Source organism: Lampetra planeri, chromosome 19, assembly GCF_965212315.1.
Source record: "Lampetra planeri chromosome 19, kcLamPlan1.2.h2, whole genome shotgun sequence".
Lineage (NCBI taxonomy): Eukaryota > Metazoa > Chordata > Hyperoartia > Petromyzontiformes > Petromyzontidae > Lampetra > Lampetra planeri.
The window spans coordinates 6,002,652-6,146,830 of NC_136125.1; the positions used below are offsets into that span (position 1 = coordinate 6,002,652).

General features: G+C 49.7%; 2 long non-coding RNA genes across 2 annotated transcripts; both read left to right on the top strand.

Annotated features, from left to right (window-relative positions):
• Positions 1–31,483: 31,483 nt before the first annotated feature.
• On the top strand, positions 31,484–99,681 carry LOC144724001 (uncharacterized). The gene is made up of 3 exons (XR_013586434.1): positions 31,484–31,803; positions 92,498–92,588; positions 97,815–99,681. It is a non-coding gene; the product is annotated as an uncharacterized LOC144724001 (long non-coding RNA).
• A 9,180-nt stretch (positions 99,682–108,861) lies between these two features.
• On the top strand, positions 108,862–109,732 carry LOC144724002 (uncharacterized). Its single transcript, XR_013586435.1, has 2 exons — positions 108,862–108,973; positions 109,519–109,732. It is a non-coding gene; the product is annotated as an uncharacterized LOC144724002 (long non-coding RNA).
• Positions 109,733–144,179: the final 34,447 nt, after the last annotated feature.

Genomic DNA, 144,179 nt, shown 5'->3' on the forward strand with positions numbered 1-144,179 from the left:
CCTCGAAAATGCGCCGAATGCCTTCCTATTCTGCACGCGGAGCGCGCGATACAGGGCGGCAGATCGTTTAATGGCGAGGGCATTAATGTGACGTGAATGGGAAATAGGATTTCCATGTCCTCTAGGTCATTAGTGGCCAAAATGTCCTCACGTAGCGTCATCTGAGGGGTAATGGCAAGATGCTATTACTGTTATAATCACGTGGACCTTAAACAAAGGAGTCTGCTATATTAGTTTTTTTTTCCAGAAATCCTTGTTTACTTCAACATGTACCCACCGATTGGCTGTTTTTTTATTTGACATTATTTCAAGTGAGACATGAATCTGCACAAATTAGGGATTTTGTTGACCCTGTTTTATTTCACATTTAACGGTTTAATTCTGCTCCATCGGGGGAACGTTGGTGCCACGTTTCCAGGAGCTCTGTGGCACGGTGGTTCTGATCGCCGCCCGGGTTCACCTACGGACAGTCCTGGTGAGAGTGGGTGGGGGAGGGGAGGGGTGGCGGGAGGGGGGGTGTTGGAAAGGGGGTACACCTGAAACGACTTTCCCAAAAAGGGGGCGCCCAAAAAATTGTACAAGCATCACATTTCTACGATGTTTTTTTTTTGAGTCAATATCAAACCGATTCCTCTAACGAATACCAAATGTGTATACGTGCATGCCGATATCATTTTCTGGTTAACATCGTAAGCCACCTTATTTCGTTCAAGAAACATAGTTTCGATCTGGTCTCTGTAAACAAAATATATATCAAATGCGTGCACTTAATAAATATCATGGAAATGTGTGGATCCTACGAGGGGGTATTTTGAGGAGATGGAGCAATACAATCAGCGTGTGTGTGGGTGCTGGGTGGAATGTGACATTGATGGGTGTATTGTTACAGATGGCAGGCCGCTTTGGGATGAATTCATCTAGCTGCGGATTGACCACGCGTGAGGAAGATGATGATATCATTATGTAATATCTAGGCCTCGAAAAAGTTTGCTCATCTTCATAATGGTGACAAGATAGCAGAAAATGTGTAGGTGCGGGAGAGGGGACGGTAGTGTAGTAATTAGTGTTCTATGCTATGAACTCGGCTACCCGAGTTCGATTCCCGTTCACGGCCAACACCGGTGACGATTATCTGAACCGTTCTGGGCCTCCCCTTGGTTGACACAGCCTCAATGAGTACCTGGTGCGGTGTGTAAACATTACCACTGGGGAGACGAAGGCGGCCGGGCGTGGGGTTGGCCACCCACCCGCTCGTGTGCCGTGCCGGCCTTTATAGGGTGCTCGCTAACAGCACTTTCCCCAACAGTCTGTTAAGGCTACACGGGGGGATCTTTGTCTTTGTGGTGAGGGTTTCCTTCAATGGGCCCGCCCACGGTCCACCCACTTTTTCTAACTATCTCCACGAGATAATGGGAGTCACGTCGCAAATTTCACACAATTAGTTCAGCCATCGTCTAGATTTCCCAAAAATGAGCGTATCTGATGAAAGGGCTGTGGCTCCCATTACGCCTCCCATTTTCGCAATATTAACCTTTTTATCATTGATTATGCAGTGACAGGGCCAACCTTTACGCGACTGACCAAACTTTGGAAGCCGTTGCATAAATTACAAAAGGCCTCTTTTAAAATTAAAATTACTCTGGTTATTGATGCGGAACAAAAGTGACATTCTTCGGAATCCGCGGGAATCCAGGGGATTGTGCGATGCTCTCACAAGACGGCGATGGCGAAATGTGCCGCGGCTCTCCAACTCAGGATGTGGAAAGCGTTTTGCATTGTTAATTTGAATGGCTGCTCGTTGCACAAGATTGCAATCGATAGGCGGCAACTGATACCTCGCGAGCGAATTGCATTTGCATGCCTCGTTCCACTTCTGCGTCTCGCACTAAGCCGTGCGTGTGTGTCCTTAACACGCCTTTGTGTGTCGCGATCCAGCAATGTGTGCGTTACAATTCACGTGTCTCACAATGCATCTCTGCATGTCACTTATAATCCAGGCATGTGTGTGTGTTACAATGAACGTGTATAATAATCGATGTCTGTATGTCAGTTATAATCCAGGCATGTGTGTGTGCATGTTGCAATGAACGTGTCTCATAATCCATCTCTGCATGTCACTTATAATCCAGGCATGTGTGTGTGTGTTACAATTCACGTGTCTCACAATCCATCTCTGTGCGTCATCCACTTTCGCATTACAATCCACCTATCTTCACCTCTCAAACAAATGCGTGTGACCTGCAGTCCACCTCTGCGTATCTCTCATCCTCTTGCGTGACTCACAATCCATTCGTGTGTCTCTTATCATAGCCCGCGCCTTTGCAATCCACCTTTATATCTCACAATCCCCTGTGAATCTCCCTCGCAATCCGCCTGTGTGTGTGCAAGCGCACGTGTCTTTCAAAATGCACCTGCTCATACTCAGTCTGCAACCGCTCAATATTATTGAGCCTTGACGGCCCCGCTATTGAATGCCATCCAAACATTGCTTGACAATTGCATGCGAGTACTAATTAAACCGTCGTCGTTCCCTCTCTGCTGCCCCACAGTCTGGAATTTCCATCCGTATTGGCAAGTCGCAGGCTCAAGGCTTCCATTAGTCCTCTGCCTTATGGCTGTCAGTGTTGGTAAACAAAAACAAGGACGCCTGCTGTTTATGTGCAGTATCTTGCTACGCGGTCTATCTCTTAGACTTCATATAAATGCACATTGAAATGTATAGCCATGCAGAGACCCATACACAGTTTTTGTTCTCATGTAATGCGGTGGTTGTTGCGTTCCTGGAGAACAACGCGTTATGGAATAATCGTAAAATAATGAATAATTTTTAATATCGGGTAAAGCAAAGTCCGCGACAACACGTAGGCAGGCTGCGTACGCAGACTGAACAGAGACGGAGGCGCGTGGGTAGCATCTGGAAGCATCCAGCAGCATCCCCGTGCCTTGTGTGACGCTACACTGAGGCCGCTGTATCACCGCTCTTCTCTACTCGCACGACGTAGTTCCGTTCCCTCGATCGTGATATATCCAATTCGCATCCGCGTTAAAAGAAAAATGTGTTCCCTAATACGTCCATCGCGTTATATCCAAAACACGCGTTATAGGAGAGCAGACTGTACCCCCATAGGGACCCAGAGCCTCCCACAGACACCTACGACTGAACGTTTCTCTCCGCGACGTGAACGTGCTCGCCGTTCAGCAGCGTCTATGCGATGCGGTCACCGTTTAGATGCAATGCCAATTATTTCGCCCTAACATTTGGAGTTGCAGCGCAGTTGCCAATGACGCCATGAAGTTTTGGGGCACTCGGCGACATGACGACAGCAGCCTTGCTTCGGTCTGAAATGCAGCCGGCCAGACGCGGCGTCTCCTCGTTGCGTCGCGGGCAGACAAAGTGGCTCGCAAGTGGGGCCCGCTACAAGGGAGGCAAATGCGTTCAGACATTCAGGAATTGGCTACTGCGGGGGAAGGAAGCTGAAAAGAAATAAATTGCATCTCGCTCGGTGCACCCCGACTCTCTCTCTCTCTCCGCACGTAAAGGCGCAGCTCTGCAATTGCTCACTGACGCCACCGCCAGTAGCGCGGCCCCCGCGAGACTACGAGAGGGACAGTCGAGGGAGCTATGCAGAGCTAATCTCCGGTGTATTTGCGGCCTCCTCTTCCAACACATGGCCAGACACCTTTGAAGAGGTGGGAGCACAAGGACACAGATCCCCCATATAGCCTTTGGCAGACTCTTAGGGCAAGTGCTGCTAGCGAGCACCTCAGAGGCCAGCACGGCACACGCAGTGTGTGGGTGGCCAGCACCATGCCCCGGCTGCCTCTGTCTGTCCAGTTCTGATGCTCAACACACTGCACTAGGTACTCATTTAAGGCTGAGTCGACCTTGGGGACGCCAAGGAGCCGGTCATATATTCGTCACTGATGTTGGCGGCTGCGAGTGGGAATCGACCTCTGGTCGCTGGGTTCGTGGAGCAGCGGCGCGTGCTCGGACACCCACCGTTGATTGACCTGCCGATCGACTGACTGACTGAGTGATTGTGGCGTGCCCGTTCGTAACCAGCCGTGGAGTGGACACCGAGAGACGGCAACAGAAGCGGAGTAAGACAGCGGCACGAATTGGCAGCAAGATGAAATTAAGGAATGGCATGAAACGGGAGAGGACTTTGGCCAGCAGTGGTGAAATTGCAGGCTGACAACAACAACAACAACGACAACAACAAGAACCCGTACCCATTTGCACTGCACAGTGGTGGGTGGACAGTAGGCTGGGGGTGGGGGGGGTATGAAGGAAAGTTGCCAAATTTATACGTAAGGTTCCCAAGTAAGTTTCACAGGTAAGGTTCACACGTGAGGTTCCCAAGTAAGGTACACACGAAAAGTCCACACACGAGGTCGAGGATTTTGCCAGTGGTCTCGACTACCTACGGCGGGAGATGGAATCGATCCCGGCGTTCGCCAATAACTCTGTGTGCGTGGCTTTAAAAAAGAAACAAATACAAACATATGCAAATGGCCCTTTTTTCGCAACGCTTAGACAAAAAGGGTTGCCAAGTCTGGCGCGCTAACCACGACACAGCGCGGTGACCGGCGGCAGCATCCCACTGCCGATGGGTGCACTTTAGCTAATCGGCACGCGTGGGAGCGCTTGCAGAGGTTTTGTTTGCGCCGCAGCGGTGACGTTTGTAGGGGTGAGTCACTGTTGCCGAGATTTGGCCAGATGTCAGATGAGGCCTTTGTCAACATTGGCTGTGTTGTCTGTTTGGAGTGCGGAGGACGCACGGGGGAACGAAGCGGCACCGCGCACAAGTGGACGGTGGAGGGACAGGGCAGGGGGCGAGGCATTCCAGCAGGATCTTCATATCAAGTGCCGAAGGGAAAGCGGACGAAATGGGCGGTGTCGAATTCGTCTGTCTTGACTAGGGGCCTCTTAGATGCGATCGCCAGTCAATCGGGTTCAGAGCGGTAATCTCAGGCGAAATAGGCACGCAATCCAATTCGTATGTCAGGGGGCTGTCGTGTTGCAGCAGGGTCCTGATGGAGGCCCTTCTGCCGGCAGTGGCGTGAGCAAGATATTTCAGGGCTGCACCTTTCCAATTGTTGATTTTTGCGTTGCAATGTTTGACTCCACGTCAGTCCAGAGGAGCTCTTTCAATTTTGAGAGTATTAGATCTCTCTGCTTAGAAGAAATGAAAGGGTCATTGCCCGAAACGTGAGCATCTTTACGGCCTTTTTTTCTATTTCGGTCAGCGCCATGGATGAATGTTGAGGTTTTGTCTCATGAAATGAGTTTGTCTTGGTTTTCGACATAGGCCACATGGCTTAAAGACACGCCAACATCTGCCGAGTTTTAATAGCTCATTGCACACGACCTAATTGATCACTCCATTTCCTTGGTGGTGGGCATTCCTTTGGGGCGCGTTGCCTCCTCTGGCTGCTACTTCGTACGGCGCGTGCATCAGAGAAGTGGACATGGATGAAGGAAATGGAAGAGACGCTGAAAACCGCACGGAAAAAAGGAACCGAGACACGCGTTCTGGGTATTAGAATGAGAGACAAGAAGAGAAACGCGTGCAATCGTTGTCTCGATAATAACAGCTTCCAACTTTTGGACGAATCCAGGAAAATGTGAAAACCAGGACGAGACGTGAAATTTCGGATTTCCTGAAAAAAATGTTGGAATATGTAACTATGACATCACTTCCCCTGTTTTTCAAATCTGGAAATGCTGTCACGTGGCATGACATCACTTTCGTGCTACTAAACACCCAGACATATATAACTTAGAGAAAGCGCGATTGGCACCTCCGTTTAGCGCGGTTTGGCTACGTGTATGGTGCGAAATAAATTAATCAAACATACATATAATATGATACGTAACTTAGACACACCCATATATATACACCGTAAATGGTTTGAAAAAAAAAATAATAAATCTTCCTTTTTCGGAAGCAGGTGCAGACGAAACTTTCCTCGCTGCCGTTCAGTTGTCGATAGAGTCCCCAACACTCCCCCACATCCCTCTCCATTGGTCGCGCATTGCGCGGCATGGCAACAGACAGCACCCCGGGCCCTCTCCACCCTTCCTTAGTTGTTCTTGCGCAGTTGGAATGCTTATTTTTTTATTTGGTTCGGTGCGCAGCGAAGATCGAGCAAGTCCGGAAGTGTGCCGTGGAGTTAAGTTGGTTGAGAGCCCCCCCCCCAGGTCTAGAGGGACACCCGAGAATGTCCTGGCCCGATTCCCTTCGTCTCCCTCGTGCGGAGGGCTTGCTTCTCACAGCGTGTGTGAAGGTGGCAGAGTAATTGTGATAAAGTTACAGCGCGCGAAACAAGTGAAAGAAGAAGCCGTGTTTTTTTTTTGCTTTAAAGTGGGAAGTGGTTCATGTAATTGTAGGCTCCTGAAAGATGCTCCGATACAGGACTAACTTCGCGCTTGCTTGGATTAATGGCTTTGCTCGTAACAAATTGTGATGAATAGCTGCGTCGTGCACTCGTGTTGTCTGGAGGGAGTTCATCGAAACCAAGCTGATGCCGAGGGACAATACACCGAGAAGGTTCACAAAGGGGGGTAGGGGGGGTGGGTCTCGGTTGTCATCCACCTGATTCCTCCCAGGAATGACTGGTGCGCAAAAAGTGCCTGTGGTGTTCACGTGAGCTACAGCATCATTGGTACATGACTGATCCCATGGATGATATGAACAATCTTCATCCCATCCGTACAGATAAGCAGAACTCTTGTTCTGCCCCATCAGCCAATTGGTAGCTGAATTACAAAAAAAACATCAACTTCATCAGCTATGATCAATCCACTGCCATATGAAGCACCACCCCCCCCTTTCCTACCTAAGCTGTTATCTTTTACCGTCACAAGAGGCAACGATCCACAAGCTGTTCACCTCGCCGCTCCATCTCCACGGTGACCGTCCTCTCTGGCGAGTTCCTCTTTGGGCTGCCACCTCTGAAAGGGGCTTTCTGAACCTCCCTCTAGAGGAGGCCCTTCCGCTTGAGCGAGCAATTGCAGGGCTGCGCCTTTACCCTTGGCGCCAGGTATTATAATATAATGCACTAATCATTCTGAGTGCAAACGTTACTTCCTACACTCGCACGAGATGCCAGGCAAAGATCTGTTAACGTGTCGGGGTGAGATGGGTCTAGCACCTTGGGGCCACGAGGACGTGGGGAGGTCCTCATCGAGATGCTGAGATCTGGCCGAGGGCTCGTGATGATGACATAATGGGGGAAGTCAAACAAAAAACATCTAACTAAGAGATAATCAACATTTCCACCGACTTATTGCTAGCCCTGTCTTGCGTACAGAACATATCGTGTTGCGATCCATTTACGTAAGGGGTTACTGTTGTATCAACACCAACAACAAATAAAACAACGTGTTACACACAAAGTGCTGACCACGAATAAACCCCATCGTCATCATCATCATCATCGCAGCAGCGGATTTCGGCTGTCCATCAAACGGAGACAGTCACTGCATCGCGCGCTTTCAGGTGCTCTTCTGCGGCCGTCTGGAACGCTCTTCCTTCCGATATTAGGAAGCTGCTGAAGCGATGTACTTTAAACATCGATTAAAAAACTTATTTAATTATAACTGCTTTTTGTGTTTAGTTTGTTGTCCTTTCCCCGCATCTACGATCAGCGCGGTTGGCTACGCAGGGTGCGAATGAAGTGAAACATACGGTACATATCTACTTGTGGATGTTCTATCTCATACTCGGAACACTCCTCGTACACAGGCATGTGTCCATAGGTGCACGTGCTATGCGCACGACTATGACCAAATCATCATCCGCAATGTGTCCGATCTCGTCAGATCTGTGCATCTCCGATTAGCACGATTGACTTACGTACGATGCGATACAAGTTAAACATACATACACACAGATCTCGGAATGAAAGCTGTGTTAAGCATGATGGACAGCGATTCGATGGGTGACCTGAATGCATGACAGGTTGCTGATTTCGGCTGCTGCCAGGGCTATGTGGCGGAGAGAATATTGCAAAACAGCTACATGAAGTGTTGTGCTGTACATCTATAGCCCCACTCCCCCACCACCACATATGTGCATCGACCCGGCATAATAGTGAAGTATGTTCCAATACGTAAAAAGCCATGATCCGCACAACATAGTTGTCATATATTATCAGTGCCATTATCATCATCACACTCATCAGCACCCTCATCACAATCAGCATCACCTTCAGAAACATAATCAACATCACCTTCATTATCATCACCTACATCATCATCATAATGTCTGTGTGGATCATACATCAGCGACACGCGCGCGTATGCACGCGCGCGTGCTTTATTCATCGTAATCACCCGCACGGGCCACACGCCGATGTTTGTTCGGAGCGCCTGTGTGTAACAATCAGAAAAACAAAATAAAAAGTCCGTGGCTCCAAGTCATCTATTTGGCTGCCTTTGCCGAGCTGCCCGCATGTTTCGTGCTCGGTATGCAAGTCATCAGCTGAGCACCACCACCACCACCAACCAGCAGCAGCAGCAGCGGCAGCCACGACAATAGATACCATCACACGGCCCCTGCAGCACGAGAAGGGCAGTGTGGGGCGGGCGGGGAATTGGTAAGGAGCTTGCTAAGAACCGTCCCTTGCTATAGGGAGCGGCTTGGGGTTAAACCTGGAGACGAAGCAATTGATATGGAGAAGTTTTTTTTTTTTTGACGGAGGTCTCCCAATGTGTGTGAGCCTCCGGGTTGTATTAATAAAATGCGTTAAACAAGAACGTTTTTTGAATGGTTACGCATCAAAATGCCGAGCGTTTGCAGTCCCCTTCCTTAAGGGGTAGTGAGGTGGGGGGGGGGGGCAAGGAGTCTGGCTGGGTGGGGGGTGGCAGCTCTTTCTGTGGCTCGCAGGGAAAAAAACACAACACAATTTAGGAGAAAATGGAAAAGAAAGGGCAAGTGGGGAGTGTTGTTGTGATGGGAGGCTTAAGCTCGAGGATAGTTGAGATGGCAAAGCAGCTGCCTGCCCTAGGGACTTTGTCTCGCGGTTATTTGTGCTCGTGAAACTGATAAAGATGTAATTCATCTATTGACCACCACCGTGAAAGAGTTTTTGGTCACTGCCAATTCGCTGATTTATGTTGTGTCTGATTTTTTTTTTTTATAAGCGTCCTCGTGAATTTGACAAGTACTCGGTTAAAGCGTCTTTCTTAATTAAAAGACTCCGGCTGTGATAACTTTTTGTTGTCCATATTAATGCCATGTTAGTCATATTTCTTTCGATGCTTCAACAGTTAATGCTTCGGGCCTGGATCAAGGTTGGCCCACTCGACATGCAAACCAGAGGTACGGGCCTGTCGGATGTGATCTCCTGGCGAGGCAGTTTAAATCACGGTGACATTCTTAAATCCCCCTACCCCACTTTCAAAGTGTGGGTATTCCCACCTCTTTCAAGATGTCTGGCAAGCGTGGAAGAGTAGGCCAAATACCCCCGAATGGGGCTCTAAAATTGTCTCGACTAGAGATCGTTCTGCTAGAAAGTGTCAAGCAGGAAATTTCACGGTGGCACTTTTATCTTTTCCCAAACAATTTTTTTCTTCATTGTGCTAAAGAGGTGTGTTCTCCTCTTTTATTCCAAAAATACTATGCTTTGTAATTAAGTGTTTCCTAAAGTATGGTTCAGAGGAGTGATTAACCACAAAATTGACAGTCTCAGCGTGACACCACGAGTATTTCCAAGTTTAATAAAAATGAGCAGCGATTTAGCCACGGAAGTCTTGGCGATAGAGTTGGCATTTTGTCAGTAATGTTATTACGCTGCGCCAATTTTTCACATTCATAATTCTTCTGTTCAATTATGGAATCTTAATTAGGAAATGCAGCATCTACTATTGAAATGTCCGTGTTTTTTTTATTTAATAGCCAACAGGGAGCATCTGACTCGATTGTAGATGTACATCAAATTAAGCTTTTTGAGGTCAGGCAGTAAAATCCCATGGGCCCAATGGGAAGCATGTGGAGTCCTGTCACATTTACCAAACCAGTGGTACATTTATGGAAATAGATTGCTAATGCTATTGTTAAAGCAGCATAATAATAATGATTCTAAAGGCTTAGGATTTCGGTAGAATTTACGGGATGCTGGGAAGAATACGCTGCTGCTCAGCCGCAAAGCTCACAGCTCACAATCATAAAGGTTGCGAGTTCAAATTATGTTTCAGAATCAGAACCTTTATTTATACCTGATGCATCCCATAAGCTCTAAAGCTCTTTTTCACACATGTTCAGTAGGGGCGGATCAAAACGTTACAGCAACAAACAATACAAACACACGATAGGAGTGCCAAGTATAGGAAAGGTAAACAAAAATCACTTTAAAAAATACAAATAAAGCTGAGCAATTGTTTTTGTTATCTTGCCAGTTGAAGCCCACTGAGCTCTTAGTTTATTTTTCAGAAGCGACCTGGCCACAAATAATAGCTCAACGAAGTGGCTTATCATGTGGACATTTCTATCAGCCAAACAATATAAATAATCTAACTGTTTGGTAGTTCACTCAGCCCAGCATCCCTCTAGGGTCAAAATAATTAGCACTACTTGGTGTGAAGAGTCCACGGCGGTGGTCCTTAGGATATACTCGCCCCCTGCCATAGGAATAAGGAATTTTCACCACTGGCTCAAGGCTGTAAGCAGGTGATGAGCACCGTCGAAATGCTCTTGGTTTGAGTAGGAAATCACTTTAGGAAGGAATCCTTATCGCCTTACACTCACCGTTATACAAAAAAGACACACACACACCTTCTGCGAGCCTTGTTTATTCAACGCACTTATTTAGGAACGTTTATTGGTCAGAACCGTGGCAAAAAAAAATAAACACAAACAAGCGTGTTACTGACAAATGAAAGCCAACGAGCAGCACTTCTTGCCAGCTGCCAGAATTACAAGGTATCACGCACTTTTTTTGTTTCCCCGGCGCAGGCAAATGTCACCGTGATAAATATCTCTTTGAGCGCAAGGCCCAGCCCCGCCAGAAAAAAAAAATATATATAACCAGGGGTGTCCTCTGGAAATACTGTTGAGTCAGTCCACAACGTGTCCGGTTCACTTAAAAATGAAAAATGACTGCTGAACTAATTTGGATGATTCAATTTCCAGGTTACTGTTCCGTGCGTTGCACAGATCCATTCTCCTTTGTGCTCAAAAAAAGTTGGGGAGCAGTGGTGTTTTTTTTTTTGAAACGTGCAGCATTTTCCCGTCGCAGCCCCCCCCCCCCACTTCTGTAATGCAATTGTCGCACGTCCCGTCTTCCACCCCCCCCCTCGATATGTAGCAGAGCTGACAAATCCAACGCGATGCGATTTTTCGTCTGCCTGGCCGCGCGCACGTCGGTGCTCCCTCCGCCAATGTGCTCGCAACGTCGTCCGGAGTCGCTTCCACGCACGACTTTACATCATTAATGCGGCGTGCATTAATTATGCAGCTTAAAAGCTTTAGCGGACAATAACAAAAAAATATATACACGTTCGGCTATCATTCGCTGCTTCGGAAAGCCGCATTAATTTCCCTTTCACCCCCCCCCTCTCCCCCTCTCCGATATCTCTGCGTCACATTTCACTTAAGTGGTGCTGCAGATTTGCTGAGATCGTCGTTTTTGTGCTGATGGAGATGGACCACCGCTTTGAGTGATGGGCGTCGGGGCAGATCAGAGGTGGCGGGATGAGAGGAGGAGGGAGGGGGGTGGTGGGGAGCCGTTGGTTTGCAGGAGACGCGTCCCTCTGTCGTGTGGCGGGCTGCCTACTGACCCGACACTCCAGAACTGGAGTCAGGGGTGGTGATGACGGGGGGGGGGGGGGGGGTTAGTAGCCCAGGCTCTGACCGAGAGACGATTGCGGGGTAGTGGCTGTGGTGCGGTGATGGTCGGTTGGTGGCTGAGAGCCTGGCCGTTCGGATGGAGGACGATATGGAACTGTCACCGAGAATAAATTATTGGGGGGTGGAGGGGGTGTGGGGACGCAGGAGAAAACCATTGCTGGTAATGGTTCCGCGGTCTATTTGACTGGCTGGGCGACGGGGCGAGTCGAGAGACAGGTAGGAATCCGGGCACTTAACCTCGGCTTTGTTCATGTGGAGCCGCCTCCCCACCCCCACCACCACCACGTGTAAAATCCACGAGGGGCTAGAGAGCAAGTGGCACGGGACCCTTATTCCACCTGCGGTGGCTATGGCAGACCCAAATTTGAAACGGGCAACAAAAGGAAGAAGAAACATAACAAAAACCGAGGTGCTCGTTTTGCGAAGCTGGGGCAGTAAGTTCACAGTCGCTATGCAGTACCGTTGTGACATGTAATGAAGTCGGCTAGCTCTGTTGGTGGCGGGTGTGTATCCACTCGCGCGTGTGTGTGTGCGCGCGTCGAGAGCTGTTGACGCAACGCTGCGAACCCGGAGATCCAAGTTCATTTCCCGCTCACCGCCAACACCAGTGACAGTTATCTGAACCGGTCCTCGGCCCTGGTACGGTGTGTAAGCATCGCCACTAGAGATACAAAGGCGGTCGGTTGTGGTGATGGCCACGCACCCCTTCGTGTGCCGTACCAGCCTTCATAGGTGCTTGCTAGCAGCACTTTCCCCAACAGTCTGTTACGGCTATACGGAGAATGTTTGTTTGTTGTTGGCGAGTGGTACTGTCTGTACCAACGTGATTACACCTTCACGTCACCAATCATACAGGCCTCGATAGAGAATGATTATATTTTAAGCAGTGGACTGAGCAGCTATATGAAAAATCCAGGAGAGAGAGAGAGAGAGAAAAAAAATCACTGGAACTGAAATCCGAAGGTGATTTTTTTCTTGTCAAGGAATAGTGCGCCCAGCGAAATTGTGTTGCACGCACAATGTGCCCCAGCAAATATTGCCTTAGTCTTATTTTAAATGTTTGTATTTCATTGCTGCATCTTCAAACAGTGTGTGTATATATATATAAGGCATCAAAGTGTATTACAGCTTCCAGAAGGTGTTTTTTTTTTAAGATGAAAGCCAGAATTTATTTCAAGGTTCAATATTGCTCCACTTTCTGGGAGCGCATCACAATGGCAATTCGACACACGGAATTGTAAAAGCATATTAAAAAAAAAATACGCCAAATTACAATCTGCGGTTGTAACATGTGGTCATTAGACACATCGCGGTTATTAATTATAAATATAGAAACAAAAGCGGAAAAGTTGCGCAAAGTAGCGTGGAGAGATGCGTGTCCGCTTGGAATTACATTTGGAGACAGTAAGAGGAAACACGTTGACGAAAGAACATTCCCAGGGTTAATGCAATTATCGAATCCAATAACGGAGAGTCATCTGAGGAATGCAGCGGCTCTTAGAGGCATGTCTACCAAAGGAGACGGAGCTATTCATCATCTCGTGTGCAGCTGCTAGGTGGATGATGACATCCCAGAATCGTGGAAGGTGATGGGCGACAGCTTCAGGGAGGCCTTCATCCAGCAGTGATGAAGGCCTCCCTGCTGCTGCTGCTGCTGATGATGATGATTATGACAATAGCCATTTTTCGACGGTAACAATCGTAACGGTCAAAATTCACGCTGCGCTTTGCCGAACCGGTGCAGCGAACGTGAGGCGTCGCATCAACGCTCCGTAAGCGGCGTAGCGTGATCTTTGCAAAAGTGCTAATGCCAGCTGGTCTGGCAGGGCTTGCAGCATTATCTCGTTTTCTGGACCACCGCCTCATTGGCCTGGAGCCGTGGCCAAACCTTTCCCGTTAATTAGAAGGGGGTTCAGAAGGAGGGCGGTGGGGGGTTGGGGTATGAGCATTTAACCCCTCAATTCATTCCGTAATCACAGCCAAGTCAAATTACGATTCGATATTAACAATTCTCTCTGCACTCCCCATCTCTGTTCCAATATCGTCATTGTCCGCTGACCATCGGTATAAATCATGCAAATGCGGCCAATGGCAGCCTGCACGCATGGCCAGACTTATCGAGACTCCGAGAACGCCCCCGTCCTCCCTCCCCCCTTTAACCGCAGTGGTTCAGGCAGTGATCAAATGGAACGTGAGGACAAAGTCAAGAGACGGCAATTAAACTTTTGGCATTTCGGTCAAGATCGTTTGGGCGACCAGGATTAAGGGGGCAATCTACTCGCACCGTAATATCGCCAAGCGCGCGCGCGAGTCTCTTCCACGACGAATCCTCTGTGCGTTTTTTTTTCAGTCTCCGTTCCGTTTTCTTCCGCGCCAGTGGCCACATCACGGGAGGGGTGTTATTTGCAATAATGTCGACTGCCAAGGAGCGTACGTTGGGTTCGGGCAGGATGCGTCGCGAGAAGAGGATGATCGCTTGTCGTTGTGGCCAAAGGAGGAGCGGCAGCTGAGAGAGGGAATGCACCCGATGAATCACGTCCCGCGGGGAGACGGAGCGATGAAAACCGCCTCGTGTGGATCGCGAAAATGGATCGTCGCGTCGCGCGGTCGCGGAAGATGACAACGGCTTGGGGAGGCGTTCATCCAGCAGTGCATAGATGATGGTTGTTGATGACGATGATGAATCTGCTTTGTCCTGCTATTGCCATGACGCTGTCCACCAGTGTTGCAGTGCTGGATCGTTGCACGGTGGGACAATAAGGCATGGCAACGGCTTGGGCGCGGAGCGGAGGGAGCTGTAGGCGCGGTGGGGGAGTGCGGGAGAGGGCGTAGCATAATCCAGCAGTGAATAGATGAAGGCTGTTGCATTCTAATTGCTGCGAAGCTGCCGGTGCTGTCTGCTCACGGTGGCGGAGAAAGAGACGGTGGGAGTCTCTCTCTCTCTCTCTTTTGATGGCTCCGGTTGGCGCCGCAGAATGCGTGCGCACGGGCGATTAATTACCGAGGGCCTGGATGGCGGGCGGCACAATCTTCACTGGGACCCTGCCTCTCGATACAAGGACGCGCGCTCTGCGACGGGAGATTGTGTTTGTGTGCGACGCGTGGCGGCTCTGTAATTATGGCTTTGCCCTTCGACTAAATCTCATTATCGACACTCGGATCAATCCCGCCCACGTGCGCGCAGCTTTAATCACACTTCTGCAAGAGCCGGGGACCCAATAGAACGGCCGCGCCGTCTCGCGAAATTTCAAATCTCAGCGGGGCTGCAGAACTGTGCTGCATGTAAATCCTGAATATTTAATCGCAATACATGATGTGCTCTTAGTTTTTTGTTTTTTTTTCATGCAAAAAAAATATTTGCGTTGCCAAGGTGATGGTCAACACGTATCGCAGCGCGCGAGAGATCTGTAGCTGATGTGTTATTTTGATATTTTTTTACGAGTCTAAACATCGAAAGAAAACGGAGCCAGCCTGCAAGGGTCTCTCACTGTGTCTTCTAGCTGGATCTAAAGACGAATCCTCGTTCCTTTTGTGATCTAAGGCGGTAAAGAGAAGCAGGAAAGCGAGAGAGAGAGAGAGCAAAATGAAAAAGAGAAAAGTGAAAGAGGAATCAAAAGGAAAGCGATAACATAGATTTTTTTTTAATGCGTTTCGTCGCATGCTCACTCGCAGTCGTCATCCTCAAGGCATCAAAACTATTAACTGTAAACGGTCAATTAGCTAGATATTGTCGCCGTCATCATCACTGTCATCATTTTAAATGGACGACGCGTGTAAAATATCAAGCAAAAGTGCACAGATCATTTATAATACTTAACACTGCGCCCTGGTTCAGTAAAGGCTCGTATCTGCATGCGAGATTCTGTTGTACGGAGCAATCAAAGGCAGCGTGCTGCCCCTGTGAAAATTCCACAGAACATCCCCCGGCTGGGTGGACGCCTCGCCCATTTTCTCCCATTCTTCAACATCAATTCCTTCCTGCTTTAAATGGCGCTTTGCATAAACCATCTCGCAAGCTGGCCGTCAAACAAATACCGACACCGCACCGCGCGCTTTCAGATGCGCTTCTGCGGCCGTCTGGAACGCTCTACCTTCTGATATTGGGAGGCCATTGGAGCAATGCCACTTTTAAATCTACGTGAAAAACTAAGTTCCGTATAACTGCTTGTTGTGTTGAGTTTATTGTCCTTCCACTCCATGCGGTCGTTACATGTTTCCCATCTGTCAACTGGCGCGCGAGCTGCGTGTCCTCTGCAACTCGAGTTCAACGCAGTCGTGATTCTCGCCACGCTCCCTTGCACACTTCCTAGCGTTCACTCTCCGTCGCCTTTGTTGGTGTGTCCGTGTTTCTGACCCGCGAGTTAAGAAAAAGGCTTCATCCGCGCCTCCTCTCCGTCTGTTCTAGATGAATCATCATCACTGCTGGATGAAGGACCACCCAAAGCGGTCGCCACCCCTCACGGTCCAGCGATGTCGCGATCAATTCCAGCTCCTGCACATGAGCTGCTTTGATCGCTCCATCTCCACGGTGGGCGACATCTGCGGCGTTGTTCCCCCCTTTAGCTACCACCACTCCATAAACAGGCACAATCATTCACCGTATCCCTCATTGTCCTTCCCCCCGCTCCTCCAATTAGCAGAGTTGGTAACGTACGGTGCGAAAGAAGTTCAACATAAACACACACACTGGCGACGCGTACTGCCCGGGCCCACTTACCTTTTTTCAGCAGTCAACCTGAGGTCTCTAATTTTGCTTTTTTGTCTGACCCACGTGTTCCCGCTTTACGTGTTGAAGATCGCGCGTGGTTAAGTAAGGGATCAAGGACGGCGAAAGTGCTTTCACCTCTACGCGGTGCCACACGCACGCTCCCTTGTGTTGTGGAAATTCACCGGCACACCCGCGCACCCCCTCCACCTCCTCCTCCCGTAGATGTTCGCAATTGATGGAAACACAGCGCTTCCATGCGCCGCCCGCAGCTCAATTAAAACCGTCTGCAAATACAGGGCTAAACGCCCGCGAGCTTACCAGCGCTGACAATTTGGCATTAATAAAAAGAGATGATGATGCCTTGTCTCAACATTAATTGCAAAGTCCGAGCGTCTACAGCGCTAATCACCAGATTGAGATTCGTAATATGTACCAAAAAAGTAACTAATGAGCCAAGAGACATTTCAAAGAGAAAATGCTAAACTCTCTTAAGCTGATGCCCAGCGTTAGCATTAAAGGCCACTGGATAACAAACCGGTTACAGTGATGGTTGTTCTTTTTACCGAGTGCCACGTTTTATTGGCTATCATCATCATCAGCCGTGATCAATCCACTGCTGGATGCAGGGATCCCCAAGCCGCGATCAAATGTGGCAATCCACACAGTGCCTTGTGCACGACCGGCTTTCTTCGCTCCATCTTCTCGGTGGACGTCCTCTCAGACGCGTTCCATTCCTTGGCTGCCGCTCCATCATGAGTCTCGACCATCGGCCTCCATTCCTTCTGGCCGCGCGACGCGTCCTGCCCCGAGTCCACTTACTCTACCGAGCGGTTCGAACGAATCCATGACAACCTCGCACACGTTCCTTTCGTCCCACGTGTTCACCCTTTACCGTCTCTCGGCGTTATCCAACGCATGCACTTTCGTGCGTCTTTGCTCACTGTCAGATATTTTTTTTGGGGGGGGGTTCATTTATGTCGTCGTTAGTGACCGCGTTTTTCGGTGCCGTACATCAGAGGAGATGGCACGCGCCGATAAGAAATCGGTGCACACCGCCCGTAGTATATTACGTTTCACCGAGTACTTATAGCGCAGTACTCAAGCTGCCCGCTGAATCGGCCGACGCGAGCGTGTTTCGCAGATAACCCCCGTCTTTATTTGATGTCGGTATCACGATATTCCCAAAGTGCCCGTCTCGCCGTCACATTGTATCGCCTCGGCCGTCCCCGTGCGGGTCACGAGTGGATCCAGGGGGACTGCAGGACGGGCTGTTTTGAGCCCTTGTAGATAAAGTTGTGCACTGCAGCAGAGATCCCGTCCGAGATAACATTGCCCCCAAGGTTATCGTTGAGCTCACAGATAACGGGAGAATGCATCTGGGTGCTTGCGATGCGGGGACGTGGAGGTGCCTGGAACTTTTTTTTTCGTCGTCGCTGAAGGGTGTAAGATGCTAGAGCGGCAAAAAAAATACTAAATCAAATTACACAGTTAAGATATTAAAATGACAGCATAGTTATGATGATACAATGGATTTTCGAGATAAGACAATACTACTGTACCTCTGTACAGTAGTACTGTGAATGGCACAAAGTTAACACGTTAAATTATAGACAGACGTGTCTCTGTTTCACCAATTATTTTTTTTTACATTGTAGTCCATCAACCTCTGGCTCTTCTCGATTAATGATTGCCAACATCATTATTGACGCCAAGAGACAGCACGGGGAGCATGTGGGTGAGAGATCGTATGCAAGTGAAAAAAAATCTAAATACACTTTAAAATATGTTTATTTGACCATGTAAAGCCTACTGAGCTATATAGAGCTTATGCAGAAGCGACCTGGCCACAAATAATAGCTCAAGAAAGTGGATTACCACGTGGAAATGTATTGCAGCCAAATACTCTGAACGCACTTTGTTTCTAAATGTGGAAGGGAAAAACCGGAGGAGCCCGGAGAAAAATCCACGCGACCATGGGGGGAGAGAGACACGCAAACTCCAAATATACAGCAGCCATTACGGTCGGGATGGAACCAACGACCACCTCCATACCAGGAGACGTAGTTAACATCTCACCACCGTGGCGCCCAAAGTTAGAGGCATCGTTCTGATTGGTGAGAAAGGTAAGCTGGCTCGGGCACGACACGTCACAGGAAGGAGATGGCTGGCGGTGTAGCCCAAGCAGCGAGGGACTGGTAGCCGAAGGAGGGAACCTCCCCCCAACATGGCAATGGGCTCTGAATTATCACTTAAAATATTGTAAATCTAATTAATATAAACGTGCCGTTAAAAACTACTACGATGCACGTAAATTAGTGTTACGTGAAAGATATCACGTTCGTGTGATTATTGCTGTTGGCTGTTACCTGGTGAGGTAAAGCATTTGATTTAATTAACATTTCGTAAACTTGGCAACCATACGAGACAACGCTTCCTCACACTGTGCCGGTCATGGCAGGTTGTTTGACCACACTTCACCGCAGTGGTCAGTCCAGGTTTATGCAGGGATGGGGGCCCAGGAATGGTTCAGATATCATGCGCCACGAGTGCTTGATCTTCTGACCAGGAGGTTGATGATCGGCATTTGCTCGCCGATTTGATGACATCTGTTGTGGGTTATCAAAGTCACAGGGTGGGGATCAATCACGATAAGGTCATCGTCTTCCACCTCAAACCGGCCGTATCCACACAACCCACGTAGAAGATGCAGGCACCTAATGTGCAAGTGTAAAAAAAAATCACAGACTCTTTATCCTGTGTGCGCTGCTGCGGCTACAAGCACCAAACAATAAACCACATTACTTAGCGCTGTCACGTACATACATTTGAAGGTGGTGGGTGGATGTGTGTGCTGGTGAGTGGGTGAGTGGTTAAGTGAGTAAACCGATGAGTGTGTGGGTGGCTGGGGTGAGTGTGAGCGAGTGGTTAAGCGAGCAAAAGGCTGAGTGTATGGGTAGCTGAGTGGATGGGTGGGATGGTGTTTCGGCAAATTCACACATGCTCAGGGCAAAGCAATCGAATGTCTAAAATCACTCCGAACCTGAATCTGTAATATCTTCGCTCTTCATTGCGCCGTTCAAACCAAAGCAAAAAAAAAACCCGATCGCTCGTAGTGTCCGCTAGCCGTGAGGCTGTAGAATCGAAAGTGAGGTGCCCGTGCCGGGTTCACTGCGCAGCGCGCGCCCACCGCCACCCCCACTCCGACCGCTCCGCGCCGCGCGTGCGTGGGACCCGCAGCAAACTCATCGCGATGCAAAACCTCCCACGCGTCCGTCCCACGAGCCCGTGGGCTAATTGTCTCGCAGATGATGATCAGCTGAGTGCGTCTGCCCATCCCGCACCTGGCGAGTACAAACAGCCACGGCTCGCGTCGCCACCAGCACGCAACGTACCCTCCGCACGGTGGTGGGTGACGGGAGAGGTGGGGAGGAGGGTGATGGGAGGGGGGGGGGTATCTGACGAAGTTATTTGGGTTCCAGCGACAGACAATGACGGACAAGGCAGGCGCAGCCAGGAAGTTGTTTCTGCCGCTCGCTTGCATCACGCGGGACTGTCGCCAAGTTAACGTCTCTCGCCTTTGTTTGTCTGTGTGTGTGTGTGCAAATCTATTCCAATTCATTCCAATCGCGCGTTTCCTCGTCGAGTCGCCAGGTATCCGGTTTGGTGTCTCGCAAAGCGAGTGGCGCATGCAGCCTCGCGTTGTGAGACGATGGCTCACAGGAGCAGACATCACAAGATTGCATAGAACCGAGATTCCTTCAAGCGAGCTTTTCTTTTATAAATGCACACATCAAGGGGCAAATGAGTTAAAACACATTTTTTTTCTCCCTTTCTCGTCGAAATATCCTCAAGTTAAGTTAAAGGCAAACGTAATAAGATGGCTTTATCTTTGTTATACACTCACTCATTGGTGTCTCTGACCCACAAGACACCCAACCACCTCCAGAGCTGTGGCCTTGGGTTAATGGGACGGGTCGAGATGAGAGTACAGAAATACATGGGGGGGGGGGGGGGGTGAGGGGCAAACGCACAATCACCTCCCTAGGAGCCAGACCGCTCCAATGGGAGGGGGGGGAAGGGGGGTAATGGGGGGCAGGGTGAGCGCGGGGCAGGGGGGGCAAGGGGGACCCGGTTCCCCCTTCTACCCCTACGAGAGGGAGCTGGCTCCCCCTACTGAAGGCTCAGCCCCAATATACACAACAACAACAAATGCTGGTACAATATTTAACTCTGCCAGTTCTGCGAACGCACACAATCACACGTGGGACGCCTTTTCCTCAAATACACCCGGGGTGAGAGCCCGGGCACAACGCGCATGCAGATCGTATCGCTACTCATTCTGTTCAACGTTTATCTTTCGTTGAAATATTTTTTTTTCATAGTATAGCCCCCCCCCCCCGCGGCTGCCGCCCCCTTTTAAACAAGGTCATGCTACGAGGTTGCCCTCGAGTCAACCAGACCAGGCAACAAAACGAGCCCCAGACACACAACTCCGGTGGGCTGTATTGGTTGGTTCACTTAATTGCCCACGTGTCGCTGTAGGAGTGTTATTAGTCTTGGAAATAGACAACGCCGACTACTGCATATGCCTGCGAAACCTCTGGGCCAAATGCATTCCTCTGATCTTGTGCGCGTGTGATTTCTGATTTCCCACTACTCACGGCCAACGTCAGTGACAAATATCTGAGCCGGTCCTGGGCATCCTCTGTCAACTCACTGTATCAGTTAAAAACCATAACAAATATTTGTCTTGAAATTGAATACTCACTGGAGCTTTTTTTTTGGCCAATCAAAAGAAAACGTGAACTGGGGAGATGGAGCGATGGAGGCAGCTCATGTGCAGGTGCTAGATGGTTCGTTGAATCGCAAGATCATGAGAGATGGTGACGGCGTGGCGGAGACGTCATCCAGCAGTGAATTGTTCATGGCTAATAATGGTGACTCCAAAACAGGTTTTCTTTTTGGGGGCGCAAACTCATGGAAAGAGTCATGACAAATGCCACCGCAGCTTGATGGATCAATCAGCAATCCGAGGCATGCTTTTGAAAATCAGTTTTTTTCTGATGTTGTCTCGCATTGTGACATAAGCTACACGCTAAAAGCGGGATACAATTTCTGAATTTAGACAAAATTACGTGGACTCGGAGCCACCCAGAGAGAAGAGGGACCAGGGGGGGGGGGGTTATAAAATGAAAATGTTGTTTCTCCTGAGGCGAACAGAACAAAGGGCCCTGCAACTGGCCTGCATTTTTTTTTGGCATGAATAAAAGGGCCCAATGGGTTTTTTTTTTAATATTTTGCCAAGTAAGGACCCACTGAGCTATGTAGCTCTTTTTTTTAAGCGACCTGGTCAACAAATGATAGCTCAACGAAGTGGCTTATCACGTGGAAATATATAGCAGGCAATGAAACTCTAAACGCACGTTCATACTAAATGTGAAAGAAAAAAAACCCAGGTGATCAGGAGAAACATCTACGGGACCAATGGGAAAGAGACACGCAAACTCCAAATATACAGGCGTCAGGGTTGGGATCGAACTCACGACCTCCTGTATACCAGGCGAGGTAGTTATCATCTCCTAGCCAACATGGCGAATTCTGCTCAGGAAACTCCTGGAATTTATGAAAATCCCCAGCGTGGACTCTCCGAAAACCCGTGAGGCAATATCAGACATTATAACAATAGTTTAACACGTAGGCTTTCGCGACCAATATTATTCATAATCAACGTTTTTTGGTTTAGATCGCGTTATTTATAAATGTGTCGTAACCCTCCACTACCCGACACGGCCAATCAGTAAAAAAGTGTCACGTTGACAAAAGACAAATTAGTTCACTGCTTTAGCCCACCGGTGTGTTGAAGCGCGAAACCACAACATTTACAATTTGAGTACGACGTTTCGCTGGTAATTGCATCCAGCATCATCGGGCGAGTTGAAACGTCGTACTCAAATTGTAAATGTTGTGGTTTCGCGCTTCAACACACCGGTGGGCTAAAGCAGTGAACTAATTTGTCTTTTGTCAACGTGACACTTTTTTACTGATTGGCCGTGTCGGGTGGTGGAGGGTTACGACACATTTATAAATAACGCGATCTAAACCCAAAAACGTTGATTATGGATTATAACAATAGGTTTTTACGTGATTTCTAATTTTATTTCTATGAATATTTTGTTATTTATTTATTTTTACCTACGTGACTTTACCGAACAAACCTGAGAGTACAATAGGTTTTACCCTTTCTGGCAGTAAAACAGATGTCAAGATGTTAAAACACCAAACGCAATCCTTATTCAAGGCATCCTGTCTGCATTAACCACACGCACTTGTGGTGACCACAAGTGCGTTGTCTTTGTGCTGTTCGCCTTTAGGCGTCCTCTGGTCTAACACTTTGAGACTAGGCTCAAAAGAAAGCTGTCTCTGGTGTGGACCAATCAGTTTCAAAAACAATGCCATTTATTATCAGAGCATGTTTTTTGTTTGCATGTTCGCCACAAGTACGTGTGTTTAATGCAAGACAGGATTCCTTGAAGAAGGATTCAGTTTGTTGTTATAACATCTTGACACAACTGTTTTATCGCCAGAACGGGTAAAACCTATTGTTATATTTTAATACTGGCAAGAAAGGTTCCATATAATATCAGATATTGTTCTTACAGGCGAGAGAAGAGTGCAACGGTTACGAGTGTGTCGGTGAACGGGGGGCGCAGGGTTTAAGGGGTGACCACGAAACTTCTGAATTTGGACAAAATTCCCGAGCCATTCAGGGATAGCTCCCTATCAGTTGATTGCTCAATAGCTGGTAGTGGGGGAGGGGGGGGAGACGTATGCGAAGCCAGGCCCCACAAGGTGAATTAAATGCAGCTGTTTGTCCTACCACTATCTTTTCTGTCAAAGCCATCGCAACTTGCTGGAACGGTAATTTTCGCCCAATCAGGCTTGGTGTCATCTCCACCGTCTCATCCGTAAGAGACTGATCGCATTGGAACTTTCGCTTTGCCCTTCTAGCGGTTTTTATGTTTGCCGCTTACACCACCTACCTCACTTTGTCCTCTGATTCGTAAGCCATTGACCCAAACATATTTGGTTGGTACCCCTCATGGTGGAAAATGCTCACGATGATTATCTTGGAATATATTTTCTGCAGGTCACAGATGTGTGCAATTTCGCCATGGCAGCTATTTGTGAGACTATTGTTAAAATGCGGGAATCTGATGATTTTTTTTTCCAAATGATACGAAACATCTACGGAATATGAAAATGAATAGGAAGTATGCATGTAAAGCAGACGACATATATGCTAAGCCTCATGACAACGCTGCTTCCACAGCATTTGCCACCCCAGGCGGTATTGGTCATTTAAGTCTGTGAAACATTGTGCACGTTAGAAATTGTATTATTCTCAATACTGACCAACCCCCTTGGCTCGTGGGCTATATCCCTGTAGGTGAAATTCCTACAGCCATTGTGTTAATTGTGCATTTTGTTCAAGCTGCTTGCCTCTGAAACGTTGGCCAGCTGCCTGTGCTTGCAGGAATCCGACAGTGTTTAGAGGGCAAACGATTGCACGCCCATTGTTTTGACCTCCCTCTTTGTCTCGGAATTGGTATGCGTGCTGCGCGTGGTATGGATGGTATGGGTGGTACGCGACTCCGCAATGATTAAGGCAAGTGCTATTGATTAAGGGAGCTCTTGGCAAGACCCATGCTTAAGATGTTGTTTGAGTTAAAGCAGCCTTTCTTTGTATAAAAAAGGTGTTGCGCTGTTCTGGCGGTGGTAGGGCCTCCGCTAGAGGGAGCTCTTACAGAGGTGATTTGGCCTACTCTTCCAAGTTGGACGGGGATCTGAGAAAGAGGCTGGACCTACCCGCACCCTACCTGAACACACATGCGCATGATCGACTGTGGTGGAACCATTTATATTGCTGGGTGGATACAGGTGGGGAAAGGGAGGGGTGCGAGGGGGGGATTAAGAAACTTGCTCCATAATTTAGACCACTAAGCCAAGGAGATCAAAATCAACCGCCAACCTCTGAAAGCCCAGGGTGCTAATCTTCACACCATGGTAGCATGCCATCATTTACTGAGATTAATATGAAAACATAAATACTAAAGAAAAGAGGCAAATGTAGAAATTTCGTTTTTTTACCCTTTTTAACCCAACCCCAACGAGTCTATTATTTAAATGTTTTTTTTTATTTTGCTCCCAAATGTATTAATGCCGTATGTTTTTGTAAGAATCGTAATTGTGTCAAGTGTCTGCAATTGCAGTTGCATTTTTACTTCAATTTAAAATAAAAATGTAATCCTTGAAAAATAATTACTAGTCAGTATTGAGTTAAGTGCTTGCTGGTAATTTTATACAAATGTTGCTTGAGATCGGAAGCCCTCGTCGGAAGTGCAGAGCCTCTGAAACGATTGGCTCCACATCTGGAATGCGAGGCATTCCACGCAAAGGCATCTGGAGCATCTCCGGCAGATTGAAAGAGCAACCGCGGTCTCATTTTCCACAGCCCGGAGGGAACCATACCGGCTCAGCACTGGCTCTGCCCTGGCTCTGGTCTGGCTCAGCACTGGCTTTGACCTGGCTCAGCACTGGCTCTGACCTGGCTCAGCACTGGCTCTGACCTGGCTCTGGTCTGGCTCAGCACTGGCTTTGACCTTGCTCAGCACTGGCTCTGACCTGGCTCAGCACTGGCTCTGACCTGGCTCAGCACTGGCTCTGCCCTGGCTCTGGTCTGGCTCAGCACTGGCTTTGACCTGGCTCAGCACTGGCTTTGACCTGGCTCAGCACTGGCTCTGACCTGGCTCAGCACTGGCTCTGACCTGGCTCTGACCTGGCTCTGCACTGGCTCTGACCTGGCTCAGCACTGGCTCTGCACTGGCTCAGCACTGGCTCTGGCCTGGCTCTGACCTGGCTCTGCACTGGCTCTGACCTGGCTCAGCACTGGCTCAGCACTGGCTCTGACCTGGCTCAGCACTGGCTCTGCACTGGCTCTGACCTGGCTCTGCACTGGCTCTGACCTGGCTCAGCACTGGCTCTGACCTGGCTAAGCACTGGCTCTGACCTGGCTCTGCACTGGCTCTGACTTGGCTCAGCACTGGCTCTGACCTGGCTCAGCACTGACTCAGCACTGGCACAGCACTGGCTCTGACCTGGCTCAGCACTGGCTCTGACTTGGCTCAGCACTGACTCAGCACTGGCTCAGCACTGGGTCTGGCCTGGCTCAGCACTGGCTCAGCACTGGCTCTGGCCTGGCTCAGCACTGGCTCTGACTTGGCTCAGCACTGGCTCAGCACTGGCTCTGACCTGGCTCAGCACTGGCTCTGACTTAGCTCAGCACTGACTCAGCACTGGCTCAGCACTGGGTCTGGCCTGGCTCAGCACTGGCTCAGCACTGGCTCTCACCTGGTTCTGACCTGGCTAAGCACTGGCTCTGTACTGGCTCAGCCCTGGCTCTGAACTGGCTCAGCACTGGCTCTGACCTGGCTCAGCACTGGCTCAGCACTGGCTCAGCACTGGCTCTGGCCTGGCTCAGCACTGGCTCAGCACTAGCTCTGACCTGGCTCAGCACTGGCTCAGCACTGGCTCTGAACTGGCTCAGCACTGGCTCTGACCTGGCTCAGCACTGGCTCAGCACTGGCTCAGCACTGGCTCTGGCCTGGCTCAGCACTGGTTCAGCCCTGGCTCTGAACTGGCTCAGCACTGGCTCTGACCTGGCTCAGCACTGGCTCAGCACTGGCTCAGCACTGGCTCTTGCCTGGCTCAGCACTGGCTCAGCACTGGCCCTGGCTCAGCACTGGCTCTGACTTGGCTCAGCACTGGCTCAGCACTGGCTCTGAACTGGCTCAGCACTGGCTCTGACCTGGCTCAGCACTGGCTCAGCACTGGCTCAGCACTGGCTCTGGCCTGGCTCAGCACTGGTTCAGCCCTGGCTCTGAACTGGCTCAGCACTGGCTCTGACCTGGCTCAGCACTGGCTCAGCACTGGCTCAGCACTGGCTCTTGCCTGGCTCAGCACTGGCTCAGCACTGGCCCTGGCTCAGCACTGGCTCTGACCTGGCTCAGCACTGGCTCAGCACTGGCTCTGACCTGGCTCAGCACTGACTCAACACTGGCTCAGCACTGGCTCTGACCTGGCTCAGCACTGGCTCAGCACTGGCTCTGACCTGGCTCAGCACTGGCTCTGATCTGGCTCAGCACTGGCTCTGACCTGGCTCAGCACTGGCTCAGCACTGGCTCTGACCTGGCTCAGCACTGGCTCTGACCTGGCTCTGCACTGGCTCAGCACTGGCTCTGCACTGGCTCACCACAGAGAGTCTATGTTCCCATAGCAACGCGGCCCAGGCTTGTGGCCTGGACCCGATTCTCAACCCGCGTCGCACGTATATTCCGTTGCCGTGACGGTGAGACAGGAATCCGTCTGGCGACACCCGGGTTGCCATCGAATGGCTTTACAAAATCACAACACCCTGGTTGAAACCTCGCTCCGTTGCTTTATCAAATGTTAGACGAAAGGAAGGCCGTGATAGACTTCGACACAATCAGTGATCAACGTCAAAATGCTGTTTTGCTTCAATTCAGCATCGAGGCAGTGCTCATCTGTGACAGCAGCGGAAATTCCACATTCTTAGGCGGGGGTGGCGGTTATCTCCAAATTGGTACGTGGTTTATCGAACCCAGAAAGATGATGGGCGGAGTAAAATCCCACCTCTAAGAAGACAGGCTGCCCAGTCGTCATGGAAACAAGGCCTATGTTGTCTTGTATCGGTTCTCAAAGTGAGGCACCGCAGCAACGGCGGATCGTATGTCTGCGCTCTCCACAGGGGTTCCCTGTGCGGCAGCTGTTACACTGCTGTGAAAATCCATCCTTGCTGCCTCGACCCTCTGAACAATGTGAGCCGGTCGGTGCACATTCGCGCAGCCGAGTGCCTACGTAAAAAAGGTTAAAGGTGCAGCCCTGCATAACGTTTTGTTGTTATTGTTGTCGCTGCTGCTGCTGCCCGTACCACCGCAGGCCGGGAAGGGGCGCCACGCCGGTGAGCTCCGTAGTGCGAGGCGCTACTCTCGTGCTCTACTCTTCCAGACGTCTCGGAAGAGACGGGGAGTTACCCCCTCGTTATCCTACCGCACACGACCTGCCTATCGACTGACAGCGGCGGATGGTGGGGGGAGTGGAGAGGGAGGGGTGGGGGGGCAATTTCAGAATCTTGCACCGCCGTTTAATCCACCACGCCGGGAGATTGAATCCACAGGGCTCACCCCCCCCCCCCCCCCCGATGTGCAAGTCCAACGTGCTGACCGTTACACGGTGACGGCGTCAAAATACCCCCAGGGCGCAGCGGTAAATACCTGTCAGGTGCCCTCGCTCGCCCCGCTGGGGATTGGAATGCGCGGTTTTGCTTATGCGCTCGCCGGCGCTCAACCAGCGACTTAATCTTTATCACCGGGCATGCCCAACGTGTCACATGCCAAAGCGGCGAACCTTAATTCCATTGCTCGAAAATGTGGCGCTGGATTCTGACGTCTCGGCGATTGATGAGCTGCGCTTGCGGCGAGCGATGAAGCGCCGGATTTATACGCCGGTGGCTTGCCTGGGAGGGGCTCGTGGTGGCAGGCGAGTGGAGTTGTGGAGGGAGGGGGGAGAATGCTGTGGGGGTGGGGGCGGTTTGTGGGCTTGCTCAGCCGAGTGGCACCGCGCATGGCAATGAATGAGATGAGGGGGGGCAGCCGAGCGCTGGCAGCGTGCATCTCCGCAGCTCGTCGCTCTGTCACGGCGCATCAGAATGCTTTAGCCCTCTTCAATTTCATTCCGTCACCTAATGCCACTTTTGGCACCGCTCTTGCCGGCGTTCGAAGATTGCACGATTGATTGTTTTTAACAGCCCGGCATGGCCGGGATGATATTAATTTGTTTTTTTGCGCAATTTGTCGTGCAGTGGGGAGGGGGGCAGGCAGAGGGGAGGATGGATGCACAAGTGGGCATCATCTTTACAAGTGTCAATAATGCCTGCTGTTAGCCAAGGTACTGCACGTGCGCCGAGGCGCTGTGTGCTGTGCGCATTGAGCACGCGCTTTACCAATAAGGTCAGCGGATGCAAGATATTCTCGAAATTAATGCGTTTTCGGTCGGATAACTCCTCTGAGTGGCAGCCACAATGGAGTGTTCTTCTTGTGCCGCGGAGTCGGGGAATGGTTTTTGGAAAGGCACCAATTAGTAGCCGGGTACATCGACATGTTGAGCCGTGGCTGGGATTCTAACGCACGAGAGACGCTTCCAACAAAGCTCCCGTAGCTGACCCCACTGCCACTTGAGATCGTTTCCATGCCTTGAGAAGGGTTACTCGTGAGTCCATTTGCATTCTCTGGGAACTCGACTCAATAGGAGGCGTAATGACCACTTCGAAGACCGCGCGCTAATTAACAATGCACCTGGAGTGTACTTGTAGGTTTACCAATATGCGAATGAAAAACTGATAAACTATGCTTTCAGGGGTGAACGCACAAGACTGTCCGGAAGGGTGGAGGGGTGGGCAGAGGAGGGCAAAAGGGCCAATTTTCTCCAAGTTTCACAGCAAAGGGAGCCCACGACGGGCATTGTTTTGTAGCGAATGAATAAGGTAACCCCGGGTCACATCCTGCCCCAGGCCTTCAGCCTCGGGCCTCCAGAAAAATAAAAAATAAACGAACCCTTGAGCAGCCTTGCGAACGTGGAGAGTGTAAATTGTCTCGAGCTGCTATCGGCCCGGCACAACCATCGTCCTGGCTTCTCATTAGGAGCGCCATCAGAGAACCACGTGTGACCCCGAGGCGTCTGATCATCGACGCTCCGCCGCAGAGGCCAGCGGACCGACCGCGCGAGAGGCGAGCTCCGTGCGAGCGCCTGTGCGTAATGCGCCAATGATAGAGTCATTTTGTGCCATTTCGGGGGGGGGGGGAAATAACCGCTCGCATTGCTCAGCGGCCGAAGTGGAGAGCGCCTCTCTCCGCCGCGAAGAGTTTTTCCTGCCGGCGCGAATGCATCGGGGCGCAAGGGTTGCTGCCGGTGACTGATTGCTACCTTCGTGCGCGTCTGGCAAGCGTGCAATTTAGCCAGAAGGGTCGACGAGCCTTGCGCCAGCTGGTCAAACGCTCCCATTCGAATGCTTGGCACCGTAGTTGGCACTTTTTAAAATGTAATTTTATTATTAAATGCACTTTCTATATTTTCTTGGCGCCGCCTCTGGGACGCGGTGTTGTCATCTGCTGATGTGTGCGATGAAAGAGCTGTTTGGCATTAATTGGAGTGGATGACTGTGAACGCTCAGCCTCTGCCAACCAAGCTGCCCCACCGCTTGCTTGGTGCGACGAACATGCACATCGAGCTACTTTTGTTATCACGGTTGCCGAGTAGAGGCCTAAAAATACCACAGGCCACCAAGACCCACAAGGCCAAGTGGCCATCAACACATTCACGAATGGAGTTTTAATAGATGAAAGTCGTTGTGCGCGGCTACACGACAATAACCTAAGGCCTCCATTTTCGTCTCCCACTTTCACGTCGTTTTGCAAATACGTTGCCACTTTATTGACACCACGACCCGATGAGCCTTGCCTCAACCAAAACTCACGTCGGTGACAGCATCGTCCATCCTCTCATTCAGTCTGCGCCACCACCACCTACCTACCTTGTACATCACTTTGATTTACGTCGTTTCGATATCCGTCGTCCCACCTTTCAGGAATGCATTACCGACGTAAACCGGGGCTATTACTGTGCTTGGGAGATGAGATGGTGGGAAGGAATTTCAAAGTGGAGCAGTGGCGAGGACGGACATAAGGAGACTCGGAAGAGTTTTGACCTGCAGGGTAGTTACTGAACGCGGTGATAATGAGACAAAACAGCCAGTCGGGCAGAGCGAGTCCTCAGCATGATTGGAGGAATCAATGAGTGTGATTCACGGGAACAGTGACCGTGATAGTAGCAATATTTTAAGTGTTTTTTATTTATTTATAGTGTGCCTTAGCTCAAGGCGCTTTATAACACGTTACAAAAAGCGGGAACAAAAAATTGAGTGTTTTAAGATGTCAGGGCGTCTGTAAGGGCCGAGGAATGAGTGACCTTAACGGAGGGCACACGGGGTCACGAAAGGGCAGAGGAGGGACGGGAAGGAGTGGAGGAGCGAGGGGATGGAAGAGGAATGGAATTGAGTAAATGTAGAAGAGTTTAGGCTTCCTAAGAGGAAACTAAGGAGGTTACAGAAGGGTTGACTGCTTAATGTAGACGGGAAGTGTGTTTCCAGTGGAGGGCTGCAAGGAGCGAGTGGAATGATTAGGAGACGGCTGTCCACCGGTGAGTGCATATTATTATAATTATCAGAGTTGTTTCTTTTTGTTTGCTTTTTTGACTACTTGTGTTGTGGTTATTGCAAACATGATACCTTGAATAAAAAGGTGTCAGTTTTGTACCAGTTTAAAAGGGTAAAACCCTACTACTATATTTTGCCACTGGTAAAAGAGATCTCATAGTGGTGAGTGCTTCATCGTCAGTCACCCTGACTGGCAAGTGAGTAACGAAGCATAGGTTCATTACCTCACTGTCGATTCTTCTGGCTCACAATGCGCGCACCGAATCTTTTGTCCACTAGAATTTGTTGTTAACTCGGGCTACATCCAGTGCTGGGTGATGGGCGCGTCGTGGGCGTTATACGACCATACTTCGCTACGCTCGTTATTCAGTGTTGATGAAGTCGGGGGGGGGGGGCGGGGCATTAACGGCGTGAGCGTAGAAGTATAGTACAACAATGGGTTTTGCTTCACTGCGCTCTGCGGACAACGTAGCCACGCAGCCTCTGACAACTGTTGTGCAAGCTGTGGACGTCCATTGCGCCATCATCCTGGCTCATCCTCTACGTAGCATCCGAGATCTGACGATATCGGTAGCAGTCTGGGTGGTTCAATTGTAGGCGCTCGCGTGAACGCCGCTCTGCAATTGTGGGTTTCCGCTCGCCTATATCTCACTCCTGGTGCTGCCCCCAGTAATTTAATCTTGCAGAGAGGGAGGTTTAAGTATCCTGTGGGAGGAATATTCACGTCAATTCCCTTCTGGCTGATTTTTTTTCCCCCCTTTTCATTCTATTTTATAGCTTCGCACATCGTCAGGTCGCAATGTTCTCAAGTGATCGGCGGTCTATTATCGACGCGAAGATCGGTCGATTATTTACCTTCGTTTTTCGACAGCCCTGCTGCTTCAAGATGAGAGGTACAACCCAGACTGACTAAACATGGCGAATGGCCTCCAGGTGTGTCGCCGACGGACTTATTTTGATTCAAAGCCCTCTTCATATGAATGGCCTAGCTGCAAGTTGATGGCTGGAGCTATGCCATCATCATTAACTTAACATTACAAGCGAGTTTGGTGTCTTCTGCGCTATGAGAATGAGCATTTGCTGAATTCTAAAAAGGCGTACGCTTGTAAACTGATTACTTGATCCGATTAAAACAAGTTCTTTACATGTTTCACATCATTTGCAATGCGAGTGGTTCATTGCTTTCGTTCGAGGTTGTGCCTGTCAAAATTCCTCCTCGATTAGAAAGTGTGTGTGTGTGAGAGAGCCGCATATATGTCCATGTGCATCCTAGCAAACACCTTCCTCCACTGTTCCTCCCTCTCTGTAAAATGTGGAGGAGCCATTTGTTTCCGCAACATCCAGTCACCTGTTTTAGAGGAAAGGAAAATGATCATGTGGGCGTCATTACGACAGTTTTGTGATGACGCCCACATCCCCCAGGTGGCTTCCAAGAAGCAGTGGCGAGCTGTCGCTCCAGGTCAGCTTGCTAACGAGGAGGAGGCTGTTCATCATTTCCACCGCACTCGCGAGAATATGGCTAGCGGCGGTGCTTAATTTCAGGTGGAACCGTCAACAACGCTGTTACGTGAATCAGTCTAGCACGCCACATCCATCTCACTTCATTTCGTCCTCATTATACGTATAAATCCACTCACAGAGCTACAGGAATATAAGGTTCGATAATTTAAGATTAATATAGATAGGTATACCCTATAGTCTAGTGGTAGTGCCTTACACCAATAACCCCAACTCCAAGCAATATAGCATGACATACTTTGTTTCTGTATCATTTTAAATGTATATCATATTCTGCAGAGGCCTAAGCCTATTGGGGCATAAGCCGTCGCTTATTAGGCTGGCCAGCCTTTCTGGCTTAGAGTTGTGATTGAGCCCCTGGCTATCCGTGTAAGAAAATGAAAAATTTACAGCCCTGAAATTGCTTGCTCAACCCACTGCTTGTGGAGCGGCCTCCACTGGAGGGAGCTCGAGAGAAGCCCCTCTAGAAAGGGTATTTTTGGTCTCCTGCTCTACACCGGCCAGACACCTTCGGTGCGAGGCCACGGGCCACTGGCAGTCCCTGGTAGCCTTTAGTACGGCCCCCAACAATGCACAAATAGTGAAAAACAACCCCCCCCCCCCGCCCTCCCATCGTCATCATCGTCATCATCGTGCTGTCAAACCCCAATGGCTTCAAATGGTGTGGCGGCCCTCACATTGATGATGTCTTATCGGCGAAAGTGGTCCCCCCTCTGATAATGAGTGAAGAAGTGGGAGTCACTGACACTGTCCCACCACATACACTATGCTGATTGCTTTACCAATTAACACTGCTGGGTGGACAGAGGAAGGCGAGATTGAGACCTGCGGATCGATTTAGCCATGTATACTGGTCCGTATTTATTTAATATGAGCACAACTCACATTCATCAGCACTCGCCTTAAAACCTACGTGATCGGCGATTTTCCAGCTATGGCTCTCATTCGTAGCACAAAATTAACTTAATAGCACGTACAATAGCACATTTTAAGTGCTATGAAGAAGGTCCATTGATTTAATAATGGCTCATTAGAAATATATTTTAATTGTGTTTGTGCACCACTGCATACACAGCATCAGCAAATAATTTGGTCAAAACATGAATACGGATCAACGTATTGGCTATGAAAGTCTACACTTATACTGATGGATTGACAGGGGGGTTGGGTGGGTGGGGCGAACGGTAGAGGTAGGTGTACCCACACCTTACCCCACCGCAAGAGACCACCTGCACTCATGCTGCTGGGTTGACAGCGGCGGAGGGAACGTGGTGACGAGGGGCGGCGGGTGGGAGGGCTTTGGCGATTTAGCAAACATCCGTCATTGTTTCAACGCTTGGGGCAAGCGAGCTAACAAAAGGACCGACGTGAATTTACCTCCACTGCTTGTACGCTTGCAATGAATGGGGGGGGGGGCATTAGCTATTAAACGGCAAAGGGGACTTTGATCGACGGAAACCGCTGGTGAGTGCCAGCCTGCAAACTGGCCCCCGCAGTTGGCGATATAACAGTTGGGACTCGGCCTTCCTGGTATGGGGTGGTGGTGGGATGGGGGGCTGTTAGTTTATTTTCCGACACTTTCACAGAGCCTCACGACGTGCGCCACAATTTATTCGGCGAGTGGATAATTGCCCCTAGCAAACACACATTTAGTACGGCACTCCAGTGCGTCCGGGGAAAACCGCGGCTGAGTAATCCTGCAAGCGTTTAAAACTTTCGCAGGTTTCCCCAAGAGGGCATTGGGAGGGAGGTGTTCTTCTTCAGAATGAGCTCGTCCCTAAATCAGGTTTCAGGGGTTTTTATTTTCTTTGCTTTTTCAACAACACAAAACCGGATAAGAAACCGGAAAATAAAATGCAATATTTATTTTAACGCACAGTGTTTGCTCACTGACAACCAGAGAGAGAGAGAGAAAACGACTCAGAGGAGTGAGCAACCACAGGCAAGCAGGCGGTGAGCCGATGTCAAATTCCTTTCCAAGCTCTGCGGTCCTCTATATATTAAGGTGTTATCGGTGTTTACGTGTGGGAGTTAACCGAAGTTCCCGGAGAAAACTAACGGGGTTGGGGCAGCCATCACTCTATTTCATACAGATGAAACAAGTGGAGTCCACACTTTGCTCTAGCGCTTGATCTGGGCAAGCTGGGTTTGGTACCTCAATGACAAGTTTCACATTATAGGTGTGTGTGAACACGCACAATTAACGCGAAAAAATGTTTACACACTCGTCAACAACACTCAGTTAATGTAGAAAACAACATCTTCTTGGTTCTTTCGGTAAAGTCACGTAGAAGGGAAAGAATAAAATAATAAAATATAACATAATAATAGTGAGAATTGTATTTTTTTTCTATCCCTTCTACGTGACTTTACCGAAAGAACCAAGAAGATGAATCCCTGCAGTCACGAAAGCTTTCAATCGAAATAGAAAACAACATCTTACTTTTTCACTTTTCATTGCAGTCAATATGACATCTCTTACTTGGGGTTGGAGAATTTTATTTTTCAACTTGATTTAATAATGAATAGCAGCATGCCAATCTGCGGAAAATCGCTTCCTTCAAATCAACTAACATTTAGTTGATACAACTACTGCTGGAGCGCATTGGGAAAATAACTGGGCAAATGAAAGCGCTGTGCTCTTGAATTGCAGAAGCTAATGAATGTACACACAGTGACAGACCGAGCGTGTGTCGTTGTGACCTTTGTTTTATAGGCATCTGGGAGCCCATCGAGAGGATGCCCGTGTCTTTCAGTGGTCACCTGAGTGTGTTATTTATTTACCTTCACGTAGATGTGAGTGAAAAAAACGCGCATAAATGAATGACATCATTCGACTGTGTGCAAATAAATACGCGCCAGCGTCCGCTCGCGCGGATGTGGGTGGAATGGTCGAGCGGTTGGCGCTGTGCTACGAACCCGGCGAGCTGAGTTCCATTTCCCATGCATTAACATCAGCCCTGGGGGGTAAAGGCTGCCCGGCGTGTGATGCTGGCCACGTGGCCTCCCCTCTCGTGCGCCTTACCGGCCTTTATAGGTCTTCTGTGACAGCCCTTGCCTCATCAAGCCATGTAGGTGACATGGGGGATTTTTGTCGTTATCTTGGGGAAAGGGGTGTCATTGTAATTCGTGAACAAACACTAATACCTTGCTTGACAAAGCTAGGTTCAATTCATAGGCTGTGGTTTATATCAGTGTTGGGGATATTCATGCACCTCTCGTGTGACCTTCCCTGATTGACTCAGCCTGAAACATGTGTCCGATGCAGTGTGCAAACATCGGTGCTCGGTGAAGCAAAGGCAGGCGCCGTGGCAACTGCACCACCTATTTGTGTGCCCCGCTGGTATTACTGGGTGCTCACTAACAGCACTTTCCTATGCAGCCTATTATTACAGCTTGACAGGGTGGGGGGGAACGTTGTCATTGTCCGCGAATATCGGTAGCCTCCACATTGCTATCACTGCGATGTATCGCATCGCCAATTGTGCGTGGATCCATCGCGGTCGTTTCTGCGACCGAGAGCGTGACCGTGAAGCCGGGGAGGGAGGGAGAGAGAGAGGGGAGGGGTTGGTGATGCTGCGCTTCGATAGTCAGAGGGCAGCTGGTGAAGGAAGCGCCTGGGCACGCGTGGAGTTAGCTGCTCTGAGCGAGAGGCGCCGCCAATTGCGGAGCTCTCATCGATGTCGGCCCGGAGGGACATTACCCCTCTGTTAGTTGTCTGCCGCGACGATGCCGACTCATTTGGAAGGACTACGTCATCGAGAAGAGTCCTGTTGTTGCTCCTGCTGCTGCTGGTGGTGGTGGTGTGTGGCGGCGGTAGTGCAATGGTACGTGCACTGCGCTAGCAACCGGGCGACCCGAGTTCGAGTGCCCGCCCGCGGTCCAACACCACTGACGATTATCTGAACCGGTCCTGGGCCTCGTTTAGGTCGACTCGACCTCAAGTGTGTACCTGGTGCGGTGTGTAAACATCGCCATGAGGGAGGCAAAGGTGGCCGGGCGTGGTTGCTGACCACCGGTCCCATCGTGTGCCGTGCCAGCCTTCATAGGTGCTCACAAACGGCACTTGCCCCAATAGTATGTTGAAGCTCAACGGGGGGCCTTTGTCTTTGATAGTGTGTCGATCCTGTCAGATCTCGGAAGCTAAGCAAGTTGCGCTTGTGTAGCGCTTGACCAGGCGGCGGCCACGGCAGTAGAGGCCAGTGCAGCAATAAACCCTGGTTGTACCGTACTTCCACGCTCGCCCCTTTCACCAACCTGCACACTGACCAGTGCACCGGAGGTCGAATTAACCGCAAGACCTGCATATGCTTGGGGGAGAGGGGTGGCCAACATCTCACGCAGCAGTGGATTTACGAAGGGCTGTATCCGCCCAAAGGGTTACCCAGAGGTACTTAGAGGCCCCGGGACAGAATGCAACAACCGTGTGGCGTTCTGCGCCCCAAAAAAGTAAGTGCCAAAAAAAGACCAGGGCCCATTTTTAGGGTCTTCTTTTGTGCGAGGCCGGCGCAAACTCTTCCTTTCACCCCCTCTTCCTCCTCCTCGCACTATGTGAGCAACCCCGCAATGTGCTCGTTACATAAATCGCACACGGGCGCGCGGCGATGTCGCGCTCTGGGAGCATTCTTGTTGCGCCGTTGTGAGCGCTCGAAGGAGGGGGACAGAAGCGTTCAAGTCGGTGCACGAGGCACACAACAGAGGCTCCCATTGTGCTCGGGCTCTCGCCGGCTTCTTCGCCGGTCTCGCCGTCACGCGACTTGAAAACGCGCGAGCGTCGCTGAGCCAACCAATGCCTGTCCTTGAAACGGAGGGCAAAAGGGCAGATGGGCCGTTGGCTCGAGGATGTTAAAGAGCTCGCGTCTCCACAGGCTTCTAGACGGGCTGACGGTTGCAAGCCTCAGTGGTCTTGCGACAGAAGAGGGCCCCGCACCAACAAAGATCTCCTCCTGCTCCCAGATAGTGGCGTGCGTTCTCCGCTCACGCGGAAACGAAGGATCGGCTAATATCGATGGGTGCCCGCGTGCAGCGCCATAGATCTCGCGCCACGTAAACGTCACGTGAACGGACGCATGGGTTGTGTGAATGGACGCTTGTGTTCGCATTGCGTGCAGCGTTGGGGACCCAGTGTCGACTCTGCCATTTTGCTGGGCACGACACCGTAGTCAGCCCAGCCTGGCACCGTGTCGTGCCAGCCCAGCCTGGCACGACATGGTGCCAGCCTGGGCTGGCTACGCGGGGGGAACAGGCTGGGATGAAGGTGGATTGTGGGTAGGAGCGATGTGCGTGGCTTCAAGGGGACCTGATGCGCGCAATAAAGAGGAGGGTGGTTTCAGGTGGAAATTAAACACTTTGCAAATAAATGTTTTGCGAGGAGGAGGGGAGGATCACACAAGTGAACGTTAGGCAGCTATTACAATGCCTACTGTCAAGTGCAGACAATTCGGATTAAGTGGTTGGAAATGCAAAGTCTTTATTAGCGCATATTCATAGCTTAAATACCAGCCCGCGAGCAATTCTCTTCTCACCCGACCTTAGAAAACGCCAGACTTTCGACCGGTGTAGATTATGTAATGGATGTCAAAGTTAACTGATCTCCATTGAAGTGAGAAGGGAAGGGGGGTTGAGGGTTCGTGACCTAAAAAACCAAACAAACCCGAACAAACGTGCCCGTTGTCTTTGACCAGAGACGCGTTGGTCTCGTTTGCATGTTTGGGCGATAGCGATGGGTGTAGTCGACTGCACGGCAAGAAGGAGAGCACTGCGGGGTCACGATAACATTGTCGGCACGCCGAGTAGAGAGAGGGGGTGGGTGGGTGGGTGGGGGGCAGAGGTGGGGGCGGGTGGGGGTAGCGACTCGACGCGCGCGTTCTCGCGTGCCCCTGCCCTTTATTGGCAGATAAGAAGCGCAATTCTCCCCCCCCCCACCCCCCCCCCCCCAAATAAAAAAAATCTGCCACTGTTTGTTTGCGATCGATAATGCAGTTAACGTGTTAACTACGTCGCTTCGAAATTTAGTCGTACGGATATATTGCGGTATATTTATGTGTGTTTTTTTTAATATTTTGTTTCTTTCCTATGCAAAGGGAATAGCAAATCAGCACCGCATACAAATGTTGATGCGTACGTGACCCTGCTCTCGTGGTTCATTTGCTCGTTTATGACTGTCTCTGTATTGTGCAAGGGTTGAAACGGTGGCGCGCGGTGATTAACACGGTGGGCCGTGAACCCCGGGACACCGAAGTTCGATTTCCAGCCACGGCTCTCATCAGTGGCGAGTGATAACCGTACAGAACCTAGGCTCACCCCCCCCCCCTCTCCCAATTCACCCATCTGCACTGGCCAGTGTGTACGATCAAGTATGTTCTACGATCCCCCATGACTGAAAATTCATCCAGCAGTGGATTGAGAAACAGCTGAGACTGTACGTTTTACTGCAGGGCACGTATGTACATCTGTGATGAGAATAACAACGATACTAGTCATACAACAATTAACATTCATGTTGCGATGGGCGAGTGACATTTGTTTCATAGATTAACTGAATTATAATGTTTCGTACAATATAATAAATACATGTTTCCACGTAAAAAATTGCGTACCGGTTTACTCTACATGGAGGTTACTCCATTGATTGTCTGTTCATCGCTGTGTGACAGAAAGGAAAATAAATCGCTTGCCTGAAAGAGCTTGATTCAGCAAGCTATGGGCGCACCCTTTGCATTGAAATCTTGACCTAGAAATTACCGAGTCAGCAGAAGTGGCTTTCCACCGATCATTATTATTATTACGACTACAGCATGCCAAGCCTACCGCTGTCCGCCTTGATGAGAAAACTGATGAAGGACTCATTGAATGCCCATGCAAGTGAGCGCTCCACTCAGAGGGGTGTGTGCGCAAGCCGCCGGGGCTGTGCGGTATAATTATCTGTGAGAATGTAGCGGCATTGTGGAGATTTCTTAGTTGAGATTGTAATAACGTCCAGCTTGTTCTCCCCCCCCCCCCGCTCCGAGCCCCCCACCCCCCCTTGCAGTTGCAAAAATGTAACATTGCTCAAGCAAGCCATGGCAGGGCTGATTGTTGGATATTTTAATAATGGGTTGTCATCAAACACAATTTCACTTACACATGCGGGTTGATGAAAATTATTCCCCCCCCCACCGCCCATTTCTTACGCGACATTGTGCTGCCGTTACTATCCCAGTGGGGCTTCTGATGAGTTAAATTATTGTCAGTGTGACGCGGCTGGCATTTGTGATAAACAGACACTGTTTAATGTGAACAGACACGCTTCGGTGGCGGCAGTAGGCGTTGGAGAGCCGGTGCATCTCAATGCAGGTTCACATTATTTCACGAATAATTTTTCGAATAATGTGAACCCGCCACAAATAACGAAATAAATGACACCTCCTTCCCATTAGATGTTTTTTTTTATTGTCATTGTTTTATGCCACAAAGTAAGATAACATATAATGAATTAAGGGGGGAAATTGCAGTACCAGATGGTATAACTAGATATCAGCATAGAAGCGGGACCAATTTGTTTGAACCAAAACTTAAGTGGACTTATCCACTCAGTGTTAACACAGAAATTAGTGTTTAGACGTACACAAAAAAATGCATTCTCTTGAAATGAACCAAATCTCGTTCGGTATCATAAGCTAAGCAGGTATGCACCTAGATAATGGTTGGGAGGGCCGTCTACCACACATACTCAGATTGTCAAAGGACTTCGGACCTAAGTGGTAGGGAGCACAGAGAAATGCAGCAACATCCAATGTTGTACTGGAATTCTATGGTCCCACATCGAAGCTCCGTTGCGCTGACCAGCTTGGCAACGTGTTGTCAAATAACCCCCACGTGCCACACGCGTGGACGGTATGAACGAAACTACACGCAGTACATCTTCTTGGTTCTTTCGGTAAAGTCACGTAGAATGGAAATAATAAAATAATAAAAAATAAAACATAATAAAAATAATTTTCACGACGTTTCGGCCACAACGCAAGCAGCCGTCCTCAGGTGAAGAACAGGTCTGTCGGAAAGACAGACGCTGTCTTTCCGACAGACCTGTTTTCGGCCACAACGCAAGCAGCCGTCCTCAGGTGAAGAACAGGTCTTTCCGTAGAAGGGAAATGATAAAATAATAATAATAATAATAAAACATAATAAAATAATTCTCCGACAGACCTGTTCTTCACCTGAGGACGGCTGCTTGCGTTGTGGCCGAAACGTCGTGAGAATTATTTTATTATGTTTTATTTTTATTATTTTATTATTTCCATTCTACGTGACTTTACCGAAAGAACCAAGAAGATGAATCCCTGCAGTCACGAAAGCTTTAAATCGAAATCTACACGCAGTACGTTATGGAATTCAAAGCAAGTGCAGTGAGGAAGGAGTGACAGTGCAGTTACACAATATCACAAAGAATATCAGTCAGGGCACGCTGATTAGAGGTGGCTATAGGGCGTATGGGTCACGACCTGGAGCCAGCCCTGCTGAAATTCTTGTTTCAAAATCTGGGTGTCTACCAACAGTGATTAAAGTGGAAAAAGTATATGGTCTCAGCCGGATCATCAATGTTAAAATGTGGTCTTGCACTTTGGATAAGTTACAGCTCCGAGACATACGTAAACATTCAGTTTGATTGACAAGCGATGACAAATCTGGCATTTAGGGGTGCGTCACTGGCTCGGATCAAAGAAGTGGCCGTGGATGTAGTTCCATAACGTCAACATTCTGTGGCGATTCTGACACAAGATGATGCACTGATGGCTGTGGAGATCTACATGGAAGTTCCTTCAATCTCATGAAATGATGTCCATAGCATAATTGCTATTTTGAAAAAAAATTATTTGTGCAATGTCACATTTTCTTGCATCATCTCCTCTCTTGGACTGCCATCGTGTGCTGCCTTATGTGTAATTAAATTTCCATCTCTCGTTCATTCAAGCTGCCAGTTTTTTCCTCTCCTGCTTTGTCCATCCCGTTGTGTCTCCATCACATTGCCCATCTCTCTCTGCGCCATGTCGGTCCCGTCATTAGCATACCATTAGCATGTCATACGTATACAATGTGTGGGACTAAAATGTGCGTTACAAACTAAACCGTGAATTCTTGGGGAATACCCATCAGCGCACGTTATCTTTTAGGTCAAGCATGTTTTTTTTCACCGATGCATTGAGGCACCATTTGTGGTTTTTCCTGCAAACAGAAAGGGTCAGCATGTCACCATGAAGGCAGACGCAGCCTCGGGGGCTTAAACTGAATGGTGTTAACGTCGGTGGCTCTCGTGGACGGTGGTGAGCAAACGTACTCTCTTAGTTCCCGACACTGGATCCCTCTTCCCGATTGAGGTGGTATAGACGAATTGCTCAACTGCGAGCACTAACCATCGACTAAAGTAAAAACATATATAATCAGGTAAGGCCCGCTGAGCTCTATGTAGCTCTTTTACAGAAGCAACCTGGCCACAAATGCTAGCCCAATGACGTGGCTTTTCACGTGGAAATTCATCAAATCCAAATACTCTAAAGGCATGTTGATTCTAAATGTGGAGGGGAACACCGGAGGACCCGGAGAAAAATCCACGCGACCATGGGGAGAACATCGGACGCACGACCTCCCGTAAACCAGGCGATGAAGTTAACATCTCTCCATCGCAGCACTTCTAGTGCCCCAGCAGCAGCAGCACTGACATCTGCCCACCCACCAAGTAATTCTATCTGCTGGTGGAATACTGGCGCTCCCCCTACCTACCCCCTCACCTAGAATCTCTCATGCCAATTATTTACCCAGGAAAGTCTGTCTCACTCTGTGATCCTCAAGAAGATACTTGGGATGTTTGGCCAATGCCATTAAGAAGCTTTTGGCTCGACGTGGCCAGACAGTCGGAGCAGCTGAGCTGGCACCGCTGACTGATGCTGTGACTTGTGTGCGAAGAGGTGCTTGCCAATTAAACCGCGGTGCTCAAGTCCAGCCACCGACAACTTTGCAAAATACCGTAACATTGAATTAGCTTTTGCTCTTAATTTGATTAAAGTTGATAGTGCAGTGGGGATAAAACTGGAGAATAAGTAACACTAAAATAATTGAAAGTGTTTGGCATACAAGTCATTTACGGGGGAATTTGTAACGTTGTTCCAATGTCCTGCCATGCTCGATGGAAATCAGCGTATTATTTTTTTCGTGGTGACGAGGCTTTCATAAAAAATTATCGCTGCTTTTTAGCAGATGTTTATTTTTATTTTATTTTATCAAGAGTTCCGTGAAATTTGGTGGCAACACGGAAGAAATCCCTTACCAATGCAGTTTCTGTCAATCTTACAAAACACGTATAAAGAACTGACGATCTGACATTGTGGTGATTGCTCTGAGCAACAAGCCGGGCTCACTTGACAATGCTCCGAGGTGTTTTAATTTTCACAGTTGATGGAGCACTTGAGTTTCTGAAAACATGGAAGTTTCTTTAAAAAGAGAAAACTGTATATTCTGAGATAGGAGAACTCTTTTCATACGAACATCATACTCGTAAATTGCATTTGACCATTACATACAAACATTTGCTGGGGTATTTACAGCAATTTCGTGGTGGACGGGTGAAGCATATAACCACATATTCTTTCACATAACCACAATTCACCGCTAACATCGCGCTGGTCAGGTCCAAGGACACCGCTGTTCTGGCGAACATCCTGCCGTGCTCATCACGTTCGGAGGCTCTCGGTGATGGAAATACGCGGTCCCTGTCATAGGAATGGTGGATTTCTCTTCCTCAGGACTATGAGCGGAAGAAGTCCAAACCGGGGCTTTGTGACAGCTGGGATTGTCTGGGTCGGCGAACTGGTGGATTATTTAGTTCCCACCTGGCACACCACATCCAGTATACCAGTCGCTACACGCTGTGGCTACCAGTCACGTGCCTCCTCCAGCCTGAAAATGACATCGGAAAATACTCGGTGGAAAATTAAGCCCCGCCATAGACCGACACTTATTTGTTCCAAAACGGGGATACTTTGACTGTATATACCCCTCAAAATACTGAACCGAAGCGCCTTTGCTTGAAAGCAGCATGTAGGTGCTGACGATGCCTGTTCATTTTCTAACGATCGCTTGGCCCAGGACACACGGGCGGGGCGATGTCGCTCGGCTTGTCTTGGGGACTCATGGGAATTCCCCAGCAAGTATGTCGCCAGGTAAAGGGAGCTGTGGACCGCCCTACTCAATATATTGCCGCGGCGACCCTCACCAGGACAAGCGGATTGAGAAACGAACGAACGATGGCTTTATATCTACTTTTTGATCTACTTTTTGCATCTTAATTTTAGCCGTTTCGTTTGTATTATATATTTTGGGATTTCTACAAGTTGTGTGTGTTCCATTGGCCTGCGTGCAATATGAGCATACGGTCTGGATTTAATTTGCCATCAAAGATGTAATCAGTTCTCGCACGTATCTTGAGCTTAAGTTGAATGTTTGCACCCGAAGAATTGATGCGGCCTCAGATCTTTAATTCCCATATCTTAAATTGATCTTATGTTTTCCAAATTTCCGCTCCTGCATCCATGATCCTCAGCATGCACATTTTTACGTGCCCTGCTTTGCTCATTAAAACCAAAATTGGTAAAGGAAGAAAACATCGTAAAAATGCTTGAGTTATCCGCATCATCTTAATATGTAATCTGAATACATGCAACGTGGAGCGTACATCAGCTGTTAACGACCCATTACGTAAGCGGTTGCCTCAGTTCTGGCTCGCCTCATGCAACTTTGAGTAGAAAGTGGGAGCTTAAAAAAAATAACCCAGCAAGGGTAATAAAAAAACCGGAAATAAAAAATAATAATTTGTCAAACGTGCAAAAACGAGCTGTTATTTTGGAAATTGGACTTTTATCTAAAGTCGCAGATGTAACGAAATTTCCGTGCTTATTTGAATAACATATGAGCATTAAAGTTTGAACGTGGACACTGGCGCTGTGGACGGCGCGTCGTGAGCCAAGATAAAGGAAGGGAGAGACGGGCTGAGGAGAGACTGCCAATTACCATTGAGGAATGAGGTCTTGATTGCTTTTTAATGCATTGAATATCAGATGAAAAATGGTCCCTAATGGGTTTTACGGTGACATCACGAGCGGCACGTGACGGCGGCGATGTGCGGGTCACGTGTAATAAATCTTGATTGTTTTTGGTTGGCCGCGCTGCTCAGCTTTAATGGCACTGCCAGTTTCTGGATTGAGGAATCGGCGCTCACTCACGCATGCCGCGTCCGACGCGTGCCAATGGCAATCCGCTCTCGTTTCTTTTTTCCATAAGCGAGCTCGTTTTTGGCCACCTGACCCCAAAATAGTTTTTTTTTTGTTAAATTGTATTTGGTGTGCGCAGGAAAAAGAAAGAAAACAACATACTTTCGACAACTCGATGAAAGAAAAATAAATATAAAAAAATAATACCGGAAGACACAAAGAGTATGGATTCCTGCAGTTACGAAAGCTTCAAATCAATAATCTATACGTATATATATTAATTTGCCCCATTTAGACGTAAAACTTTCGGGACTACAGGAATGACTCTTCTTGATTCTTTCGGTAAAGTCACGTAAATAAAAAACAAAAACAAAAAATCACGAGATAAAAGAAAAATAATAAAATTCAAATAATCAATTGAAAATAATTAAAGCAACACAAGCGGTCTTCATCAGGCGGAGAGAAAAGTGGGGGCAGGCCTCCAAATGTAGCTGCTTACAAGGGTTCCAGAGTGATTGGGCGGGGGAAAGGGCTGCGCAAGCAACACGAGCTACGGAAGCAACGCGCTAACGCAGGAGCAACACAAGGTGGGAGTTTTCTATTTACGTGACTTTACCGAAAGAACCAAGAATATTAATTTGCCCCAATTGTATACCGAAGGTATTTTCGGCATCATGCATTGCGATGAAGTACCCAATTCGGAACTCTCGCAGAGCATAACGTCCCCTTCGTGTTGGAGAATCGCGCACGGAAGTGGATATTGCAGAGCTGCCTCTGAGGCCTCTTCGCGTGACCTCTGGCCTACAGAGCATGTGGCAGCATGTTCCCACCTGCTCTGCGTTTGAGTAATGATCATCGCACGGGAGTCAAAGCAATATTTAGTCCAGAACCAGAGTTGCATGTTGCGGGGTTGTATTGAACAGTCATTGGTGATCAGGCTGAGACTCACTACACATGAGAGCCCGGTTTTAATCATGGGCGGCTGTCAGGATTCGAACGTAGGATCTCAGTGATGTCAGCCCAGACCTCTCAGCCACCCACCCAACCACCCACCTCCTAATCCGAGCCTGTTACACGTATCGTTGTTAGAGGCTGGCTTGCAGCCTCTATCCTTTAAAGACACACGGCCTGATCCAATGAGCTCTGAGCCAACCGCATGGAAGTCGACAGCTGATCCACGCTGCTGCAGCACAATCCGGATTTGGGCAGATTACACTTTCACGTGAAAGCAGGAGTGGTAGCGACAGGTAGAGACAGCGAGAGGATAGAGAGAGGCAGACGCCCACGCATGGACTGCAATGTGGAGAGGTTGAGAGTGTGAAGGGTTCAGAGGTGCTGGCAACATGGGTGGGAGGGGGCGGAGCGTGGCGTGGGGTGGTTTGCAGGTGGAGAGAACGAGACTCATTAGAGGAGAGAGAGAGAGAGGAAAGATTGCAGAGCATGCGTGAAGGTGACTAATTGGACATGAAGAAACTGAGAGGGGTGGGATACAGGGTTATGTGTGGAGGGCAGTCGTGCACCGTAAAGGATGGGACGATGGGGAGAGAGAGAGAGCTGAGAGTGGAGAGTGAGGGGACGCACGAGAGATGCAAAGAGAAAATGAGAATGGAGAGAGAGCGTAGGGATGACAGCCCAATCTGTAACCATTTTTGCAACACTGGGGAAAGGTGTTTAATCACCGTCCAGCTGTTGTCTCAGCTGTTGTGCCACAAAAAGCTGTGAAGTGATCTATACGTGTGTTCTAAACATACGTCCTGATAGTTGCTATGATCTCTGTAGCAGAGGAGGAGTTGTCCAGCACTTACCTTTTGCAAGAATTAAATATTAAATGTACCGCATTAGAGAGTCCAAAATGAAATGGATGATTTTCCTTTTACATTTAAATTTCGTTATTGAAATGTATTAACCGTCTATGGAGCTTCCGTTCTTCATATCATTAAATGCCACAGTTGACATTTGCCTGATGAAATCAATCTTCATGCAAAAATTGTGCCATAGAACGCGCCACATTACGAGTTATTTAATGCGTCAAATTATTGTAATGGAGTAGCGCAGTTGTCACGCTGATGATTAGTTTGATTGGCCCATTAGAAAACTCAGTAATCTCAAAGTTGTACTCTCTTAGAAGGCCATTACATTTTTCTTTGCCGTGGCTTGGAGTATGCATTTTAGCAGTCTGACCGCTAGTATCAGAATCACAATATATATATACTCGAGGAATCCGATTAGCTAAGAAGCTATTTTCCAGAAGATGTCCAGTATCACACACGCGTCAGCGAAACGACACACGGGGAGTTCTGGTGGAAGGGTGTCTAAGATTTCACACAATGCAATCGCCCACCCCCGCCATCCTTCGTTAACTCGCAGCATGTTGTGTACAGACCTGCAACGTTTTCATTTACGTTCGTTTAAGCTTGTCGTGGATTTCCAGACGTATCTCCAGTGTGCGATCGATGTCTGAGTCACGAGACGAAGCATCCGTCCACATGTCTTCAAGAGGAGTGCTATCGGCCAATCGGTGTGGGTGAGTAAACCTACGCACGTGCAAGGGGGAAACACTCTATCCCGCACAGATGAAGCAGGTGGAGTCCACGTTTGCTGTACCGCCTTCTGACGAGCCGAGTTGTGGCAACACCGACGCTCACGGGAAGGGTACGTCCCACAACGTTCGCGTGATCCACAAACCCTCGCCACTGCCTCCACGGTGCCCGGATTACAGGCGTGCCCCACCACCGCCAGGTGGCAGTCGAGTAATGGATTCTTAAATCTATCCGTGTGGAACATGGAGCGTCATCCCCTTGTTTAATGCACGGAGGGTTTTTTCACTTTATTCTCCGGTTGCTTCACGCCTGCAAAGCCGCTCGTGAAAGAAAAAAAATTACCGTCGTTCGCCAAACGTTCCAATGCAGGACTCGCCTGAACATGAGTTTTGTCACTTAGCGAGGCTTTCTTGGGCAAGGTTGTTGACATTTATCGTTTGCGCTGCGCCAGGCAAGCACGTTCTCCATTTGCGGAACGCAATGTCCTCAGACCGCCTCTAAGCTTCGTTAGCGGACAGCCTTCAAACGAAAACGGCTAAATAAAAATCAATGTTGCTCAATAAATGGCATTATTATATTATTATTATTATTGTTGTTGTGATCGTTAACGTCGTGTTCCATTGGTGTGCGCACGTCGAACGAAGTCTCGGAGGGTTGCAAGTACACGCGGCGTCGCTCGCGGTCGAGGCAGCGATGTTAATGAACCCCGCGTGAAAGTGGGGGGCTCGTGTAGCGTGCAAAGTGCTGGGCTCGCAAAGTCCGCGTTGCGCTCGAGTCAGGCCACACGCGAGAGCGGTCGCGTTTACGTGCGATGTACGTACCGTACGTTGAACCTCCTTCGCACCGCAGGTAGCCAACGGTGCGAATTGGAGGTGCGGTGTGCGGGGGGGAAGGACGACAAACTGAACACAGGCAGTCGTTAATGAAATGAGTTTTCAATTTCGTTTTCAATCCATGGGTTTGCAATCTACCTTTTGCAATCTATGGGTTTTCAATCTACGTATGCACGTGGCATGTGGAGTGCATCCTTAGACGTGTTCATTCATGCCGGATTACCCTCGAGACTCAACGTTTTTTTTCCATATATTTCACGATTGTGTCTCACAGCTGTGTGCTTTGATTGCGCGTTTAAAATCGTTCACTCGCTGCTATTCATCGCAAAGAGCTCCAGGTTCTTACGTCGGGGCTAGCTCCCGAAAAATATCCCCGTATTATTTCGCTTTTCTCACAAGTAACTTTTTTTTATCAGAAGAAACAAAAAAAAAGCGAGAAACGAATGGCAGAAAAACATAAGGTTCGTATGATTATTGCATTTACTACAAGGGGTGTTCATTAAGTGGTGTACATTCGCCTATTGCTGCTACACAAACTGACTTAGCAACCCCTGCCTGCCTCCACAGCTTGACTCGTCCTTGCTTGCGTGACTGTTAAACGTCTCTGTGCCACAGCCTCAATGTATTGGCTTTGTCTTCTCTTTTGGCTCGGCGGAATGAGGGGGGGGGGGATGGTGTTTCTATGATTTGAACCTCATGCGGTTGACGTTCACGCTTGTGGTCGCTTTAGCAAGCGGTCGAACATGAGCTCGTACGTGCGGCCACGGCGCGCGACCGCACCCTTGCGCCTCGTGGTCGCGTCGCGTGTGAATTACACGCGACGCGGCCGCGCCTTTGCGCGTGTGGTCGTGCCGTTTGTGAATGAAGAACGAGAGAGAGCGAGAGAGTGAGCGAGAGAGTGAGCGAGAGGTGGGGGTTTACATAAAGCAAAGTAAAAAAAATTGACGAAATGATGAACGAAGCAAAGTGCCGACTACACCGAGCATCTTCTTGTTTTCACTGATCGTAAAAAAAAAAGAAGCGCTTGCCGCGAGACGTTTGGGGTTGTTTTGTGTTTTGGTCGCTGGCGTAGCTCCGGAACCCTCCGGTGTGTGTGGGGCTGACGCTGGGAAACGGCTCAAGAATCCGCAAAAATGCAACCACAGGAGTGGGGGTGGTGGGGTGGGGAAGATGTGGAAAGGGGAGGGAGGGGCATTGGGAGCATCTACTGCTGTTTCCTGAGACCCGTGCCATTGCACGTGGCAAGCACCCGCCTGGCTTCGTGGTCAAGTGCCTTTCCAGGCTGAAAGAATTTTTGTTCAAATTAATTGGAATTTGCATCTGGCGCTTTTATGTATATTAATTCCACCCCGAGAGACATTCCGCACTCACCTGGACTGACCTTTACATCTGGCCGTGTGTTATAATAAAATTTAAATCCTGTAATATGCTTAATCCCTTTCTGCCCAAAAAAAAGAGGCTCTTTGTTGTCCCGTCGAACAGAAATCCACCCACCGCATTTCCTCCCACGAGCCCAATCACAAGACGCTTCGCCTCTTTGAAACACCTCCACCTCGTACGGCCCTCGCCCTTCGAGGGCACACGCTTGATTATGGGAACTTCCCCTCCGTAACTTGGCGCGCGATTGACTCCTCCGTTGCCTTTTTTAAATCCTTTATTAAAATCCTTTATATTAAGTTCACTTGCTTGCTTGCGTGCTTGCGTGCTTGCGTGCTTGCTTGCTTGCTTACGACCGTGCAAATCTTTCAGTCGTTTTTTAACCCACTTCCCGTGATCCAATCGAGCTGACATTTTGCACACAGACTCGTTGTGCGTGACAATTAATTTTCGTGAAAAACAATTTCCAAAATTTTACACTGTTTAGGGAAATGTTTTTAAATATCTAATTACCAATTGCTTAATGGTGGCAGACAATCATCTGACCCATAGGTGGCATCCATCTCAAGCTAGAGGACGAGAGGACTCTAGCCGCCCATTTCATGATGACGCAAATGTTGACTAACCACATGGCATGAAATCCCTGCCCCCACGCTGTACAATGGAGACTATTTATAGAGCAGTTAAATTGAAGCCGCCAGGTTCTTGAAAGTGGTAAAACGGGTCAACGCTAGTGCCCTCGGGAATATACGGGGCATGTCAAGAGGTGATCTTACATATAAAGGATTTATAGTGAAAAACTTTGTTTTTACGGGTTAATTTTATTAAGTTCGCTTGCTTGCGTGCTTGCTTGCTTGCTTGCGTGCTTGCTTGCTTGCTTACGACCGTGCAAATCTTTCGGTCGTTTTTTAACCCACTTCCCGTGATCCAATCGAGCTGACATTTTCCACACAGACTCGTTGTGCGAGACAATTAATGTTCGTGAAAAAAAATTCCCAAAATTTTACACTTTTTAGGCAAAAGATTTTTATTTTACATATATTCAAATAGAACTCATTCATCGCTTTGGCTGAACGTCACAGTGTAAGAGCCCAGAGCGTAACCCCTCCACAGGCCGTGGCGGAGTAGCGCAGTTGGTAGCGCCCTCGCTTCCCATGCCAAAGGTCGCGGGATCGATCCCCGCGTCCTCCACAGGCGAATATATTTTTAAATCCTTTATATTAAGTTCGCTGCCACGCATATACAGGATTTATAGTGAAAAACTTTGTTTTTACGGGTTATACTTATTAAATCCTTTATATTAAGTTCGTTTGCTTGCTTGCGTGCTTGCGTGCTTGCTTGCTTACGACCGTGCAAATCTTTCGGTCGTTATTTAACCCACTTCCCGTGATCCAATCGAGCTGACATTTTCCACACAGACTCGTTGTGCGTGACAATTAATTTTCGTGAAATTTGTTTTCAAAAATTTTACACTGTTTAGAGAATTTTTTGTAATTATTTAATTACCAATTGCTTAATGCTGGCAGACAATCATCTGACTCATAGGTGGCAGCCATCTCAAGCCAGAGGACGAGAGGACTTTAGCCGCCACGCATATAAAGGATTTAGAGTGAAAAACGTTGTTTTTACGGGTTCATTTTTACTTCGGCTTCGCCACGGCCCGACGAAGCGCTCGCGTGTCCGTTCCTTTTCCCCGAACGTGGTCGCTCGCCACCCTCGCCGAATTGATCGCATGAAACATTGATTGTGTTGTTACGTTTTAACCTGGAGTGGAATTAAAAAGACACGAGGAGCGCAGTTGTCTTAGCCTGAACTCTTGACATTTCCGTCTGCTTGCGGGCGAAATGAGATATATCTGGCGGCGGGTAGACGCCGTGAATACAAACGGCCGGCCAAACAGTGCCGCCCGGATCACGCGAATCGGAGGGGGGGGGGGGGGTTCACCTACGCGCGCTCTGACAAAACGAAATTTGAGGGGGGGTTGGGGGAGCCACTCTAGTGGATATTCCTGGCCGCTGCAGTCGGTCCCTCGAACGCACCCCCACAATGCAACGCATTATTCAGCGAATCATTGCGATTGCAACAAACTGCGCGTGAGGCTTTGCTCGCGCAAAAAAAATGCCGTGAGGCAAGTCCTGGATTTTTCAATGTTTTTCGCTCCACAGACGGGTGGATGAAAACATTATTATTTGGGGGGGGGGCGCGGGGGAGTGGATAATCTATTCATTTTTTGAAAATAAAATATCACATTTTTTTCTCTAATTTTTTTTTTTGCAAACAATGAATGGCCATGAACTAGAGAGCGCAAGCACGGGATGAGCAGACGTGCGCCGTGGAGCGGCACGTCCACGGGATCAGCGATCGTGCCACGCCGCGTCTTTCGCCGAGTCTGGCTTTGAGAGGTTGTTGCTGCGTAGGCTGTGTGTGTGTGTGCTTGTTAACCCAGGAAATACTCACCGATCCTCATGTCCCTTTATCAGGAGTAGGTCCTGCTAAGTTGTCGCAGGAGAGCAGGGGGGGGGGGGGGGTGGGCAGGGGTTGCGATGTTTTGCTGTCTATTCCAATGGGGTAATCTAGCGGGAAATTTCACAAAAATATAACCATGCTCCCGGCAGACAGCGACTTACTCTCAAGAACAACGTGATGGGATCGTTATCGTCCACCGTGCAGCAGACGGCGCGCCGTGTCTTCACACACTGCGGTATTAACCAGGGCGGCCTCTGGAGTCGAAACCGTGAACCCCCGCAACAAGCAGCCAAAGCGCTGCTACCGTTCGGCGCGTGCCACCACCCCACACCGAGTGGACCGCCGTGAGGCCAAATGTGCTTAAGGGGCTTAAACCCCTTCATCCCTAGCCACACTTCCCCTACAGATCCGCTGGCACGTGATGCAGATCAATTCTAAGTCCACAATAAGGGAGGTGCGATCGACCTCCTTGAATGACATGGCACAGGAAACCGTTTCGTCCACCAGCGGTTTGAAAACAGGGCTGCACATTATTTAGATATAACAAAGACAAAGATCCTCTTATAGCATTAACAGACGGTTGGGGCAAGTGTTTCTTAGCAAGCGCCTTTGAAGGCCGGCGCGCCACGTGACCGGGTGGGGGGCCAACACTTGGTCTGGCTGCCTTTTGTATCCCTAGTGGCGATGTTTACGATCGTACCACGTATTCCTTTGAGGCTGAGTCGACCTGGCTTCGGCCGCGAGCGGTGAATCGAACTCGGTTTCACTGAGCTCGCAGCGCAGCGCCCTAACCGCCGCACCGCGCCGTGCGCACACATTGCATGCATGCACACACGTACGCCTAATACAGTCGAAGGTGTTCTTTTCAAAATTTAATTAAAAATAATTAGCGTTGATGTCACTTGGAGAGCCAATTAATGCGCCTCAAATAAATCAGCGAGCGGGGGGGAGGGGGTTTCCACTGTGGCCTTTAGGTTTGCGCTCGGCGGGACGGCTCAGCGCGGAGTGGGGCGCTATCGGGGTCACTCCGCCGATAATTGCCAACGCCGTCTCCCCGGGTGAGGCTCAGCTCGTCGCCTCCGACGGTTTGATTGTTTTCACGAGATCTTCCCGAAAATAAAAGATGTCCTATTGACAAGTGACCGACGAAATTAACTCCTGTAATTGTCCTTTTGTTGCGAGGAACCTCCCTGGGTGCCACCCGTGACATTGGTCGGATGCTGCCTTCGATAAGAGCGCTGAAGGCCGGCGCCATGTGGCTTTGATCGACGCGGATTTTAAAGTTCGTGCCGCGCGATGTTTGCGCACCGAACGCGCTCGCCCAGTTGCTTCGTCGAACTTTTTCCCGTGGCGTCGCGTTCTCCGCTGTGCTACACCGCGATTGCCAATGTCACCTCGAACCGCACGCTAAGCACTGTAGGTAGGAGGTAAATCTGCGGTGATATTTAAATCGCTGTGTCAGAGCGTTCATCACAGTTCCAAGGTTGTGGCATCAAATCCCCGTCAGCTCAGCTCATTGTCCCTTCCCACTATCATTGTTGTCATCGTCATCAGCCATGATCAATCAACTGCTGGATGAACACCTCACCAAAGCCGTCGCAGCCTCTCAAGATCCAGTAGCGCAACAATCCACCTCCCGCCCGCGCAAGGGGCCGATTTTCATCGCGGCAATCTCCCGGGTGGACACCTTCGCATCCCTTGCGGCTGCTACTTCGTCGTTATTCTCCTTGCTGCTGGAGGTTCTTCGACCGAGGCGTTTTTTGACCGCGGCTTATAAATCACGGGAGTGCACCCGAAAGAATGCGTCCGAAGGCTTTCTGACCATGCAGGAAAGAGCGTCAGCGAATCGCATCCACGGCTCAGGTGCATCTGTTTACTTTGATGTAGCGGCAAATTAGCTTTTTTTTTCCGGCTGGAGGTACGATCAATATACACACTGAGATTTTTAATAAAACAGAATAAGACGGAGATTGTGTTGTTGTTGTTTTTAGGATGTTGCAGAGCACTGTGCCAACATGGTCAAAACGCCAAGCGGCCAGGAACTAACAGTACTGTTTGGAGGTCCACTTGATAAGAATTTGAAAAGAATATATATATATGTGTGTTTCTTGTGCCGAGCCAACAGTTTCTGTCATCGGAGAGTTTGTCGTGCGGAACAAAGTAAAATAGCAGAAAACAACAATCAACAACATTTGTTTGGGAGTGTGCCAGCGCAGAAAATGTGAGCATCGTGGTAAAATAAAAACACATTTTCTCCTCGGCATTCGAATGTTTGTGACGGGCAAGGTGGCGGGTTATGGGAAATGATTTTTTTTTATTGTTCTTACTACTTTTCTTTTATTCGCGCGGTTAAAGCCTCAACCATCCTCTTTGGAGGATCAAAGAAGATTTTCGCTCAGAAAATAACACGCGGTACCGAGCTACGGAGGCACGACCCTTTCATCTCGTGCACCGTACAGCGGAGGTTTTTTTTTTTGTGGCAGCGGGTAGTGATTTCTCTGAATTCCATTGTCGGCTGTGGCCACGCGCGCAGGTCGTGGAGCGGTTTTGCTTCATTCACCGTGTCCACTAACACACGCCTTAAGTAACAGATTCGTCGGCAAACACCAGGACCTCCGTGCCCTTGGAAATGTCAGAGAAACGGGCGTGTGCCCGCAACTCGAGTCTCACGGAGACTTGAGAAGATATGAATTCCTGCAGTCACGAAAGCTTTAAATCACTTGAGAAGATGCCTGTGGTTTTCTTGCTTGAATAAGCTTCGTGGCTGTGTGGTACAAATTCTTCATCCCTATGGCTCCGGTTAGTTTATCTAAAGGACAACCAAAATCGTACTCCCTTTATTGCCCCCCCCCCCCCCCGAATGGATGATGTGTGAAGAGATGGGCAAAATATAGTCATATATATATTTTTTATCTATTGAGAAATAAAGTCCACTGCTGATTACATTAAGCAAGCGGTGTTTCAAGAATTTGGGTCACCCAACTGGCTCCGTCTCCTCATTGCTGATGCTCACAGTTTTCTGATTAAAAAGCTTTGTCCACTCCAGCAGAGGGAATGGTTGCAGGGGCTAAGGTGGGTGTGCGCGCGCGTGTGTGTGCGTGTGTGTGCGGGTGCGTGCGTGCGTGCGAATGCGTGTGTGCGGGTGCGTGCGAGTGCGTGTGTGCGGGTGGGTGCGTGTGTGCGGGTGGGTGCGTGCATGCGAGTGCGTGGGTGCAGGCGTGGTGTTGGCCACCCGACCCGCTCCTATGCCGTGCGGCCTTCATAGGTGCTCGATAACAGCACTTGCCCCAACAGTCTGTTCAGCTTTTTCGGGAGATAATTGTATTTGTGTGCGCGTGTGTTTGTGTTGCATTGTACCGTTTAGCGCGCTGCGCTACGAACCCGCCGACCCGAGTTCGATTCCCACTCACAGACAACACCAGTGACAATTATCTGAACCGGTCCTGGGCCTCCCCATGGATTGACTCAGTCTCAAATTATTACCTGGAGCGGTACGTAACCATTGCCACGTGGGAGACAAAGACGGCCGGGCGTGGTGCTGGTCACCCACCCTCTCGTGTGCCTTGCCGGCCTTCATAGGCGCTCGCGAACGGCAATTGCCCCCAAAAAAGTCCTTCGTGGCTATACGTGGGACCTTTGTCCCTTGTGCGCGCGCGCGCGAGTGCACGTGCTCGTGTTCGCGTGCACGCGTTTGCTCGTACGCGGCGCGCGCGAGTATTGAATTGGCGTGAGCCGCTAAAAGGAGATGTGATTGATTCATACAAGGTCAGCCTGAAGGAGACGTGCCGATCAGCCGGCACGGGGCTACGCCCCCCCCCCCTCCCCGCTGCTCGCGTTGCTCCCCCCCCCCCCTTTTATTTGGCGCCACCTTCACCTTATTTGTGGTGGGATTTTAAAACAAAAAAGACACATAACCCAGCACAGCCCCCACCCACAGCCCCGCCACGAGTGAAGGTGTACGCATGCAAAGATGTGCTGAGGTCATAGGACACAAGAATCACTTTGCGATGACAAAACCGCACGGGATGGTTTTGGTCGGGGGAAGGCTTATCATAACATGCCACTTCGGATCACCTTGTTGTGTTCCCACTTGTTATTGCCATGCAGCGTCCAAGGTTAGCGGTGACAAAAAAAAATACCCAGCAGGCAGCCAAAATCCGAAGCTTTTGTGTTCCCCTCCTCCAGCAGCAGCAGTAGCAGCAGCTGCAGTAGCAGCAGCAGTAGCAGCAGTAGCAGCAATAGCAGCAGCAGTAGCTGCAGTTGCATAAGCTGCAGTAGCAGCAATAGCAGCAATAGCAGCAGCAGTAGCTGCAGAAGCAGCAGTAGCAGCAGCAGTAGCAGCAATAGCAGCAGCAGTAGCAATAGCAGCAGTAGCAGCAGCAGCTGCAGTTGCAGCAGCAATAGCAGCAGTAGCAGCAGTAGCTGCAGTAGCTGCAGTAGCAGCATCAATAGTAGCAGTAGCAGCAGCAATAGCAGCAATAGCAGAAGCAGTAGCTGCAGTAGCGGCAGCAATAGCAGCATCAATAGCAGCAATAGCAGCAGTAGCAGCAGTAGCAGCAGTAGCAGCAGTAACTGCAGTAGCAGCAGCAATTGCAGCAGCAGTAGCTGCAGTAGCAGCAGCAGTAGCTGTAGTAGCAGTAGCAACAGTAGCTGCAGTAGTAGCAGCAATAGCAGCAATAGCAGCAGCAGTAGCAGCAGTAGCAGCAGCAATAGCAGTAGCAGGAGTAGCTGCAGTAGCAGCAGCAGTAGCTGCAGTAGCAGCAGCAGTAGCTGCAGTAGCAGCAGCAGCAACAGCAGTAGCTGCAGTAGTAGCAGCAATATCAGCAATAGCAGCAGCAGCAGTAGCTGCAGTAGCAGCAGCAATAGCAGCAGTAACAGCAGTAGCTGCAGTAGCAGCAATAGCAGCAGTAGCAGCAGTAGCTGCAGTAGCAGCAGTAGCAGCAGCAATAGCAGCAATAGCAGCAGTAGCCGCAGCAGCAGTAGCAGTAGCAGCAGCAATAGCAGCAATAGCAGCAGCAGTAGCTGCAGTAGCGGCAGCAGTAGCAGCAGTAGCAGCAGCAATAGCAGCAGTAGCAGCAGCAGTTTTCAGCCTCGACCGCTACCGGCCTCCGTTTTTGTGAAGCAAGGCAATGCGCCTTTTTAATCTGGGATTTTTTTTCTTTTAAGCCCAATCTATATGCAATTGTACAGAGCTTATCGTATTTCTGTCTCATTTGAAATTTGAAAGGATCGATAGGGTGAAAAAAAAAAGTTTTTTTTTCAATGACACAGCATATCGCCAATTATTCGAAAGAGCATCGAGGTGGGGGGCACGGAAATATTGTGCGGGCTTGCAATTTTACGCAAATGCGGTGAGCCCTGTCGCGGCCTTGCATCGCGCCGAGCGCGCGCGGTAAGAGGATTGGAGCTCAGATGCTACGCCGCCGTACACCACGACGCGAATGAATTGGGTGGTGAAAAAAAAAAAAGCCGAAAACTTTGTCAGTTGATTTCGCGAAGCTGCGAAAAGTCATCGCGGGTCGCGAAGGAGAGAGGCTCGCGCGGATACAGACGGCAGCAGAACGTTGGGGCTACGTGCTGCTTGCGAGCAATAGCAAAAGGCCGGAACGGCAGCAAACGAGGGGGTGGGTGGCCAACACCATCGGCCTCCTTGCTGATATTACACAACGCAATGAGTACTCAATTAAGGTTAAGTCGACTTAGGGGAGGCCCAGGACTGGTTCAAATAATCGCCACTGTTGTTGGTCATGAGCGGGGATCGAGCTGGGGCACGCAGTTGACTCAGGGCCTTGACAGTAAGGCAGGGTTTGGGAAAGTGGAGGGGAGTGGAGTGAGATGAGAGGGGAAAGGTAGGAGAGTAAGTGGAGGAGAGTAGAGTGAGATGAGAGGGGAGAGGTAGGAGAGTGCGTGGAGGGGAGTGGAGTGAGATGAGAGGGGCGAGGTAGGAGAGTGCGTGGAGGGGAGTGGAGTGAGATGAGAGAGGAGAGGTAGGAAAGTGCGTGGAGGGGAGTGGAGTGAGATGAGAGGGGAGAGGTAGGAAAGAGTGGTTTGCGATGCGGGATCCCAATCGAGTAGTCGTGTGCCGTGTAACTTTTCAAACGTGTCATCCCTTTTCACGATGACGCCGGCACACAGTGTGGACCAACGTCGCGATATCTTTGTGGACCAACGTCGCGATATCTTTAAGCGCCCGCTGTGACGCGGGCAGCGCGTTGTATATATTTTGTCGTGATTAATCCACGCGCAGTATTAATAAGGGTGGCCGCTGGGCGTGAACCGAAACAAGCGGCGAGAGCGCCGCCGCTGGGCCCGACGTCACGGCGCAGTGCAGATGCTGCTGCGTCTCAGCGGGGCCCCACGTAGGCCGGCGGGGGGGCCCAGGGTGGAGGGAATCTGATACGGGGTTGGCGACCGAATTCATCGCTCGCACGACGACCAACGGGAATCGCGCATCGCCGCCGCCGCCACCGCTGCTGACCATGCGCAGAGCATTCAAACCTCGGCAGACCACCCCCCACAAAACCCCCACACCGTCACGCGAATCTCATTCCGAGTGAGCTCCTGCTCAAAGGAGCACTGCGACGGTGTTCACCTCCTGTTTACATCACGCGGACAGCGGTGGAAACTCCACGTCGCTGTGACGGAGGCGAGTCTATGCACACGGCAGAACGCCGTTGACCTCCATACGAAATGCTGCGCATTGAATCGACCCAGGAGGGTCGATGGGCCGAGTCAACGTCCCCCAATCGGGATTTTAAGCAGCTCACGACCGTCACGATTGTGAGTCCCCTCACTCTACCGCTGCGCTGCCAAGACAGAAAAAAACCTATTTATATGCTTGAAACAATAGAGGCATTGTAATAAAGCGTAATAGTGTTGACTATTACGCGATGTCGTGAAGTGAAGAAGCTCTCACAGTGGCTTGTGTTGCGGCTCTCCGTCTAAGTGTTGTTGTTGTTTACTTTCCATCTCGCGGCGCTTTCACTCCACTCTCGCGGGCGTGCTGCTCAGCAAGACACCGTTCACATCTTCACACGCCCCGTTATCACTCTCTCTGTCAGAAAAAGGGGCTTAACCAGAGGTCTGCGCTTCACTAAATGAGCGTGTGCCTGCTGAACACGGAGCGTAGGGCCGACGTTGAGTGTTTTTTTTGCCGGGTGCTGCCCGCGATGGCATGCAGTCAAGGGACGAGAAACTTGATTTGGAGCTTTTGTGGCTGCAGGAATTACTCTTTGGTTATTTCGGTGAAGTCACGTAGAAAGAAAAAGCATTACTTAATTATTTAATTTATTTTTCTTTCTACGTCACATAAAAAAAGAAATTTCATACATATTTAATTTATTTTCCTTCCTACGTCACGTAGAAAAATGATTTAAATATTTTTTTAATTAAATTTTTTTCTACATCACGTAGAAAAATAAAAAGTTACTTACATTATTTTTCTTTCTACCTGACTTTACCGACAGAACCATAGAGTAATGGGACGGTGCAGCCAAGGAGAGCATGCGTCCAAGAGGATTCGTGTCAGCGTGCGGGGGTGAGACCGAGCACCTCTGATGAGCACAGTTGGCATGCGTACGTACGTACGAAACATTGGCTGACGATGGGTGATGATGACATGCGTTTAAAAAAAACGTGGACGTCGCCAAAAGAAAATGGGGCGAAAGTTGCAGAGCCGCTCGGAGAAGCGCGGTTACACGGAGATCCATGAACACGCGCATCAGACAACGCACGCACGCAAGCCAGAGATGGATCGTTGTCCGCCACAATAAATTAAGCGGGCTCACGGGGGGGCGCGGCAATGGGGTGGCTGGAATTGAGGCTTGCGTCGCCTTGCCGGACCGCCACTGTGATTTTCCGCGGCACAGCGAGAATTCTGGGGCCGCTAATAAGGCGGTGCTCCTGAAAACCCTCCCACCCCTCCACCCACCCCCGCCCCCCCCGTGATACGTTTCTCAGGGTGAAACATTTTAATTTGCGCCCTGAATCAATTATCTCTGTCGCAAAGGCAAATAAAAAAAATGCCCCCCACCCCCCGTTGTCATTTCGCACGTCCTCCTAATTTTTATTTTTTATTACGGAAAGTAATCAGCGGTCGTCAAAGTTCGCCGAGTGCGCGATGCCAGGAGCCCGCCATCGTCTGTGAGTGATGGCCCCGGATAGAGCGGTGGTCTCGGGGCATCTTCCTCTCGTGCAGAAACAAGGGCACGTTTACAAATGTCTTGGGGGGAGGGGGGGGTTGTATTTAATAATTGAACAACGGAAGAAAAATGAGAGGGTAGTAATGATGGAAGCTGAAGTGATATTAAAACTTTTTCAGACAATCACCTCCCCCCCCCCGCACACACACCCTGCCATCCCACATCTCAGGGCGCTGTGGTGGCGAGTTGTTAACTTGCTCACCTTGCATACAGGAGGTCGTGGGTTCGATCGCGACCCTAGTGCCTCTATGTTTGGAGCCTGCGTATTTTCCCCGTGGTCGCGTGGGCGTGTCTTCGGGACCTCCAGTTTTCCCCTTCACATTTAGAATCAACCTCACGCGCTTAGAGTATTTGGCCGCTATAAGTTTTCACACGATAAGCCACTTGGTCGAGTCATCATATAAGGGCAAGACGCTTCTGAAAAAGAGCTACATATCTCAGTGGGCCTTACCTGCTAAAATACAAATATAGTTATTCGTTTTTTGTGCTCTCGCCTTCGTTACTGCACTCTGTGGCGTTAGCAGGCCCCCGAAATCTGAGTGCTGCGCAAAAAGCGCCGCTTTCGTACAACATCGGAAGCTGTGGAGCTGGCGGCTGAGTCAACACAGCCAGAGCCAGCGGGTGAAAGCACATTTTGCTCAGCCGATCGGACGGTTTTCACGTATTTGGCAAACCACACCGTCACAATATTGACAATGTTCCCAAGAATACGTATTTTTCAATAGATGTTCTTCATTCACATTCCCGACGCATGATACATTCCAACAATGAGCATGCGGTCCAGGGTCACAGGTCGTGCACGTTCTTATTTACAGAGCTCATTGTTGAGATTCTACAGGGTTGGCCATTGATAAAAAATAATCATTAAAATAAATAAGTTTATACATCTATAGTTTAAGTCAAAACGACAAAACACATTCGTAAATCACACTTGCTGATTTTTAAAAAAATATATATACATAATAGGTGATGTTTTTGGCAAATGGCCCTTCAAAGCACAGAGATAGAAAGAGGACAGAGAGATGGAGTGAATCGTCGAAGTTGGAGGCTGCATTTTGCACTATGGGGCCTGATGAGAATCACATTGTTATCATTATTATGAAAAAAAATCTGATGGTCATTTTTTTTTTATTGGCTGCTATCAGAAATGTATTAAAATACCCACTTAAAAAACTGTTGAGAAAAAACAAACATTCAAAAATAAAATTTTCATCAGGCCAAGAATATGTTTGTGAAACACAGCATCACCGTTGTGATATCCTCTATATATCTACTCGTCAGTTGGCGACTGAGACCACATCCTCAGAAGCTGTTTTGTCACTGGCCGCCAGTAACCTCTCATCGCGTCCATTCGCTTGAAACGGAAGGTGTTCGCAGGAGGGCACTTGGGTTAGCGCGGCTCAATGTGCTAACTATAAAGGCGATAACAAGGCCGTAACCCGCACGGATGGTGCATTCGATCAGGGCAGGGGGAATCAAATAATCAATTAAATTAAGAGACAAAAAAATCCCTGCAAGGCAATTATTTGTCCGATACGATATGACAGGAAGAGGAACGCGTGAGTCGGAGAAAAAAGGCAGAAGAAAAAACAGAAAGCAGAGACGTCGTATTGATTGTTAACAGTGGCTGTCCTATGGATAGACTCATCCCACACCTCCGATTAGCACGGTTGGCTACGTACGGTGCAAAAAGACGTTCAACATACACAAGTCCCCACCAGAGCAATGTGGAATTTCCACCACTCGTTCAGGGCAATAGACAGGAAATGAGAACCGTCTCAATGTTTATTTGAGCAAGACATATGTTTTGACTACTCCTCTTTTTAAATAATAAATATTCTTTAAATAAATGTTTTAGAAATATTGATTTGGTCAGGGAAGTCGGGAGGCTTGGAGAGTTATCATGGCCATGGGACGAGGGCGGCGAGGGAGTGGCAGCCTCTCACGAGCGCGGCCGCTGGGGGAGATGGAGGGATGTCGGCTTGTGCGGGAGTGAGATCGATTCGGCCTCACAGGAGCCGCGAATGATGGGTGATGGGCATTGTGTGGGGGAGGCTTCATCCAACAGTTGATAGGTCTTTCGGTAAAGTCACGTAGGTAAAAAATGAAATTAAAATTAATAAAAATAATTATTAATTTTAATTTCATTTTTTACCTAGGTGACTTTACCGAAAGAACTAAGAGTATGAATCCTTGCAGTCATGAAAGCTTCAAATCTAGAGTTGATAGGTCGTGGCTGCTGCTGATACAATACATTTGAAACATATGCTCAGAATCGCAGGCTGTGTGGAGGGCATTTGTGTGTGTTCACAGATGACCCACCACACTGGGAGTTCTTCAAATAATAATATAAATGTTAGATTGTATTATATTTTATTGACAAACATGCGTTTGAATTATTTCGAAAATTTGACTGAAATAAATGTCCACATGATAAGCCACTTCGTTGAGTTGCCATTTATGGCCAAGTCGTTTCTGATAAGGAAGCTAATTGCTCAGTGGGCTTTACCTGGTAAAATAAAAAAAATTGTTTAGTTTTTTTGATTTCCCATTCTGTTTACGTTATCACAAGTAACATAACATAATAATAGGGTTTTTTCCTTTTTTTCTGCCCACAAAACTGAAACCTTTTAACAAGGATTCATGTCTGCATTAACCACAATGCTTGCAGTCAAAATGCAAAAAAAACACACTATAATAATATATGAATTGTCCTTGCAACTGATTGGTCCACACCAAGGGACGGCTTTCTTTTGAGCCTAGACCCAATTGGTGCTCGACCAGAGGACGCCAAAAGGCGTACAGCTCAAGGACAATGCACTATCAAAGTAAAACAAAGTTTCAGTTTTGTTGCCAGAAAAAAGGGGAAAAACCCTATTATTATATTTTGGTACTGGCAAAGGAGGTCTAATGAAGTTACATAGCAGTTGCTTAAATACGAACAATGCATTGTTAATACGAACAATCTTTGTGCACGTAATGAAGGATGTAATAGATGGAAAAAGATAACGGAAGAGTAAAAAACAAGAGAACAAACGGGAAATATATATTTTTTTACTTTTTTTGTTTTACCAGTTAAGGCCCACTGAGCTCTGTAACTCTTTTTTGGACGCGACCTGGCTACAAATGATAGCTCAACGAAGTGGCGTATCGTGTGGAAATGTATCGCAGCCCAAATATTCCAAACGCACGTTTCTAAATGTGGAGGGACAAACCTGAGGACCCAGAGAAAAATCCACGCGACCAAGAGTTCGAGAGACACCGCAAACTCCAAATATACAACAACAGGCGTCAGGGTCGGGATCGAACCCACGACCTCATGTATACCAGTCATGGCAGTTAACGTCTCTCAGCCACCGCGAGGTGATACATAAGAGGACAAGGATGGAGAAGGAACAGAGAAACTGGAGCACATGGGTCAGGAGAGATGAGGAGAGGGAGGAGGAAGAGGCACGGAGAGGAGGGGGTGGTTAGAGCGGGGTTTTCCACACTCACGTCACGTGATTAACGGAAGGCTCAAGCTGATTTATGCACAGAGATAGGTTAGGGTGTGCGTCACGCTGCACAGCCAATGCACTCTCTGCAAAAGTAATTATGTAACAATAGCACATTAAAACACATCACGATACTTACAAAAAGCATCATTATCCTAGAGTATGCGTGTGCCATCTCTTTCTCTACATCATTAAAATGTATTCGGCTTAAAGCACGTAATTTTTTTAACAGACGGTCTTAATTCATAATCTCGGTACATTTCAAAATCACCTTTTTTGGCCTCCCCCGTATTTAAAAAAAAATGCGCAAACGCTGGCAAATTTAAATCCGGCAACATGACCATATGGTCGTGCCGTGTGCCGTCATTTGTCCTCAGAATTGTGAGCACTTGTACAGAAAAAAAAACAAACATGCCATAATGTCAGGAATAAATGCCCGTATCATCATTCACAGGCACAGAGTGTACAATAGTGGCAGTTAATCATCGTCATCATCATCATCATCATCGTCGTGATCGCCGTAATTTTCGGCAGGATCCGTGGTCTACTCAGCTGCGTGTCCTCCTCTCTCTCTTGTCTCTAAGTCAAATGTCGAGCGTGCGTCTCTTTTCCTGCCGATATTAGAAAGCCAATGGAGAGCCGTGCAATCTTAAATCTAGATTCAAACACTCATTTCGTTAGGACTGATTTGTGTGTGTGTGTGTTAGCTTTGTCGTCTTTCCCCGCACCTCCGATTAGCACGGTTGTCGACGTACGATACGAAAGAAGTTCAACATACACACGTCTCTTTGGCGCACTTTCGCCCCCGTTGTCTTTTATCAAGTGTCCCCGTGTGCTTGATCCGCTCGTCGGAGATGACAAATATTTTTTGCTCAGGTTTCAATGGGGTTTTTTCTTCCCGTCAAGCACATTGCCGAGGGCAATTGTTGAAAGTATATCCGGATCAAAATGATGAAATGAAAAGAGGTGAGTGAGAGCTCAATGGAGCGCTGTGGGGAAAAAATATATTAAGAATTAAAAAAAAAAGTCAGTTGTTTAGGAATCGTCGCTTAATGAATCATATCGTCTTCAGTTCCATTTGGCATGACAACAAGCTCCAGAAATTGGGTAGCAACGCGCTTATTCCCCAATCATCCTCGTTGCCGGCTGTGACTGATTATGTGTCTGTTATAGGTGCGAATAAAGTGTCTGTTGAGGTGTGAATAGGTTGTCTGTTTATGGAGCAGTGGTTAGCGCTGCGCTGCACAATGAACCCGGCCACCCGAGTTTGAATCCCGCTCACGGTCAACAGCGGGGATGAATGTTATAAGTGGCCTTGGGCCTCCCCTGGTTTGACTCAACCTTAAATGAGTACCTTGTGCAGTGTGTAAACATCACCACTGGGTGTGGTGCTGGCTATCCGCCTTCGAACGTCCTCGCTAACAGCACTTGCGCCCCAACAGTCTGCTAAAGACTCCACGTTGGATCTGTGTGTATAGAAAGTGCGGAGTGGTGCTGGTTAGTACGCTGAGCATGGCTGGGACCATGCTCAGAGCTGGCTCAAGTTCAAAGTGGCTTTTAGCCGGCTCGCGTGAGCCAGACCCGAGCTGAGTCCTAAGACATTTGTGCTAGAGCTTTGCTCTTTGGGTTGTATGACGAGGTCGGAAAAGGGGCATGAGCCTAAGTTTGCAAAAGCAGGACATGCAGGGGTTACATTCCGCACCCTTTTCAGACCATATTACACGTATAAATAATGTTTTTCGAAGGGACAATCTTGTCAGGTGTTGGAGGGTTAATGACAATGATTTTGGCATGAAACACGAACCGCGTGGCCAAACCCAAAAGCAAATATAGATCATTACATAGGCTCTGACAACCTACGATTTAAGCTACCTATATTACCTCTGTTCCACTATACGACAGCCGATCACGTGCCGAGGCTGTACTGAGCTCGACCGGCGAGGCTCAGGAGGGAGCAGGTTGCGTTTATCCTCTTGCACGACCCGAGCTGTTGCCACTGAGATCACGCGCGACGGCTGGACGTTGCGTCAATGAGTTGCGCCGACCGAGGCGGCGAAAATGATGAACCCTCCACCCCCCCCCCCCATCAGCATCCCTAGCCCTGCGTTGGCACCCGAGCCAGATTCAGAGACGTTCTCGCGAGGCTAGCGGTGTTTGTTACTGCCTCGGCAAAATACCCGGTGGGGAAATATACCCGTACGATGCGAGAGAGGGCCTGTTGGTGACTCGGCTGGGAAGAGCTTGTGGAAAAATGGGATATAAGTTGGTTTGGATGGGGGGGATGGGGGGGATGGGGGGGGGGGATGGGGGGGGGGCTTAGGCTCGGGTTTGCACACGGACGAAGGGGCAGCAGCGGTCGTTGTTGTTGTGGAGATGCCCAGGGCACCTTTTTGTGCTATTCACAGAGGGCTCGCGGTCTCCGTTGTCGTATTTTGAGCTCTGCTTCCAAGGTAGCCAATGTCACCCTTAACTATATGCGAAGCGCTATAGGAGGTAAATCTGGCTATATTTATATCGCTGTGTCAGACTGTTCTTCACATTCACAAGGTTGCGAGATGAAATTCCCGTCAACTCAGCCCATTGTCCTTCTCATCATCATCAGCCATGATCTATCCACTGCTGAATGACGGCCTCGTGGTCCGGTGCTGCAACAATCCGTGTTCGCGAGCCCATTCACTCTTTTGGCTGCCTTTCCACCTTTGCTCTCCACCATGCCTTTGAACAACAATGCGTTTTTCGAATGCAATTACTTCATCATTTAACGTTATCATTTGATCTCCTCCCTCCAGTCATCCGTATGTCAGTAAACTCAGGTCTGCTTCGTGGGAACTCTAATGTGATCGTTAAATAGGATAAACCGGTGCCTGTCATGGGAATGTGGAATTTCCACCACTGGTTCCACCAGATGAGCAACACCTCACTGCTCGCTAGAACAAAAAAACATCCTCATTTTTGATGTTGATCTGATGTGAAACCCTGTGCATCATTCCATTTGATTTTGTAAAATATATCGTTCCAATTATATATATGTTTCGAAGGGCCATGTGGCACATGGGGAATCATAAATCCTGATTTGCAAATTGCAATATGTGAGCATATGTCATCGCTAGCGCGGTGTAACGGTTAGTGCAGTGGACCTGAAATCGGGTGGTCGACAGTTTGATCCCTTTGCCTGGCGGGGCTGCTGTAAACAATTTATATTGGTAGGAACCACCTGGTTCCACCAGTCCACAGGGGATTATTGTGTCCGTCCGTCCATCGTGCATCCAAAAATTGGAGGGGTGGAGCTGGGTGGAGAAGGGAGGGTGGGGAGGGGCTGGGTGGGGAGGGGCTGGGTGAGGAGGGTGGGGCTGGGTGGAGGGTGGGAGGGGTGGGGCTGGGTGGGGAGGGGCTGGTCACCCCGTGGTGCCCTTATAAAATTCAACGTTTAACCTACTCACGCCGGCTTGTGTCCGCCCTCACAGTCGGCCATATTTGCGGAATACACACGCCGCCGTTGACCCTGGCCATTGACCGAGCAACCCAACGTTCCTACCAGTTCCCTTCGCAGGAATGTGTTTAAATCGCCCCTCCGCCACGTCTGTCCACCCAGCACAATCAATGTGTTCAACGCCGTCAGTATATCAGCGGGATGTCTACCCAGCGACCATGAGACGGTTGGGCCAACGTTGACCTATCCGTTGCATATTAACCGGGTGGCCGGCGTGGAAGAGGATGCCAAATACTCTGTAAGAGGGACTTCTCTCGAACTGCATCGAGGCCCTTCTGGCAGCAGCGGCGCGAGCAAGCAGTTGCAGGCCCGCGCCTTCACCCACTCACCTTTGCCATCGCCGCGTTCAGCTGCCTGCCCAGATGTGGAGGCTTTGCGAAATAAATAATGGAGGAAGGCCAACCGCATTCTGTGTGGAAATAGAATAAAAAAAAAATCAAACTGCACAAATTGACACTTTATTCTCTATAGAGCTGAGGCAGCGGCAGGTTGCAGTTGCCTTCTTGTAATTGAATCAAGACAAGGAACACATGTTACTGTGATATCAGGTATCAGTTGCGATGCCTTGTGTAATACAGCAGCTGTGCCAGCCGTGATTATGGTGAGAAAGACGCCCGTGCCGCAGTAGCAGTGGGATGTACTACAGGGAGGGAGGGGGGTGGGGTTCAAAGCTGCACGTGCTGATTGTAATTAATAATTTGTGCCATTTCCTGTATTTGTTCTTGTCTCATTCATGGTTACACGCGGGTCGGTTCTGATTTGATTTTCATCTTTCTTTTTTCGTACCGAAGCGCCGTGGAGGTAATGAGATTAGCGTCGTGTCGCCGCGAGCGAGAGACGTGCACGGGATGACGTCGCACGATTTGAACGATCTTCATTTAAGACGCCGACGGAGGGGTAACAGCAACAACAAAAGAATGGGCGGTAACGCGAAAATCTGAACGATTAAAATAAGAAAAAAAAGTGACCGCGAGCGAGGAGGAGGCCCGCGACGCTTCCGTGCGATGGATTGCGCCGTGATGACGGTGAGTGCCGCAGCACCGCAATCATCGCCGAAGACTGCGCAACCGCGAATCTCCAAATTCGGGCTCATTTCCAGGCAAGGTTATTGTCGGCCGTGTGAGACAACGCAAACACTCAACATCGCCTCTCCGATGTGTTGCCCGGTTGTGCATCGTATTCGTCAGCACGATGTCCGACGTTTCGTTCGCCGTGCTGGGAGCTTCTTCAGTTCCTGAGCTACGCAGCCCAACCGCGAAACAACCCGCGTAGTGCTGAACGGATTGTTTCATTCAACGACCATAGGAGATACGGAGCAGCGCACGGGAAGAAGCAGAATAGAGAAGTGAACTGACCTGCAGTGTCGTGAGCGAGTCAGTGGGTGGGTGTGTGTGAGTAGGTAGGTGTACGTGTTTGTGAGTGAGTGAGTGTGTTGTTGTGCCCTGCAATGTGTTGGTTGAACACCGCATGGATGAGGCGATGCGCTCTGTCTGGTAGAGCGAGACGTTCCGCTGCACATGTTGGGAGCTCGGATCTGAGTAAAGCGGCTCGCATCCCCCCATCCCTCGATTATATAAAGTCACCAGCTGCTGCTGGCGTTGGATGTAGGGCAGCCAATATTAATGATTCGCTCGATTCCCACCCACTTACGTAAGTAGTACCTATCTTTACCCGGCACGCCACATCTAGTATTCCTCTCGCACCGGTGCTGCCGTTGCTACTTAGTCACGTGCCACCATGTCCAGTCGAGCCAGGCGACGAGAGGAAAAAAAAAAGTAAGAAATTAAGCCCTGGTTTCCGTATGCAAAACAAAAAAAAACCAGACCAAACCTCTGGCAACTGTCGGATGGCCCTTGTTATTTTCCTGGCATGCTACAAAAAGAACCGCCCTCCCGAGGCTAAACACAAGAAACACATGCTCGCCCTTAAATAGAAGCTTCGCGGCAAATGCCGCCCGCTCGCTCGCGCGCACGCCCGCGCGCCCGCGTGCCCGCGCGCGCGCGCGTGTGCGCCACCACGCGCGCGAGAATAACCCAAAAGGCAGCTGCGAGAGAGAGAGAGACACCTGGGGCCTCCCGCACACCGCACCACACCAGCGTCGCGGCGCGAGCGCACCCCCCGGCAATTATTCAACAAACGCGCGCGGACGTGTGCAGCATTCGCAGTGTCTCCAGGTGGAAAGGGCCTCCTAAATCAAAAATGACGGTCGGTCAAATTCACTCAGCATCGCTGGGCACTGGGTCGAGACCGGCGTAGCCTTATCTGACCGATCCGGATGGTGCCTGCCTGCCTGCCACCTTAGCCTGAAGCCCGTGTCAGAGAATATATGTCCCTCCCCCCTCCCTCCCTCCCTCCCTCCCTCCCTCTCTTTCTCTCTCTCTCCACCGAATGTGTTCCTCCAGGAACGAATACTTGTTCTACCTCGGAACCAATGCAATACAAATCATGGCATAAGCACACCCGCTTGAGATAAAGGTCACGTGTGATTATATCCCAATTGTGCATGTATAAAAAGTTGCCATGCGCCTCAAACGCACCGGTGAAATGTATGCTTGTATTCCTGTAATCTCAGAGCTGTGCTTATAATCGCTGTGCTTACATCCAGCCGCTGCCGTTAGGCTTGGCGGTCGCCCATCTAAGCACTATCAAGCGCTGTCCAGGCTGAAACCTGCTTGGCCTCCGACATTTGGAAAGATCGGGCACGTTTCGAGTGATCTTGCGGTGACCCGCGACTTTAATGACCAATGCTTGCCTCGCGGTTGTCCAGTCCGCTAGCTCCGTGTCTCACTCACTCGCCCTCTGTGCCCCTTCCCTCGACCTCTGTCACTTCTCGCCTATTCCGCTCACCGCCACGAATGCCAGCAACCGTCAAATGACCTTGAGCCGCCTTCCATTCCCCTACTTTAAAACCATAGCCGTTTCGTCCTCAAAATTGCCGGGCGCATTGTATTTAAATAGCGATACTTTATCTTGTCATTTCAAAGACCTCGCCGTGCAATTACATTGATTATTTTCTATTAAAATCCATACTTAGTGACAACTTAAAGCATGACTAATAGCATTTGTATTGTTCACGTCTTGAGAGCGCATTTGATCAATGTCTCCAAAAACCATTTCGTTCACGGGGACACTTTTATCCGCCATTGTACAATTACCTTCATAATAACACCAAATCATAAATTATGACACCGCCGGTATTTCACGCTGCACAAGAGTGGCGGGGAGACTCGGCTCGGACACTTATTTTTTTTAAACCATCAAGCGGAAAAATTAGACTGATGGCGTTTGACGGGAGACGGGGCCGGAATTAACTCGCTGCGTGCGTCGCAAACAGCCGCACAGCGATACGCGGCGCGCATCGTTGAGAGAAGGCGTGGGCCAACATTCGGCTCGAGGTGTTGATGTCTCATTACCTTTTTTATCTTTAATTTTCATTCAATTAACCGATTCTCACCAGGGGGCACGTAGACGTTGGCCGAGGTGGAGGTGCAGGATGGATGAGGCCGGCACGGTTACTGTGGTGGGGGCACTGCGCGTGCTAAGCACGGGTCGGTGACCCGTGGTGTAGCTTTAACGTTTATCGACTTGATATTGTTTAAGCAGGCAAGAACTCAAGTGACCAGTTTCACTCGCAAACGTGACCCAGGGCATGAGTCCGCCAGGAGGGGGCGATGATTGCTGATATGCGTATAGAATCCCAATTGAGTAAAACGTGCGGTTTAATTTTCGAATTTGGCAAATGTGGACCTTGACGTATTCACACGATGGCCTACGCTCGCGAATGACGTCAGGGGATCTTTAACGTCCACTGTGAGTGAAGCAGAGGGCGCGGAGTATTGTTACGGTTAATACCATTTAGCGGTATTAATTGGGGAGGCCGCTGGGTTCGAACTCGAACCTCTACATCAAGCTGCGAACATGCTACCACTGCGCCCAGTCACCGCTCTCACAAAGAAGAAAAATATCTCAAGCCAGGTGATGGTGGCGGCGCTGATGCGACAGTAAGATGTGTCCTTCAGCTCACTCGACTGTAACAAGGGGAATATCTAAAGTCCGACGGTGGTGATTATAAAAACGAATATCAACGACAGAATCTGGCAGAAGGAAGGAAGCAATGGCGAGTTTTGGCAGCAATCAACGACATTGCCCATTACGACATTTTATCTTTTAGTTATTTAGAAGTTAGTTTTTCCTGCATTTAAAAACATTGCCTATACAATGCAATGCAGTCCGTGGCAGCATGTTGATGCAACTTGATAAATGCACTAGGGTCCTAACAGGCTCAGGGGCCTTTACGCTTGTGACGGAACGTGAGATATCCCCTTCATATATTGCACATGCCGCTTGTTTCGAGGCAGTTATTTCTTTTAAAAAAATCATACCAGCGAGGTGGAATTCGGGGTTAAAATCCAGGTTTCAGCCACCCGTGATGTAACTGGGTTCTCAGAGTGTAGCATGTTGATTGTCCCAAGCAAGTCATCGATGATGTACAAAACAACTGTAATCTTTACTTTTGCTTGTAACTTATTTTTATATTTCTCCAGCTCAGATAGTTAATCGACTGTCACGTTGTGAAAATATCGCTGTTGCAGGTTGTGTTAGAAAGGACGCCCTCTAGCGTGCAGATACAACATTTTCCTTTGATTAATTTCTGACGCAGTTCTATGAATGCTCCTTCAGCAGGCCGTTCTGCGAGATAGCCCAGCCTAAATGTTTCAATTTTTCGATACCATCCGACGTGGCGTCACTTTAGCCGTTCCGATGTATTTACATAACCAATAACAGTACATTGTCTGAAAAACACTTGAAATGAATGAGTAATCAAATAACACATACGTATGCAATCCATACGACTAACGTTCTGCTAACTTAAGTGGTACAAACTTCTGCTCTGGCCAATGGACTTCCGAGTGGACTCTCCGTCTCGGCACGCAGTTCGCAAAATATATATTTCAAAAACCAAAAACAACTTAATTAAATACACGGGGAATTAACACGCCGAGGGGCAGGCCTGTGCGCTGGAGATAGGACGGCGAGTTCGGCGCCGCGCTCCCGATGCCACCCCTCGGCATTTGCCAGGTGCCGCTGAGCTGCCCCGTGGTTGGCTGTCTCCCATCTGCATCCCCTCCCATCTGCCGCCGCCGGGCTCCCTCCTCCCCTCCCCCTTCCCCCCTCCCACTCCCTCCCTCCCTCCCCCTCCCTCCCTCCCTCCCTCTCTCCCAAACGCGGCCACCTTCACCGAGGGCGCGCGCGCTGATCCACGTGAGGATTCAATCCAGCGGCCGGGGCAGCAATGAGCGTTGAGCAAGCATGGCGCTGAGCAAACGTAAAAAAAAAATGTTTTGCGATTTCGTCATTGTCGTCGGTCATGATCTATCCGCGGTTGGAGGAATGCTTCCCCCAAAGCTGTCGCCGTGTCTCACGGTCTTTGCAATGCCACGATCCATCGAGCACAGATCCACGAGCCGACTTGCATCGCTCGATCTCTGCGGTGGTTCGTCCTCTCAGGCACGTTTTGTCCTTTGGCTGCTCTTGCCCTTGTTCGTGTCGGTCGCCAGAAATAATCTCTCTTCTGGCGATGTGTCCTGTCCAAGCCCACTTAGAGTTCTTAACAGTCGCAGTGATGTATCCAACTGCTCTGATGCACGCGCTCCTCTCTCTGTCCCCCGGTGTAATTACAAGCACTCACCTCTCCATGCCTCTTTGCTCACTTTTCTACTATTTGTGTGCCAGTGAATTCGATCATCAAAAGCCGCAGATCAATGTTCATGAACAAAAACGTTTGTAATCAGTGCGTTATTACCTGCGAAGGAACACGCGGATGAAGAATATGTAATTTTACAATTTATAACTGTAATACATGAAAGCTGTTCACAATATGTGTGCGTTTATTACTGAGTGACTGAGTCATCTCGGTCAACATTGGTCCGTCCCATGACCTCGTGCAAGCAGCGAGCTTTCCAAACTGAACATGACCTCGACGTGCACCGAGCCTGGCACAAACGCCATGGGGACGTCACCACCACTCAGTGGCAAACGGCGGCCGTAGTGTCGCGGTTAGGCCACTGCGCTCCGAAGCTGGCCAATTGAATAGAATCTCCGCTCACGACCACGATCAGGTGGAGGGCTTCACTATTCTGGCAAATCGCCCGATGATGCTGGATGCAATTAACAGCGAAACGTCGTACAAAAAAAATAGTAAATGTTGTGGATTCACTCTTCAACACACTGGTGGGCTAAAGTAGTGAACTTTTGTCTTTTATATTCTTGGTTCTTTCGGTAAAGTCACGTAGAAGGGAAAATAGTAAAATAATACAAATATAAAACAATACAATTCTCACGACGTTTCGACTGCAACACAAGCAATCATCAACGTGACACATGTTTTACTGATTGGCCGTGTCGGGTGGTGGAGGGTTGCGACACGTTTATAAATAACGCGATCTAACCCAAAAACCTGTATTATTATGAACAGTGGCGAATATTTGAACCGGTCCTGTGCCTCTCCTAGGTCGATTCAGCCATCATTACGTAGCTGGTACGATGTGTAAACACCAGCACTGGGGAGACAAAGGCGACCAGGCGTGGTGTTGTCAACCCTCCCCCATTCGTGTGCCGTGCCAGCCTTACAATGTGCTCGTTTCCAGCACTCGCCCCCACAGTCTGTTTAAGGCTATAGGGCGGATCTCTGTCTTTGTTGTTAGGTAGTGTTTGAGAGTTGTGGAGAACATTGCCATGTGGGAACAGTTTCCAGTTATTTTATTGCCTTTTTGTCGAGATGTGAACAAAAGCTGCCGCAGCTTTTGTGCCTCTGCGGCTGCAGTGGAGTCAAGCCGTGCGCAATAGCCTTGATGGACTAAAATGTAAATGTATTCCGACTCGCATTTTTTTTGTAAGTGCCACTAAGCGGTCGTGAATATGAAGATGGAGCGCGTGCTGCAATGTTTGCGTCCGAGTCGATAAAACGTACAACCTGGAACAGGAGCAAAGCATTGCAAGATTTTAAGTGCACGACTGCATGTAAATTAAGTTGTATTCGCATCCCCCCCGCCCCCCACGGCTGTGGCGTTTGCGCGCTGGGACGAATTTGCGACTGTTCCGTTTGAGTGATGCCCAATTGCACACGCAAGGGGTGGGGGGGGGGGGCAGGAAAACTTGAATGGACCCGGCTACAAGAGAGAAAAACGAATTCCATTAATTCCACAGGCCCACGCGTGACACGGCAACGGTGGTCGTGGGCCTGCGCTAACGCTTGGAGAAAGAGCCACGGTCCCCTCCGAGGCTGCGCCATGAACTGATGAAGGTCTCCAGAGCCTCGCCGAGGAAGGAATGCCATCGGAACTTATCTCGCCCGAGGATGCGAATCGTTCGAGCGTCCGGGCGCTCCAAAGGATTCCCGTGGACGTATCGTCGAGTTTCAGCCGATACGGACATCCTCGGACGTATTGTTGGTGTTACCCCGACGGCTCCGGCTGTCCCTGGCACTCGCTGTTGTTGATGTTGTCGGTGCTGAGTCCCACCCAGTAAACATGCCAACGTTGAGCTAACGTTGGCACGTGTTTGGAACCGTTGTACCAATGTTGTTGGCCCAACGTTCCATCTTTACTGGGCACTTGCTTCTTCTCAGGCTGTGCTGTGATGCTGTTGTTGTTTTGGCTGTGGTGGTACAACGGTTGGAATGCGCCATGTGCCAGCCGTTTGTCGGAGGGGTGGGTGGGGGGCCTGGCCTTTTTTTAAAGTACATCTCTCCGCGCTCACCCTCAACGCTGTCACCCCTGCCACGAAAACGTGGAGTGGACGAGTCTGTTGTTTTCAGATGCCCCCCCCCCAAAAAAAAGCGCGTCACCACTGAGGCCACCGCGGACCAGACAAACGAGAACCGAAAGAGCCAAACCGAAACACCGGAGGCACTTTTGTGTCGGCTGTTTTCCTGCAACATGAAGTGCATTTGTTATTTATGGAACGGCGCAAGAGAACGGCCCGAGGCACAATGCATTACGCACTTACTGGCCCGCTCGCGAAAGAGAACCCTGCTGGAGATTCCTCCGGGGGCTCTCTTTGTGCTCTGGGATGTCCTCAATCCCAGGGGGACATTTGGCTTCAAATTGGGAACACATGCTTTGAAAGCGGAAAAACAGGAAACCGTGAAGAGAGTCATTCATCGTCGGGGCAGATGAACTGCGTGAGGTTAGTATATATTTTTTGGTGCCCACGCAACAGGCGGAGAGGAGAAGTTAAACTTTTGTAGTCGCGGTCAAAAGCGATTGTCTGCTGATCAAATGATCCGTATTGGGGAATTAGTGCTAGTGTCCTGATTAGAGCCCTGCAGAGCCAGTGGTGGAAATTCCACATTCCCATGGTGGGGGAGAATCTCTCTCCATAGGACAACCGCTGTTGAATTCCGCGCATAGCGATATCTATTTTGTATTGAGCACGCAGGGCTGACGGGCTGCGTCAAATCCCGAACCAGGATTTTAACTCGTAACCTTTCGACTGCAGAGCCGCTCGCGCTGACGGGGGAAGCCAGCTGGCCGGGGAACTCTTGTGGCGTGAATAAATTGTGAATTTGGAAAATTACAGACGTAATTGAATAAGTAAATTTCCGAAGGTTAAATCGCGAACAATAAAAACTGAAAAACAAAGTTATTTCTCCCCTTGCTTAGTTCATGAACATAATTTTGTTTCATGGCGTTACTATATTAATTCCCGCAAGCAATAATGTAAGCCAAATTTGCATTTCAATAAGCTTTCTCATTAAAACTACGCTTTCCACAGAGCAATAAACAATGACTCGTATTTTCTTTCCGCGCACACATTGCAATGCATACATTGTTCGGGATCTCAATTCAACTGTATCTCAAAATGTTACAAGGAAAGAGTGGGGAAATGTTCATCTTACAAAGAGCCCGTCACAATTACAGGGAGAAGAAGACAGCCTTGAGCCAGACCGCACGGACGGCTGGAGGAGGGTGGTTCCGAGTGGAGAGTGCGTGGAGGTGGAGTAGAATGAGATGAGTGGGGAGAGGTAGAAAAGTGTGTAGATGGGAGTAGAGCGAGATGAGAGGGGAATGGTTTGAGAGTGTGTGGAGGGGAGTAGATTGAGATGAGAGGGGAGAGGTGAGAGAGTGCGTGGAATGGAGTAGAGTGAGATGAGAGGAGAGGGGACTGGAAGGATAGTGCGTGGAGGGGAGTAGAGTGAGATGAGAGGGGAGAGGTAGGACGGTGCGTGGATGGGAGTAGAGAGAGATGAGAGGGAGGAGAGTGCGTGAAGGTGGGTAGGGTAAGATGAGAGGGGAGAGGTTTGAGAGTGTGTGGAGGGGAGTAGATTGAGATGAGAGGGGAGAGGTGAGAGAGTGCGTGGAGGGGAGTAGAGTGAAATGAGAGGAGAGGGGAGAAGAAGGAGAGTGCTTGGAGAGGAATAAAGTGAGCTGAGAGGGGCGATTTCCTGAAGTATCTGAAGACAGCGAAGAGTGCGATCTTGAAATTGATCCGGGGTCGGATTGGAAGCCATTGGAGGGATTGCAGTTATGGGTTAACGTGTTCTTGTTTTCAGATGCAGGTGAGGAGTCCTTCAGATGCATGTTGACAGAGAGTCGCAGGAGTAGGGATCGTGTACGAGAGTCTCAGCGGCACCTAGAACACGTCAGTGTCAGGTGGGGTGGGGGGGCACGTTGCACGAGTTCCTGCAGAGTTGAGGTCACGGGGGCAAGAAAAGGAGCAGCGCCAAGGAGTGTTTTCTCAAACGCTTCTTGTGTAAGGAGTGTTTTCTCAAACACTCCTTCCTTAAGGAGTGTTTTCTCAAACGCTTCTTGCGTAAGGAGTGTTTTCTCAAACACTCCTTCCTTAAGGAGTGTTTTCTCAAACGCTTCTTGCGTAAGGAGTGTTTTCTCAAACGCTTCTTGCGTAAGGAGTGTTTTCTCAAACACTCCTTCCTTAAGGAGTGTTTTCTCAAACGCTTCTTGCGTAAGGAGTGTTTTCTCAAACACTCTTTCCTTAAGGAGTGTTTTCTCAAACGCTTCTTGCGTAAGGAGTGTTTTCTCAAACACTCCTTCCTTAAGGAGTGTTTTCTCAAACGCTTCTTGCGTAAGGAGTGTTTTCTCAAACACTCCTTCCTTAAGGAGTGTTTTCTCAAACGCTTCTTGCGTAAGGAGTGTTTTCTCAAACGCTCCTTGCGTAAGGAGTGTTTTCTCAAACGCTCCTTGTGTAAGGAGTGTTTTCTCAAACGCTCCTTGCGTAAGGAGTGTTTTCTCAAACGCTCCTTGTGTAAGGAGTCTTTTCTCAAACGCTCCTTGCGTAAGGAGTGTTTTCTCAAACGCTCCTTGTGTAAGGAGTGTTTTCTCAAACGCTCCTTGTGTAAGGAGTGTTTTCTCAAACGCTCCTTGCGTAAGGAGTGTTTTCTCAAACGCTCCTTGTATAAGGAGTGTTTTCTCAAACGCTCCTTGCGTAAGGAGTGTTTTCTCAAATGCTCCTTGCGTAAGGAGTGTTTTCTCAAACGCTCCTTGCGTAAGGAGTGTTTTCTCAAACGCTCCTTGCGTAAGGAGTGTTTTCTCAAACGCTCCTTGCGTAAGGAGTGTTTTCTCAAACGCTCCTTGCGTAAGGAGTGTTTTCTCAAACGCTCCTTGCGTAAGGAGTGTTTTCTCAAACGCTCCTTGTATAAGGAGTGTTTTCTTAAACGCTCCTTGTGTAAGGAGTCTTTTCTCAAACGCTCCTTGTGTAAAGAGTCTTTTCTCAAACGCTCCTTGCGTAAGGAGTCTTTTCTCAAACGCTCCTTGCGTAAGGAGTGTTTTCTCAAACGCTCCTTGGCAGCGCCAATTCGGGACTTTTTGTTGTTGTCAGTGAGCACTTGGGAGTGGAGGAATGGAGGAGGAGGAGGAGGAAACGCCGCGTGATTTCCGACACGACGAGAACACTACGTGAGTTTGGATAAATGTGGAGCGGACGTACGGAGTTATTTATCTCCGGCGATGTGTAAGAAATGTTATCGGATCCGTGGGGCCCGCTGAGAAGGAGGCTATCAAGGTGGTTATGCTGGGGCCCGCTGCTCTCAGATACACCTCCCCCCCCCCCCCCATAAATTAATCTATGGATTATTGCAAAGGAAGCAACAATAAAATCCTCGGCATTATATAAAAGGCGGAGGCTCCTACTTGGGTCGTTTGATGCCTCGGCGCTAAGTACCCACCGTGCCCACCTTTTTTGTTTGTTTGCTATCCCGAGCGGTACGAAAGAGAGGTCGATTACAACCCGCTACAGGAATATTTCCTTCCAACGCGGGAACGAGGCTAATGCGCCCCCCCGCCCTACCCGCCCTCTCCTCGACGCGATCACGTCTCTCGTGTTACGGCGTAGAGACTTAAGTGCCTAAAGCAGGCGGGCCGAACACGCGCCGCCGTTAGCCGTGCGCCCCGAACGGCTCGTACAGAACGAGCCTTGCGTGTAAATTGTAGCCGAGATGCCTCTCGGCGAGAGCGGAGCCAACCCTCATTACAGAGGTAAGGAACTATCGGCGGCTGCCGCAGAACTTTCCCCCCGCCGCAGATAAATCTTTATTATCTGTCTGGAAATGAGCGGAAATAAGGCGCGCGAAAGGCAAGCAAACAGATGCAGGCAATGAGGGCTCCGGTGGTTTCATTACGCGCGTCCCCCCTTCCCTGCGTAGTGGGCAATGAAGGGGATAATTACGAGGAGGGTTTTTATTTTTTTGCTAACGCGTGCGAGGGATCGCCTTGCCGTAGGATTCCGCACACCCCTCGAAACGGATTGCAAAGTACACTTTGGGGGGGGGGGTGGGTGGGGTTGGGTATTGGGAAAAATAGAACCGCTGCACGGTAGATGAATACGAGTAGAATACTCGCCAAATGAGCGGGCAGCATCCCCAATGCCTTGTTCGATGCGCTACGCCGAGGCTGCCGTACGACCGCGTATTCCTACTCGCGCGACGTAGTTCGCGTGAGAGCCAATTCGCGTTATGAAAACCGCGCGCGCTATAGGAGAGGAGACTGCGCCTATTACGCCCGCGCCTTGTAGGGGACACTGTGAGGGTTGGCTGCGGCTGATTCTTGTCAACTCCGTGCCCCCTGTTCAAGTCCAGCCTCGTGACCTTCCTCCTTGTTCCCTCCCCTCTGTCGATTCTTCTCCTCCTACCACCCCTCCTCCTCCTCCTCTTTCTCCCGTATGGTGGGGAGTTGCGACGTTCACAGGTCGTCGTGTCCTCTGCTTGTGATTGTCTTTCTCTCTCTCTCTCCTCGCGCGACATTGAGCACGTCCCTCGATTCCGTTGAGCGTCGTGAGTCGCGCGTCGCGATTGAACGCTCATATATATGCATACAAATCGCATCGCGATTGCCACGTGGGATGTGAGGCACTCCTTGTTGCAGTCGGTCGCAGTGCAAGACGATGAAGAAGTTGGCGTCCACTCGTGACACTGGGCGAGTGCGGACAGCATCCAAGGTAGCCGTGACGATTGATGACTCGGCGCTCGCTGATCCACTAAAGCGGGTCACTCTGCTCACCGTCGGTCAGTCACCTCCACCTCAACGCTCTCATTTCTTCCGTCGCTACGGCCGTGCGCACGTGTGTATGTTGCCCTTCTTTCGCACCGTACGTAGCCAAGGGTGCTAACCGGAGGAGCGAGTGGTTATGTACTGTTCCCGCAAAACATCACCCCATTAATACACTCACGCCCAAAATAACAGGAGTCGATCAACCAGATTGACTGTTTGGTCTCATCCACGGCGTGTTCAACCACCCCCACGCTGCGGGTCATCTCGCTCCTCTCTCTCTCTCTTTGCTTCGTCCCTCATTCTGCACCACCGTTGAATCCCCCGGCCGTCCCCATCTCTCATTTGTCTGCGAATGAAACAATCCATTGAGCACTGCGCAGCTTGTTTTGCTCGGTTGGGCTGCGGTAGCCCAGAAACTGATGAAGCTCCCAGCAAGGCGAGCGAAACGTCGGACAACGCGCCGGCCAATATGCGGCTCAACCAGGAGGGCTGAATTCGTTCAGCACGCGCGCGCGAGCCAGTTCAGTCGCTCCAACTCCCCCGGTGGATTTTTTCTTCGTGGGCGAGGTTGCCACCTTTGGCTGCCACTCCGTCATTAGTCTCGAACGCCGGCCATCATCGTCCGCCTAAACCCGCCACCCACTGGTTCACACCCTGCTGAGACTCGAGGAGTAAATGCACGTTGCGCTTCTCCCGTAAGGCTGATGTAGATGCAGACCAATTGCTACAATTTCACATTGAAGTGGTCAAGCCAAATAACCGCGCCGGGACCAGCGGAGTGTAATCGCTTTGGTGTCTCATTCGTGTTTGTGGATTGAGCATTGCGTCGTGATGCGTTGTACGGTCTGTTCTGGATGGCCACAGTCGCACACGACTGGAGAGTTTTCCATTTTACATTTGTGCATCAGCTGTCATCCGCATCTGCTGCTATGGTTTTGCGCCGTGGATGCGGTTTAGGGTGGACCACGAGCGTCGCCGAAGATCAAACCCAGGGTTCTTCTGCGTTGGGTCTTTCACAACAAGGCGCATTCTTCTTTTAAACCCCATCCACAATTGCACTGCAATCTTGCCGGTTGCCTGGTCCTTCCGCCGCATTGACAGCGCGGTTTTATTGAGAGCCGCGTTAATTCCGCGGGGGCTGCGATGATCGAGGTGGAGATGCACCATCACTCGCGCGGCGCCACTGTCGGCGCGTCACGTAGGCGTCGCTTCGCAGATCGCCCCTCGCGGTGTCTGGCCACGCTCACGCAGTGCCGGGTAACGAGGGCCACACACAGCACCCCAGCTGCCCCGCCTCCCGCCCGCCCGCCCGCCCGCCTACCTACCTACCACCACCTCTCACCCTATCAGTTGCTGCTAATGAAAATGAACCGCCCGGCACGCTCTGTTCTAGATAAGGAAAGGCGGGTCACCATGTTAATCACTCGAATACCACGCTCGATTCACTTTAAAAAACTAAATAAGGAGAGAGAAAACTTCGTTGGCCGGGAGACAAAATTGGCTAACAGAGCGGCGTTGTGCACACGCCTGAGGTGGTAGAGGCAGATGCGAAATAAAGAGACACACGAGAGTCAGGTTGCGAGTGCTATTGGAAAAGTTGAACTTGATAATGAAAACATGATGCCTTGAATAAAGGTGTCAGTTTTGTACCAGTTAAAAGGGTAAAAACCTACCATTATATTTTGCCACTGGTGAAAGAGATCTCATAGTGTAAATGTTTACCCCGAACTCTCAATACTCTGATATTGCACTGTTTTTGAGTTGTACGCCTTCTGGTGTCATCTGGCCCTACACCAATGGGGACTAGGCTCTAAAGAAAGCCGTCTCGGGTGTGGGCTAATCAACTTCAAGGACAGTGCATATTATTATCCTTATCAGAGTTGCTTCTTTTTGTTTGCTTTATTGACTACTTGTGTTGTGGTCATTGCAAACATGATGCCTTGAATAAAGATGTCAGTTTTGTACCAGTTAAAAGGGTAAAAACCTACCATTATATTTTGCCACTGGTGAAAGAGATCTCATAGTGTAAATGTTTACCCCGAACTCTCAATACTCTGATATTGCACTGTTTTTGAGTTGTACGCCTTCTGGTGTCATCTGGCCCTACACCAATGGGGACTAGGCTCTAAAGAAAGCCGTCTCGGGTGTGGGCTAATCAACTTCAAGGACAGTGCATATTATTATCCTTATCAGAGTTGCTTCTTTTTGTTTGCTTTATTGACTACTTGTGTTGTGGTCATTGCAAACATGATGCCTTGAATAAAGGTGTCAGTTTTGTACCAGTTAAAAGGGTAAAAACCTACCATTATATTTTGCCACTGGTGAAAGAGATCTCATAGTGTAAATGAAAAGCAATTTAGTAATGCTCGGAAAAATTAAAACTTTAATTCGTCGCGCGCTACTTACTGCTGCGCCTCGTGTTTCAGAAACACGGTGATGTGTGAAACATATGGAACAAAAGGAAGCGAAGTGTGCACAGAAAAGTGGAGAGACGCATGCTTGGAATCACAATGAGAGAAAAGGGAGAGGGACGCGTTCATTAACGAACACACGCAAGGTCCGCGGAATCGTTCAAACTTCCACGGGACGTGAGTGGTGCTCGGACAGAATGCGTCAGAGAGAGAAGGGCCGATGGTCGGTGGTCGAGACAAATAATGGAATGGCAGCCAAGGAATGGAACGCGTCTGAGTGCACGTCCGCTGAAGAGACGGAACGATGGGATAAGTTCGTGTGCAGGTGCTGGGTGGATTGGCGGTTTGGTAGGGAGGACTTCATCTAGCAGTGGATTGACCATGGCTGATGATGTTGTTGTGTGCTTATACAATTAAGTTTCAGAATTTGTCTACGTGAGGTTGGTGTGGTTGCTTGCTTCTGAGCCGTGCAAATTTAGAGGCTGCAGATGTTGTTCGCGTATGCGCAGACATCAGCGTTTGTTTAATAGGATGCAATTTGTTCTCTAATGGCTTGGGGAAATTTCCATTACAGTTGTAAAAATGTTAGTCTAACGGTTGTTTCGAGCCATTGAGTTAAATAATTGTATTTAAAGCGATGCTAAAACGAAGATGTTGTTTTTGTTTTAAGCGGGAGGAAATTAATTATCGAAGGTCAGATTGTACACGTTTGTAATAAGCGTCTCCTCCTTTCCACCATAGGGGTAAGCATTTGCCGTGAGCTCAGTTCGTGTACTGTTCCCCTATCGAGGTGTGCGTGGAGAGCGGTAGTGCAGTGGTAAGCGCGCTGCGATATGAACTCGGGGACCCGAACAACCCCAGATCAGTCCCCGATCACGACCAGCAACAGTTACATTTTGATGCTGTGCGAATTGAATTTCAATTCCGCTGCAGTCTATCGCTGTGCACAAATTTTACTCTATTATGATTTGAGACAATGTAGGGCTGCCTACAAAGTAAAGATCACAAGTAAAGTGTCCTCATGTCCCACTGCGGAAAGCAACACTACCAGTGTTCAGGATATTAAATCTATTAATAGTTCTGCAGTGCTCTTCTCTTGGCACGAATTAATCAAGGTGGCACAGGATCATAATTATTAAATATAACCGGCAAGTACGATTCCCGTTGTGGTGCTTTTTGCAAAGGGCTTCTGAACAATAATACTTTCAAACGGCGTGTTTGTACCTCAGAAACGTGGGGCATTGACAGAGAAAAGTGAAACAATAGCTGAATAATGCACCAAGAAAGCGTGGAAGAGATGCATTATTTGAAAAAAAGGGCAGAGAAAGGGACACAAGACACCCAAAAGGGTTGAACGCTCCCAAGAGGATGCCTGCTACAGAAACGGAGCAACGGATTTGGCCCATGTGCAACGGTCCCCGATTAATGCTTGTGAAGAGGAGTCATAGAATGGCTTAAGCACTTCTTTATTCCACCAACGCACAGCAACACTCGTTCCAAGACCAACCCCTAACACGCGTCCCACAGCCCCTTTTAACCCCTCATTCTCCGCTCCCAATACACATCTGCGTCAAGCACACCTGGTCCGGGTGACGTCACTGCCCTTTAACCCCTGACCCCCCGTCCAGCGCATCCCCGCGCGTGATTGGTGCGTGTTGTCGTGAGAGCGGAGTTGTCGTGTCTGCGTGATGCGTGTGCGTGAGGGTGGCTCGCAGATCCCTTACACTTGCATCGCGAGCCCGTGAGAATGGAGGTGGCCTTCATCCAGCTGGAGATAGATCACGTCTCGTGATGATGATGGTGACGTCTCTTGGGATGTTTCTAGAGAGAGAAAAGGGGTTGGTGGTTCCATGCACATTGCCCCACTTACTGCAAGTTTTCTTTTTTTTATTTCTCAAGAGCTTTAATTCAGAGCGTGTTGTGCGCTCAGAGCAGTGAGCACTACGTATGTCAGGCGTTGCCACTGCGGATCAATGCACGGGGGAAGCATGGCAAAGGCTAAGCCTAGTTGTGTCTGTACACATATAAAAGGTTTCACATTTTTCTAAAAGTAACTTCCCTGTATTGGGTTGTCACAGGCTCGGAATTGAAACACACACACACACACACCGTATGCACAGCGCACACACGCACAGCTTAAATGTACGAGATGTAAAGAGTTTCATTCCGCCTTTGCCTTCCCCCGGGGGAGCGCAAATGGCTCGCACTTTCCTTTGCCGAGATCTGGGCCAGTCGATCTGGAGCCACCGACTCGTGCGGCTGTACCCAGAGAACGGGGCGGCCGCTTTCAAAAGTTACGCAGCGCGATGGGCAGGCAGGATAAAAACACACATCCCCCCCTGCCTGCTAACCGCCCCCCCCCACACGGTGCCAGAGCTGTAACCTTAATACGCGTATTGCTTCACGGCGTCCTGATTGTTTGTTTTATAGGTGTAATTTTAGTTTTTAATATTTTGGCAGCGCGCACCGACCGCATTTGGGGATGCGACACCCCAATCTGCATCGCGATCCCACTGTCGGTTTCACGGATTTCCTTAAGTCGTAACTTGTTTTGGGTTTTTTTTCTTTCCGTAAATGCTGCGAGTCTTTGCCAACATTTATGGCGCATGCGGCGGCCAGATGTTAACTACCTCGCCTGGTATACAGGAGGTCGTGGGTTCGATCCCGACCCTGATATCTGCTGTACATTTGGAGTTTGCTTGTGTCTCTCTCCGTGGTTGCGTGTACTTTTCTCCAAGTCGTCTGGTTTTCCCCTCCACCTTTAGAATCAATATCACGCGTTTAGAGTACGTGGATGCTGCGTTACGTTTCCACGTGGTAACCCGCTTCGTTGGGCTATACTTTGTGGCCAGGTCGCTCCTGAAAGCGAAGCAATATTGCATCGGTGGGCCCGTGACTGGCAAAAAATACAAACAGTTAGTTAGCTTCCGCTTGCACTTCTGTTTTGTTGTCCCACGTGAATTCTGAACTCGACCGGCGAGAGTTCGTGCCTGCACATTGTCTTCCCTGCAGATGAGCTTCATTATCTGCTCTTCCGCATCCCCCCCGCCCGTTCCCCGCAATGGCCGCACGCCGCCTGCTCTCAACGACAGATAAATAAAAGAGTCGTTGGCTTTCCATGCCCCAGAGAGGAGCAGTGCATAATGCGGCGTAATTTATTTGCTTCCTGGGGAAGTGACAGCTGAGATATAATCGCCTTGCAGTGTTATTAAATTATTCAGATGACTACATTCCGCGCAATCACGGACAATTGCTGTCATCTAATTCCACAAATTTCATGCGTCCGTGGACCGAATTGTTATTCCGTTTGCTATTTACATGACGCATAAATGTCAACGGCGTACAGTAATTTTTTTTCCCTAAAGCTGAAAAATGTAATTGTGAAAAAATTAATACGGGGCATTTTGTCTCCTGCATTACCCTCCAGGGTTTTTTGAAGCGAATTTAAATTGGTTTTACGCATTCTTCGTGAATAAATAATACACAACAAAACTCAATGTGCTTTCTTCTGAGTCTCAGGATTCATTCCAGGTTTGTTATATTTCTTAAAGAGCTACGGCCGGTGGGGGGGGAGGGCGGAAGGTCGAGGTGGATTAATCCACCATCGTGTTTGTTGAGGAGGCCTACTGGGATTTGTTGGAACAGCACGTGTCTAATGAGCCATGTGTACAGTGCACTCCGTGTCTATTGTTGTGTTATTTGTTACACAGGTTCATTGGTCCCCCCCCCCCACCCCCCTGTTCCTACGTGCCGATGAAGGCCTCTCAAAAATCCATGCTGACGATATGGCCGGGTGGCTCAGAGGTCAAAGCGCTTGGGCTGGCACCGCTGAGAGCCTGAATTTGAATCCGAATTTCAGCCGCCCGTGTTAAAAACTGGGTTAACAAGCGTAGCGAGTTAAAGGTCTTCGTCCGGTCACCATCGTCATCGGCCATGATCAATCCACTGCTGGCTGAAGGCCTCCCTTCCGAAGCGCTCCCCACTCTCTCGTTCCGTCTGGCAGCGGCGCAACAAGCTGATTTCATCACGCGGTCTTTGTGGCGGGTGTCCTCCTCCGCTGTGTTGCCCCTCCGTCGTTTTTCTCGAGCAAGGTCGCGTCGCTGCGGTGACCCCGTCACCTCGGGGCACCCGAGGCCTTGGCAGTAGAGGTGTCGTCTCGTACGCGCGGTGTTCAGCCACCAGACTGCAGGTCACAGTGATGCAGGTCACCCACTCACACACTCGCCCACCCACTCAATTACTCACTCACTCATGTACACACCCACCCACTCACCGACTCAGTTACTCGTTCCCTCATCCACTCACTAACCTACTCACTCGTGCACTCACTCACCCTCTCACTCACGCCCATTCACCCACACTCACTCAACCACCCACTCACCCAGTCAGCTCAGCCACCACGCCGCCTTTTCCTCCCTTTTGGAATTCTCTCCAATTATCTCTTGTTTCCCAAGTTCCTGACAACCTTGATCGGCTCATGAAATGCGATAACTCTTATCGATTACAATTTGTTCACGGTGCTGTTTGTTGCTGACTGCTTGACGTTTTGGCTCTTGGGGCCTGTGTTCGACGACCTTTATCTATAATGTACATATATTCAACAGAAAGAAAAACACTGGAAAAAAACGTCGGGCATAGCCGATGGGTTGGTTTAATGAATGTGAGTCGGCAACCAATATGACAAGAAGAGCCATTTGTTCCGAATTCGGATAAAAAAAAAACTATATTTCAAGAGCCGCGTGCGGCTCTGAAACCGCAGGCAGCCGACCCCCTTGGTTTTCAATGTTCTGGCCGCGGCAAAACAAAAATAACCACGTGGTCTATTATTGAGTGACGTGGTTTTGGGGGGGGGGGGGGGTACAGCGGACTGACGCGAGGTAGGAAGGATCGCGATCACTGTGCCAGGCGCCGTGCGCTCGAGACGAAGAGGAGGTCCCAGTTTGTGGATGAGGTCAGCGGCGTCTCATTCCGGCGGGGAGCCGCCGAGATGAATGGCTCTTCACTCTCAAAAGTTTTGACTGCCCTCCTGGGATTCCTAGAGGCAGGAGTGAATATGGGAGGGACGACGGGGAGGAAAGAGGGGTCTTGTACGCGGATAATGATACTGCAGCCCCCCGCTCCCCCCAACAAAAATGCTTAGCCCCAAGCCTCCCGTTAAGAAACGAAAAGGAAGTTTAAATTGCCAGCGTGTGTTGTTCAAACGTTGTTGGCTTGGCGGACGAGTGGTTGGTGCACGCGTGTGCTTTGTCATCGCGGTTGTGTTTCGGAGATGGTGAAGAGGATGAGTGCGTGGGTTTCATTGTTTGGATGTGAGTGCGCTGTGATAATTCCACCGTAACTTTGGATCAAATTCAACCGTATGCTGTGTTTACGGATTATTGTTGTGCGCTGTTTATCTCGTCGTCGTCGTCGTCATTATCGAGATGTGATCAGTCTACTGCCGGATCAAACCCTCCCACCAAATGGTGTTGCCGTTCCTCATGTGATTCCGCGATCCATCTCACTCCATTTCATTCCCTGTCACTCCATCCCATTCCATATCATTCCCTGTCACTCCATCTCACTCCATCTCATTCCCTGTCACTCCATCTCACTCCATCTCACTCTTGCACATCAGCGAATGTCACTGTTCCATCTCTGCCGTGCAGTGAGCATCTTTGGCTGCCGTTTTGCCACCGGTCTTGTCCATTAGCACGCATACCTTCCGGCGACGTGTCCTACCCAAATCATTTGGCAATGGTCCGTCAGTAGTGGAGCACAAGCACAATTGCTTGACAATCGACAAATGTGTTGAGGTTGTTGTTGTTGTTGTTAATATACCCAAGTTCACGTACATTCCGTACAGTCAATGCGACGTCTCGGCTGAATGCTTAACCGGTAAAAAAAAAAAACAATTCTGCTCCGAACTCCATCTCTTGCACAAAAGCGCGTGTCATCTTCAGTTTGCGTTTCCCATTCGTGTTTCCACAAAATGACGTTTTAAACAAGTCATAACTGCTAATAAAGCATGATCGTTGGCATTTCCTTCATACATTTGTCTGGAGATGCTAAAGACATGTGACACATCTGTAACATTCGTGTCAGAGTCCGTGATATTATTTGGCATCCGAGACATCGCCTGCTCTCCTCTGCTGCCCCCATAGTCTGGAAGTCCCTTACCCCAACCGCCCGTGACGTTGACGCCGTGCTCTTGTTCCAGTCTCAAGACCATCCTCTTGCCTTTTCGCCGGACTAACTAGCGAACTAACTGCCTCGATAAGCTACAGATGCCCCGCCGTGCCTCGATGGCATGTTGAGATATGGCCACGTGTATACATCATGTCGAGAAATTGTTGTACGAGACGGTTTAGTTTTGTAGGAGATGCAACGTCTCAGCAACCGGAACAGGGAAAGACACCGAGCATCCCCGCAAAGTTGAAGTCAAGGCACCCCCCCAACACACCCCCAACCCCTCGCCCCCCCCCCCTCGCCGCCATGTGAGAACCAAACTCGGTTTAAATTCCTTCCGTGTGGCGGCCCCTAATCTCTGGAATAACCGAGCAAAACATTTTCGTATCAAATCCTTACCATGCGCGTCCTACTTTACATCACTTTTGGACCTGACATTTCCTTTCCAGTCGACATGCAGTTGATCGATCTGCCTTGCAGACTTTAAGTTCTAAATGCTTTTGCGTGTGTGTGTTTGTGTGAAGCATTCTATTAGACTTTCTTTCTGTGTGCTGGTTGTGCCATGATGTTGATGCAATACCTTGCCATTTCTATACTTGACCGTGTGCATATGTTGTTGGATTGGTTTGTTCATGTTTGTTTGTTTTTTGTGCTGTAACCGGTTTCACTAACCGAGTCCCCATTGAAAATGAGTCTTAATTTATTTACCCGCACCACAATACATCTAACCCCTCTCATAAACCTAGTTGGCCACAGCCTGCATCCCCCCCCCCGCCCTCCATTCTTGTCTCTCGCTCATTGCAATTCCTGTTTCTTGCTCGCGTGCAAGGGGCCCGGATGGTACCGTTACAGCTCTCGCTCGCCAAGGTAGCTGCGGGCTAGCAGATTTTCTGGACCGGAATTAGTTCTGTCTTGTGCACACAATACAATAAAAAATACATTCCGAGCGCCGACTAGCCCCGGGGCCTTGTTTCCTCAGACAGGCTCTGTCACTGCAATGGATCGTTTATGATTGCAGCGTGTAAGACGGAAAGTGATTTTTGATCACTGAAGTCATTAATTAACGAGCAATCTCTGTTTTGCTCTCAGCAATCACTTTTTGCCGGCTAATAGATGTGCGGGGTATCATGTGTAATTTTTAGCCCGGCAAGATTAAAGGTTTATTAATAGCGTGTCACTGCTTTTGGGATATAATTTGGAAGATTTATTAAACCGCTGCGAAGATTTTATTTTTTGAAAGAAAAATGGCGAACCTAAGTGGCACATTGCTTAATGTGCTGTGGCTTCGGTTCCACTTTGCAAAACCAGAATGAATCACGTTAACAGTAATCGACCTTCTATTGATGGCTATTTAAACATTTAAATAAAATGCAATGACAGACATTGAAACACATATAATGGACAGTGGCAATAATGACAATAAAAACAACCCGTAATATGCAGCTCCATTGTTAAGCCAGCGCTGGAAGAAATCCTCCTCTCTATGCTGTGCCGTATCGGTCGTAAGGATCATACTTCACCGTGCTGGACAATGTGGGTCGGGTTAAGAGGGGGGGGGGGGGGGCAGGACCAGTTCAGGGCGAGATGTTAACTCCCTCACCCGGTATGCAAGAGGTCGTGCGTTCGATCCCGATCCTGACGCCTGCGCATTTAGAGATTGCATGTCTCTCTCCCCGTGGTCGCGTGAATTTTTCTCCGGGTCATCCGGTTTTTCCCTCCACACTTAGAAACTCGCGATTAAAGAACGTTGCTGATATAAATTTCCACGTGATAAGCCACTTCGTTGAGCTATAATTTGCGATTGCCAGGTCGCTTTTCAAAAGTAAGTTAATAACTTAATGGGCCTTACCTGGTAAAATAAAAAATAAAAATGCTTGTTGTTTTCGGTTAGCCATGGCCTTAAATCTAACCCAGATCAACGGATTTCATCATGCAGTGCGCAAATCACCCCTGTCACCCACTTCATAATCACATTGGCATTGTTTGTATTTTCTCCTTGTTCATTTCTACAAATGCTCTATTGAATTCCGTCGCATTGCTACAAGGGCAGTGCGTTTAACCGCCGCAGCATGTCTATTTAATGATCTCAGCATTCTTTCCTCTTTGGAAAATAAATTAATTTGAGGTCGCACAGGAAGGAGGACATATCTAAGCCGAGCAAATACAAAGAAATATGAGCTGGCAAAATTGTCCTTAGGGGACAAAGTACGGCATTTAAAAAAAAAAAACATTTACAAACATCGGAATCTGCGCACGAAATGAAATATCAGGGGTTCAAGGTACCCTTGTGTGGCGCCTCGTGGCTATAATAGAAATATTAATACTTTGCGATGACGATAACAATGGTCTTCTCCAATCCACATGATTCTCTATATCTCACTGTGCAATTTTGAGTGCGTACCTCTCCGCGTTTCTTCCTGCACTTTTAAGCTTTTCATTTTGTTAAATTATGTTTTTCCCCCAATGACAATGCTTCCGATTCACATTATTGTAGGTAATACGTTTCGAGATTTCAGGGTTGTGACTCGATTCGAGCAACGAATTTCCTTTTGCACAGTGGCTTCCATTTCGTTTTCTTTTGCGCGGATGGCCTGAACATGATTTGACAAAGTATATCTCTCGTGCGAGCTTATGCTCATGGCACGTGGAGCGAAACGTCGGACAACGCGGCCGTGATAAACTTACGCAGGACGCGCCCTCTCTGTTGGGTGTCAAAAAAAATCAGGGTTCGTCCTGGCAGATTCGCGTTGTTTGCAAGTCACCGTGCGACAGCCCAGAGGACCCATTCTCCAAACCACCGACACCGCGCGGTTCTCCGGTGTTTTTTTTTGGTGGGTGATGCAAACACTTTCGTTTGGGGGATTTTCTTTTTTACTGGCCAAGGTTTCATTTGGAGTGTGCGCGCGCGTGTCGGGTCATGATGTCACGTTTCCCCTCGCTGTCCCGTGTCAAGGCATTGTTCACCAAGCTGTGCAGCGCACACACGCGGCACGACACACCACATCCAGTATTATTAGTATTATCATTATTCACGTGCTACCTACTCCAGTCTAACCAGCGACCTGGGCATGATTCGGTGCGAAAGGAAGCCCTGAACGAACACAAGAGATTCGTACACTCTGGCACAAAAGCGACACCTAGACTCACCGCAGATTCCTCACGGATTCGTTGCGACCCGTGTACTACTTGCACAGGGCTGAGCTCGACCAAGATCCGTATGGGGTCGGCAAATCGGCAAAATATTTCCGCACCCTGCACGAACGCAAGTTTGTTGCACACGCCGCCATAGCCAGCCTTTGTCACTGCCATCTGAGAGTGGGGGAGTTGGGAGGGGGGATTAAATTATTTAAAGCGTTTAATTAGTTTGCGTAATGCCACGTTTGGATGCAGGCAATTAAGTGCCTGATTTTTTTCTTTGCCCCCCACTCCCCCCTCCAACCATCCACTAAACCGTGCAAGTGAGCAGATGTAGCGATGTGAAAATGTTCATCTTGGAACATTTCTCACACCCACCCATGCGCCGAACACACACACACACAGACACAAACAGCGCTCTCCAGCAGCGGCGCGTCAACGCACTGCGGTGGTAATTGCGCATCCAGTCAAGGAGCCCGTTGCGTAGGGATTTAGCTCGAACGTGCAATGCGAAGAGTGGAAATTAAATATTTGGCCTACTCTTCCACGCTCGCCAGACGTCTCGGGAGAGATGCGAGTCTACTCAGACTTTACCCCACTACCACACACGAACCTGTTGATCGATTGACTCTAGCTGTGGTGGGGGGAAGGATTATACGTTATGTATGTAGAACTTCTTTCGCACCGTACGTAGCCAACCGAAAATTACAGAAACCTTCCCCATTGTTTCAACTGGCGTGCCGGGAGATCGAGTCCAACCGGTGCCACCGCCTACCATCACAGCCGGGCAACATCAGCGAGCGTGACAGTAAAAATAAAATAAAAATGTTCGTTCTTTCGGTAAAGTCAGAGGCAGACCACGCTTTCACACCTGATGACGGACGCTTGTGTTGCGCCCGAAACGTCGTGATTCATTTTATTTTCTACCTACGTGACTTTACCGAAAGAACCAAAGAGTATGGATTCCTGCAGTCACGAAAGCTTCAAATCAAGATCAAATTATATTTATTTACCTCTGCCTGTGTCCCAACAGAAACCTGTGCCCCCCACCCCCTCCACCCCCCCCACGGATACGACGACAAAAAAGGCCCTCTCTGATTTTCGATATCGATTAATTTCACTCGCGGAGGCAGCTTCCGCGCGACAGCTGTGACGGACGCTTGCTCAATTTTTAATGCTGTTTTTTTTTTGTTTGTTTGTCCCCGGCAGCATTCGCTCGCCTGGCAAGGGGTCCCCGATCGTCGCGGGGTCCCCGCGGAGTGGGGTGAGGGGGGGTCGAGTCGTGGGCAGGTTATGACGGGTGAGGCTGCAAGCGATCGGGTTCCACCTCCGGTTCAGAAGACAATACAATTGTGCCTGGCCATATGGCCCCTTCTAAAATGTTTAGTGTGGGACATCGCCCTCACCACCCCAAACCCAGTTTAACACGTAGGCTTTCGCGACCAATATCATCCATAATAGAGGTTTTTTGGGGTGTTAGATCGCGTAAATATATTAATGTGTCGTCAAAACCCGGCACCACCCGACACAGCCAACCAGTAATACAGCACATCGATGTATTGGACAGCCAATCCACAACATCTACAATCTGAGAACGACGTTTCGCCAGTAATTACAACAAGCTTCAACAGGCGACAGCTAGTTGTAATTTCTTGCAAAACGTCGCACCCCAAACCCGTCTGTGTTTGTCTCTCTCTCTACCTCTGTGTCCCTGTGTCTCTCGGGCTTTTCTTCTCTCCATCTGCACAGGTCCCCCCAGTACGTGTTGAGACGACCCTGGGTGTAGCGAGACATCATCCCCTCCAATCCCATCCCATAAGGCCTCCCTACTCCCCTCCGGCACCGCTCCACAGCCCCCACCACCCCTTACAGCCCCCACCCCCCTGAACAATTTTAATTGTTCCGTGACCTCTGAGTGTGACCCGGCCGTCCGTGCTCGTTCGTGAACTGTGTGGTCAATACCTCCAGCACAGCGACGTCCACTGGGATTAACGGGACGAAGCAGCGGTTTATATTTTGCTATGGGGCGGCTGTGTGTGGAAACCTCCCCGTGTCCGGTTGCGATCACGAAATCTACGAGGAATGGAGCAGAGTGGATTGGAGCGAATGGTCCGGAAGAATATGTAAAATGAAAGCGTGGTCTTATGGCAGTGACGTTCGCTCATCTCCTTCCATGTCCCCTCCTCTTGTCCTCTCCGTTCCCAATATTATCTCTGTCTCTCTTTGTCCCTCCTTCTCTCTGTGCCCAATTAACTTTCCGACCTTTCTCCCTTCTTGTACCCCTCCGCTGGAATCAACTCCGCCTGTACATTGAGCTGCACTGCCCATGGACTCAACACTGCACCATATACTCAATACTGCCCATTGACTCAACACTACCACTGTACATTAAGCCGTCCCCTCCTTAACCTCCCTCCGTTCCTCTCTTTAAGCCTCACAACTTTTCCGTTGTCCATTCTCTTCCTCTTCCCTCCCCTTGCCCCTCCACTCCTTCCTGTACCTCCCCTGCCCTTCCGTGATCCCTCTATCGCTGTCTCCCATTCCTCACTCCTTCTACGGCCCCTGCCAACTGCATCATTCCATTCTGTCGCCGGTAATGTAAGAAGCCGTGTCAAGCACCTCGAGTGAAGGTCCTCTATAGGTATTAATTAGATCATGATTGAACCTTTGTTTCACGTGGCGACGATCCATCCCTGAAATGCCTTGCTCACACCACGGCAAGTGGAAGGCTCTCCACGAGATGCGACGCCTGGAAAGTGTATCGGCCTTCTGCTTCCACGTCTCGGAAGAGGTGGGAGTTGCCCACACTTTACCCCGCTACGCGCGACCTGTGGATCGACTAACCGCTGTGTGTCCAGAAGCGGCGGCGGTGCCAAGGGACGATTCGAGAAGCTTGCCTCCAATCGATTCAACTGCGCCGCACCGGGCGGCAGATCACACCGAAACCCGGCGACCTCTGCGTTGGCAAGTTGGGTGGTGTGCGGACTAATTCCATCACGGCTGCATACCAGGCTTTTGTTTAGAACGATTTAAGTAAAACAAACAAACAAACAAAATCTACAAACATTATCGTAAGTAAGCGGAAAGTAAGTGTCTTCGGATCTTCATCTGCTTGATGCTGGCACGGTCCCGTGGTCACAATCTGCGCGGGTGGGCGGTGTGACCCGCATTCAAGAAAGGGAATATTTCAAATGCCAGTGTCTCTTGAAAGCCACCACTGCCCCCCCCACTCCCCACCTGTAATTATTGTGCCTGAGCCTTATTTTGCATCGCCTCGATGGGATGTTTTTTGGAATGCAGCATTTTTGTTTTTTTTGCGGCAGGGATTGAATTTATATTGCTGGTTTGCAGCAACGGCGAGCGTGGCACAGCGGGCCTCAATCGCAGGCCACGTCAGCCCTCTCGGGGTGCATGGAAATGCCAAGTTTTATGGGGAAATCATTCCGGTCGAAATGAAAAAATATAAATACGTTTGTTTATGGATTTAGCGGAAAAATATTGAAGAGTAGTGCGTAGTTTATGGGAGGGAGGTCGGAAGGGGGGGAATCAAATTTAGAAAAGAGGAATTGCAATGCCATAATTTGCATCGGTGGTAGGTTGTACACAACAATTGAATATGCTTTAAGGAAAAAGAAGAAAAACATTGCAGAGCATTTACACGTTTTATACTTTGGAAATGTTAACACGTTACGTGCCTGTACTCCAGAAGTCACAAGTTCAAAGTTTAATTTCCCGGCGCGGCAGTTGAAACGATGGTGCGAGTTTCTTAAATACCCCCCCACCCCCACCACACACACACACACCGCTGTCCGCCCAGCGGTATAAATGGGGTCATCAAAGGTTTGCATTCGGCGGGGTTAAAGTATGCGCTCTCCCACCTCATCCGAGACATCTGGCCGGGGAGTGTGGAAAGTAAAGTAGTCGAATACCCTCCAGAGAGGCTCTACAGATATTCGGCAAGTGGAGGTCTCCTCTACTTGCAGTGGTGCGAGCGAGCAATTGCAGGGCTGCGCCTTTACCATTGTCGTTACTGAAGGACGGTGCGTAGCCTCGTGGAACGAACCCATATTTACGCAATGTAAATAGACCACCGTGCTGCAATAACCGTCACTTGCATTTTTTCCATGGTGCGCATTTCTGAATAACACATTTATTATCAAAATAAGATAAAGAAAAAAAACACCCGTTGCAAAAGCTGTTGGCAGTTGCTCCACAACGCCGGCGCGTCCAGTTGGGTGTTCAGTGGTTGAGTGCCGTGTGACGACGGCCCAATGGGGCGCTGGGGCCAGCGTCGTGCCACGGCTACAAAGCTACGTGATCCGCGCTCTCCCCTCGTGTCACCGTCTTCTTCACCCCTCCCCCCCCCCCTATCCACCCCCACCTCGCTTTGCGTCTTTTCCTTCCGCCTTCATTTTTTTCCCATCGAGACGACGAAGGCCAGACGGTGACACGTCTGCCCCTCGCTTAACGATAAAGCCACGCGTTCAAATCTGGCGGTACCCTAATTGACATACGTGATGTCCCCCTTGCGCTCGCGTGTGTGCGTGAGTCCGTGCGCGCGCGCGCGCGCGCGCCCTTCCCACCCATTCCTTACCTCTCGCTAACCCCGGCGTCTGCTCAAAGCCGCGCTCGCCGGAAATGTTATCGTCACTATTAGCGATAAAGCCATTGCAGTTTCGCTTTTTTGAGCGTTGCTCGAGGCGGGCACGCAAGGTGGACAGAAAGGGAGTTTTTGCGCGGGGAGAACGGGCCCGGAATGCCCAGGTGATTCCACGGCAAACCGCCGCGGGTCCACAGCACCGAGCGTCTGCTGTTAGTTTGCTTGGGAAATGTCAGTGTTTTCTGGAGCGTGTCCTTGCAAAGCACACGCGTGCTCATGTACGGAGAAACACGCGCGTGCGTGCGTACGCTCACAGACACACACACAAATACATGCCCATTTAATTCCGTTTCGCTGGGTTTGTCCCAGAACGGGGAGGCAAGTGGCTGCCTCTATTTACTGTAAACCAAATGAATGGATTGTGACACGTCCTGGGATTACCGCACGTTATTTGGGCACTCGGAAGGAAATACTTTTGTATGTTTGTGTGTGGCGCGCCGTGTTTTTAAGTAATTTCAAATAAAAATTAAATAAAAAATGTCCACTTCGCAGGTTTCTGTATTTACGTTTTTTTCATTTAGCCGCAAAATAATTCAGTGCTGTCGTCTGCTCGGCATCTTGTGAACGTTTTGACGGTCACTCGGATTGAAATGGCATCACGCTTTTTGCATCGCACGTATCTTAACCCCCTGCCCGCCCACCCGCCACTCTCCCCACGCACGGAAATCTACGTGTGTCTCCAGAGGAGAGGGCGTATCTCCTGCGCTCACTGGCTCTTTTCTAAAAAAACAAAATTTATCGTTTCCTCCCTCGGAAAATTATATTTTATATATCATGAGTGGAGTTCACATGCATGCGGTTTTATTGGGTAACAAAATCTTACGGCGTGATTTGTGATGTAACAATAATTTTTCACTGAATAGCAGCAGCAGAAGAAGACATTAATGTTTCCGCCCTTCTGTATGGATGCACTGAGGTCACCGGTGGAAACGATGGTGGGAGTTTCTCTTTTTAAATGCCCCACCACCACCTCTTTTCACCCAGCGCTATAAATGAGCTCACCACAGTTAAGTCGCGTGTGGTGGGATAAAGTGTGAGTACTCACCGCCACTTACAAAGTTTTTTTTTTTTTAATATTAAACGCATATACATTGGGATACACGAAATTACTTGCTGTACGCTAAGTACAGCCAATGATTGGAACGAGCTCCCCCGTGACATAACGAAGGATTGTCCAACCGGCATAAACATTTTTTTGACAAAAGAACACGTGATTTAGAATAAGCCTAACCTGCGATAACCTTTGCTGTCCTTACATCCGATAGATTTGCATTACGTGCAACGTTGTTGTTTGTCACTGGACAACGGCTCAGCGTAGATGTCGTCAACAAGCTTAACGAAGTTCTGTCCAGCAGGGGAAGAGTAGGCCAACATACACTCAAGATGGCCCCTCTGGAGCTCCCTGTAGCGGAGATCCTTCGTGGAGCAGCGTCGTGAGTGGGCAATTGCAGGGCTGCGCCCTCTGCTGTCATCCGTGGCCTTGGCTGCACTTGGGGCCGTCGAAGCGATTGGTCGAGCGTTGTCGATCGTGATTGGTCGAGCGTTGTCGACCGTGATTGGTCGAGCGTTGTCGACCATGATTGGTCGAGCGTTGTCGACCGTGATTGGTCGAGCTTTGTTGACGTGATTGGTCGAGCGTTGACGACAGTGATTGGTCGAGCGTTGTCGACTCGATTGGTTGAGTGCCTCTCGCTGTCCATCGCGCCGCTCGGTGAGTCCGTCTGCACCACCTGCCAGATCTCCCTCGCAGCCCTAATTGGTAACGCTGCCATGCGCGTGCAGGTGATTTATCGTCCATTAATATTTCATGCCACGTTCTCCGTGAATTACTATGAAATGTTTATTATCATTTTTTTGTTGTTGCAGAAACTCCATCCACCGCGCCCCCCTCTGCCTCGCAGCCCCCGCCTCCCGCAGAAAAACTGCACACACCTCACGCACTTCTCACAGTTGTTTATGTATTTAATTTCCCCGTCGAATCGCACATTTTCACACTTTGAAAAGTGTCCATTACCACCGCCCGAAGACATCGTTTGCGAAGAAACGCGCGGAGGCTGTAAAACAAAATGCATTCTCTCCATATTAATGCGCTGCATGAATCTATGCACTCGCGTTGAAAACAACGCGTCGCGTGCTCAAGGTGACTTCGGCATCGACGGGATGCGTTTAGAGGTGATATGCTCGCCAGCCTACACATTTCCGATATGTAAATCTTGACCCAATTGCGCATTTGTGTGCGTTTACAAAAATCGTTCTCCTCGTGGGGAACGGCCACCATCGGTGCCACTGTGCGTGCCACTGTGTGCATGTCACTGTGCATGCCCGGTCCCCCGCGTTACCTTTACAGATTCCCACCGTCGCTATAAATTTCTTTATTTCTTTCCCATCCTACTTTTTTGTTCACGCGCGTCCTTAAAATTGCTTTGTCTTTCTCTCCGTATGTGTATATATTTTTTTTTCTTTTACTTCAAATTTCAATTTATATTACGGTGTCCTTCCATACGTTCTCGTCCATTCGTTGCTCTTTTCTGTGCTGCGTATTTCATTTTGCGACCCGACCCGTGTTTTTTTTTGCGCAAAGACAATGGGGGTAAAATATGGTCCGTTCTGGAATAATTCATCTTTGTGCAATTTAATAAGTATTGCTCTCCGGGGACCGCAAGATTTATATGAGACCTGCCACCTGACGAGCATTGTAAACGACTCCCGCCATAATCCCGCGGCCAGCCCACGCCCACTAAATTTGCTGGTTGCCGTCTTTTCCTGCAGGAAATTTTCAGAAAAAAAGGAACTATTATCCACCGATTGTAGTTTTTTTCTTTTTATTATATCTGATTGGAACTGTTCCAATCGATCTCTTCAACTTTTGTTTTCGCGCAAAAAGAAAAAACTTGAATGCGTGCCTTTTATTGCCGCAGGGAGTTAGAATGCACGTTTTAATATGTAGAGTAAGCGCACGGGGTTGAGTCTGGATAGTGCTTCGAAGGGGAACCACAGTGAATAACGCGTGCTGTAGGCAGCGCAGCAAACTCGAATTGTTGTACTGTACTACGCTTGCACGTCTCTACTGCCCCCTCCTTCTCCTTCTCCAACCCGCGCTAACCAACATGGTAGAGTGCGGTCAGATAACTGAAGTGGGGAGGCACATCACCCAGGATTGCATTTTAAAAGGGATATATATTTAATGTTATATGTGCATGTGTACTCAAGCTAGAACTGAGACTGGCTGAAGAAACAATGGATAACCGTGCGCGTTTATGAATCCGAATATTACGACCTAGAAAAACACATTAATCCACCAGGCATCGTCTCAAAATCCACGACAAATTATTTAATTCTGATTTTCCTCCAGCAACTCTGTCGCGAGAGGGCTTCTGTAGAGCACCCCCTCCCCCAACGCCCCCTCTAGCGGGTGGAGGCCCTTCCACCAGCAGTGGCCTTAGCAAGGAAATTGCAGGGCTGCACCTTCACCCCTTCACCTCCAATGAAGCAATAATGCGCTCGGGACAAGTTGGGCACAATTTCCTCTTCGGAGGAAGAAAGAAAAAAACACACACACAAAGAGCCCCCTTTTTTCGTCGTCGCAATATATTGGTGTCACCAAACACGTGCCCCCTTTCTTTGTGAGAATCATTAAAATCGCGGTCTTGGCTTTGCAACATCCTTTCCCCTGCAGTGACCTTCATTGCCTGACCCCTGACACCAGCTTATTTAGACGAGCCCCCCCCCCCAACTTCCCACCCCAACCCCCCCCACCCACCCCCCTTTGTCATTTGTTAATTGTGCACGTGCTGCGCTCCCGCTGTGCCCGCGCTGCAGATTGAGCCCGGCGTTATTTTTTAAAGGAGCGTCGTGCACTCCGGCACCAACGTTCCCTCCACCCCTCCCCCCCCCCACTACGGCGCGTCTCTGTGCGTCGTCAAACCTGCCCGCGGAGACACCCCGAGCGAGTCCTGTCGAGAGATTGATATATATATCATCGGTGTTATCTATCCACTGCTGGATGAAGGTCGCACACAATTGCCGCCGCCGTCTGCCACCGTTCTGCGATGCGACAAAACCTTCCGGCGAGCTCCCGCGCACCAGCATATTTCATCGCTGCATCTCTGTGGTGGATGTCAGTATTCGCCGTATTCCGTACTCGAGCTGACACTCCCTTGTTCGTCTCATAATCCCTACTCGCGACATGGCCTATGCAAGCTCCCTTAATAGTCAAATTATATTTTTAAATCTGCATGTGTTCTCTAAGCCACGTGTTCCTCTTCACGTCTTTCAGTGTAATTCTAAGAATGCATCTCCGCACGCTTTCTTTATCATCTCCACGGTATATCCACAGTTGGATGAAGATCAATGTCACGGCTCTAACTTGCGTGTGTTCTTTAATCCGTGTGTTGCTCTTTCTTTCTCTCAACGTGATTCAATGCATTTCATCTCCCAATGCTTGCAGAGTTGGGGTGCACATAGAGATGTGCGTGTGTGTTTATTTAGTTTTTTTTTCCCTTGTATAGCGTCATTATTTACGCAAATAGCACATCACAATCGCTGAGGAACTACGGACACGCTGAAAGGCAGCCCAGCAGTGAGACTTATCCAAGCTATTTGGTCTTCTTTATATTAAGATGTTTTCGACCAATTCATTTGTGTATATACATTTGTGAGGATACCAAAGCACCCAAATAAAACCACATGCAATGCGAGGGAGCAACACACTATCCCGTGCATAAGGACACTATTATATTAGTCTGCATGCTCCTAACAAGCCAGGATATGGCTCCTCCTGGACACCCAGGGGAAGGGAATTTCGTAATATTTGCGTGGTGAGCCACCAACCCTCGCTGCCTCCAATGGCCAGGATCAGAGGCCGCGTGCGTAGCCACCGCCCGAGTTGCATGAGAGATGTGAACTGAACAGGAATCACCAAACACGTGGGTCGAGGATGTGTCGCCAGTTTCACGTCGATTTTTTTTCCGTGCGTGATGCAGTTTCGACAGAATTCCACAGACCGCCGTGAGTGGGACACACAGAGAGAGCGAGAGATGGCACAGACACCCCCCCCCCCCCCTCGCATGCCAACGTGAATGTCCCGGTAGCCATCAGAACGACGCGACGCACGCGGTACAAAGAACATCTACATGGGTAAACAAAACAACTCACGCACAACCTCGCTATGCACGGCAGCAAGATAAGTTTCCACGCACACTCCGTACCCGTCAGCTCGCGTGCCCGTAAGAGACTACATAGGCGGCAAGGTGGCACCCTGGTTGGAGATCTCGACACGCGGTATAGTCCTTTAAGGGGGTTATGAGTTCCAATTCTGGTCACGAGTCTGCTCGGCCAAATATTACAGCATGAAATGAGCACCGCTCTGATGATTGTCAACACTGGCCGTGCAATGAATGTGGCCGCCCATTTCAATAGAAATGTTGGGGGGGTGGGGGGGGGGGGTCTGTGATTTGATTCAAGAATCGATTATATTTCTTTGACGTTGTGGTGAATGTAGCGGCCTCCAGTGTCTGCAGGGGGGCCACTCGGACGCATCGCGTGCGTCGATTCCTGCGCGCGCGATTCGACGCACGTGCAGAACGAGCCCGAGCGTCATTGTCAATTGGTGAAATATTGCTCAATTCTTCTGACCAAAACAACAATTATGATGAGACAATCATAGATGCGGACCCCGTGAACCCTACCTTTGATTACTGTCGGGGAAATGCCTCCGCAGCAACTTCTCTGACCTCTGCACCGTGTTTACAAAAGGCACCGAGCTACGCACACCAAGTGCTGGGGCTAGCCCAGCGGCGGTGGCGGCTGCACTGCACGTGGCCTGTATCCTAGCAGCCCTGTGGAGGCAGCAGCTAGGGTTGGGGGTGGATCAAAGACGGTATCTTTGCGAGCGAGCGACCGAGCGAGTACTGTGCGACGACCGTGGCGCGGCGTTCCGAGTTTGAAATTCGCATTATTATTATTTAGAAGCGAACATCATCGCTGGACACAACATGTATCCGACACCGAGGGTTAATTCGAGTCAGGTTTTTTGTTGTTGTTGCTGCTGCTGCTGCTGCATCCAGCGTTATGCGTGCTCTCATCCTGCTTCTGATGTTTCGGCACTTATACACGGACCTTGTACTCCAATGGGACAAGTCAAAGGTCAGATGTTCTTCAGTAACAGGAGGATATTAGGAATGAAAGCCATATTTCATAGGGTTTTTTTTTTCCGCAGCTCCCTCCCCCCACCGCCCGTCAATACACTACCCCGTGCATGTGTACAAAAAAACCCGTGACCACAAAATTTAATTACTTGTGCCGGAGGAATGAAGATGCAAAAGACAGATCGCCAATGAAGCCGCCTATTTGCACAGTCCCTTGAGGTATCCCCATGATTAATGGGGAGCAGATTGCTCCTGTTTTAATAAAAAATAATGAACATTATTCAGAAACTGCTGAGCTTTTGTCAACCTGCATTAGCATTTACCTCTCCGGAAACTTTTAGAGGCACCGGGGAAAACTTCGACACCGCATGCCGACGTATGTTGTTATATCTACATGTATGTTTAGTTGTGTGTTTTTTGCACCATTACCCCCCGCCCCCCTCCCCCCGCTCCACGCCTCTGCCCCCCCCACCGATTGTGCGCCTGTGTCCGTTCGTTTTGGGGATTAGGCAGTCTCCGTTAATCCCTGGGTAAACTCGGGGCCCTGCAGATAGTTGCTTATCTTCAGGGCTGCGCTGGCATTTCTCTCCCGCAGTAGACCGGGGGGAGGGGGGGGGGCCGCTGTGCAAATCAATCCCCGAGTCCCCTCTGATCGACAGTCACCTCTGACACTTTCTCCGCTTGCTTTCTCACTCTTTGTCAGGGATGAGCACAGCACGCCCGCACATCGGCTGACACCTCCGCTCCTTATCTGGCGCACCTCAGGTCTGCCCAGGTCTTTGTTTAATGTATTTTTGGATTTCTCTTTGAAAATGTTTGCCCATGGCACCACGTCCCCCCCCCCCCACCTCCGGCTACCCCCCCCCACCCCCCAACACAAGGCTCCCCACTCTCACTTGCGCTGGCGGTAGCGAGATGTTAACTACCTCGTCTAGTATATAGGAGGTCGTGGGTTCGGTGCGGACCCTAACGCCTGCTGTATATTTGGAATTGGTATGTTCTCCCCGTGGTCGCGTAGATTTTTCTCTGACTCCTCCGGGGTTTCCCTCCACATTTAGAAAGTGCGTCTAGAGTGTTTGGCTGCAATAAAATCTCCACGTGATAAGCCACTTGGCTGAGCAATCATTTGTGGGGCCAAGTTGTTTCTAAAAAAAAAAAAGAGCTACAACGCTCAGTGAGCTTTACCTGGTAAAATACAATTTAAAAAAATGTCGGTCCCATTTTCCTCGTGCATTACCTCTGACCTGGCAAACAAACATTCTCACACTGGCTTCTTGCTGTAACGGTTGGCACGCCAGACTTACAATCTGGAGGTCGCCGCTTGCAATCGATCTCCCGCCGTCGCAGTCGAAAAAACGGTGCAAAGTTTATAAAACACCACCCGCCCTCTGCTCACACCCTCGACGACGAAACCAAAAGGTGGGAGACAAAATATACAGAAGCCGCTTCTCATTCAATGCAGGTGGTACACGGTGAACGAGAGGCAGGCATTTCCTGGTAGGTTCGCGAAAGCAACTTTGACGTTGTTTAAAGAAGGTGGCGAGAACGAATTTAATCAAAAAGAAATCGATTATTTAAACTGTACTTTATTTTTGCCAGGTAAGGCCCACTGAGCTATACAGATTTTTGTCCGAAGTGACCTGTTTGTCACAAATCATAGCTCATTAAAGTCGGCTTATGGCAGGGATATCTATAGCAGCCAAATGCTCTCTTCGCATTATTTCTTTATGTGGGGGTAAAAAACCGGAGGCCCCGGATAAAAATCAACGCGACCACGGGGAGAACATTCAAACTCCAAATATAGAGCAGGCACCAGGGTCAGTATCGAATCAACGACCTCCTGTAAACCAGGCGAAGTAGTTACCGTCTGCAGGTGATGCATTGAATGTGAGGGGGGGCATTTCATGGGGTGATGGTGCAAGCAACTTGGAAGTTGTTTACAGACGGTGGCGAGAAAGCATTGTAGGTGCAGTCAAGCAAATTAGGTTGGTTGTGGTAAGTGGAACACGTGCGCAGGGTGGTGTGGGAAAGGCAAGTTCCTCCAGACGGGCAATGGAGAGGCAACCCAAGAGGTCGGCGACCAGAGTGAAGACGGCGAGCCAGATGGCGGGGAGGCTTTTCGAGCCGTCCTTGGAAGGCAGCTGTTGACTTGCCAACAACGGTGAGATCTAGCAGAGGGAAGGGAGTGACGGCAACGAGCGGTGGCATTAAGGTCCACGGCCACGATGATCGCTTGACCTCACCGTCTTAATTAGCTTGAGCGATGTTAATGAGGACAAGAGGTGGAGCGGTGGTGCAGTGGTTAGTGCGCCTGGAACAAGGTGAGCCGGGTCCGAATCGAGCCACGGCTAACATCAGTGGCGAGCGATATCAGCCCCTGTCCTGCCCTGCCACTTTAACGAACCCACACTGACCATTGTGGTGAAGTATGACAGAGACGCCCATAACCACCATGGCATAGGGAGGCCCTTCATCCAAATGGTGGATTGCTAATGGCTGCATTCATTGGGGGGGGGGGGGGGGTATATTATGTTTAATTAAGAAAAGCAGATTCTATCTAGAATATGGTTCTCTCTCACAAAAAGTTGCATACAGTTCGAAGTAGTGTTTGTTAACTGTTGTTGTTGTTGTCATCATTATGCAGGAAAACAAACACTGGCCAATTTGTTCTCCTCTTTGCTGTAATCCCGAAAGTATGTTACCCCTTCCATCTCCGCAGGGAGGTCCCCCATCGCGTGTGCGCGTGTGTGTGTGCGTGTGTGTGTGTGCGTGTGTGTATGCGTGTGTGTGCGTGTGTGTGCGTGTGTATGTGCGCGTGTGTGGGCGCGTGTGTGTGCGCGTGTGTGTGTGGGCGTGTGTGGGCGCGAGTGTGTGTGTGGGTGTGTGTGTGTGCGCGTGTGTGTGTTCGTGTTGGTGTGTGTGCATGTGTGTTGGTGCGCGTGTGTGCGTGTGTGTGTGCGCGCGTGTGTGTGCATGTGTGTTGGTGCGCGTGTGTGCATGTGTGTGTGTGTGCGTGTGTGTGTGCAGTCATTGCGTTTCGTCGCACGCTGAGAAGGGGGGCCCAGACAAATGGGATACCGACGAGGAGATGTGGAATAGGTTCCTTTATTTCACCCCGGTGTGACGGTGTGCTTCCATTTGAGCCGTTGGGATTTTGTGCGCGTGTTTTTTTTAGTCGCTGCTTGTTTATATAACGGAGAGGTAAAGCATTCAACGGCTTAAAGCAGAGGTCGTGTTCGCCTCGTCGGTGGGTCTTTAATGCGACAAACTCGGCGCGCCGGCTTTCCACGTCTCGGCCGAGGCTAGCACGAAATCTCGCGAGCACCGGGCGGATTGTAACGCTCGCAAAGTCTCTCTGACGACACGAGTAGTGTTGAAATCGCGCTGCAAAGGCGCGATGAGAGATGCGAGCGGTGGATCGCTCGTCGGGTGCTCCTCTGCACCACGTGGCTTTGACATCTCCGGGACTGCGAGGGTAGACTTCCTATTGGACACGGTTTTTCACTCTCGTCCCGTTTCCATCGCAACGTTCAGGCGCAAGGCAGGGACGATCAATCAACGATTAATCGATACATCGGGTAAATCAACCAATGTTGCAATCAACTAGGTTTTTTTTGTGGTCGACTAACTCGAGCCCCCACATTCTGGCTGTCGAAGGTGGGAAACCCCCTACAAGCCCCGCCCAGCGAGCGTGCTGATGTTGTCTATGGCGTCACGTAGCCACGCCCGCCACCTCCTGTCCAGCGGAACACGTGGGCATCCCCCCCCCCCCCCAACTTATCTTAGTGCTATCAAAGTAATTGCAACTGACAATCAGTAGAGTAATCGTTTACTTAAATGCAAGTCCGATAGTCCATCCCAAATATTAACACGACTTCGGGCGGAGGTGAGCCGGTCCGCGTGTCAAACCGCGAGAAAATCAGCCCGCATCTCCACAGCACCGTTGCTCGGCATAGCCAAGTGAGCGTCAACTGCACAGCAAACTTAGTCTCTCAAGCCCGAGGGTTTCTCATTGAGAATCTTATCCAGGTTGTATTCTTTCTTTTTTATTCACAAATGAAACAAAGACTCTGCACTGTACGGCAGCGGTACACATTAGTAACCCGTCCTTTAACAGTGCACGGCAGCTCTGGTTGTGAAACACACATTGGCACGCGTATATAATTACGCATTGTAAATGTTATTCATCAGCCATGATCAATCCACTGCTGGATGAAGGCCTCTTCCAAGCCACCTCTATTGTTGCCAGTCCTGCCACGTATCCGCCCACCTAGCACCTGCATACGAGCTGCATGTATCGCTCCATCTCCACGGTCGACGTTGTATTCAACATTCGTATTAGTATGTAGGTGTGTGTGCTTGCGCATCTTACCTGGTCACGTTGATTCAAGCTCTAGCCCGAGTCTGGCCAGGAAATACCTGGGCGTGGAATCAAGCAGTGGGATATTCGTCCAGTCTAGGCTGCGATGGCACATTGATTGTTCGAGTGGGGCAAGTGCATTGGGATTTTAGTTGGTGGCTTGAGCGAAATATTGAAAGGTTGAGTCGGCGAGATGAATCGGCCCAGGCGGACGGACGATGGACGGGCAGATGGGGGGGGGGGTTTGTGACCAGCGTTCTCATCTTTGGGTAAGAGCTTTGGATTTCGTCAGAGGGCGGCGTTCACAGCACCCACCCCACTCCACCCCACTCCCCCCACCCCACAACAGCTCCTGCTTTGGGCTTTTTTTTAAATCCTTTATATTAAGTTTGCTTGCTTGCGTGCTTGCTTGCGTGCTTGCTTGCGTGCTTGCTTGCGTGCTTGCTTGCGTGCTTGCTTACGACCGTGCAAATCTTTCGGTCGTTTTTTAACCCACTTCCCGTGATCCAATCGAGCTGACATTTTCCACACAGACTCGTTGTGCGAGACAATTAATGTTCGTGAAAACAAATTCCCAAAATTTTACACTTTTTAGGCAAAAAAAAATATTTTACATATATTCAAATAGAACTCATTCATGGCGTTGGCTGAACGTAACAGTGTAAGTGCCCAGAGCGTAACCCCTCCACAGGCCGTGGCGGAGTAGCGCAGTTGATAGCGCCCTTGCTTCCCATGCCAAAGGTCGCGGGATCGATCCCCGCGTCCTCCACAGGCGAATATATTTTTAAATCCTTTATATTAAGTTCGCTGCCACGCATATAAAGGAATTATAGTGAAAAACTTTGTTTTTACGGGTTATACTTATTTAGAATCTTTAAGCGAGCCACTTATTCGGGGGTTCAGGAGGGTTACGTTCAGGGGGAGGTGCAAGGCTATAAAAGAGAGTGGGAAGCAAAAAAAATGATAAAACTGCCTCGTATTTTTCTTTTGCTCATAGGAAAATTATCCTTGCTTGTGAAATGGAGGGCTCGTGAAAATGTTCGGTCAGATTTTCGCAAGATTGCGGGGGCAGTGGTGCTGAATTCTGCAACACATTGGGGGCACTTATAGCCGTCTGCAGGCCTAACCAAACGTTTTCACGAGCTCTAGAAAAATATATAATAATTGGCTATTCAAATAGAATTGGAGAAAAAAAAACAGACAGCTTTGCCAGACATTATGCATTCTTTCGTCACAGATAAAGGCCTATTCCAGCTGCTATACAGTAGATTGCAGTACGCTTGGTCTTTCTCTAACGCATGTTGACTTCCACAGTCACGTTTGTCACGGTATTAGTCGTCTCCACGCAAAGTGCACAACTGCTGCTCGAGATCTGTGGCGGTGGAATCCGGGGTGCGTCCAGGCGTCCTGCCCTCCTGGAAAGGCTTTCACCAATCTTGCGAATCCCTTCCCAACCTCCCCCACCCCACTACCTCCTCCAACCAATCACACACCAACGGGGATTTCAGGACCCGTGTTTACCACTGTAGAGTTTTTTTTGCCTTGACTAAAATTAGGCCTAACTACACGGCTGCCTCCCCAAACGCAATTCCCTTGGTGCGACGCGACCACCGCAGAGTCTTCCAATCCTCCCACCGCAGCCCCCTTTCATCCGTGACATTCCTCCTCCCACACGCCGAGCCACAACAGCGCCCAGGCTCCCTCGCCCGTGGCGAGGCCGGGACAGCCTTCCAATAACCTCTGTCCGGTTGGATTCCAATGCTGTTGGGTTGGCTGTTCTCTTAGATGGGGTGGCCAGGGCTTATACATTTTGTGGAGGATTCCTCTCCGTATATTCGATTATTTCGCTTGACTCTGTCACCACCTCCACCAACGCCAACGCCTCCCATGTCCGACGACACGCAACACTTCCATTGTTGTTCATCCTGGTTTGTTTTGTACGTGATACACGAATGATGGAGCTGAATCTAAGTGAAAAGGAACAATTACACATTTTCGTACGTGACTCGTAGTCCTACACACAGTGACGCTATGGCTCAAATTTCGCAATGACACCGCAGGAGCTTTCAGCACCACGTCTCGATCGTTCTAAAGCAGCCAACGAAGGCCCTGGGGGCTGCATCCCCCCCCCCCCCTAAAGCCCCCCGTGCTAATCCTGCCCCGAGTTCCGGTTGCGATTTCAGAACCCCGCCGAGCTTGCAGTCCGACGAGAAAGAAAGAACGCTGGGGCGTGACGACGGAGCGGCCTCGCACGACAGCGGCGGTGAGGAAGACGGATTGAGCAGAGCGCTAAAGCAGGAGCCGCGGATTTAGTTTTGTGCTTATCTGCGTGTGAATGCGCTGTGTCGGACGCACGCAGGAGCAACCCGGGGGGGGGGAGGGGTGGTGGGTGGGTGGGTGGGGGGCAGCTACCGCCCGGGCACACCGACGACGTGAACGCGGATCGAACAAGTGGCCATCTCGGCTGATGCTGTATCCATGGCAACGGAAAATTTGACGGCGGAGGAAGTGGTCGGGAGGTAAAGGGGACCACTCGCCGGGAGTCAAGGTTACGCGGTGCTTTTCGGCTGTCTGCGCGATTTCAGAGAGCCTGTGGGAAAAAAAATTGGCAAATCCCTGGAAAACGGCCGGTCAAACCGGTGCCCAACTGTGCATTGTTCGCATTTGTTGAGTAAAGTGGCCGAATTTGAGAGCACGGATTAGGAATCGGGTTAAAACTGTGCTGGTGGAAGTCTGGGTGGGGAAAATAAAAATAAAAACCTAGCGATGGCAAACAGAGCCCAAATATAAAATACAAAGCAAAACAACAATTACGTAGGGCTACAATAACAGGAGAAAGACATTCACACAGAGACATCAGCACACATGACATTTTCCACAAGAGTAAATGCTACCCTGATGCATATAAAATACGAATTCACCGAAACGTATCATTCCGTATTCCATACGTGGCGCGTTATTTGTGCGATGACGCTCTCGCGTGCAGTATCACAACACCGCTGTATTTGTAGCCGCTGTTCTTATTATTATGAATACTATTATGCATGTTTTTTTTTTCCCTCAGCAAAAACACACGAGGCGGCCTTTGTGTTTCGCTTTCACGGCGATGCCAGACTCAACAATGGCCGTGGAGCTGGCTAGATTTCCTTCCTTTCTTCGGGCTCGTCATGCCCGCGTGGCCGAAGGCGGGCAGGTGGAACTTGCAGATCGAAACAATTGTCAGCGTCCTTGTGGAGAAGATACATTTAAAAAACAAATAAAGACGCAGATGAATACCACTCCTTCACATTCCCGTCTGTTTCACGTAAACATATTGCGTTATTCATCGTTTCAGTAGCATTGGTTTATAGGCGTGCAAAACTCTGGACCGATTTTGACAGTGTCTCTCTCATCAGTCGAGTCAGGCTTGTTCGAAGCAAATCTTACATGCAAGGGGTCTCTCCGTGCGCTGCTGTGTCCGAGTTCAACGCAACAATAACAGAGTAATTCATAACTCAAAATGGTAATTCGCGTCGTTGTGGAGAATATATGAAAATAGCGAAGCATACATTGCGTCTCCTTCACACACCCATCTCTTCACGGCAGCTTTGAGTGAAGGTTCATCCTGCAGATGATAATTACTGGACACACAACCAGCCATCCGGCCAGCCGGCTGGGTTGAGCCATCCGGCTGAGTCTTTCCAAGTTTAATAAAAACATGAGCAGCGATTTAGCCACGGAAGTCCTAGCGATACAGTTGGCATTTTGTCAGTAATATTATCGCGCTGTGTAATTTTTCACATTCATAATTATTCTATTCATTCATGAAATCTTGATTAGGAAATGCAGCATCTACCATTGAAATGTCCGTGTTCTTTGTTCGTTTCTTTAATAGCCAACCATCCGGCTTTGCGTGGAGCCAGCCGGCCGCATCGAAGCAGCCGGGCAGCGTTGCGCCAGCCCACCTGCCCCCGACGGCATCGGCAGCGGTTGAATGCAGTGGCAGAGGGAAGTCAGCTGCAACAACAACAACAAAACAAGCCGCGGAGAGCAGGCAAATTCGTCGCGACGTTGTCAGCGCGATCGGCCCTTTTTTTCGTCGTGCGCAACGAGCCATCCATTCCGATGCGCTGGTTTGTCACGGCGGGACCCTCACGCGAGCCTAATACCGCAGCGCATGCGATTTCAGCAATTTCTCTGGGCAGCGACGTGAAGCCGCAGCGTCGCAGCGTTCGGGAGCAGCGCACGCGCGCGCACGCGCGCATAATGTAAGAGCATCTGTTCGTGCGATTCCTCCGACAGCAAGGGGTCACACGAAAAAGCACTCCTGGAATTCTCGCGCAGGAAACCTCAGCTGCGAACCCAACATAGCCCCTCAATTACTTTATCGGTCGGCTTTATCTGGGAGCACACGGACCGCTAATGCAAAGCGTAAGAATGAATATTGATTGGCGGCGCAGCCGGGGAGCCTTGGGAGAGGAAAACAAAATCTCACGAACTAAAGAACAAAGAAGACGAGTGGTGGTTGGGTTGGGGGTGGGGGGATCAACCCCTCCCCCCTCCCCAAAAAAAATAAAAGCTGTCTCCAAATATTTGGAGCTGGCATGCTCGTTGCGATTTGCCGTGGGGTGCTGTCGGGTGGTCAAATGTAGTTGCGTAAATTGCCGCGCCCTCCGCCGCAAAGCTTGCGAGAGTCGAGCGGCGGAAGGAGGCCGACAGACATTGCGCTAATGGTGGCGGACTTCATGGCCGGCGAGCACTTCTGCTGCAGTAGACAATCAAATGGGGGTGGGGGGGGGGAGGCGACATTTATCCAGCGCCCGCTCTTTTGTGAAGGTCTTGTTGTGCGCCGGGCTTTAGCGACGCTCCGATACAGAGCAGTTGTCCTCTCCCTTTTCTCTTCTCTTGGGCGCGGAGTGATCTGCAAACAATGTGCGAGCAGAGGGGTCGCGGCTGTAAACACCGCTGACGAGAAGCCGCGGCATTGTTGACCGGCACACCACAGCAAAAAAACTGCGAGTTTTCGTTGGAATCGCTCGCAACTCCATCACCCCCCCCCCCCACACCACCACCACCATCCCCCAACGCCAACCCCCTCCCCCCCACCCACCGCCGTCTCCAACCGTGCCCCGGCTTCTTTATCTCGCTTCTGGAGGGAAATGGAAAACGCGACACACGGGTTGAGCGGTGGGCGACACACATAGCCTTACAAGACGCAAGGGACTGTTTTTTTAGCATTATTTTTGTACACGGGGATTATTGTTGTAGGTACTGCGGTTTAGTGCAAAGTGGTAAAGGTTAGGGCTTTGACAAAAGGAGAGGGTTTTGAATGGGTTATTTTACCAGCGCTGTTCCGAAGGCTGATGAAAGTTCACCCGCTGTGCCCTCCCTCCCCCTGCAACACGAGCGAGGCCAACCTGAAGGACGGCTGGGGCCGAGGATACCAAGACGAACACACACACATGCACAACAACAACAACAACCGCCATTCGCCACTAAGTGGCGGTGACGTCACCACGACGCTTGTGCCAGGCCATGTGCACCTTGAGGCCACGTGAAGTGTCGAACGCCCGCTGGCAGGAGGTCACGGGGCAGACCCAGGTGCCACGGGTCGACTGACCGAGATGACCGAGATGACTGGCTGATGCACCACCTGTGCCCCCTACTGTGCCAACTTGCTGTGCTTTAGCCACCCGGCGCTCCGCTCGTTGTTGTGAGCGTCGCTCCTCCGCCCTCCGTTGTTGTTGGAGGGCGACTGCCTCCAACTGCCCAGTAGCGTCCTTCACGAGCCTCCTCCACTGAGGCCGATCTTGACACCGCTGGTACCAGTCATCGGCAAGTCCACTCAGCTCCACGTCCTCCTGTACCACATCACTCCATCTCTTCTCTAGCCCGTGCCGCGCCCGTTTAGCCCCCTCGATCCGGCCGAACAAAAGCTGTTTAGGCATGCGGTGGCTGGGCATGCGGGCTACATGACCCAGCCAACGCAGCCTTGCCTGCCGGAGGAGCTCACTGATGGGACTTTGCCCAGATCTTTCAAGGACTTGTGAGCTCCTCACACAATCCAGCCTGGTCAAACCCAGGATGGATCGTAGGCAGGCCAGCCTAAATGTTTCCAACCGGCGAAGATGCTCCACTAGGGGGGTCCACGTTTCGCAAGCGTAGAGAAGGGAGGGAATGACCGTGGCCGAGAAGACCTGAAGCTTCGTGCGGAGCGACAGACCAGGTAGCTTCCACACAGCGTTACGCAACCGATGAAAAGATATTGCCGCTCGACTGATTCGGAGTGAGACCTCTGCTGATAAACTGGAGCTGGTCATGAGCACACTGCCCAGGTATGGGAAACTCTCTACTCTCTCCACAACTGCCCCATCACCGATTGGGAGTTGTGGGGGCGGAGTGCCCGATGGTACAAAATACCCAGGCAGGTGCTTAGTTTTGGTGGGGCTGATGGTAAGGCCCCACCTCTTAGTGGCACACTCCAGCCTCAGCAGCAGCGTCTCCAACTCCTCTTCTGAATGAGCAGCTATTACCAAATCATCGGCATACATAACGTGGTTGACCAATAGGGAGCCATCCCTTGATCGCACCCGGGCGTCGATCAGCCTCCCATTATATCTGTACCAAATGGTAATTCCCCCGGTACAGCTATTGAAGGCTTCACGAACTACGCAGTCGAAATAGATGTTAAATAATGTGGGAGCCAGAGGACATCCCTGTCGCACCCCAAGGTGTACAGGGAAAGGCTCCGACTCCCGGCCACGTAGTTTTACCCGGGCCCGCTCACCATCATGAAGGTCCTTAATGATCGTGAGCAGAGGGTCAGGGACTCCGAAAGCACGAAGAACAACCCAGAGCCCAGTCCTACTGATGGTATCATAGGCCTTGACCAGGTCAATAAAGCAGAGATGTAGGTCTTTTTGGAATTCCCTACACCTCTGCTGTAGCAGACGGACAGAAAATATGGCATCTGTGCAGGACCGCCCTTTCCTGAAACCACATTGGGGCTCCGCAAGCCTCTCCTCAGCATGCCTAGCAAGGCGATGTTGAATAATCCTTGCCAGGACCTTACCCGGCACACTGAGGAGTGAGATGCCCCTGTAGTTGTTACAGTCTGTGCGGTCCCCCTTCTTAAAGAGGGGGACCACCAGGGCATCCTTCCAGTCCTGCGGAACCCGTCCAGTGGTCCAGACTGTTGTTATGATGTCATATAGGGCAGTCTGTGCACAAACGCCACCCTCCCTCAGCATTTCGCCTGGGAGATCATCTCTGCCCGGTGCCTTCCCTGGTCTCAGACTCCGGATCGCCCTCAGTACTTCCTCAACAGCCGGTACCTCAGCCAGCCACTCACAGGGGGTGACCTCTTCCAATATTTGAGGCACCGCAGCCTCAGCAGGGTTATCCCCACTTTGTGCCATGATGTTTTCCTGGCTGAGAGATTTTCCCTCCCCCAGGACCTCACAGAAATGCTCAGCAAATCTGCAAACCTGTTCCTGGGGGTCGGAGATTGGATCACCGTTTTTTCCTCTAATGATGGTAATAGGTGTGGCGCTGCAGGTTACTTTTTTGATGGAGTTAAATAGTGATTTGTGATCGCGGGCCACTGAGGCAGACTCCATCTCCTCAGCAACCCGCGACCACCACCCATCCTTACAGCGCCTTACGGCTCTCCGAACCTCCGAGCGAAGGCTGCGGTAAACCTCCTCATTCTCTGACGTGGGATGCTGTAGGCGATGAGAGTGGGCCTGTCGCTTTTTCTCAATTAACCTGAACACCTCCTCCGTCAGCCAGGGTTCCCGGGGAGGTCTGGACCGCGTACCCAAAGCAGCCATTGCAGCTGCATGAGTCACAGTCTTAAACCTCGCCCATTTACCCTCGACATCAGGTGGAGTGGGGGACGATGCCAACCCCAGCTGCAAGCGATGATGAAATTCTCGCTTGCAACTTTCATCAGCTAACTTAGACCAGGCCACTTTTGGTTGGAATGGGATCCTGGGTGTACACCCACCACCGGAGTGGAAGAATGGCAGGCGCATCTTACAGATGACTAGTCGATGGTCAGAGGGCAGATCAGCTCCACGGTAGGTCCTGGTGTCAAGGACATGGGCTCGCATCCGCTGGTCCGTCACTACGTAGTCCAGCAGATGTTCTTGCTTGGACCCGGCATGCATCCATGATGTTGTGTGGATGCGCCGATGCCGGAAGAGCGTGTTGGTAATTACAAGCCCATGGGCTGCACAGAAATCTAGCAGCCTCCTACCGTTGTTATTGAGCTGATCTGGCCCATGCCTTCCAATCACTCCAGACCAGGTGCCAGCATCATGACCAACTCGGGCATTGAAGTCACCCAACAAGATGACTCTGTCCCGAGTGGCCACTTTAGCCAGCACCTGTGACAGTAGGTCATAGAAAGCGTCTGACTCATCGGCTTTGCCTGCATCCCTCCACGGATGTTCGTCTTCGGTGGGGGCGTAAGTAACCACGACCACCACTCCTCGCCTCTGGTTGATGGGAAGGCGAGCCCAAAGTATCCTGGGGCTTACAGCTTCCCACACCTCACCGCCACGCTCCCACGCCCCCTTCATTCTTTTGTTCAGAAGAAGAGCCACACCCTGTTGTTTGGCAGTCTCCTGCCCCGAGTAGAGGACTGTCCACCCCTCATGGTGGCAGGAGCCAGAACCGGTCCACCGGACCTCCTGAATGCCACAGAGATCCAGGCGGTACCGGTCCAGCTCCCGACAGAGGAGTGGCAGCCTCTCCTCCGCAGTGAGCGTTCGAACATTCCACGTGGCCATCCGCAATGGTTTTTCGTTGTTACTGGAGGAGCCCCGAGGGTTAAAATTCAATCTCCTGGCTCCGCCAAATGGGGTTTGGCCAGGAGACGTCATAAAAGCCTGACCCCCCGGGGCCTCCGGCACAAGCTTATTAATTACAGGTTTATGTTTAAATCGTAGTTTAGTGGTGGTTAATTGAAGGTGGAGGGGTTACCAGCCCCTCGCACCCGTCCAGAGCCCCCGTTTAGCCACTGTGGTGGTCACAGACGCCATGAGGGGAGAGGCCAATGGGCATTGGCCCTCCCCCCACAGCACTGCCCACGACAGTGTTGCCCGTCCGGCACCGCGAGGAGGTAGGAGGTTGTTTTGCCGGACTACATGCACACACATACACACACACACACCTACTAGTGCGTGCTCTTTCACCGGGATAATGGAGCGTTACTGGTGATGGGTTAGAGGTGGGGGTGTGCTTGTTTTGTTTTTACTTCCCTAGAAAAGAAAACGCATTTGCAACAAACGTTTTGTGAGTGAGTGCCGCTTCGAGTTTGAAAAGTTCGGAGTGTTGGCAGTGTCCGCGTGGGTTTCAAGCAGCCCCCCCCCCCCAACTACCCCACCCCCAGCCATGTGTGTACTGCAAGCCGTCGACAGCTGAACATCCACAGAGAGCAGTCACCAGGAGTTGCCAACCTGCGGCTCTGTGAGCCGTCTTTGACTCTTTGGCTTCCGACTCACCCCCCCCCCTCTCTTGCTGGTAGCAGTTTTTTAAAAAAGACTTAAATTATTATAATTGTGACTTAAAGCGTTCGTGACTGTAGGAATTCATATTCTTTGGGTCTTTCGGTAAAGTCACGTAGGTAGGTTGAAAGAAAATAGCAAAAAATAGCAAAAAAATTCTTTAGTAGTTTTTGTTTAAAATAACAAAAGATAACAAAAAACTACTTTAGTAGTTTTTGTTTAAAATAACAACCTATCTACGTGACTTTACCGAAAGACCCAGACAATATTATTATAATTGATTAATTATATCGGGTATTTGGTCGCAATGGAATGTCTTGGTGACGACAAAATGTACAAGAGTCAAACTGCATTGTTCAACAATAACTAAGGGACGGGGAATAAACTAAATAGACGCGGATTATTCCACCGTCAATTTTGTCTACTTATGTCGGGATAAGTTTATCACCCGCTGTATACCTGCTGTATTTGTGTACAAGTAGCCCTGCGTGTGATGCGGCTGTCGAACAATGTTGCTCAAAGACAAAAACAAATTCATCTTCTCCGTCTTCAAAAGCTTCCCGACGACTCCTCGGTGCCCACTAATAACTGAAGGTGTCCCCTGCCAGGCTCGTCTGCGGTAGTTCGCAGCTCCGGCGTGCGTGGCGACAACGGCGGGCGGGCGGGCGGTAATTCATACACCGGGTCCACGTTTCGCAAGCGTAGAGAAGGGAGGGAATGACTGTGGCCGAGAAGACCTGAAGCTTCGAGCGGATCGATAGACCAGGTAGCTTCCACACAGCGTTACGCAACCGATGAAAATATATTGCCGCTCGACTGATTCGGAGTGAGACCTCTGCTGTTAAACTGGAGCCGGTCATAAGCACACTGCCCAGGTATGGGAAACTCTCCACTCTCTCCACAAGTGCCCCATCACCGATTGGGAGTTGTGGCAAACTGCCCTACCGATGGTTGTGCCCATGGCAACAGCCCGCCGATGATGATGATGATGATGCGATCGAGGCCATTTGTCATGGGGGTAATAGTCTCTCTCGAATGTGCAGGTGGCACAGGTGGCTTGGAAGCCATCAGCGCCGAGATGCTAAGGTCAACCATCGAGGTCTTCTCGATTATTTTGCCGGCGTACATTTCCTGCTCTGTCAAGCTATCATTTGTGGCCAGGTTACTTCTGAAAAATTAAGTTAATTGCTCAATGGGCTTTACCTGATAAGATGAACATTTGTTAAGTTTTGTGCATTTTTAAAGTGATTTGTTTACCTTCCCTATACTTTGCCCTCCTGTCGTGTTTTCGTATTGTTTGTTGTTGTAACGACCTCGTGCCCCTACTGGACAGCTGTGAAAAAAGAGCTTTTCAGCTCATCGGATTCCTCCAGAAAAAAAAATTCATAATTTGAGACAGCTGCCTGGGATTCAAAGCTGGGTTCTAGAGTAGAGTGAGTTGATGGTCACTTAATTTGGCGAAAATTCCAGGTCTGATAATCCATTAATGGAATTGGGTTGACCGTAACGCGACAAACATTTACTCTTTTGTGGCAGGGGCGGGTGGGAAAGAGGTGCCATCCACTTTGTGGATGGAACATTGGAAGGAACCTCAGAGGTCGCTCTGCGATGTCCACTTCTGTGGGCCGTTGTCGAGCACGATGGGTCGGGCTGCTCTGAGAGAGATGCTTTGTCTCGTGACGCGACGCAATTGGGATAAATTAGGAAAGAGAAAAAGTAATCTCAAATTGATGAGGCCCACGTGGAGGTAATAGACATTAAGAATGCATTTACATTCAATAAGTTCATTTGGACAAATGAGGAGCAAAATAAAGTCAGGCTGCAACATTAAACACGCCGGTAATTCTGTCTGCGGAGGGAGCTCCCACGTTGTTGGGGAATTTGACTGGAACAAGAGCAATATGCACATGGATCACACATTGTCTGCTGAATTACAATGTTATTATTGTACACACTTGTGAAGGAGCCCCGGGAGAGGGGGGGGCGAGCACAATACCCCCTTCCCTCCCCCCCACTCCTTTGAATAAAACCATCAGTTCAGTCAATCCGTGAACTCGCTAAAACCTATTCTGCACACATCGTAGAGCCGATGCCCATTTTCTTCCTCGGTGCACTGCAGTCTCCGATTAGGCCGCGTGGTTAAACTCCGCCTGCGTTTTCCTTCAGACCCGGCAACGTCGTCTCGTCACGGTCGTAGGTTGCACGCGAGTCCTTGATGGGCAGCAGCAGCAGTCGTACTCAAAGTCATCGTCATTGTCATCGTCGTCCTCATGGTCGCCATCGTCATCATAGTCGTCATTTTCATTATCATAGTTGACAGTTTTCATGGTCGTCATCATCATCGTCAGTCATTGTCGTAGTCGTCAACGTCGTCATCATCGTCATTGCCAAAGTCGTCGTCATAGTGGTCCTCATAGTCGTCGTAATCATCCTCATATTCATTGCCATAGTCATCATCGTCGTCATCATCGTCGTCATAGTCATCGTCACGATAAGTTTCGTCCACTCGCAGCAATCGTCGCCTAAAATCATAACAGCAGCGCACTGTCGACGCGAGGAGTATCCACGCCGATTCCGTCAACTAAATTAAAACTGCACAGCGGTTCCTGTGGGGTCGAGAGGCATGGGAGGCAGGGAAGGCGAAGTGGGGGGGAGGTGGAGGGGTGGGGGAGGTGGAGGGGTGGAGGGGTGGGGCTACCCTTGGCTGTTTCTCGCACGCATCTTCCCAGGCCGCAGGGAAGGCAGCGCTGCTGCATGGTGCCGGCGTGATGCGCGCGCGGGCGCCTCAGTCCCGTTGGGAAGTTGCAGGATTTTTTAATGTTTATTCAAAGTTTTTTTTTTGTTCTTCATTAACTCTGTTTGTTTCCAAATCTTGGGGTTCCATGGGGTTAGGTCTCCCCCCGCCCGCTGCGTTGGGCAACGCGCAGTGTCGCCCTTAATTGCAGCCGTGGCGAGATAACTGGCCGGCCACCCAATTAATCTAACCGCGGGAAGGTGGGTCCAATTAATGGCACAGCTATGCACCCCCAGCAGCCCTTCCGTGCTACAGGTGCAATGCACTGCTGAGCTCAATTATCGCTGTTAATTGGAACATGTTTGCACAGTTACCCACGGCTAGGCAGCGCCCCGTCCAAAGATGGATTAAACACTCGCAAGCGCTCCTATTGACTTTACCACTCGCTTATTGTTTTTATTGCTGCCCTCGACAGAAATACGGCGATTGTGAAATGATGCCCACGTCGCGACCCATTTCTTTCTGCTGCGCAAAAAAAAAACACAAGAAAGGGCCGCTCTTGTCAGCACGAATAAGTAACGGCCACGGACGTTTTAAACATAAACCCCCCCCCCTGCAGAAAAAAAATACAGGAGTGGATTGTGACAAAGTGACTCCTATTACTTTGCCAGAAAATGACCGGGTCCAATTGTTTTGCGGTTAGCCCGCTTCGAAACGCGAGAGCGCAATTTTTTTTTTCGTTTCGTTCGTCGTGACAGCGAGGCAGAACCCTTACAGCCCCCCTCTGTCTGCTCCCGCGTGCCGCTCGGCGCGAGCGCGTGGCTCTGGGGAACCGGCGGCAGCCCCAGGAGGACAAAGCGCGTGGCTGCAGCGCGCTGCGTGGCAACCAGAACCCCACAAGCGGAGGGCCCGGACGTGCCGGGTCTGTCGCGTGACAACGAGACTCTGCCCTCGCCCTCCCTCCGCTCGAGCGCAGCAGCAGCAGCGGCGGCGCGAGTCACAGTGGCTGTCGTGTGGTGTGTCCAGACGCACACACACGCGCGGCATGTCTGGGTGTGGCTGACAGACACACACACACGATATGTCTAAGTGTGGCTGACAGACACACACACACGATATGTCTAAGTGTGGCTGAGAGACGCACACACACACACACGGCATGTCTGGGTGTGGCTGACAGACACACACGCGGCATGTCTGGGTGTGGCTGACAGACACACACACGATATGTCTAAGTGTGACTGAGAGACGCACACACACACACGGCATGTCTGGGTGTGGCTGACAGACACACACGCGGCATGTCTGGGTGTGGCTGAGAGACGCACACACGATATGTCTAAGTGTGGCTGAGAGACGCACACACACACACGGCATGTCTGGGTGTGGCTGACAGACACACACGCGGCATGTCTGGGTGTGGCTGACAGACACACACACGATATGTCTAAGTGTGACTGAGAGACGCACACACACACACGGCATGTCTGGGTGTGGCTGACAGACACACACGCGGCATGTCTGGGTGTGGCTGAGAGACGCACACACGATATGTCTAAGTGTGGCTGAGAGACGCACACACACACACACGACATGTCTGGGTGTGGCTGACAGACACACACACGACATGTCTGGGTGTGGCTGACAGACACACACACGATATGTCTAAGTGTGGCTGAGAGACGCACACACACACACACGCGGCATGTCTGGGTGTGGCTGAGAGACGCACACACACACATACACGACATGTCTCGGTGTGGCTGACAGACACACACACAGCATATCTAGGTGTGGCTGAGAGACGCACACACACAACATATATCGGTGTGGCTGAGAGACGCACACACACACACAGCATGTCTAGGTGTGGCTAAAAGTCACCCACGCCACATGTCTAGATGTAGCTAAGAGTCACCCACACCACGTGTCTAGATGTAGCTAAGAGACACCCAAGCAGTGGTAGAGTATTCCAATGCTACGTCAAGCGAACGCTTCTGGTGCTGACGACGGAACCTGTCGACACAGAGCGGCGCACGCACAGCAGCTGGCTCAGCCGCTCGGCACTGAGTCAGTAGCCAGCAAGAGCTGCGCAGACCGTCATGTGATCACTGTGCGGTAGAACTCTTCTTATCCTCGATTAACGAAGAGGAGGAGAGGGGGGGGGGTACGAACCTCTACACAGTAACTGCCAGGAACCGCTCGCGAGTCGGACACCCCCAACGCCCAAAGTGCGGGCTGCACAATCTACAGCGTGGGGTTTCGTGGTTGATCTCACCACGTGTTTCCCGACTGTACCGCGTGCCGTTCGGCTCGACGTCCGACGTTTCGCACCGCACGCTGGGAGCGTCTTCTTCTTCTTCATCGTGAACTGAATTCACGTCACCCAGATGTGGCACAGAGAGTATCTCTCTCGTGGCTTTGAACTTCCTGTTCCAAATCTGGATTCAGTCCCGGCGAGCGAGACAGCCAGACTGCATCGGCAGTGGCGGGCAAGACCGCGTCATCAAGGGGATAAAAGCAAGCTCCTCCAATGTAGTTGCCAAATAACCTTCCAGTGCTTGACGCGAAAGGTCCGCACATCGCGTCAATCAACGTGCGCTACAACCTCAAAGCGCAACGGAGAGCGATCTGACTCCGCCATGTCTCTTACATTGTTTCTTGTCAAATTGTTGTTGTTGTTGAAATTGTGGCTTTGGAACAAAACAGCCTCTTCCCCACTCACCCGCTTCTGCCCCCCCCCCCCGACCCCCCACCACTTACACGGTCTCGGAATCGGAGACCAATTTTAAATCCGACCCCTTTTGACGTCGTCCGACTTTTGTGCGACTCCTCGGCAAATAAGCAACGCGATGTCTCCGAGAGCGGAGGGCGCAAACGCGTTTCCATGGCTCTCTCTTTATCTCTATTAGAGCCGTGTTTATTCTTGCCAGACTGACAGTAATTACGTGTCAATTAAGGCATTGGAAACTTAATTAGGCTCTGCGTGTCAAGTTTATTTTTCAAATATTTGTTAAAAGCAACTACCGCTCTCTCTATATATATAAAACGTATCTATATGAAGACAAAGATCCCCCGGATAGCCTAAACAGACTATTGTGGCAAGTGCTGTTAGCGAGCACATATGAAGGCCGGCACAGCACACGAAGGGGGTGGATGGCCAGCACCACCCGCGCCCGGCTGCCTTCGTCTCCCGAGTGGCGATGTTTACACACCGCACGAGGTGTTCATTATGAGGCCGAGTCGACCTAAGGGAGGCCCAGAACCGCTTCAGATAATCATCACCGGTGTTGGGTCGCATAGCGCATCACACTAACCGCTCCGCTATCGCTCCCCGCACACACACACACGCGCAGTGCGTTATATAGCGCGCAACGCATGTAACGGAGGCTCCGACGCTTGTTCAACCAGAACGCCGAGCAAGCGCTATTGATGAACGGGATACAATTGTGCGGACACTTGCTTCAGAAACTCGATAGAATGCAGTGAGATTATTTAGCAATTATATCTTCGTCTGTAATCACGTTACGGAACAAGGAAGCTCATACCGGGGATGATTAAACGGAGAGATACATTAACACTCTGAACTCTTAAGTGCGTGCACACGTTTAATAGGCCGTGATGAATGTTTTTTGACTGCCGTGCGCATAATACTGGTAATATGTACACTCGGAATATTGATGCCACAGTGGCCTAATCGATAAGGCCTTCGCTTTCCTTCTCATCGTGATTTTTTTTTTACTATTTGTGACAACGCTGCACTGACGGTTATCTGGCGGTCGGCAAAAACAATCACGGGACATCCATCCGATCGTGAAGTTGCTTTGCCCTCAAATGAAAAAGCCAGGATTCCGTGTGTGGTCGGGGTGCTTATGGCTGTTCCTATTTTTTTTATCCATCCCAGTGGTAGCTCATTGCCGCGATACAGTCGACATAGTCTGGAGCCTGCCGGGGGATAAAGAAGTCTATCACATTGACTCCGAACCTCCGAGGCATTGGAAATTGTAAATAATCAATCAGAGTCAGAGCCCTCGACACCAGTGAAAATCCATAGCACCCCAGGACATCTGAAATGCAAGTCCCCCCCCCCGCCTGCCCCTCCACCACCCCATAGCCCGATCTTATTTTCGTAAAATTGTTCTCTGCCAGAACTACAGGAAGTTCAAAATAACCCCACGCTCTAGGCTCTAGCGAAGTGTGAGATGGCAGAAATATATATATTAAACCCAGTTAAAGTCACTTGCCGTTAATTCAGGAAAATGGGAATCATCCAGGTTCGTGTGATGTTTAGCTCTTAATAATTCCCGACTAAGGTTTAAAGCATTCATGCAGTAACTTTGTCTACCAGTCTCTCCATCGGTCTGTCGGTCTGTCCGTCAGTCTGTAACATCGGGTCACTAGAAGGGTGATAAACACGATCCAATATGCATAAGCTTGCGTTGCAAACGCATTTACCTCCCTGATTGTTAACCGGTCGGCTTCCGTGCCGCTCATGATATATTTACGACAAACGAACGAGTATTGGATAATGCGTCGTAGAATTCCAGGCGGATGTACGATGTTCTGGTTAATTTCAGACCCAAATTTCGTGCGGGAGGACGACACGGCAGAGACTCTGTGTGTACGTGAACCACTGACACGTGCCGATACGAATTAGCGTCCCTGCCACCGAACGCCGCGCGCGGTTCCCTCTCTCATTATGCGACGCAGTCTCGGCTCGGCGTGTAAAACACGTGCTGCGGGACACACACACACACGCAAAAACACGTGTCATATTCCAATTAAAACATGTCACACGCACCGATAACAGGCAGCTTTAATTTGACAAAGTTCAGAGTTCATCAATTTTTTTGTCTTTCAGCAGGGAGTTGGAAAGGTGGCGGGGGGGGGGCGAGGAAGGGGAGGTGGAAGACGAGACTATAGAGAGAGGAAAAGTTCGGAATGCAATTACCTGCGTGTGATTTTGTCGGAAGTCACCGATAGACGTGTTGACGTAAAACGGGCACAATGGGCACAATCTCTCAAAGCCAAATGGTGTGGGATGGGGGGCAGCATAATGAGATTTCTTGGAAATGTTACAGTCTCGGAGAAAGTGACACGTCAATTATCCTGCTAAAACGGAACTGCGCGCTCTATGGAAATGGGACAACGGGAAAAATGCGTTCCCTCCCACTGATCCATCCCATTCACTTTTCATCACGTGCGCCGAATAGCCTGCCTGCCGGCCAGCCAGCAAGCTAGCCGGCACACATTTTACGTTTCATCCGAAAACCACTAGTTGAGTCGTGTTAATTATTTCATGGCTATAGAATAATGGAACGCCTTATATCGTGCACACGGCATATTTATACGCTATCCTGGTAAATTATGTAAATGGACGTTCGCCTTTTTTTCTCATTCATTTTGCACAAAAGAAGTGCCCGCGTCGTTATAGACACTCGACTTCATGGGATGCCCCCACTGGACATAGCAATGAGCGCCGGAGAAATTAATTTAGCAATTAAAGGGAAGGTTGAGTATGATATACATATTGAATTGCAAATGAGACTGAGTAGCTAAAGAATGTAATAGCAAACACATGTTCCCGGCAGGTCCAATGTATGAAATCAAATTGGGCAGATTTACCTTCATAGCCTAAATTTCAACTGTGAACATTCATCATCATCACCATCATTCAAACACCCCTCCCCCCACCCAAAAAAAAAAAACTATAATAGCCCCGGGCCCCCACTAAACTTAATTGGCTCAGAGTATCCCACCATATGGCTTTTGGTCTTCCCCTTGGTCACTGACCTGTGTGTGCCACTCGTGCCAGTTGCCGTAACCTGCCTCTTCCATCCGGCACATTTGCCCCAGTCTGCCGGGGTAAACAAAGCAGCAGATACAGCTGAGATCGCTCGTGGTTCGAATGCACGCCGGTGCCAAACGCTCGTAACACATAGTGCTGCAGCCTGTCCCCCCCCCTTCAAAAAAGAAGCCTACTTCGGCGACACTAATAGTTTTAAAAGACGAGAAATGTACGCTGCATAATTTATTTAAACGGCGGTCGCAACAGCGGAACATTTTGGCATTTTTATTGTATTATACTGGTCAGAAAAAACGGCTCGACTCTGCCGTGCTGCATGCCAAGCGAAGAAAAGGTTTCAACTCTTATTAAGCTAGTATTGAAAATTTAATGTCATTGAGAAGAGAAAAAAGGGGTGGGGGGGGGGGCGATATATGCAAATAGACACTGCGCCTGCAACAATTTGTAGCCGCTAGCAACCATTGGCTTAGCGATGTCTTTGAAGGTGTTACATAATTGACATTTTCATATACATCCATTTTCTCCCAGTTGGTTCGCATGCCCAACGTTCGGGCATTTATTTTACGGTAGTTTATCTTTAATTGTAGGGTGGTCATTGATACAAATCAAACAAAATGATCACTGCCTGAACGTGAGCATACTACTATATATAAGATGTTATGTTTATGATATAAGTCAGTCATATAGCACGTCAGTTCAATTATGACCGTAGTGCATTACTGCTAGAATTCAGCATCTTCATTTGGTTATGATGAACAAAAACATATAATTGATCATCAAATTCCAACGTCCTCTGCAGTGTATTCAAATGTCTTGTCTGTCTGACAAAAACAATATCTCACAACGCTCTTTTTAAATCAACGCTGAATCAATAACCTATCATGGGCGGGGGGGGGGGTGGGGGTGTTTGACCATACTTCACCCCACGCTTGTTAGTTTCGAAGTTGTCAAATTCCCCACGGCACCGGGAACGGTGATTACAAACAGCACTCACTGCCGATGTAAGTTGTGACCGGGAATTGAACTCAAGTTCAGCAGATTCTTAGGAGAAATGGGGCAATGCAAGGCGTGGCGCCACCACCGCTTCACCCTAAAGCCACGTGACAAATCACGGACGACCAAAATGCGATGAAACTGGGGCAAATGTCGCGCAAAACTTAAGAGTTTAATTTGACCGGAGCGTCAACGTCACCTTCCCCATCGCCCACCTGAAACTGTGACCCTTCGCGCTCCCACGAAACTCCACGCGACACCGACTGTCACGTCGCATCCATTCATGTTGAACGACGGGTCGCCCTCGCCGCGTTGGCAGGGGTGGGCGATTCTGCCATCTCAGCTCTTCCGACAGAGGCCGCGTCGCCTGGGCCGATGCTTTGTGACAGCGGCTTCCTGGGCCAAACCCCACGGTGGAGTCGAAGCGAGCCGCTACTGCCACCCGCTCCTTTGCTGGGCTCTGTTATCTTTTTTTGTGTTGCTGTTGTTGTTGGCGTAGCGCTGTCGCATGAGACCCCGAGAGTCAAGGTCACGCAACTCCCACTGTATCGCAACGCGGTGGATTCTGTGTGGCTGTGTGGCTACAAGCGAATGCTCTCCTCCCCCTCCTCTGGGTATTTATTTGTGTATATATATCTAGGTTGCTGGGCGCATGCCCAAAGCGCCATGCGGTCAGCAACAAACAGCGCTTTCGAGGGTGTAGTAGATTGTGGTAAACAGGTTGGGTTGTTTTTAATGAGAAGGATTATACGAACCTGGGGAAATTAGATGACGGTGATGATGGTGGTCAAAAAGAAAGCCAAAGTGGAGCAGTGCAAGCGAAGCAGAAAGAGACGTGAGCTGACCTGCTGTATCAGGAGTGGGTGGGTGAGTCTGTAGGTGAGTGAGTCAGTGAGTGGATAGATGAGTGGGTAGGTGAGTGAGTCGGTGCGTGAGTCAGTGAGTGGAAAGATGAGTGGGTAGGTGAGTGAGTCAGTCAGTGAGTGGATAGATGAGTGGGTAGGTGAGCGAGTGGTTGAGGAGTTCGTAGGTGAGTGGGTATGTGGATGAGTGGGTGTGTGAGTAGGCGAGTGGTGAGCTGGTAGTGTAGCGGTTCGCACGCTGCACTACGAACCTGGCGACCCGGGTTTGATTCCCGCTCGCTTCAAGCACCAGTGACGATTATCTAAACCGGTCCTGGGCCTCCACTCGGTCGACTCAGCCTCAAATGAGTATCTGGTGCGATGTGTAAACATCGCCGCTAGGGAAACAAAGGCGGCCGGGCGTGGTGTTGGCCACCCACCCCTTCGTGTGCCATGCCGGCCTTTATAGGTGCTCGCTAATAGTACTTGCCCCTACAATCTGTTAAGGCTATACGGGGGATCTTTGTCTTTGTAGGTGAGCGAGTGGGTGAGTACGTTAATGCTTGAGTGCACAAGTGAGTGATCAGGTGGGGTGGGTGGGCGAGTGGCTGTCTCATTGTTGTTGTGGCCTGCAGTCGTCTGATGGTTGAACACGTCAGTGTGGCGGATGAGATGATACAGATCCAGCACGGTCGGGCAGGGCACACCAAGTCCTCAACACGGGTGAAGGGGGGAATCGATGACTGAAGTTTATCGGAACCGTAACCATGGTGGTGGTACTCTTAGGTTTTTTTTCGGTAAAGTCACGTAGGTGAAAAATAAAAAATAAAATTAATAAAAATAATTATATTTTTTAATTTTTTACCTACGTGACTTTACCGCAAAAACCTAAGAGTATGAATCCTTGCAGTCACGAAAGCTTCAAATCTAGACATGGTGGTGGTGATGGTGGGGACAGTTGCGACAGAAGTGTAGCGGTTTAGCGTACTGCGCTATGAACCAAGTGAGCCGAGTTCACAGCCAACACCAGTGACGATATATGTGAACCGGTCCGTGGCGTCCCCTAGGTCGATGTGTAAAAAAAAATAACATTGCCACTAGAGAGACAAAGGCGGCCGGGCGTGGTGCTGGCCACCCAGCCTCTCGTGTGCCGTTATTGTCTCTCACAGCACTTGCCCCAACAGTGCCCCAACAGTCTGTTAAGGCTATACAGGGGATCTCTGTCTTTCACTTTTGACAGTAGCGAGACGAAAGTGCCGTGTTTGTAGCGATCTTCGAGTCAACGGAGTGGAGCTCGGGGCTGGAGAGGCAGAGCGTTCGCGACGCTCATTACTGCCGTTGAGAAATTAAATCCTGGTCGAGGCTGTCGATAAAACAATTTCAAACTTGAATTCAAAGCGAAGAATAAAAATAATAATTATCGATTAGAAATCTCGGTAAATAGCAGAGATGCCACCGTTTACAGCATCAACAGCTTAGCCTTGTGAAAAATTTTTTTTTTTAATTCTGAAATTAACGTATTCATTGTATAAATGTGTATGGAGTATAGGAGCTGGAGTAGGAAAGCAGTGGTTCGTGCACTGCACTACAAACTACAGGAGACCCCAGTTCGAGTCCCGGTCACGGCTCACATCAGTGGCGAAGTGACTTTCAAGCCAGAAATGGTCATCGCCTTGACGTTCAGTCAACAAATGCCGATGATCAAAAGGTTTTGGGGAAGCCTTCATCCAGCAGTGGATTGACAAAGGGCTGTACATTGGAACGTGTCCTGGACGGACGTTCACCCAAGGAGATGGAACAATGCAACGAGCTCGTGTCCCTTTTCTGTGTGGATCGTCACTTAGTCGCGGAGATGGTGAGAGATGGGGACGGAGGGCCTTGGCAAGGCATTCATAGAGCAGTGGATTGAGCGTGGCTTGAGGATGACGGTTGTAAAATGGTGTGGATTGATGGGCCGCGAACAAGGCGCGTGTCACGTGACAGCATGGCATGCCTGCCAGCAAAACTCCACCAACTCTCTCCTGAAGCCCCCTCGTCGCGGCTAGCAGACATCGACGTTGGCATTTAGCTCCTTTAACATATTGTCCGAATAGGCAAATACTAGACGGGTTCACTGCATTGGTTCGAGGTGGGGTTGTCTCTGATGATGAGATGCTGAATGCCACGATCAGTACAAGGTTTGTTTGCGTCGTGGCTGTGGAGCTGATAAGATGCGCTACAAGAAGGCCATGCAGTTGATGGGTTCTGTAAAGCATTTTTTCTTTTATGCCCCTGAGTGTCGCCTGGCTCCGCCCTCGACCACGCCCCCTTCTGAATCCTACCAGAAGGTTCTGGGCCATACACCACGTGTCCTTCTCGCCCTCTCTTGTCCGCCATCATTATCCTGTCCTGGCCACGTGCCCTCTCGTGTTCATCCAGACTGTCACGTCCTCAACTGTCCTCTCTCTGACAGTCACCAGAACCATGCCCCCTAGGCCCCACTTCCATGCCATACATACTCTGGTGCCAGAGAGAGACTCTAACACTCACAGTTCCACTCTTCTGTCAGTAGCTGGCGCTAACACCGTAGTGACCCAATATACGTCACTACACATGGAGCGACACGTCGGACGTCGTGTCGAGCAACAAGGATCAGAGAGAGAGAGAGAGAGATTGCACAGCACAACCGCGACAAACCGACACGGTGAATATTCGGTCTGAAATTCACACAGGAAGAGTCAGCGAGGGGGATCGGGGGTGGGGGTCATAGCCCCGCATTTGGAAAACACACGAATACGAGACGTCTAGACATCCCTCAATATAAAAAAAATCTTTCATCGTCTCTCGTCGTCTCAAGATAAGGAGCTCGATACAACTCGCTTGGCATCAGTTTTGCTCTTTGTGTGTTTCGTGGGCGAAGTCCATTTGAAATGTGGTTCACTTTGGCTTTGAGGGTTGTTTTTTTTGTTTGTTTGTTAATGAAGCCCTAATGGTGCCGGAGCGGCCTCTACTGCTGGCACTGTGCATTGGCAGTCTGGTCATGTCACGGGCTCGTGTGTCTCCCGCTGGAAGAGACTGGAGGAGAAGGATGTGCAGGCGAGTGTCGCGTGCCTTCACCAGAAGCGACGCTCATTCAGCACACAGTGTTCCGAGCAGAGCTCAACGTGTCCCCCATTAAACACAGTGTTTAGTGATGCTGCGTTGGCAGTGATGCACAAGCATAAAAATGTTTTAAACTTGACACGTTCACCAATTACACTTCCTTAAAAAATATATATATATACTCACTCTGCTTATCTGGCCTGCCTACGTGCTGTGAAGAAGGACCATTGCCCGAAACGTCGCCTATTATTACGTACATTTGATATTCAAGGCCGCAGTGTTATTGACGAAAGTATCCCCTAACGCGAGACCCGTTAATTTACAGGCTGTCAAAAAACACTTCGAGGCGTAACTGTGCACAGCGCAAAGCATCGCAGGACAAATCACGTCGCTCGCTCCGTCGCTGGGCTGTCCGCACTCAGCAAGTCACGACGCAGTGACGAACGTTGCGCCGCAGACGCTCGTTCACGTATCATCGGCGTTCAAAACAAAAAGTGCGGTGACAGCTCAAGAAGGCGGCGAAAGAAATGTCTTGCCTTTCAAAATAAACGCCGCTCAAATGCTGCGCGCACGGTGCGCCGACGGAGCCGTGTGGCATCTCTGCAGAAGAGGAGCATTTTTTTTTTACTGGGGAGAGGGGGGTGGTGATGGTGAGGGTATGTGGATGGGTGGTGAGTGAAGGTTACGCCATGAACGTTAGAATTACAAAGTAAAGCAATTTTCCTGCAAGCGACCAAAAATGTTGTTCCAACAGAGTCGCACTAAACACCGCGGACGATGTGCACGCTGTCCAAATTGCATGCCCCTTCCACTTTTGGGCGGCTGTAAAAAAAATATAAAAAATGGTCTTGGCGCTGCGGAATTGCAAAACATAATGACGGAGGCATGTATTGCACGCGGTCATAATTTATTTCCCTGTGGGCATGATGCAGTTATCTCACATGATTCATCCGCATTCATCGTTTCCCGTCCTAAAAAAAAAATACCCAGCAGCATCTGTTTTCCGCAGCAGAAGTGGAATTCTAAATAAGGATGTCACTGCTTAATGTGGCCACGTATAATCTGTCATGCATCACTGTGCCAGCCTGTGGGGGCTGTTGGGGGATTGTGCGGAGGGAGGGAGGAGGGGGCGGGGGCAGGGGAATTGCGGTGACAGGCATCGTTTTTTTTTCTCATCGTTCTCACGACGCACAGGGCCGGCGACGAACAGGTGTGATAGATAAGAGTTCATTGCATTTGTAGAATTCTGCAAGGTTATGATAAGAACGTGAGATAAGCGATGATGGCAGAGAAGTGGAGAAAAGAAAGGGAACTGTCTGTGGCCTGCAGTGTGGTGGTGGCGGCGGTGGTGGTTGAACACAGCGTGGGTGAAAGCGAATTGCCGAGGAACCAATGAGACGAGTTCACAGGAGGGGACAGCTACGACAAGTAGCGATAGAAGAGCGATACGGAGGCGGCTGACACGACCGGTGAGAGAGCGAGTTTTACGGAGTGAATCAGTGAGTGCTATTTTGTCAATCAACCTGATTGCTTTACGGAGAATTCTGTCAAGTGCAAGTAAAGTAGGGGACCGGGCGCTCCACCCTCCCAGTATGACAACAGGCGCGGGCAGCAGTGGTAAGCCTCGCATTGTGTCGAGATGTGTCGCAGCAAGTATTGCCGGGCAAACCGTTCACACTGACGCATCGCTCGCACGAGGTGTGCGCCTCTCAGTTCCGTTCGTTCCGATTCGTACGAACTTGTCCACGGGCGTTCGCCACGCAACGCCACGGTCCAACCGTGTTTGCGGCCGATGTTTTTTTTTGTAACGTAATTTTCAGCAAAAAAAAAACCTAAACAACAACCCAACAGATGGTCGGTCTATCGTTGAAAAAATCTTAGCTGCTGGTGCTCTTTTTATATTATGCTTTCATAATGATTAAATAAACGTATTACCTTCATAACATTATCTTTTTAAATTTCTGGCAAAACCGCTTCGTCAAGTGCTACCTTCACACTCTGTCTAATTAATAGCAAATGTGTTGTCAAAAGAGTGTGCCCTATGCTCCATGCAACGTGTGTCAGGGAAATCCACGTAATTACCTCTAATGCAGAGCTCTTCCGTCTCTCGGGTAACCAGATATATATATCGCTTACAGAGTGCAGAGGTGAATGCCTGCTTTAGTTGTCTTGTCCAGAATGTATAAAATCACGTGTATTTATATAGCCAAGTCCACAACCCGAGCAATCGAGTCGAGCAACTTGGTTGCATGCAATTGAATCACGTATATGTGGACGTATCCGCAACCGGTTGTGAGCGGTTGCACAACCAGTTGCTCACAGCAGAGACGGGAAGGTTAAGTTGCTCGATTTCGAGAGTAATTTGGTTCTGCATGGGATCGTTCAGATGTGGACCCAGCTTCGTAATAACCTGGGTAGTAATACACTGGGTATTAATATGCTGGATAGTAAAGTCTTCGGTAACGACTGTCTTCACGTGCTACGAGGAAGGGTCATACACAGAAAAATCGCTAATTTTCTTTATTTTTTATTTCAAGGCCACAGTGTTGTCGAGTGTCATGAGGTTTATTGTTTGTTGTTGTTGTTGGTAATTGTGCTTGTGCACCACTGCCAGCATGATGATGATGATACTACCCATTACTCGAGGAAGCCTGCAAGAATTTCAATACTATTCTCGGAAGAGTCGTGCTACATTTTGATGCGTGGCACATTCCATGATTGAGCGTCTTTGGCTACACGCGAGAGGAAGCTGGGGTGCTAAGAAGAAATCCTACCCCGCATACGATACTCATAACTCCAGAGATAGCTTCAAGAATCCAGGTCTGTACCGGCATCTACTGGCCACTCAACAGTCCGATGACAGAAACACTTGCTATAGTCCCACACAATCTCCCCATCTAAATGCCTACGAACCAGGAATTTAGCCAGCGTTTTGGAGCGAAACGTCGGACACTGTGTCGAAACGACGCGTGATACAACGCGGCAACAGCCATTGCGTAATAGTAGGTTTTTACCCTTTTAACTGGTACAAAACTGACACCTTTATTGTACCAGTTAAAAGGGTAAAAACCTACTATTATATTTTGCCACTGGTAAAAGAGATCTCATAGCCATTGCGTAGTTTAACACGTAAGCTTTCGCGAACAATATTATTCCTAAAAACACTTGTTGGGTTCGCCATTATGGCGAATTGCCCGATAACGCTGGATGTAATAACCAGCGAAACGTCGAACTAAAATTTTTTTTGTAAATGTTGTGGATTCACTCTTCAACACACCGGTCGGCGAAAGTCGTGAACTATTTGTCTTTTGTAAACGTGACACTTTTTTGCTGATTGGCCGTGTCGGGCGATGGAGGGTTACGACACATTTATAAATAACGCGCTCTAACCCAAAAACCTTTATGATGAGCTATTGCGTAGATGACGCGCGGCACAGCAGCGTTGACGTAACTTGTAGTTTATTTTGTGTGACCGGATGAGAGCTCAAGAGACCAGCATGCGTGTCAATTGCAGGAGCGACCTGGTGTCATCACAGTGACAAAACTCACGAACAAAAGCGCTGTACAACAATGAACAGCGAATCAGAACAAAAACAACACGTAAAATACGATAAAAACTATCACGTGAAGAAGCGAACAAAAATGTCTGCAACATAAATCAATGTTAAAGCTAAATATTAAATTCCGCGCAACGCAAATTGGCTCAGGGCAGATTTACCTCCAAATTAAACGCGACTCAACTTACAAAACTAAGCTACCGAAACATGAAACAGCTGTAGGTTGACTCTACGGTAGTACTCACGTGTAAACAAACAAGGATACATACGAAAAGCAATTGCAAGTGGCACAGGTTCAACAACTTCTGCCAAGTTGCCACGTTGCTGCATGAGCACTGCCTATGAACAGACACATGTCTATCGGGCTGAGTGATCGCCTATGAATGTTTTTTTTTGCGTGCGTGTTGCAGCTCATGCAGGGAGCGAGAACGCAACATCAACGCAGCAGTGGCACAGAGGATAGCGCGGTTGAAGAGGATCTTGCCTGTGTATTTAGATTAAACAAAGTCAGTGATTCCCTGCTGCACTGTCACTTATTACCTGAACCAAGTGGTCGAAATTCTGCATCCCTATGGCAAGGGTGAGTCTCTCCATTGGACAATCACTGGTGACTTCGCGACTCAGCGGTACATATTTTATCGACACCGGAGGGATGATGGGCCGAGTCAACCCCCAAACCAGGCTTTGAACTTGCAAGCTTCCAAACGTGAAGCCACTTGCCTCTCCAGCGCTTGCTCTACCGCTGAGCCACCTTGCCGATTAATCAAGAGACCCACTCCGTCTACAATCCTCCAGGGCGGCTGGGAAGCAGGGAGCCTCTCTTCCTCGCGGCGTAGCGTTTGTGCTGAGTTTTAAACAAGGATGACCCCCCCCCCCCCCTCTTCGGGGTTGGGGGGGGGATGGAGGGGGGGCACTCAGATTAACATAGGTCTCATATTCTTAGGTTTTTTCGGTAAAGTCACGTAGGTAAAACATTTAAATTAATAAAAGTCAACTTTTACCTACGTGACTTTACCGAAAAAAAAACTAAGAATATGAATCCTTGCAGTCACGAAAGCTTCAAATCTAACATAGGTCTCACCAAATGTTACGGGTCAACACCCGCAACAATAGCTGGGCTGACAGGGTGGTGGTGGTGGTATCAGCGGTAGGCACTCGAGGTGGAGGAGAGGCTGATGCTCTGTTGGACATCATCGTCCGGATCAGGAGGCAAAGGGCGCCCGGAGCAAAGGCACGGCACGCACGCTCTCGCACGGCGATGCCCGCCGGGTAGGTCCCGTATTGCCGCCTGTGTGCGTCTCTTTGCGTGGGGAGCGGTAGTGTAGAGCGTTTAGCGCGCTGCGCTATGAACCCGGCGACCCGGGTTCGATTTACGCTCAGTGACAATTATTCGAACCGGTTCCTGGGCCTCCCCTAGGTCGACTCAACCTCAAATGAGGACCCGCTCCGGTGTGCAAACATCGCCACTGGGGAGACAAATGCGGTCGGTGCAGGCCACCCACTTCCTCGTGTGCCGCGTCGGCATTCATAGATGCACGCGAACAGCACTTGCCCCAAGAGTCAGTTAAGGCTACACGGGGGATTTGTTGCTGTTGTGTGTCTTTGTGTGGGTCAGAGACAAAGAGCGGAAGTGCAGTTGTTAGCGTGCTGCGCTACGAGCCCGGAGACCTGAGTTCGATTCCTGAACCCTTAAATTAGTATCCTTGTGTGTACGTGTGTGGTGTGTAAACATCGGCGCTGGGAATACAAAGTCCTGAACAGCCTGCATCAAACCCTTGTGCACCGTGCCAGCCATGCCGTAACAGATCGCACGGAAGATCGTTGTGCGTGGCTGTGTGTTGGTGTGCATTGCGGGCACCGGTCGTGCAGAGCGGCGAGTTCGATTCCCCCGCTCACGATGAACACCAGTGACCGGTCCCGGGCCTCCCCTAGGTCGACTCAGCCTGTGGGCGACCGCGGTTACCCGGGCGGTGGCGGAGGGTGGAAGGAATCTTGGTCGTGATCGCGATGTGTTTTGACAAGCTTTTGGGGTGGGCAGGACACCACGGCGAGTGTAAGATAAGATAAGCACCGTGCCCTCGAGGGAGTTGTGGGGGGTGGGTCGGTGGGCACGGGAGGGGTCTGGGCTGACAGGTCACCCAGACAGACGCGCCCGCTGGCACCGTCACAACCTCGTTGCTGGCACGCCGCTGGCTGAGACAGATGCCACGGGACAGCAGCGAGACGCTCACTCGGTTGGGCGGCGTAGCCCCCCTCGCGTGACTCATCTCTAGGGAGTCCGGGCCCAGCCCGGAGAGATGGCACGGGCTGCGTGATGTGCCAGAGCAATGGGAATCGCAGTTAATGATAATAATAGTTGAGGTTTATTGTGTTAAATTTTTTTGTGTGTAATATTCATTTGAATTAGGCCAGGTGGGAAATCATGTTGGCGGTACAGTAGAAGAGAGTCCTGTTACTGTTATGTGAATAATAATAATAGTGAGGATCACATTGATTTTAAAGGATTTACCTCTGGACTCCGTTAGCAATAAAACAACGCCTCCGTGTTCCCATGCAGCTGCTTTACAAATGCCACTCGGTCCTCAAGCATCTTGGTGGCAGCAGTCCTCCTGCACTGTTCGCGACTGTTATCATGATCATCACGCCGTGTCTGCCGATGATGTCCCTGTGCAATTCTAAACTAAACTACTTCAACTAAAACTTCTACTTTCATTTGACCAGGTAAAGCTCCATTGAGCTATGCAGCTCGTTTTCAGAAGCGACATGGTCACAAATGATAGCCCAATGAAGTGGCTTATCACGTGGGAAAACAACTGGAGGACCCGAAGAAAAGTCCACGCCAACACGGGGAGAGAGACACACGCAAACTCCAAATGTACAGGCATCAGGGTCGGGATCTAACCCACGACTTCCTGCATACCGGGCTCGGTAGTTAACATCTCGCCACCACGGCGCCGCATTCCTCTCGGTTCTAGTACCTCCTCTTCCGCTCCACAAGTCCATGTTTGATTTTTATTCCCGGTCGTCATCTGCGCCTGCATCGTTAAACTCGCGTTGCCATTCGTGTTTTGCTGGATACTCCGTTTGGTGGGATACTTTGGTTGGACGATTGAGTTGGGTAAGGCCAATGGGCTGAAACATCGAGCTTTCGTTTCCGGGAATAGAGTAAAATAGAATACTGTTTTCTTTTTTTTCTTTTTTAAACAACGATATAATAATGGTTTCATTGCATTTGGAACGTGCAGATCAGCAGCAATAACAAGAGCAACACCGACAATACCAATGTCAGTATATCGATTGGAATCATGTCGCTGTGCGTCAACGGTGAGATCTCCGTTTCAGCCGGGTAACGGGAGAGAATCCCATCCTGGTTTTATTTATTTTTACTGAAATAACGATCAACATGAGCAGTACATTCTTTCCCCCCTGCAGCTGTTCAACAACAAAAGCCAGTCCTGATAATAATAATAATGATGTGTATTCGTATGAAGTCATTCGACCTTGATATCAGGTGTCATTTTCAACTTGAATGGCAGAAGGAGATTTCTGATTTTAGTTTTTAATTAACCTGACCAGACATTTTTGATGATACAGTTAACGCCTCGTACACACGAGCGCGTTATATCTGATGTTTTCTTTAATTAGTCACGGTACACTGCGTTCTATTCTTTATATATATATATCTCCCCTTGCAAATGGGAGCAGTTAACAATGAGCTGTCACCTAACAACAAGTATATTTCAAAGAAATGGCTCTCTAATAGCAGTCGTAACCAGCCGGCAAGGTGTCTCAGCGGTAGAGCAAGTGGCTCGCAATCGGAAGGTCGTGAGTTCAAATCCTCGTCAGGGGTTGACTCAGCCCATCATCCCTCTGGGGTCGATATTTTTAATACCACTTTGCGCAGAAGACACCACCGGTTGTCCTTGCATATATGATCTCCCCCCCCCCATCCCACGCCACACGAATGTGGAATTTCCACCACTGACTCAGAGCTGTAAACAGGAGACGAGCACCACTAGCTCAATGTTCGTTTGAGCGGGGAGTCACTCTGGCTTACTCACAAACACATATTTTCAGGAAGAGATGCACGATGCTGAGCTTCTCGGCAATGCAAATCCAGCATTCTCTCGAGTTGAGGATCATCAATTGCTTAACTCTTTGTCAATGCAGCCATGGGGATTTTAATTGACCACAATTGGCCACGCTGGGCAATGCAGGTTGGTGCGGAAGGAGCGTGGCCCTGAACCCAGATAGATGTCACCGTGAATGTTGGCCGTGACCAGTAATCGAACTAGTGATTCAATGATGAACGGAATTTGTAAATAAAATAATTGTGTTGGTTTTATTTATATTTTTCAGTTCATGAAGTTTTCAGTTTCAGCTCTCGTGTGTTCATTAAAACAACTTAATGTGCCTGTAATCTCCGTTACAAAGTGTTTTCTCGCTAATGTATTCCGCAATAGGATTTAAACGAATTATACTCTGGCGATAGTCATTCATCAAAAAGCCTTGTCTTCTTAATGCAGAAATTCATTTAGAGTTGCTTCAGTGTGTGGAAGTAATGGCAGAGGGGGTGGGGAGAGAAACAGAGGCTCCAGTTGCATTATAGCCAGAGTAGGATGGAAGAATGTGGCCTATTCTGCAAATTCATTCACATCGAGAAAATTAGGCTCCATTAGGATTGCGCTGCCATTCAATTACAGCGGAGCGAGTAAATGTGAGCTATGCCCGTCTCACACTGATAGATGCCAGCAGCGAAGCTCGGGGCCTCTTCACAGCTGTGGCAGACACAATGCCTCCGAACTTGAGCAACATGCGGTGCTTTCTGATTGCTCTTTCATTAGGCATTCTTTTTTTTCGTCTCACGGTAACGTGCACACCCACGGGCGCGCACGTGCGCGACGATTTGTCTAACAACGAGGATCTCAAATGCCACGGCGCCGATTGAAGTCTCGCGCGGAGATTGCGGGAGGCTTCAGCTGTGTCGCCCTGTAACGAAAGTAAGCCATTCTCTCTCGTGGTACGTGCCTCCCATTGGCCTAGGGTTGTCACCTGTCCTGATTTTTTTTCCCCCAGGATTTTCCATATTTCTCGGGTTCATGACGAAGGCTTTTTTGGGGTTAGCGCGCACAAATATAAATGTGTCGTTAGCCTGCCACAACCCGACACCGCGATTTAGTGAGGTTTGTCACGTAAACAAAATGTGGCAATTAAGTTACTACTTCAGCTCACCGTTGTGTGTTGGAAAGTAAATCCGCGACATTTACAATATGAGTCCCTCGTTTCGCTGGTACGTGTGTCCAGCATCAGCTGGGGATTTTGCCAGAAGTTGTGAGGTTTGCAATGATAACAATCCCGGCAAGGCAAAAGCATTGAGCAAGCAGTTGGAGAGCTGGACTCTTTCTCGTGATTCAATAGGAAACTGAATGAGCAAATAAAATAATTGCAAAAGCCTTACCGGGGTTGTTCATAGCCCTGGTATTTGTCAGTTGCGTGGCGATGATGACGATGATGACGATAACAACTCAAGATGACGCATTCACGTGTTGTGCTCCCCCCCTACCGGTATCATGAGACACTCCTCTACCTGTGTTTGGGTTCCGCTTTTGTTTGCACCGCCGATGTGGCGACCCCACGTTGGGCATGTGCGTAGAGGGCAGTTGGTCGAAGCAAATGTCTTGATTCCAGAAAGACAACGCGTTCGTCAATAACACTGCGTCGCCTTCAAATTAAATGGATATTTAAATCGCAGGCGACGTTTCAAGCAACGATCCTAATCTTCGCAGGCACGTACAGAGGCCAGAGAGGTAGAGTTTAGTTATTTTTTTTTAGTTTGGTATCTGTTCTTGTGCACCTCTGCCAGCGCAGCAGCCTCAACCACACAATCCGTCTGATTCCAGAAAGCGTCGCTGTTTCGACCGGTGTCTCGATGTGGGCAACGTTCACACGACGTCAGTCCGCCAGCGCAGTGGTCCCTGGCAGGGCTGACAGAGTGCGGGAGGGCTGCCATCGTCGCTGCGGCACGGAGGCTCGATGAGTCTCTACACGGTGAACACGTGGCAGGACAACATCGGCCAATGGGACACCGGGCGAACGACGTGCGTCTACCGTGACTAATTATTACCCTGACACTGTGTCCGAGATTCACGCTGCATCTCCTGCGAAGTCCTTGACCTGATGCGAAATTTAACGTCGGCACCGTGGCGCGCTGACATGCTTTGGTGACATTTTTCGACAAACTGCATCGTCATTTTTAGTGACGAATGCCACGACGCAGCCGAAGAGCTCCGCTCGGGATTTCATGGAGGCATCAGCTGTGCTCTTGAATAAAGCGAATCATACCCGGCAAAAGGCGTTCTGACGTGCATAGTTTGGCGGTTATGACGATTGCTAAGATGACAATAATTATAATGACGACCAGGATGATGATGATGACTATTGTGATGATGTTGATGACAGTGAGAATAGCGATGCCGACGATAACTGCCGACGGACATTGATGACGATGGCGATAGTTTGGGATTCTTAATACGGCGAACAATTTCAAACGGACGTGTGAAAAAAAAATGAGGTCATTTCACAAAGGCCTCGTTTGGAGACATTTTCGCAGAAAGAAAAATGACGGTGTCACCACGTCGCTCGCTGTCCATTTCCTTCAAACTTCAGCGTGAATAATTGACTGCGGTCACTTTTGTTTAACATGGCATTCATCGGCGGAAGGGTGAGGGGCGGAGGGGGGGGGCGGTGGTAGAGTGTGGGGGGGACTGTCGCTCTGGTTCCTCCTGGGTAACAAAATCTCATGAGGTTCGGTGGCTGTCGCTACGTATCGCCGCTGCGATGCTCGCCCGCTCCAGACGCCTCCTCCGCTGCTGACGGGACGAAGATTCACAGCCGAGCTCCTTCATTTTTAAGAAGCACACGACAACATCAGCAGCTGCGGGATGCGCTTAACGAGCATCATCCCGACATGAAAAATTCACGCCGCATTTCCAACGAGCCGGACGAGTTTCTTCCCCATTTTTGGAATCGCTGCACCATCAGTAAATACCCCCCCCCCCCCCCCCACACACACACACCCCGCCACTGCCTCCTCCTAAATGCTGGAGTTTTCTCTATACAAGTCAAAGGTGCAGCCCTGCGATTGCTTGATCGTGCCACTGCTGGTGGATGGACGTCCACTAGAGGAAGCTTTTAGAAAGCCCGACTCGAGAGTATTTGGTCTACTTTTCTAAACAGATCAGCCGTCTTGGAAGAGGTGGGAGCAGGGCTGCCTAGCAGGGGGAGGCGGGGGTGGAGGGCAAAATAAATTCTCCCAATCCCTGCGCCACGATGGGTCGGGGTTTTTCAAACTCCGGACTAAGGATGCCCTGGGCATCCAGAAGTCTCTGGGCAGCCATGGACGAGAAGCACTCACTCTTTCTCCCACCGCACGTGACCCTACCGACCGACCGACTGTGGTAGAGCAATGTGTATATTCTGCTGGGTGGACGGAGAGGAGGGGGTCGATTTGATGAACTTGCACCATCGTCTCAGCTACCGCGCCGTAAGATCGAGTTGAACCGGCGACCTCTTGTTTGTCAGTTCGGTGCGACCCGAACAAGCATCAAAATAGGGGTTTTCCCCTTTTTTCTGGCAACAAAACTGAAACCTTATACAAGGAGTGCGCCATTGGCGTCATCTGGTCCAACACCATATGAGACTAGGCTCTAAGAAAAGCTTTCGCGGGTGTGGACCAATCAATTTCAAGGACAGTGCATACATTATCAGAGTTGTGTTTTTGTTTGCATTCCGACCCCAAGTAGTGTGGTCAATGCAAACATGACTCCTTGTAAAAAAAAAGTGTCAGTTTTGTTGCCAGATAAAAGGGTAAAAAAAACAATTATCATATTTTGCTACTAGCAAAGGAGGTTCTAATGATGTCTACATTAACCACAATACATGTGCTCAAAATGCAAACAAAAGACACACTCTGATAATATATGGATTGTCCTTGAAACTGATTGGTCCACTCCAAGGGGAAAAAAACCCTATTCTTATATTTTGGTACTGGCAAAGGAGGTCTAATGATACCTAACAAGCATCGTTTAAAATTTAACTCCGTCCTTCGGACGTTGCTAAAGGTCCTCCCACCATCAGAAATGCCAGTGCAGTCAGAAAATCAGCCACTTCAACCGGATGTGTATGTACACAGAGTGTGTGTGTATCCTGCGTATACATCGCGCTGATGGAGTGGTGGTGCAGCGGTTGTCCTACACCACTGTGAATCTGAATCCGGTCACTTGATTTTCATTCCCGGGGAGAGGTGGGTGGGGGGGTGCTTTATGACCATTCTTTGCTATACTGGCCAATGGGGGTTGGTAGACGCGAGGTGCATGGAACAGCAAACCAATGGGTATTGATTGATGCACATCCTTCGACTGACAATGCAGCTCTGCAGTAGCCTATTACACCTGTGATAGGCGCCTTGAGCAAAGGCGCTCTATGCATAAAAAATAAGAAAACAATGCTAGGCGTGCATGTATGTATGCATGGTATTCGCCCGACCGAACACTGCGCGTGCCCAATCGTGCTCGGCTTCAGAGATCTGACGAAAGCCGCTGGGCGTTGCAAGCGATGCCCACCACCTTCACAATGGCAGCATCGCGTCGTCGGGAGGTACGAACACAACACGAGCTGCCCTCGCCTTTTGCTCCGAAGGGGCGTACCCCCACCCCCCACCGCCACCCACCCTGTCAAAACTTGCCGGTCAATGTTGTTCGGTTGATTGATGAGCATGTTCGCCAAACCCATAGGTCGTCATTCATCCCTCGTGTTGTTTACTGCATTATGGACGACGCGATCAGACGCGCTGCGAGTTCCACTCGCACGAGCTCATTTGTAATCGTTTGTTAGCGTTGATAACCACACCGGCGTAGCTCACGGCCCCTCGTTGATGATCTTCGTACGATTCTGCGTGTCGCCCGCTGCGACGCGGTTCGGGTAGACGTGGTTATTGACCTCGGGAAGAAATTGGAACAAAAAGTGAACCACCAACAACGACACCTCGCTGGTCTCGTGAAAGGAGCACGAACCATTACCAGGCGAACTCCGCTCATCCTCGCAGCAGCGCCTTTTGGCTGACCGTCGAACAAAGACGGCCACCGCATCGCGCCCTTTCGGATGCGCAATCTGTGGCCGTCTGGAAAGCTCGTGCTTTCGACATTAGGAACTAGGAAGCCACTCGAGTTTTGGCACTTTGAAACTCATTTAATTGGAACTGCTTTTTGTGTTTAGTTTCTTGTCCTTCGTCCGCACCTCCGATGAGTAATGTTGGCTACGTACGATGCGAAGAAGTTCAACATACACACATACATACGTACAAACATACATGCGTGATCGGAATTTACACCGAGAGACATGAGCAGGAACACATAGGGTCGAGAACATACGTTCCAGTTTCAGTTTATTTATTAGGATTTACCCGGTGAGCCATTCGGCTCTTGATTTGGGTTCAACCGCAATAAACAATAAAATACACCAAAAATTTATTGTACACAAATCTAAACATCACATACGTAAGCAATAAAATCCTACAGGAAAAGCACAACCCGTCCATGCTGCGTACAAAAGTGCGAAAAATTCCATACGTAGATCAATGGGCACTGCCTTATCGCACAAATAAAAGGTGAGCATTCTTGGGTAGGACAGGCCGTGTACATCTGGCAATATCTACGTATAATGTACTTACCGTCATTTGCATTTCAGCATGGTGAAGTATGGCCAAACAACCCCCATGATTTGCACGAAATGGAATAGCCCCTCCTGCAGCAGTGGATTGGCATGGGCGTCTGATTCCGTGTAAACCGTCGTATGTGAGCCGTATTTGCTGAGAAGACGTTGACCCACTTGAGCAAAAAAAAAAAACCTTCAACGATTTTATTCGGCCTTTCAGAATGTTGCCAAATCAGCAGTTCGAATGAAAGTTTAATACAATTCTTGCGAGCACATAGAGAGAGAGAGACAGAGAGACATAATTCGGTGTTGAAGGTGAGTGTACGGGAGCCTGTTGAAGTTCGGAGATCAATGTTTAGGCGGCGCGGGTTCACACTTATTGACAGGACCCGCCGGCAGGCTACATTGTAGGTGCGTTGCACCGTGGGCCCATCCATTATATATTTACCATTAATATGAAATGGCAACGTCTTCCAAGCATTTTTCTAGGACGGAATTCGACATGTGTCCGCCCGTGCGCACTATGCAAACGTTCGAACTGAGAAACCGATGGAAGCGAATCTGTGCTCTCCGAACGCGCCCCAAGAGAACGTCAACTGAGAGGAGACGGAGCCGTTAATGCGACTCGTGCTCCGTGGATCGCTCCGTTCGCAGGATTGTGACAGATGGCGGCGGCGGCTTTGGGGAGGGTTCATCCAGCAGTGGATTGGCCATGGATGATGATTGTGGCGACCATTAGTATATGAGCTTATGCGCGTGTGTGGTTATAGTGATACTTAATTGACTAAATCGCCTGAAATGCGCCCTCATCTCGGCAGACCCTCAGAAGCTAAGGAGGCGTTGACGCTGGAGAGTGGTTGGATGGGCGACCACCATGAATCAAGACATGGGTTACAGGCTGCTGCAGGGGATACGTTGCCGGTAGACGGTCGCAGTAGATCTAAAATCCACGACTTTCACCTTAAGCCTCTCACCATCATTTGCAATCAACCATTCGGCAATTAACCTTAATAATTATCAAACCGGTTAAACATGCTTGGCAGTGCTGATGCCGTTATTGTCCCGACTTAGAGGAGGGTCTCAGTTCGGGAAGCGCATTCGCATCGAGATCTGAGCTCTTGCAACAACAACCTTGACAATGCCGGGTGTAATCTCCAGCGTAACATCGCGTAAAAAAATAGCCTAAAAGAGTAGCTCGCTTTTTAATGTAAGCGGTGTTTCTGACATTTTTATTAAATTGGCACGTTCGGCCACGTGACAACTTGATTTGTTTGGCTATTTCCGGTGGTGAGCGAGAGTGCATCGCTCTAATTGAAGTTATTAATTATCAGCAAAACCCATTGTTGTATCGTACTATGCTGCAACATCTATGCTGCCCGCCTTCACCCACCAGCACTGTCCAAGGTGCTGAAGTGTAGGAAAATAACCATCATGACCCGCACATGTTTGGAGAAGCATTCATCCAGCAATGGAGTCACAGATTGGGATGCATGCACTTCCATTCTTAGAT